Source organism: Nyctereutes procyonoides, unplaced genomic scaffold (assembly GCF_905146905.1).
Source record: "Nyctereutes procyonoides isolate TBG_1078 unplaced genomic scaffold, NYPRO_anot_genome, whole genome shotgun sequence".
Lineage (NCBI taxonomy): Eukaryota > Metazoa > Chordata > Mammalia > Carnivora > Canidae > Nyctereutes > Nyctereutes procyonoides.
Genome location: NW_026575125.1, coordinates 53,957,512 through 54,101,690, shown reverse-complemented (window position 1 = coordinate 54,101,690; position 144,179 = coordinate 53,957,512). Strand labels below are relative to the sequence as shown.

Below are 144,179 nucleotides of genomic sequence, written 5' to 3'. Positions count from 1 at the left end.
TGGTTGTTATAGAGGCCAGAAGATACTCTACTGTTCCTAGAGAGAAGGCAAGCAAACAACCCAGGAGTAGACAGCATAGAAAGTGATCTGAGCAATGTCTGGGGGCACACAGTGGAGATATTATTCACTCTTCTTGTAGCACATCTCTGAGAGGTAGTGTTCATGAAGATGCCTCTCTGGGAATAAAGGAGCTGGCCTGTGCCATTTCCCTCCACTGCACCTTAGCATGACACAGAGTCAACTGTGGGAAGCAGCGCAGCACCAACACTGGCTGCTTAACTTGCATACACCAGGCCTGGCATCCCTGCACTCTCTTGGGAATGCCCCTCAGTCTAGCTTGCCTCAGCCCCAGTGTAGCAGGCCCCTCATCCTGAAGACCAGCACAACCCCTGCCCACACCATGTCTCCTTTCTTTTTCTTTTTTTTTTATAAATTTTTATTTATTTATGATAGTCACACACACACACACACACAGAGAGAGAGAGAGAGAGAGAGAGGCAGAGGCACAGGCAGAGGGAGAAGCAGGCTCCATGCACCAGGAGCCTGACGTGGGATTCGATCCCGGGTCTCCAGGATCGCGCCCTGGGCCAAAGGCAGGCACCAAACCGCTGCGCCACCCAGGGATCCCCCATGTCTCCTTTCAAGACAGTTCTGCAGGGCCTCAGTTCTGGTGCAGATGGTATCACATTCCATTTTAAAGTAGACTGTCACACACCTAGTTAAAACTAGCTACATTCAGGTCAGAGACCAAACACAGCTCATAGGAGTGAAGGAGAGCCACCACAGATGACTGGCCCAAAGGGATAGAGCAGCTAAAACACAACAGAAGAGCACACAAGCACACAGAAGAGACACCCACTGAAGCACCCAGCACAGGGCACTACATGACCTCTTCTTCATAAGGTCATTACTTGTAGAAGCAAGAGACATAACTGACTTTTTTAACACAGAGAAGATGGCAGAGGCAAGACAAAGTGACAGAGGAATTCACCCCAAATAAAACAATAAGATAAGGCCATGGCCAGAGATCTAAGCGAAACAGATATAAGTAAAATGCCTGTTGGAAAATTTAGAGGTGGGCGGGGGGTTGGGGTGACTGGGTGACGGGCACTGAGGGGGGCACTTGGCGGGATGAGCACTGGGTGTTATGCTATATGTTGGCAAATTGAACTCCAACAAAAAATATATATATGTATATATAACAAAAATGAATGAAATATATACTAGATAGAAAAGGTAAAAAAAAGAAAAAAAAGAAAATTTAGAGCAATCATCATAAGAATACTCACTGAACTGGAGAAAAAGAATAGAAGAAATTAGTGAGACACTTACCACAGAGATAGAAGAATTAAAAAAAAAATAACCGAAAAGGAAGAATGGAGACTGAAAACATCTTTGAGGCAGTGAACAGCAGCCTGGAAGAAGCACAGGAATGAACTAATGACATAGAAGACAAAGTATAGGAAAGTATTATTAAGATGAACAAAAGTATTGAAGAGTTATGGAATGCAAGAATAGGCTTAGACAAATCTGTGACTCCATAAAATGTAATAATATTCATATTATAGGAGTCACAGAGGACAAAGAAGAGAGAAATGAAGGCAGAAAATGTGTCTGAAAAAAGACTAGATGAGGGGCGCCTGGGTGTCTCAGTCAGTTAAGTGTCCAATTCTTGGTTTTGGCTCAGATCATGCTCCTCCTACAGTTGTGATATCAAGCCCCACATCAGGCTCTATATCAAGCATGAAGTCTGCTTCAGTCTCTTTCTCTCTCTCCCCACTACTCTTCTCTCCACTTGCTTGTGCACTCTCTCTCCAAAGTAAATAAAATCTTTAAAAAAATAATTTTAAAAAGACTAGCTGAAAACGTTCCTGATCTGGGGAAGGAAACGGATACACAGATCCAGGAGGCTCAGAGAACTCCCACCCAAATCAATAAAAGCAGGCCAATATCAAGACATATTGTAATTAAATTTGCAAAACATAATGATAAAGAAAGAATCTTAAATGTAGCAACATAAAGGAAGACCGTAACTCACAAGGGAAAACCCACAACACTATCTGTAGATTTCTCAACAGAATCTTAGCAAACCAGAAGGGAATGACATGATATATTGAAAGTACATATTGGAGGGGCACCTGGATGGCTCAGTTGGTGAAGCACATGAATCTTGATCCTGTGGTCATGAGTTTGAGCCCCACATGGAGTGCAGAGATTACTTAAATACTTAATAAATAATAAATAAATAAAGCTAAAAAAAGAAACTAAAGAATGGGAAAAAAATCTGCAGCCAAGAATAATCTATCCAGAAAGGCTTTAATTATCCTGAAAAATAATTCAGGAAAAGGGAGAGATAAAGAGCATTCCACACAAACAAAAATTAAAGTTAGTGACCACTAAACAAGCCCTGCAAGAAATATTAAAGGAGATATTTTTTTAGTGCAAAGGAGAGCAAAAGTGATAAACACAAGAAATGTCAGTGAAGATCATCAGAAACAATAAAAATAGTAATAAAATTGTATTAAGTACATTTCTATCAATAATTAATTTGAATGTAAATTGATCAAACACTACAATCAAAAGACATAGTAGGTCAGAATGGATTTTTTTTCATAAAACAAGACCTATATATTCTGCCTACAAGAGAATCATTTTGGACCTAAAGACACCTGCAGATAGAAAGTGAGAGGATAGAGAAACATTTATCATGCAAATGGATGTCAAAAGAAAACTAGAATGGCAATATATATATCAGACAAACTAGACTTTAAAACAAAAATGTAGTAAGGGACAAAGAAGGGCACTATATAATCACAAAGGTGACAATCCAATATAAAGATCTAACAATTTTGAATATTTATGTAATCAAAATGGGGCACCAATATTTTTAAAAATAATGAAAAACACAAAGCAACTAATCAATAATAATAGAATAATAGAATAATAGTAGAGGACTTTATTATCGCACTTACATCAATGGACAGATCATCTAAATGAAAAGGCAACAAGAAAACAATGGCTTTAAATGACACACTGAGCCAGATGGAGTTAACAGATGTATTCAGTACATTCCATCCTAAAATAGCAGAATACATATTCTTTTCAAGTGCACTTGGGACATTCTCCAGAATAGAACACGTTAGGTAAGCAAAGAGGCTGCGACAAATAAAAAAATATCGAAGTCATGCCATGCAACTTTTCTTTTTTTTTTTTTCTCTTTATTTATTTTTTATTGGTGTTCAATTTGCCAACATATAGAATAACACCCAGTGCTCATCCCATCAAGTGCCCCCCTCAGTGCCGGTCACCCAAGCACCCCCAACCCTCGCCCACCTCTCCTTCCACCAACCCTAGATCGTTTCCCAGAGTTAGGAGTCTTTCATGTTCTGTCTCCCTTTCTGAATATTTTTTATATTCCCCAAATGAATGAGATCATATAATGTTTGTCCTTCTCTGATTGACTTATTTCACTCAAAATAATACCCTCCAGTTCCATCCACGTTGAAGCAAATGGTGGGTATTTGTCGTTTCTAATGGCTGAGTAATATTCCATTGTATATATAGACCACATCTTCTTTATCCATTCATCTTTTGATGGACACCAAGGCTCCTTCCACAGTTTGGCTATTGTGGACATTGCTGCTATAAATATCGGGGTGCAGGTGTCCCGTTTCATTGCATCTGTATCTTTGGGGTAAATCCCCAACAGTGCAATTGCTGGGTCTAGGGCAGGTCTATTTTTAACTCTGAGGAACCTCCACACAGTTTTCCAGAGTGGCTATACCAGTTCACATTCCCACCAACAGTGTAAGAGGGTTCCCCTTTCTCCACATCCTCTCCAACATTTGTGGTTTCCTGCCTTGTTAATTTTCCCCATTCTCACTGGTGTGGGGGTGATATCTCATTGTGGTTTTGATTTGTATTTCCCTGAAGGCAAGTGATGCAGAACATTGTCTCATGTGCCTGTTGGCCGTGTCTATGTCTTCCTCTGTGAGATTTCTGTTCGTCTTTTGCCCATTTCATGATTGGATTGTTTGTTTCTTTGCTGTTGAGTTTAATAAGTTCTTTATAGATCTCGGATACTAGCCTTTTATCTGATAGGTCATTTGCAAATATCTTCTCCCATTCTGTAGGTTGTCTTTGAGTTTTGTTGACTGTTTCTTTTGCTTTGCAAAAGCTTCTTATCTCGATGAAGTCCCAATAGTTCATTTTTGCTTTTGTTTCTCTTGCCTTCATTTATGTATCTTGCAAGAAGTTACTGTGGCCAAGTTCAAAAAGGGTGTTGCCTGTGATCTCCTCTAGGATTTTGATGGAATCTTGTCTCACATTTAGATCGTTCATCCATTTTGAGTTTCTTTTTGTGTATGGTGCAAGAGAGTGGTCTAGTTTCATTCTTCTGCATGTGGATGTCCAATTTTCCCAGCACCATTTATTGAAGAGGCTGCCTTTTTTCCAGTGGATGGTCTTTCCTCCTTTGTCGAATATTAGTTGACCATAAAGTTGAGGGTCCACTTCTGGATTCTCTATTCTGTTCCATTGATCTACGTGTCTGTTTTTTCCATGCAACTTTTCTGATCACAATGCTATGGAACCAGAATTCAACCATCAGAAAAAAATGTGGAATGACCACAGATACATGAAGGTTAAACAATATGCTACTAAGCAATGAATGGATCAACCAGGAAATCAAAGAGGGAATTAAAAATAAACACATGGAAAGAAATGAAAATGAAAACATGATGTTCCAAAACCTTTGGGATGCAGCAAAAGCAGTCCTAAGAGGGAAGTGTATAGCAAAACAAGTCTACCTCAAGAAACAGGAAAAATCTCAAGTAAACAAACTAAATTTATACCTAATGAAACTAGGAAGAGAATAACAAATGAAGCCTGAAGTCAACAGAAGGAAGCAAATAATAAAGTTCAGAACAAAAATAAATGTTACGGAAATGAAAGAATTTCAAACCTATGAAAGGAACCATGAGCTGTCTCTTTGAAGAAATTAATAAAATTGATAAACCTCAAGCCACCCTTATCAAATATATGAGAAAATATTCAAATGAAATCATGAATGAGAGAGGAGAAATAAACAATATCACATGAATTAAACAATTATGAAGGAATATTATGAAAAACTATATGCCAAAAAATTGGACAACTTGCAAGAATGGATAAATTCCTTGAAACATATAAAGTACCAAAACTGAAACAGGAAGAAATAGAACTTTTTTTTTTCGGAAAAGGATATTGTTTTTATTCAAGTAACTGCAAATAGGAAACCATATGGGGGACCCCAGGCTGGGACAAATAATGACTACCTCCTCCCCAGCAGAACAGGGGGAGAAGGTGGCCCCTACACCCTCCACGGTCAATACAGGCCCCCCCTCACTCTGCTGCAACACCCTAGGGACAGAGCTCCACCCTCCCTGGGACTGGGGTGGTGGGTAACTCAGCCTGATCTGCCCTGGGGCCCTTCCCCTAAGATTCTCGGAGGAGGGGACATGGGCAGGACAGGAGGAGGCAATGAGGATGAACATTTGGCGCTGGTCGCAGCAGCAATGACAGATATCTAAGAATGGAAACATTGAACAAAAACAACACAACTGTCCAGAGGTAGTTTGTGAACAGAGGAAAAAATGGAACCAGAACCTTGGGGGATGGGGAGGAGCAGAAGGGTGAGAGTGGGCAAGGCTAGCTCCTTGTTATCAGTGTCCCATGTGAGGAAAGGGGATACTGAAGCCGAGGCGGAAGTGCATGGGGTTGGGCAGGGTCTCTAGCCCACCTCAGGTGGCTGTCACAGGGAACGTGGACCTCCTGAGCCTCACCAGGATAAAGGGGGGGGGATGCATTTCCCTCACTGCAATAGATTCCAGGGAGGAAGGTGAGCTGGATCCCGTTTAGAGGGTAGGGGGGGCTCAAACCCCTCCTGCCTTCCTTCTTGTGCCCAAAGGGGGCTGTCTGACCCAAAGCAGGGACCAGGCAAGGTGGGAAGGAAGAGAAGTGGGTGTGAGCCACACCTAGTGAAACGCAGGTCAGTCGGGGGGTATCTTGGGGCTGAGCGCCCTCCCCACTGGCCATACCTGCTGCTGCCAGTGCTGTGAAGTGGGGCAGATCAGAATGAGATGGGCGCTTGGGCCCCTTTTAAGGACAGGGGAGCCCTCCCAGGACCCTTAGTGGGAAGCCAGAGGAAGAATGGGGAAGCGGAAGGGACTGAAGTAGAACTCTTAAACAGACTGATAACCAGAAAAATAATTAAGTCAATGACAATGTCAGAAGATTTGGGGGACCCTAAGCTTGTTTTGTCTCTTGTGTTTGAGCTGTGTTGATAGGTATTGAATCATTCTGAACACCTAAAACATTAATCAGAGTTCTGAGAGAAAAAAAAGCTGCAAGTATACAAGTAGAAAAGTGACCACCTTTTGAAAGGTAGGAGTTGTGGAGGGTGGAATTGGGGGTGATATAGCTGTGGATATGATACCAGGGAGACAGCCTGCAAATGGAAACTACTGTAAAGTATTGTAAGCAGCAGAACACAAAATATGAACTTTTAGATGTCTTCAACAGTGGGGGAGGTGCCTGGCTTAAAGGTGCTCAGGTGCCTGGCTTAAAGGTGGTGGAGTCGGGCAGAAATTCAGGTGTGACATCATAGTCTGAAGATCACCTGGGTTTAAAGAAGAACAAAGGGCACCAACATGCTGCACTGTTCCTAGGCATAGAAGTGTGGAAGCTGGCTGAAAATAGCAGGTCTTGGTGCCAGCTGTCTGCTCTGTTTTGCCATAAACTGAGAACCACTGCGTGGTCATGTAACTGATTTCCTGGGATGGGCCAGCAAATGGCAAAAGTGTGGCAACAGTCTCCCTTGGCAGGAATGGTGTAGCTACAGGCTGTGAGAAGCCCCTAAAATTTGGAGTTTTGAAACTCAGCCCTGTGCCTGAGATAAAAAGGCTTAGACATAGGGTGAACATAGGATTTTGAGGGGGAACTAGAGACACAGTGATAGTTTGCTCTTCTATAAAGGCTTCCTGAAGAGTTAGGGTGTGAACTTTCAGCTCTGGGGCTAGAAGGTGGGGCACTGCCCCACCCATCAGCACTGAAAACCTTCAGGGAGCAAAACAAGGGCACCTAGGGAAGCTGGAGCTGCTTAAACCAAGCCCTGCCCCACTGTGTCCTGAAGGCACATTTCTACTAGAATAAGTCCATTTGAGAATCAGCAGAACAGGACCCCCCCCCATAAGACCAGCACAAACAACTTTCCAACCCTAAATTTACTTATCATAGAATGCTGCAAGCCTCAGCTCTTGGAAAAAATAGGATCTAGATTCCTTTTTACTTTTATTCCTTATTTTTTATTATAATTTTTTTCAATTCCTTTCTTAAAATTTTTATTACTAAATTTTCTTAATTTTTATTTGTTTTTTAAGATTTTATTTACTTATTCATGAGAGACAGAGAGAGAGAGAGAGGCAGAGACACAGGCAGAGAGAGAAGCAGGCTCCCTGCAGGAAGCCTGATGTATGACTCAATCCCAGGACCCAAGGATCACAACCTGAGCCAAAAGCAGACATTTAACCACAGATGCCCCTTCAATTTTTATTTGTATATCAATTTTATAAAAAAAATTTAAAATATTTTTTAATATTTGTTTACTTTCATTTTATTTTATTTTTAAAATTTCTTTTAGGGGGAATGATTTTTTTAGATTTTATTTATGTATTTTAGAGAGGGAAGGAGAGGAAGAGAGTCTTTATCAGATTCCACACTGATCATGGATCCTAATGTGAGGCTTGATCTCACGATTCTGAAATCATGACCTGAGCTGAAACCAACAGTAGAACACTTAACTGACTATGCCACCCAGGCACCTCAGGATGAAGATATTTTTAACAAGCAGAAAAAAACACACCCAAGATCCAGTTTTGGCAGATTGTTTTTTTTTCTTTATTTTTTGTTTTGCTTTGTTTTGTTTTTATTTCTTCTTTTTGTTTTATTGAAAAAATGATGAGACAGAAATTCACTCCAAAAGAAAAAATGAGGGACTCAATCAGTAAAGATACAAGTAAGATGTCTGAACTAGAATCGAAAACAACACTTATAAGAATTCTAGCTGTGCTTGAAAAAAGCATAGAAGACACTAAAGAATCCCTTACTGCAGAGTAAAAGAACTAAGATCTAATCAGGAAAAAAATTAAAAATGCAATCCCAAATGAAGGCCATAAAAACATGTACAAAGCAGAAGAACAAATCAGTGGTATAGATGAGAAAATTATGGAAAATAATGAAGCTGAAAAGAAGAGGGAGAAAATGGTAATGCACAATGAAGGTAGACATAGAGAACTCAGTAACTTCTTAAAACATAAAAGCATTCATATTATAGGAGTCCCAGAAGAGGAAGAGAGAGATAAAGAGACAGAAGTTTTATTTGAACAAATTATAGCTGAAAGATCCCCTAATCTGAAGGACACAGACATTTAAATCTAAGAAACACAGAGAACTCCCATTAAATTCAACAAAAGCCAGGCATCGTCAAGGCATATAATAGTGAAATTCACAAAATACACAGAAAAGGAAAGAATCCTGAGAGCATAAAGGGAAAAAATTCCTTACATACAAGGAAAGATAAAGCAGGTATGCAGCAGATCTGTCCACAGAAGTTTGGCAGGCCAGAAAAAGGTCAGGAAATAGTCAATATGTGTAATGGAAAATATATGCAGCCAGGAATTATTTATCCAGCAAGACTGTCATTCAGAAAAGGAGAGAGAGTTTCCCAGAAAAAAACAAAACGTAAAGGAGTTCATTACCAGTAAACCATGCCTGCAAGAAATTGTAAGGGGTAATTTGTGTACCAAAGACCAAAAGTATTAAAAACTAGAAAAGACCAGAGAACATTACCAGAAACACTAACTCTACAGGTGGCACTAAATGGCACTAAATTCATATCTTTCAATAATCACTCTAAATGTAAATGGACTAAATGCTCCACACAAAAGACATAGTGTATTAGAATGGATTTAAAAAATAGATCCATCTATATGCTGCCTAAAAGATACTCAGTTTAGACCTAAAGACACTTGTAGATTAGATGTAAGGGAATGGAGATCTATCTATCATGCTAATGGATGTCAAGAGAAAGCTGAAATAGCTATACTTATAGCAGACAAACTATATTTTAAAACAAAGAGTGGAGAGAGGGAGGGGCAAGATGGCGGAAGAGCAGGGCCCCCAAATCGCCTGTCCCCACCAAATTACCTAGATAACCTTCAAACCATCCTGAAAATTTACGAATTCGGCCTGAGACGTAAAGAGAGACCAGCTGGAATGCTACAGTGAGAAGAGTCCGCGCTTCTATCAAGGTAGGAAGACGGGGAAAAAGAAATAAAGGAACAAAAGGCCTCCGAGGGGGAGGGGCCCCGCGAGGAGCCGGGCTGAGGCCGGGGCGAGTGTCCCCAGGACAGGAGAGCCCCGTCCCGGAGAAGCAGGAGCTGCACCAACCTTCCCGGGGGGAAAGGGGCTCGCAGGGAGTTGGAGCAGGACCCAGGAGGGCGGGGATGCCCTCGGGCTCCCTAGGACACTAACAGACACCTGCGCCCCGGGAGAGTGCGCCGAGCTCCCTAAGGGCTGCAGCGCGCACGGCGGGACCGACCGGAGCAGCTCGGAGGGGCTCGGGCGGCGGCTCCGCGGAGGGGGCTGCGGGGCGGGAGCGCGAATCCAACAGCGCAGGCCCCGGAGCACAGGGCGCCGGGACACAGCCCAGGATCCGGCCTCCCCCTGGGACAGGCAGAGGCCGGGAGGACCCAGGACAGCGAGGACGCTCCTGCCCCGAGCTGAGCAGATCAGCGGGCCCGCCCTGGAGCCTCCAGGCCCTGCGGACAGAAAACCGAGAGCCCCGAGCCCCGTAGTTCCTGCGGAGGCTGAATCCAGGCTTCCAGAGTTGCCATAGCAACTGCGGCTGTTCCTCCTGGGGCCCCACGGGGTAAACAACCCCCGCTGAGCCCTGCAGCAGGCAGGGGCAGAGCAGCTCCCCCAAGTGCTAACACCTGAAAATCAGCACAGCAGGCCCCTCCCCCAGAAGACCAGCTGGACGGACCAGTGATACTCCCCCGTGTTCCAATACAACTTGTTTTTGGCCACTCTGCACGGAGCAAAATGACTAGAAGGAAAACCTCACCTCAAAAGAAAGAATCAGAAACAGCCCTCGCTCCCACAGAGTTACAAAATCTGGATTACACTTTAATGTCAGAAAGCCAATTCAGAAGCACTATTCTACAGCTACTGGTGGCTCTAGAAAAAAGCATTAAGGACTCACGAGACTTCATGACTGCAGAATTTAGATCCAATCAGGCAGAAATTAAAAATCAATTGAATGAGATGCAATCCAAACTAGAAGTCCTAACGACGAGGGTAAACGAGGTGGAAGAACGAGTGAGTGACATAGAAGACAAGTTAATGGCAAAGAGGGAAACTGAGGAAAAAAGAGACAATCAATTAAGGGACCATGAAGACAGATTAAGGCAAATAAATGACAGTCTAAGGAAGAAAAACCTACGTTTAATTGGGGTTCCCGAGGGCGCCGAAAGGGCCAGAGGGCCAGAATATGTATTTGAACAAATCCTAGCTGAAAACTTTCCCAATCTGGAAACGGAAACAGGCATTCAGATCCAGGAAATAGAGAGATCCCCCCCTAAAATCAATAAAAACCGTTCAACACCTCGACATTTAATAGTGAAGCTTGCAAATTCAAAAGATAAAGAGAAGATCCTTAAAGCAGCAAGAGACAAGAAGTCCCTGACTTTCATGGGGAGGAATATTAGGGTAACAGCAGACCTCTCCACAGAGACCTGGCAGGCCAGAAAGGGCTGGCAGGATATATTCAGGGTCCTAAATGAGAAGAACATGCAACCAAGGATACTTTATCCAGCAAGGCTCTCATTCAAAATGGAAGGGGAGATAAAGAGCTTCTGAGACAGGCAGGAACTGAAAGAATATGTGACCTCCAAACCAGCTCTGCAAGAAATTTTAAGGGGGACTCTTAAAACTCCCCTTTAAGAAGAAGTTCAGTGGAACAATCCACAAAAACAAGGACTAAATAGATATCATGATGACACTAAACTCGTATCTGTCAATAGTAACTCTGAACGTGAATGGGCTTAATGACCCCATCAAAAGGCGCAGGGTTTCAGACTGGATAAAAAAGCAGGACCCATCTATTTGCTGTCTACAAGAGACTCATTTTAGACAGAAGGACACCTACAACCTGAAAATAAAAGGTTGGAGAACCATTTACCATTCAAATGGTTCTCAAAATATACCCTAAAATCTATAGAACACTTCTGAAAGAAATTGAGGAAGACACAAAGAGATGGAAAAATATTCCATGCTCATGGATTGGCAGAATTAATATTGTGAAAATGTCAATGTTACCCAGGGCAATTTACAAGTATAATGCAATCCCTATCAAAATACCATGGACTTTCTTCAGAGACTTAGAACAAATTATTTTAAGATTTGTGTGGAATCAGAAAAGACCCCAAACAGCCAGGGGAATTTTAAAAAAGAAAACCATATCTGGGGGCATCACAATGCCAGATTTCAGGTTGTACTACAAAGCTGTGTTCATCAAGACAGTGTGGTACTGGCACAAAAACAGACATATAGATCAATGGAACAGAACAGAGAACCCAGAAGTGGACCCTGAACTTTATGGTCAACTAATATACGATAAAGGAGGAAAGACGATCCACTGGAAGAAAGACACTCTCTTCAATAAATGGTGCTGGGAAAATTGGACATCCACATGCAGAAGAATGAAACTGGACCACTCTCTTGCACCATACACAAAGATAAACTCAAAATAGATGAAAGATCTAAATGTGAGACAAGATTCCATCAAAATCCCAGAGGAGAACTCAGGCAACAACCTTTTTGAACTTGGCCACAGTAACCGGAGAAGGACAAACAGTGTATGTTCTCATTCATTTGGGGAATATGAATAATAGTGAAAGGGAATATAAGGGAAGGGAGAAGAAATGTGTGAGAAATATCAGAAAGGGAGACAGAACATAAAGACTTCTAACTCTGGGAAATGAACTAGGGGTGGTGGAGGGGGAGGAGGGCGGGGGGTGGGGGTGAATGGGTGACGGGCACTGAGGGGTACACTTGACGGGATGAGCACTGGGTGTTATTCTGTATGTTGGTAAATTGAACACCAATAAAAATTAATTTATAAAATTAAAAAAAAATAAATATATAAAAATCCAAAAAAAAATAAAAATAAAAATAAAACAAAGAGTGGAAAAAGAGATGAAGGGCATTATATCATAATCAAGAGGTCTATTCATCAAGAAGATCTAACAGTTGTAAATATGCCCCAAACTTGGGGACGCCCAAATATATAAATTAATTAATAATGAACATAAACTAATTGATAATAATACAATAATAGTAGGGCATTTAATATTCCACTTACATCAATGGGTAGATCATCTGAGTAGAAAATCAACAAGAAATCAATGGCTTTGAATGACACACAAAACCAGATGGACTTAATAGATATATATTCAGGGCATTTCATCTCAAAACAGCAGAAAATACGTTTTTTAAGCTATTAGAACACTCTCCAGAATAGATCACATACTGGGCCACAAATCAGTTCTCAACAAGTAAAAAAATGATGATCATTCCATGAATATTTCAGACCATAACGCTATGAAACCTGAAGTCAACCACAAGAAAGCATTTGGAAAGACCAAAATTCATGGAAGGTAAAGAACATCCTACTAAATAATTAATGGGATGACCAGGAAAATAAAGAAGAAATAAAAAAGATACATAGAAGCAAATTTAAATGAAAGTGCAACAGTCCAAAACTTTGGGATGAAGTCAAGGCAGTCATCTGAGGGAAGTGTATTGCAATACAGGCCTAACTTAAGCAGCAAGAAAAGTCTCAAATACACAACCTAACCTTATACCTAAAATATATAGAAAAGGAACAACAAATAAAGCCTAAAGCCAGTAGAAGGGAATTAATAAATATTAGAGCAGAAATTAATAATATAGAGACAAGAAACACAGTACAACAGATTAATAAAACTAAGAGCTGGTTCTTCTTTTATTTTATAAATTAATTTTTATTGGTGTTCAATTTACCAACATACAGAATAACACCCAGTGCTCATCCCGTCAAGTGTCCCCTCAGTGCCCGTCACCCATTCACCCCCATCCCCTGCACTCCTCCCCTTCCACCACCCCTAGTTCGTTTCCCAGAGCTAGGAGTCTTTATGTTCTGTCTCCCTTTCTGATATTTCCCACACATTTCTTCTCCCTTCCCTTATATTCCCTTTCACTATTATTCATATTCCCCAAATGAATGAAAACATACACTGTTTGTCCTTCTCCGATTGCCTTACTTCACTCAGCATAATACCCTCCAGTTCCATCCACGTTGAAGCAAATGGTGGGTATTTGTCGTTTCTAATGGCTGAGTAATATTCCATTGTATACATTGAAAGATGAATGGATAAAGAAGATATGGTTTATGTATACAAGAGCTGGTTCTTCAAATGAATTAATGAAATTGATAACCACCTAACCAGTCTTATCAGAAGGAAAAGAGAAAAAACTAAAATAGATAAAATTATGAATGAAAAGAGATCACACACATATCACAGAGATACAAGCAATTCTAGGAAAATGCCATGAAAATTATATGGCAACAAAAGGTGCAACCCTGAAGAAACGGCCACATTTCTAGAGACTTGCAAAATACCAAAACTGAAAAAGGAGGAAATAGAAAATTTGAGCAGACCCATAACCAGCAAAGAAGTTGAATTATTAATAAAAAAAAATCTTCCAACAAATAAAAGGCCTTGGCCTCATTGCTTTCCTGGGGAATTCTATGAGACGTGTTAAGAAGTGTTAATATCTATTCTTTGTGAATGGTTCCAAAAAATACAAAAGGAAGGAAAACTTCTAAACTCATTCTTCAAAGAGAACATTAAATTTTTTCCCAAACCATGGGATCCCTGGGTGGCGCAGCGGTTTGGCGCCTGCCTTTGGCCCAGGGCGCGATCCTGGAGACCCGGGATCGAATCCCACATCGGGCTCCCGGTGCATGGAGCCTGCTTCTCCCTCTGCCTGTGTCTCTGCCTCTTTCTCTCTCTCTCTCTGTGACTATCATAAATAAATAAAAATTAAAAAAATAAAAAAAAATTTTTCCCAAACCAGACAAAGACTCCACGAAAATGAGAATTATAGAACAATATCTCTGATGAGCATGGATGCAAACATTCTCAATAAGAATCTAGCATATCAAATCAACAGTACATTAAAAGAGTTATTCACCACAATCAAGTGGGATTTATTCTGTGCTGCAGGAGTGATTGAATATCTGCAAGGCAATATGAAACACCAAACTACATCTTATTTTTAAATTTCTTTCATTTATTTAAATTCAATTTACCAACATATATTAATTACAGCACCCAGTGCTCATCCCTTCAAGTGCCCATCACTCAGTCATCGCCTCCCTCCACTCTTCTCCCCTTCCACAACCCTTTGTTTGTTTCCCAGAGTTAGGAGTCTTTCATGGTTTGTCTCCCTCTCTAATTTCCCCTCCTCTGCTTTCCTCCTTTCCCTTAAAGCCCCTTTCACTATGAAACACCATATTAATGAAAGGAGAAGAACCATATGATCTTGTCAATAAGTGCATAAAAATCATTTGACAAAATACAGTATCCATTCCTGACAAAAACCCTCAAGAAAGTAGGGATTGAAGAAACACACTTCAACATCATCAAGGCTATATGTGAAAGACCCACAGCTAATATCATTCTCAATGGGGAAAAATTGAGGGCCTTTCCCCTATGTTCAGGAACAAGACAAGGATGTCCATTCCCACCATTACTACTTACCATAATACTTGCAGTATTAGCCTTAGAAGTTAGACAACAACAACAAAAAAGTGAAAGTCATCCAAATTGGCAAGGCAGAAGTCAAACTTTCATTATTTACAAATGACATGATTCTCTATGCAGAAAACCCAAAAGACTCCACAAAAACTTGCTGGAATTCATACATGAATTCAGCAGAGTCACATGATAGAAAATCAATGTGCAGAAATCAGTTGCATCTCCATACACCAATAATGAAGCAGCAGAAAGAGAAATTAGCATTTTTGTCATAAAAATTATTACAGTTCGAGACTTCAAGTTATATGACCAAGCTGCTGCAATCAAAACGGTATGTGACATTCAAAAATGGCATATATATATATATATATATATATATATATATATATATCAACAGAATAGAAAGCTCAGAAATGGACCCATGATTATATGGTTGACTAATCTTTAACAAAGCAGGAAAGAATATCCAATAAGAAAAAGACGATCTTCTCAAAAAACTGTTGGGAAAACTAGACAGCAATGTGCTATAGAATGAAATTGGATCTTTTTCATATACCATACACAAAAATAAATTTCTTTTTTTAAATAATAAATTTATTTTTTATTGGTGTTCAATTTGCCAACATACAGAATAACACCCAGTGCTCATCCCTTCAAGTGCCCCCCTCAGTGCCCGTCACCCATTCACCCCCAACCCCCATCCTCCTCCCCTTCCACCACCCCTAGTTCATTTCCTAGAGTTAGGAGTCTTTATGTTCTGTCTCCCTTTCTGATATTTCCTACCCATTTCTTCTCCCTTCCCTTCTACTACCTTTCAAAATGGATTGAAGACCTATATGTGAGACCTCAAATGTTAAAATCCTAGAGGAGTACACAGGCGTGTACTGTCAAATAAAGGCGCACACCTCTTTGACATTGGCCATTAGCTACATCTTTCTCGACATGTCTCTCAAGTCAAGGGAAACAAAAGAAAAAAATAAACTATTGGAACTTTATCAAAATAAAAAGCTTCTACACAGCAAAGGAAACAATCAACAAAAGTAAAAGGCAACCTATGAAATGAGAGAAGATATTTGCAAAAGACAAATCTGATAAAGGGATAGTATCCAAAATATATAAAGAACTTATAAAACCCAACACCCCAAAAATGAACAAACCAGTTAATAAATAGGCAGAAGACATGGAGAGACATTTTTCCAAAGAAGATATCCACATAGCCCTCAGATACATGCAAAGATGCTCAACATCACTCATCATCAGGGAAATACAAATCAAACCTACAATAAGACCACACCAGTCAGAATGGCTCAAATTAACAACACAAGAAACAACAGGTGTTGGTGAGGATGCAGAGAAAGGGGAACTCTTTTACACTTTAGTGGGAATGCAAACTGGTGCCGCCACTCTGAAAAACAGTATGGAGTTTCCTCAAAAGTTAAAAATACAAGTATCCTATGATTCAGCAATTGCAGTACTAGATTTTTATCCAAAATATGTAAAAATACTAATTCAAAGAGATGCATGCACCCCAATGTTTATAGCAGTTTAATCTACAATAGCAAAACTATGGTAACTACCCAAGTGTACATTGATCAATGCATGTACAAAGAAGATGTAAGATATATATCTATAGGTAGAGATATAGATATATATCTTAAATATTTTTAAAATAAATTAAATTATTAAACAATTATATATACATATATACATACATATACACATATGTGCAATGGAATAATGGAATATTAATCAGCCATGAAAAAGTGGAATATTGCCATTTGGAATGATGTGGATGGAGTTTGAAAGTATTAGGATGAGTAAAATTAATTAGATAAAAACAAATACCATATGATCTCACTTATATTTTGAATTTAAGAAACAGAACAAAGGAGCAAAGTGAAAAAAGAGTGAGAAGCCAACTAAGATGTAGAGAACTATAGAGTACAAATGGTTGATTATTGGAGGGAGATAGGTGAGGGAATAGGTTACATAGGTGATGATGATTAAGGAGTGAATTTATTATAATGAGTATTGGGTGTTATATATAAATTTTGTATTACTATATTGTACACTTAAAACTATTATACTATATGTTAACTACCTGTAATTAAAAACTTTAGAAAATTTCTTCATATTTGAGACTGATACTGCTAACCATATTAAAGCAATCACACAGATAGCATGCAAATGCTTGGGCAGCCCAGGTGGCTCAGCGGTTTAGCACCACCTTCGGCCTGGGGCGTGATCCTGGAGACTCGGGATCGGGTCCCATGTTGGGCTCCCTGCATGGAGCCTGATTCTCCCTCTGCCTGTGTCTCTGCCTCTCTGTCTCTGTGTCTCTCATGAGTGAATAAATGGAATCTTTAAAAAAAAGAATGCAAATGCTTCTTTCATAGCCCTATGGATTATGAAAGATTAAGGAAATAGTATTTGCAACACACATTAAGATGATCGAAGAAACTACAGAAGCATAATATTTAGACCTATCACCCTCATACATGCAACAATAATAAATAAATGATGGGATAAAAGAAGATATCTATTTATCTAGGGATTATGTATCACATTTACTGTGTTGGTATAGACTTCTGTATCCAAAGTCTGTGGCCACTTCTGTACTCCCTACTTTTCCTTTCCTATGTTTCTTCCACTACCTCCTCAATAATATAATTGCAGGCTTTAAGTATGTTATCTCCATCAATGAGTGGAGTGGCTGCTTGTTTTAGGTTTCATAGGAACAACAAAGGCCACCAATGGAGAATTTGTGTCTAAAATCATTATGAATAATGATTTCAGAAAATGGGGAGCCTATGGGTTAAAATAGAAAAACTCAATTTCTCTTATAAATAAATGGTTTATGAATGTGGAAGCCATTAATTTGCTAATTTACATGTTCAAATTCTAATCAGATCCTACAAAAGAGATTTAGGTATATTAGATTAAAAGGCTCTAGACAATGAGCAATAAGAAGTCTACTGTCACAAAAGTTTGCATTCCAACACTTTCTACTCCATGGAAAAGTAGATATCAGATATTTTCTATGAATGCAACTCTGTTGAAGAGGCAACAGAAGTTAAATATATGGGCAATGACCTCCTGGGGATTGCAGCCTGATGGGAGGCACAGAGAGATAACTTGCATCTACTATCGTATTTGACAAGGAAAACTAGCTTGTGAGGCAGGAATGTTATTCTCATTTCATAGGGAACTCATGTTCAGAGAACTTAGGCATCTTGTCCAAAGTCACACAGCTAGTATGTGGCAAGATCAGGATTCAAACTCATTTTTTAGATTTTGATTGTAAAATATGTGTATTTATTTATACAACACACAGGGTAAGATAAACAAAAAATAAGATTTTAGTAGTAAAATGTATAGAATATATTTTAAGTACAATAGGAATTCAGATAAAAGTATTATGAATTCAAATTTTATCTGAATCAGTCTGTTTTCCTCATGAAGGATATGGTTCCTACATTGGGCTTGTAGATTGTCTAATTAGATTTTCAAAAGGAATGAATAAGCCTGTCTCTGAATCTGTTTCTTCATTCGAAAAACAGAGATGGTGTTATCTACTTCTCCACTGTATCATTGCTATGGTTGAGTAAGATGGCATATGTAAAAGCATTTAGTAAATTACAAAGCAATAAAGGACTGGTTGGGCTTGTGAAAGGATCAACATGCCGTTGGCTAAAGCTTTACTACATCCATCCTTGGAAGAGACAAAGAGAAAAACAGAAAGAAATGGCTAGCTCAAAGCCCAAATTCTTATTTTATGGATGTAAAATGTCCAGGTTGTTACAAGATTATCATGGTTTTCAATCATGATCAAACAGTGGTTCTTTGTAAAAGCTGTTCAACAATGTTGTGCCAAGCAACAGGAGGAAAGGTCAGACTCAAGGGTGTTCATTTAGAAGAAAGCAACACTAATGATTCACACAACCTCCTGAATTTGTGTTATGTGGCAGAAAGCCTTATCAGTTCAATAATTCCAGTTAATCCAGCAAGATGATATAATTATCTTTAATTTTGTAAGGTATACAAGAGTGATCTCATATATTTGGTGTCAGTTTTTCTTTTTTTTATTAAATTAATTTTTATTGGTGTTCAATTTACCAACATACAGAATAACACCCAGTGCTCATCCCATCAAGTGTCCCCCTCAGTGCCCGTCACACATTCACCCCCACCCCCCGCCCTCCTCCCCCTCCACCACCCTTAGTTTGTTTCCCAGAGTTAGGAGTCTTTATGTTCTGTGTCCCGTTCTGATATTTACCACACATTTCTTCTCCCTTCCTTTATATTCCCTTTCACTATTATTCATATTCCCCAAATGAATGAGAACATGCACTGTTTGTCTTTCTCCGATTGACTTACTTCACTCAGCATAATACCCTCCAGTTCCATCCACGTTGAAGCAAATGGTGGGTATTTGTCGTTTCTAATGGCTGAGTAATATTCCATTGTATACATAAACCACAACTTCTTTATCCATTCATCTTTCGATGGACACCGAGGCTCCTTCCACAGTTTGGCTATTGTGGACATGGCTGCTAGAAACATCAGGGTGCAGGTGTCCCGGCGTTTCATTGCATCTGAATCTTTGGGGTAAATCCCTAACAGTGCAATTGCTGGGTCATAGGGAAGGTCTATTTTTAACTCTTTGAGGAACCTCCACACAGTTTTCCAGAGTGGCTGCACCAGTTCACATTCCCACCAACAGTGTAAGAGTGTTCCCTTTTCTCCGCATCCTCTCCAACATTTGTTGTTTCCTGCCTTGTTAATTTTCCCCATTCTCACTGGTGTGAGGTGGTATCTCATTGTGGTTTTGATTTGTATTTCCCTGATGACAAGTGATGCAGAGCATTTTCTCATGTGCATGTTGGCCATGTCTATGTCTTCCTCTGTGAGATTTCTCTTCATGTCCTTTGCCCATTTCATGAGTGGATTGTTTCTTTGCTGTTGAGTTTAATAAGTTCTTTATAGATTTTGGAAACTAGCCCTTTATCTGATATGTTATTTGCAAATATCTTCTCCCATTCTGTAGGTTGTCTTTTAGTTCTGTTGACTGTATCCTTTGCTGTGCAAAAGCTTCTTATCTTGATGAAGTCCCAATAGTTCATTTTTGCTTTTGTTTCTTTTGCTTTCGTGGATGTATCTTGCAAGAAGTTACTGTGGCCAAGTTCAAAAAGCGTGTTGCCTGTGTTCTCCTCTAGGATTTTGATGGAATCTTGTCTCACATTAAGATCTTTCATCCATTTTGAGTTTATCTTTGTGTATGGTGCAAGAGAGTGGTCTAGTTTCATTCTTCTGCATGTGGATGTCCAATTTTCCCAGCACCATTTATTGAAGAGACTGTCTTTCTTCCAGTGGATCGTCTTTCCTCCTTTATCGAATATTAGTTGACCATAAAGTTCAGGGTCCACTTCTGGGTTCTCTATTCTGTTCCATTGATCTATGTGTCTGTTTTTGTGCCAGTACCACACTGTCTTGATGACCACAGCTTTGTAGCACAACCTGAAATCTGGCATTGTGATGCCCCCAGCTATGGTTTTTTTTTTTAAATTCCCCTGGCTATTCGGGGTCTTTTCTGATTCCACACAAATCTTAAAATAATTTGTTCTAAGTCTCTGAAGAAAGTCCATGGTATTTTGATAGGGATTGCATTAAACGTGTACATTGCCCTGGGTAACATTGACATTTTCACAATATTAATTCTTCCAATCCATGAGCATGGAATATTTTTCCATCTCTTTGTGTCTTCCTCAATTTCTTTCAGAAGTGTTCTATAGTTTTTAGGGTATAGATCCTTTACCTCTTTGGTTAGGTTTATTCCTAGGTATCTTATGCTTTTGGGTGCAATTGTAAATGGGATTGACTCCATTAATTTCTCTTTCTTCAGTCTCATTGTTTGTGTATAGGAATGCCATTGATTTCTGGGCATTGATTTTGTATCCTGCCACGCTACCAAATTGCTGTATGAGTTCTAGCAATCTTGGGGTGGAGGCTTTTGGGTTTTCTACGTAGAGTATCATGTCATCGGCGAAGAGGGAGAGTTTGACTTCTTCTTTGCCAATTTGAATGCCTTTAATGTCTTTTTGTTGTCTGATTGCTGAGGCTAGGACTTCCAATACTATGTTGAATAGCAGTGGTGAGAGTGGACATCCCTGTCTTGTTCCTGATCTTAGGGGAAAGGCTCCCAGTGCTTCCCCATTGAGAATGATATTTGCTGTGGGCTTTTCGTAGATGGCTTTTAAGATGTCGAGGAAAGTTCCCTCTATCCCTACACTCTGAAGAGTTTTGATCAGGAATGGATGCTGTATTTTGTCAAATGCTTTCTCTGCATCTAATGAGAGGATCATATGGTTCTTGGTTTTTCTCTTGCTGATATGATGGATCACATTGATTGTTTTACGAGTGTTGAACCAGCCTTGTGTCCTGGGGATAAATCCTACTTGGTCATGGTGAATAATTTTCTTAATGTGTTGTTGGATCCTATTGGCTAGTATCTTGTTGAGAATTTTTGCATCCATGTTCATCAGGGATATTGGTCTGTAATTCTCCTTTTTGGTGGGGTCTTTGTCTGGTTTTGGAATTAAGGTGATGCTGGCCTCATAGAATGAATTTGGAAGTACTCCATCTCTTTCTATCTTTCCAAACAGCTTTAGTAGAATAGGTATGATTTCTTCTTTAAACGTTTGATAGAATTCCCCTGGGAAGCCATCTGGCCCTGGACTCTTGTGTCTTGGGAGGTTTTTGATGACTGCTTCAATTTCCTCCCTGGTTATTGGCCTGTTCAGGTTTTCTATTTCTTCCTGTTCCAGTTTTGGTAGTTTGTGGCTTTCCAGGAATGCGTCCATTTCTTCTAGATTGCCTAATTTATTGGCGTAGAGCTGTTCATAATATGTTTTTAAAATCGTTTGTATTTCCTTGGTGTTGGTAGTGATCTCTCCTTTCTCATTCATGATTTTATTAATTGGAGTCTTCTCTCTCTTCTTTTTAATAAGGTTGGCTAATGGTTTCTCTATCTTATTAATTCTTTCAAAGAACCAACTCCTGGTTCTATTGATCTGTTCCGCAGTTCTTCTGGTCTCAATTTCGTTGAGTTCTGCTCGAATTTTAATTAACTCTCTTCTTCTGCTGGGCGTCGGGTCAATTTGCTGTTTTTTCTCTAGCTCCTTTATGTGTAAGGTTATCTTTTGTATTTGAGTTCTTTCCAGTTTTTGAATGGATGCTTGTATTGCGATGTATTTACCCCTCAGGACTGCTTTTGCTGCATCCCAAAGATTTTGAACGGTTGTATCTTCATTCTCATTAGTTTCCATGAATCTTTTTAATTCTTCCTTAATTTCCTGGTTGACCCTTTTATCTTTTAGCAGGATGGTTCTTAACCTCCACGTGTTTCAGGTCCTTCCAAACTTCTTGTTGTGATTTAGTTCTAATTTCAAGGCGTTATGGTCTGAGAATATGCAGGGGTCGATCCCAATCTTTTGGTATCGGTTCAGACCTGATTTGTGACCCAGTATGTGGTCCATTCTGGAGAAAGTTCCATGTGCACTTGAGAAGAATGTGTATTCAGTTGAGTTTGGATGTAAAGTTCTGTAGATATCTGTGAAATCTATCTGGTCCAGTGTATCATTTAAAGCTCTCGTTTCTTTGGAGATGTTGTGCTTAGAAGACCTATCGAGGGTAGAAAGCGCTAGATTGAAGTCACCAAGTATAAGTGTATTATTATCTAAGTATTTCTTCACTTTGGTTAATAATTCGTTTAAGTATTTGGCAGCTCCCACATTCGGGGCATATATATTGAGGATTGTTAAGTCCTCTTGTTGGATAGATCCTTTAAGTATGATATAGTGTCCCTCTTCGTCTCTCACTACAGTCTTCAGGGTAAATTTTAGTTTATCTGATATAAGGATGGCTACCCCTGCTTTCTTTTGAGAACCATTTGAATGGTAAATGGTTCTCCAACCTTTTATTTTCAGGTTGTAGGTGTCCTTCTGTCTAAAATGAGTCTCTTGTAGACAGCAAATAGATGGGTCCTGCTTTTTTATCCAGTCTGAAACCCTGCGCCTTTTGATGGGGTCATTGAGCCCGTTCACGTTCAGAGTTACTATTGACAGATATGAGTTTAGTGTCATCATGATATCTATTTAGTCCTTGTTTTTGTGGATTGTTCCACTGAACTTCTTCTTAAAGGGGAATTTTAAGAGTCCCCCTTACAATTTCTTGCAGAGCTGGTTTGGAGGTCACATATTCTTTCAGTTCCTGCCTGTCTTGGAAGCTCTTTATCTCCCCTTCCATTTTGAATGAGAGCCTTGCTGGATAAAGTATTCTTGGTTGCATGTTCTTCTCATTTAGGACCCTGAATATATCCTGCCAGCCCTTTCTGGCCTGCACGTCTCTGTGGAGAGGTCTGCTGTTACCCTAATATTCCTCCCCATGAAAGTCAGGGACTTCTTGTCTCTTGCTGCTTTAAGGATGTTCTGTTTATCTTTGGAATTTGCAAGCTTCACTAGTAAATGTCGAGGTGTTGAATGGTTTTTATTGATTTTAGGGGGGGATCTCTCTATTTCCTGGATCTGAATGCCTGTTTCCCTTCCCAGATTGGGAAAGTTTTCAGCTATGATTAGTTCAAATACATATTCTGGCCCTCTGTCCCTTTCGGCGCCCTCGGGAACCCCAATAAGCATAGGTTTTTCTTCCTTAGGCTGTCATTTATTTCCCTTAATCTGTCTTCATGGTCTTTTAATTGTCTGTCTCTTTTTTCCTCAGTTTCCCTCTTTGCCATCAACTTGTCTTCTATGTCACTCACTCGTTCTTCCACCTCGTTAACCCTCGTCGTTAGGACTTCTAGTTTGGATTGCATCTCATTCAATTGATTTTTAATTTCTGCCTGATTGGATCTAAATTCTGCAGTCATGAAGTCTCGTGAGTCCTTAATGCTTTTTTCTAGAGCCACCAGTAGCTGTATAATAGTGCTTCTGAATTGGCTTTCTGACATTGAATTGTAATCCAGATTTTGTAACTCTGTGGGAGAGAGGACTGTTTCTGATTCTTTCTTTTGAGGTGAGGTTTTCCTTCTAGTCATTTTGCTCAGTGCAGTGTGGCCAAAAACAGGTTGTATTGGGAAAAGGGAGAAAGAGAGAGAAGGAAAGAAAAGAGAAAGAGAAAAAAGAAAAAGAAAAAAAAGGAAAAAAAGAGAAGAAAAAGAGAAAGAAAAGAAAGAAAGGTGAAAAAAGGTGGGGTGGGGGAAGCAAACGGAAATCAAAAAGAAAAGAAAAAAGAAAAAAACCAAAAAAACATGGGGGAGTATCTTCTGAATCTGTAGACTTTAAATCCCTTGACTTCCCCTGGAACTGGTCCATCTAGCTGGTCTTCTGGGGGAGGGGCCTGTTGTGCTGATTTTCAGGTGTTAGCACTTGGAAGAGCTGCTCTGCCCCTGCCTGCTGCAGGGCTCAGCGGGGGTTGTTTACCCCCTGAGGCCCCAGGAGGAACAGCCGCAGTTGCTATGGCAACTCTGGAAGCCTGGATTCAGCCTCCTCAGGAACTACGGGGCTCTCCGTCTGCAGGGCCTGGAGTCTCCGGGGCGGGGCCGCTGATGTGCTCAGCTCAGGGCAGGAGTGTCCTTGCTGTCCTGGGCCCTCCCGGCCTCTGTCTGTCCCGGGGGAGGCCGGATCCTGGGCTGTGTCCCGGCGCCCTGTGCTCCCGGTCTGCACTGTTGGATTCGCGCTCCCGCCCCGCAGCTCCGCCCCGCAGCTCCCTTCGTGGAGCCCCTCCCGAGTCCCTCGGAGCTGCTCCGGTCCCGGTCCCACCGTGCGCACTGCAGCCCTTAGGGAGCTCGGCGCACTCTCCCGGGGCGCAGGTGTCTGTTAGTGTCCCAGGGAGCCCGAGGGCATCCCCGCCCTCCTGGGTCCTGCTCCACCTCCCTGCGGCCCCCTTTCCGCCCTGGAAGGTTGGTGCAGCTCCTGCTTCTCCGGGACGGGGCTCTCCTGTCCTGGGGACACTCGCCCTGGCCTTAGCCCGGCTCCTCGCGGGGCCCCTCCCCCTCGGAGGCCTTTTGTTTCTTTATTTCTTTTTCCCGTCTTCCTACCTTGATAGAAGCGCGAACTCTTCTCACTGTAGCATTCCAGCTGTTCTCTCTTTAAATCTCAGGCCGAATTCGTAGATTTTCAGGATGATTTGAAGGTTATCTAGGTAATTTGTTGGGGACAGGTGATTTGGGGACCCTACTCTTCCGCCATCTTGCCCCTCCTCCAAATCTTTCAATTTTTCACCATTGAATATGTTAGCTATAGATCTTTCATATATGACTTTTATTAAGTTCTGGTACATTCCTTCTATATCACATTTAATTTTTAGCATAAAAGGATAAATTTTGTCAAATGGTATTTCTGCATTTTTTGAGATTATTGTGTGACTTTTCCCCTTCATTTTGTTAATGTGGCACATCACATTTATTGATTTTCACCAATAGAACCATCCTTGCACCTCTGGGATAAATCCTTCTTGAACATGGTGTATGATCCTTTTAATGTAATATTTAATTCAGTTAGTACCTTTTGAAGGATTTTTGCACTTATATTTCTCAAGGATATTGGTCTGTAATGTCCTTGTCTAGCTTTGGTATTAGGGTAATTCTGGCATTATAAAATGAGTTTGGAAGTGTTCCTTTGCCTCCCATTTTGGGGAAAAGTTTGAGAAGAATTGACATTAATTGTTTTTTAAGTATTTGATAGAAACTCACCAGTGGGGATGCCTGGGTGCCTCAGTGGTTGAGCATCTGCCTTTGGCTCAGGTTGTGATCCCAGGGTTCTTGGATCAAGTTCTGCATCAGGCTCCTCATGAGGACCCTGCTTCTCTCTCTGCCTATGTCTTTGCCTCTCTCTGTGTCTCTCATTAATAAATAAATAAAATCTTAAAAAATAAAAAAGAGAAAAAAAGAAATTCATCAGTGAAGCCCTCTGGTCCTGGGTTTTTCTTTGTTGACAGTTTTTTTTATTGCTATTTCAATCTTTTTACTTATTATTGGTATGTTCAGTTTTTCTTTTTCTCCATGATTAATCTTGGGAAGGTGTATGTTCCTAGAAATATCCATTTCTACTAGGTTATCCCAATTTTGACATGCTATTGTTTATTTTTTTCATGCTATTGTTTATAGTAGTCTCTCATGATTCTTTGTGTTTCTGTGGCATCAGTCTCCTTTATCATTCATATTTTCTTTGAGTCTTCTGTTTTTATTCTTCATTCTAAGAATTTGTAAAAATGTTTATATTTTCAGAAAATCAACTGTTATTTTCACTGATTTTTTTCTATCATCTATTATCTATTTTAGTTATTTTTGTTTTAATCTATATTATGTTCTCCCTTCTACTAACATTGAGGGCAATTTATTATTTTTCTTGTTTGCTAAGGCATAAAGTTAGCTTGTTTATTTAAGATCTCTCTTTTATTCTTCATTTATCTATATAAACTTCCCTTTAGAATAGTTTTTGCTGCATTCTTTAAGTTTTGATATGTTGTGTTGCTGTTTGCTTGTTTCCAATACTTTCTGGTTTCCCTTTAGATTTCTTTTTTGATCCATTAGATTCTCAAGAGTATATTAATTTTCACATATATGTGACTTTACCAATTTGCCTCCTGTTACTCATTTCTTGTTTCACACCATTGTTGTCAGAAAACATATTTGATTTAATATAAATCTTTTCAAATTTTAAAGACTTCCTCTGTGACCAACATATGATTTATCCTTAAGAATGTTCCATGTGTGCTTAAGAAAAATTTGTATTTGGGTTCTGTTAGATATAATCTTATGTATGTGTCTGTTAGATCATGTTGGTCTAAACTATTATTAAAATCCACTGATTTCTTATTGGTTTTCTATCTGTATAATCTATCTAGTGCTGAAAGTACATTATTGAAATCCCCTACTGTTACTGTATTTTTGCTTATTTCTTCCTTTTATTCTATTTATATTTGCTTTAAGTATTTAAGTTCTCCAATGTTGGGTATACATATTTTGAATATGCCTAAATTTTGTTGATGAATTGACTCTGTTTTTACTGTATAATAGTCTTTTTGTTTCTTGTGACTGATTTTGATTGAAAATTTATATTTTCTTGGTATATTTTCTATAATATACCAATACTCCTGGTCTCTTTTGGTTGCCATTTGCATAAAATATCTTTTTCTTTCCCTTTACTTTCAGTCTATGTATGTCTGTAAGTGAATCTCTTGCAAGCAGCATATTGTTGGATATTGGTTTTTTTAAGATTTTATTTATTCATTCATGACACACACACACACACACACACACACACAGAGGCAGAAAAAATAGGCATAGAGAGAAGCAGACTCCATGTAGCGATCCTGATGTAGGACTCGATCCTGGGACTCCAGGATCATGTCCTGGGTAGAAGGCAGGCGCTAAGCCACTGAACCACCCAGGGATGCCCTGGATATTGTTTTTATATCCATTCAGCCATTCTGTGTCTTTTGATTGGTCAATTTAATCTATTTACATTTAAAGTAATTTTTGATAGATAATAACTTTTTGTTTATTATTTCCTGTTTTGTAGTTCTTTTTTTCTTGCATGGAGTCTTTTGAATTTCATATACCTGAATGTCCATATCCCTCTCAAGATTTAGATTCTTTTTAATTTATTCTTTAAATAATATTTTTGCTCCTTTCTTCCTTCTCCTGGGATTCCTATGACTTGAATGTGAATTCGCTTGAGGTTATCCCATGATTCATGTAGGCTTTCTTCATTTTTTCCCCCTCTAACTGGGTAATCTCAAATGACCTATCGTTAAGTTTTTGGATTCTTCTGTATGACTGAGTCTGTAATTTAAGCTTTCTATTAAATTTTTCAGTTCTATTATTGTATTCTTCAGCTCCAAGATTTCTGTTTAGTTCTTTGTTATAATTTATACTTCTTTATTAAGCTCCTTTTTATTTATGCATTGTTTCCTCATTTCATTTAGTTGTCTGTGTTGTATGGCATTTCAACGAGTTTCTTTAAGATGATTATTTTGATTCCTTTGTTAGGCAATTCAAAAATTCCATTTATTTTGGATCAATTACTGGAGCTTTTTTTCCCTTTAGTGATGTCATATTTGCCTGACTCTTCATGATCCATGTAGACTTGCATTTGTGTGTGCATTTGGAGAAGCAAACTCTTCTTCTGGTCTTTAGACTAGTTGTTTCTCTGGATTGATGGAATTACCTCCATAATTGCAATCAGGCTGGATTGAAGTTGAGTCATGTGGCTATTGCTGCATCTGCAGTGGGGTCCCCAGGTAGTGGGCCTGTTACTAGAGGCTCAGCTGGGCACAGATCCTGTCTTGACCTTGAGTGGGTTGGGATGACCTCCAGGATCCTGTTCAGTAAGATTGACCCTGGACAAAGGTCATCTTTAAGATCCATAGTTTGGTCCACAGATCAACTTTAAGATCCATAGTTTGAACCACAGGTAGCAGGCTTGTTACGAGGTGCATGGATATGTTTGTCTCTTGCCAGATCAAATCCCTAACAGAATTCCTGCCAGGTCACTGGGTGGATTTCTAGGCAGGCATCCACAGGACTGTGGCTGATAGGGCCTGGAATTGAGTCCCAGGACTACTCCTGTATCCACAGACAGGACTGAGGTCTATAGACTTGACCTCAGGAACAGACAAATGTATCTCCCATCATTTTCCTGGGTGGACAGGAGTGCTCCCAGACTGCTATTGGTAGGGGCTGAATCCAAATTACAGGGCTTTTTCAGAATCTGCAATTGGAATATAGTCCCTGAGCCTCCCGCTGGGGGCATGTATAGGTGTGTCTTCTGGTGTATTACTGAGAAGGCAGGACTCCTCATGGACTGCAGCTGGAAGGGGATGGATCATAATCATAGGGTTGTTTCAAGAGCTGCTGTTAGACCAAGTTTGTTTGGCCTGCCTCCATGGGTACCAACAGGTATGCCTTTCAGTGGTTCCCTGGGCTATTCAAAGACTATGGTTGGGAAGGGCTAGAGCTAAGTCATAAGGTTGTTTTCAGCATCTGCTGTCAGACCAAAGTTGGGTGGCCTGCCTCCAGGGGCACCAATGGGTGTATCTCCCAGCAAAACCCTGGCAAGCCAGAGTGCCTTTTGACTATAGCTGGGAGGAGCTGGAGCCAAGTTACAAGCTGTTTCAGGATATCTAGGGGTGCAGACAGGCATATCTCCCACCAGGTCCATTGGTCAGCAGGACTGCCCCAGACTGCAGCTGGAAGTGGCTGCAGCCAGATTTTAGGGTAATTTCAAAATCTTTGTAGGCACAAATATGGGTGTCTTTTCATAGGTTCCTGAGACAACTGCTCAGACTGTTGCTGGGAGGGGCTAGAACACAGTTACAGGGTTGTTTCAGAAATTATGTCTCATATTTTTTTTGTTGAAAACTGAACATTTTAAATAATATAATGTAGCAACTCTGAAAATCAGATTCCTTTATTTCCCCAGGGTTTCTTGTAATTGTTATTTAGTGACTTCTGGAATAATTCTGTAAAGTCTGTATTCTATGTTGTATGTTACCACTGAGGTCTCTGCTTGGGTTAGCTTTGTTTTCACTTAATGGTTCCACAATGATCTTCTAAATGCCTTGAACCAATAAATTCCTCTCCCTTTGCCAAGAGATTTTGTGTGCATGTCAGGATACACTTTCAACACTCAGGTTTTACTTCTTGCTGCACAGAGCCTTAATGTCAGCCAAAGATAAAAGATTAGGGCCTTTTGGGGTATTTCCTGAGCACATGCATAGGCCTGCAAATGCACATATCCTTCTAGATCCTCAGATATATGTAGAACTTTTCAGTGTCTCCAATGGACATCTAGTTCCCAGCTTTTCTAAGTTTTTTTGATCAGCTTTTTGTTTTCTCTGTTATTATGACCTAAAGCAGCTGCGATGTACACTGAGATGGGCACTTGACGGGATGAGCACTGGGTGTTATTCTATATGTTGGCAAATTGAACACCAATAAAAAATAAATTTATAAAAATAAAAATAATAAATAAATATAATAAATATAATAAATAAATAAAAAACAATCGCCTTTAGCTGTTTTCAGTAAACATCTCTGGGGGAAACAATCTGTTCACCTTCCCCAAGCTCTAAGTCAGGTCAAATAAAGACAAGCCCTGTGAGTCACGTTTTCTGAGAAGCTGCCAGAAAAATCAGATGATAAATCTATGGGGATGGGACTTTGGAGGAGCAATAAACTCATTCTGATCCCTCTCTTTGCTTCCAGATTGATTGATGGTTCCCATGACTACTGTGGTTATGAAGCTGTTGGCTTGTCAAGGCCACCATGAATATAGGGAAGAGTTGGGAATAGGGCAAATTAAAATGCCACATTAAAAAAATAAAAATAAAATAAAAATAAAAAAATAAAATGCCACATTTTCTCTTATTACCAAGGTTCAGCCAGTTATTTGTTGTTTCTTGTTTTGTTTTTGTTTTAGAATAAACAATAAATGTTCCTTGGAATATCACACATCTTTTGTTAAATTTCAGAATTCTGGAAAAGTTGATCTAGTAGTTTTTGTGAGTTCTTTTGCTTTTATTGAAGCAGAATTTGGAGGACCTTTCTCTACCATTATCATTGACATCATCCATAACTAAAGTTTAAACTTATGTAACTATCAAAAGATTGAATGTCATGAAGGTAATTACATGAACCTTTGGACATTTGTAGAGTTTTTACCATACATTGTTTTCACTATTTTTAACCTCTACTGTGTAAAAATAGTGCTTTCCAAACAGTACTAATGTTGACTGAACTACAAAGTCAATTATAGATAGATTTTTAAAGGAAATTTCCCCTAGATAGTAAGTGACTTACAAAAAATAACCTAAGTCGCCATCATTTAGGTGAAAGGGCATATTTATTATGATATTAATATGAAGTCAAACATTTTTTATAACTTTCATAAGCTGAACTTGACTGCCGGGGCATCTATGAATATGTCAAAGGCAACAATAGTAGAAACACAAAGAATTTAAATAAAATATTTATTGAAAATCAAATATATATATAGTAATATGCAGAGTATTTGGGTTGGGGAAGCAGAGATACAAACAATAAATGTGAATGGCTCTTACCTTTTGTGGAGTTCACAGTCTAGAGACAGATTTGTAACAAATGAAGGAGAAAGAGAAATTGGAGAGATAGAAGGAAGAGAATGTTGAATATGAAAAGCATTATTACACACTAGTCTTGACCTCTGAATGGTCTATTATACCTCTATGTCCTTTCATATGCTATTCCATTTACCCAGCATGTATTCCATAATTTCCTTACCTCTACCCTGATGAACCTTCAGTGCAAACTCAAATTTTACTTTCCTTGCCTCAGATAGTAGAACTACTTATTCTCTCCTTGGTATTCCCTTAGCATTTATAAACAACTTTATGAGAGTATACTCTGTAAACATTTATTTACAGGCTTGTTTCATCTACTAGAATGTGAGCACCTTACTGACTGGGACCATGTAATATTTGTTTTAGAACCCTCAGCAAATAGAGTAATAGCATGCAAAGAAAGAGTAAAAAATGATAATTTTCTGACTTCAAAGATCCAAATTGGTACAGTGATTTTATAATATGAAAAAGCAGCTTTTTATCCTTCCAGTGGCAGTGTCTGGATAAGATAGGAATGTAAACCCAAGAGAAATACTACTTTGACATTATGTTTCAACAGTATAATTGATAGTGAAGCAATCTACCAAGTCTGGGTGTAAGAAAATAGGTTAGATTGATGACAGTTATGGAACTTTACAGTTTATAAACAGCTTTCACATGTGTTTTGCATTTAATCGTCACAAAATCCTATGAAATAGGTATCATCATATTTCTCATTTTACAGGTGAGGAAACTGGCTCAGAGATGTAATATAATTTGCCCAAGATCACAACTATTTGTAGTAGAGTTGAGACTAGGCCCTATGTGTCTTGACTCTCATTCTACTAGTTATTGGTGCTTATCATTAAGTGATTAATATCTCTATGTGCTATGCCCATAAGTAACAATATCTTACATTTATACAATTATACATTGGTAACATACTTTCAACATCCATTTTCTTATTTTATGTTCATACGATTCCTCTCACCAGACAGACAAGATTGTTCCAATTTTCTAGGTTAGAAATACTCGTGGGTGAAATGACTGCATAAAGTCACATAGGAATTCAGAGATGAACTCAGGAAGATGGCAGAGTAGGAGGACCTACTCATCTTGTCCCATGTTTACAAGATATCATCCATCGAAGTAAATAAACTAGAGTGTGATCTGAAGACTGACAGAACAAACTCCCCAACTAAATATAGAGAACCTGTATCTCAAAGGTTAGGAAGGCCAGGAAGGCTGCCTACAAGAGGGAGGGAGGTGCATGTGCGATGGCAGAGAAACTGGGCCCTTGTACCAGGGATTTCTCACAGGTAAGGCTAACCCCCATAATTTGGCTTTGAGGTGCAGAATTCCAATAGTCTGTATAACCAATAGGACTTGGAGCTGACTCAGCATTGAGTGACCCTGGAGGGTTAGTGATAGCTGGGTCACCACCCTTAAAGAGATAGGAGCCTACACAGAGAGGCAACATAAAAACTGGAGCTTATCCAACACTTTGGGGGGGGGGTATTGCACAAATGGGAGCCAAATCTGTTCATACTGATTTTGGAGCATATTGGGGAACTTCTTTAAAAAGAGGGAGCTGGCAGGCATCATCTTCCTCCCTTGCCCCATAGCATAAGCACAGAGCCACCTGCATGAGGCAGGACTGCACAGACAGCCTCTACCCAGGTCTCAGGGCAAAATTTTTTAAAGCTGTGTGTGCATCCTGCCTAACCACCGGTTGCAGAGTTGCCACCACACACCCTTCCAAGCTGCAGTGAAGCACCCAGCTCTGTATCCCCAGCCACTGTCATATGCCACACCCAGACAGCTGGAGCACAAGTGTCAACATGCTCTATGTCCAGGTGCTGAGTGCACATGTACTGAAGTACCCCATACCAAGTTACCATGCTATGCCCAGCCACATGGCAGCAGCCATCATCACACACTGTGTCCAGATGTGCCTAGCAATTATCACATGCTGCACTCAGCCTCACACCCCAGACAATCCCGGCATGCAGTCCCCACCTGCTGGAGTGCTTCAGGGAATCCAGCAGAGGACTAGTGTCCGAATGAAAATTTTGCCAACACAGCTGACCTGCTCTCAAGTTCCCCAGCAGACATGCCCTCTCAAAACTGGCCTACCTGGTTCCCACTAATAACACAGAAAGCAAGCACAATTCACAAAAAAAAGACAGTCAGTGCAGACAACTTCACAGAAAGGAAAACTGACTCAGACACAACAGGACATGCACAACACACACAGGATATCCTCCTTAAGTGCCAAGTTCTGGTAATTAGGGATGCTGTACTGCAGGGCACTCCAGGATCTCCTCTTCATAAAGGCAGTACTTTCAAGAATAGAATACCTAACTGAATTTCTTTTTTTTTATTTTACTTTTTATCATTTATTTATTTTTACATTTCTAAAATTTAAATTCAATTTTCCAACATATAGTATAATACCCATTGCTCATCCAATCGAGTGCCCTCCTCAGTGCCTGTCATCCAGTTACCCCATCCCCTCACCCACCTCCCCTTCCTCAACCCTTTGTTTCTTTCCCAGAGTTAGGAATCTCTCATAGTTTATTTCCCTCTCTAATTTTTCAAATTTCTTAACACAGAGAAACAGATACAGGGAGACAGACAAAATGAGGAGACAGAAATTTATCCCAAATGAAAGAGCAGGACAAAGCCACAGCCAGAGATCTAAGTGAAACAGATATAGGTAACTTGCTTGATAGAGAATTTAAAACAATGAACATAAAGATACTCAGTGGACTTGAGAAAAGATTGGAAAACATAAGTGAGACACTTAACATAAAGATAAGAAATAAGATAGCAGAGATAAAGGACTCAATAAACAAAATGAGAAGAAGGTTTGATAGAAAAAATAGCAGGATGGAAGAAGCAGAGGATTGAATTAGTGACCAAGAAAAAATAATGGAAACTAATCAAATCAAACAAAAGAAATACACAAAATAAGAAGACGTAGGGAACTCAGTGACTCCATCAAATGTAATAACATTTGTACTATAGGCATCCCAAAGAAAGAAGAGAGAGAAAGGAGAGCAGAAAATTCATTTGAAGAAATAATAGCCAAAAACTTCCCTAATCTGGGGAAGGAAATACATATCTAGATCCAGGATGCACAGAGATATCCCTGCAAAATCAATGAAAGCAGACACATACAAGACATATTATAACTGAATTTGCAAAATATAATGATAAAGAATCCTAAAAGTAGCAAGGCAAATGAAGTCAGTAAATTACAAGGAAAAAGTCATAGGCAAGCAGGAGATTTTTCAACAGAAATTTAGCAAAGCCAGAAGAGAGTGGCAGGATACATTCAAAATGCTGAATGGGAAAAATCTACAGCCAGAAACATTCTATCCAGCAAGGCAATCATTTGAATAGAAGGATAAAGAGGTTCCAAACAAACAAAAACTAAGGTGTACATGAGCACTAAAACAGCCTTGCAAGAAATATTAAAGGGGACTCTTTGAGTAGAAATGAGCCACCAAAATGACAGATAAATGTAGGAAAAACAAAAGCAGTAAAACTAAATATTCCTGTAAGAAATCAGTCAAGGAACTCACAAAATAAGAAGATATAAAATATAACATATACTTAAACATGAGGAGTAAAGAATGGATTCAAGCTTAAACAACCAATATAGATGCCTATATGCAGAAGATGTTATAGATGTTATATACAAACCTAATGGTAACAATATATCAAAAACCACTAATAAACATGTAAAGAATAAGGAGAAATAATTCAACTATATCACTAAAGAAAATCGACAAAACAAGAAAGACAAGAAAGCATCAGAGAAAATCTTTAGAAACAAACACAAAACAAATAGAAAAATGGCAATAAATTTGCATCTATCAATACTTACTTTAAATGTAACTATAATAGGGATCCTTGGGTGGCTCAGCAGTTATAGCGTCTACCTTCAGCCCAGGGCATGATCCTGGAGTCCCAGGATAGAGTCCCATGTCAGACTCCGTGCATGGAGCCTGTTTCTCCCTCTGCCTGTGTCTCCACCTCTCTCTCTCTCTCTCAAATAAATAAATAAATAAATAAATAAATAAATAAATAAATAGACTAAATGCTCCATTCAAAAGATATAGGGTGACAGAATAGATAACAGCAACAACAACAAAAACACAAGACCCATCTATATGCTACCTAAAGGATATTCATTTCAGCCCTAAAAGCACCTGCAGATTGAGGATGAGATGGAGAGACATCTATCATGCTAATGGGTGTTAAAAGAAAGCCATAGTAGCAATACTTATATAAATCAAAACAGATTTTAAGATAAAGAGTACAACGAGCCACAAAGAAGGACACTATATGATAAAAAAGTGGGAAATCCAACAAAATATAACAATGTAAATATATATGCAGTTAACATAGGAACACTCAAATACATAAAAGAGTTAATAACATACATAAAGAAACTAGTTGATAATAATATAATAATAGGGGAATTTAACACCACACATATCAATGGACAGATCACACAAACAGAAAATCAACAAGAAAACAATGGCTTTGAACGACAAATTGGTAGATGGATTTGACAGATATATTCAGAACATTCCATCCTAAAACAGAAGAATACACATTCTTTTCATGTACACACAGAACATTCTCCAGAATAGGTCACATAGTAGCCCACAAAACAAAACTCAAAAAATTCAAATAGATATTAGTAATACCATGCATGTTTTCTGATCACAATGCTATAAAACTAGAAATCAACCACAAGAAAAAATCTGAAAAGAGCACATATACATGCTACTAAATAACATGCTACTAAATAATGAATGGGTCAAGTAGGAATTAAAAGAAGTAAAAAATCACACAGACCAAAAGACACATGAAAAGATGCTCAGCTTCACTCATCATCAGGGAAATGAAATTAAAGCCACAATGAGATATCACTTCACATCTATCAGAATGGCTAAAGTCAACAACACAAGAAAGAACAGGTGTAATCAAGAATGTAAAGAACACCTCTTACACTGTTTGTGGAAATTAAAACTGGTGCAACCACTCTGGAAAAGAGTATATAGATTCCTCAAAAAGTTAAAAATAGAACTACCCCACAACCCAGCAATTACACTACTAGGTATTTATCCAAATGACACAAACATAATGATTTGAAGGTGTACCTGTGCTCTAATGTTTATAGCAGCAATGTCTACAATAGCCATAATGGAATATTACTCAGCCATCAAAAGGAATGAAATCTTGCCATTTGCAATGATGTGGTTGGAACTAGTGGGTATTGTGCTAAACAAAATAAGTCAGTCAGAGAAAAAAGCACATGATTTAACTCATATGAGAAACTTAAAAAAAACAGATGAGCATAGGGGAAGGGAAAGAAAAATAAAATAAAATGAAAATATATAGAGATGTAAACCATGAGATGCTGAACTCTAGGAAACAAACTGAATTGCTGGAGGGGAAGTGGGGGGATAGATAATTGGGTAATGGGTATTAAGTACAGTACTTTATGTAATGACCACTGGGTGTTATATGCAACTGACGAATCACTAAATTCTACCTCTGAAACTAATAATAGAGTATACGTTAATTAAATTGAATTTAAATAAAAAATTTGAAAGAAAGTTAAAAATATAACTACCCTATGATCCAGCAATTGTACCAATAGGTATTTACCCAAAGAATACAAAATATACTAATTCAAAGGGATACATGCATCCTGATGATTATAGCAGCATTACCTACAACAGCCAAGTTATGGAAAGAGCTCAAATGACCAACAACTAATAATGAATAAAGATGTGGTATATGTGAGATATATATATATATATATATATATATATATATATATATATATATATATTGCTTAGCATAATACTTTATATATATATAAATATATATATAAATATTGCTTAGCATAATACTCCAGTTCAATCCACGTTATTGCAAATGGAAAGATTTCATATACATATGAAATCTTATATATATATGAGATTAACATATATATGCATATATATATGTATGATAGAATATTAGCCATAAAAAGAATGAAATATTTGCAATAAAATGGATGGAACTAGAGTATTATGCTAAAGAAAATAAATCAGTTAAAATAAGACAAATGCCATATGATTTCACTCATATATGGAATTTAAGAAACAAAACATCCATAGTGGGGAGAAAGATAGAAACAAACCCAGAAACAGACCGCTAACTATAGAGAACAAACTGATGGTTACCAGAGGGGAAGTATGTGAGGAAATGTGTGAAATAGGTGATGGGTATTAAGAAGTGAACTTGTGATGAACACCAGGTGTTGTACAAAAGCATTGAATCACCTCATACTAATATTACACTGTATGTTAACTAACTGTAATCTAAATACTCCAAAGATACAGATGTAATGAAACGCCGGGACACCTGCACCCCGATGTTTATAGCAGCAATGTCCACAATAGCCAAACTGTGGAAGGAGCCTCGGTGTCCATCGAAAGATGAATGGATAAAGAAGATGTGGTCTATGTATACAATGGAATATTACTCAGCCATTAGAAATGACAAATACCCACCATTTGCTTCGACGTGGATGGAACTGGAGGGTATTTTGCTGAGTGAAGTAAGTCAATCGGAGAAGGACAAACATTATATGGTCTAATTCATTTGGGGAATATAAAATATAGTGAAAGGCAATAAAGGGGAAAGGAGAAAAATGAGTGGGAAATATAAAAAATGGAGACAGAACATGAGAGACTCCTAACTCTGGGAAAGGAACTAGCGGTGGTGGAAGGGGAGGTAGGGGGGGGGGTGGAGGTGATTGGGTGATGGACACTGAGGGGGGCACATGATGGGATGAGCACTGGGTGTTATTCTATATGTTGGCAAATTGAACACCAATAAAAAATAAATTTATAAAAAATCGAAAATAAAATAAAATAAAATAGGATAAAAGAAGAAAAGGAATATGGAAGCAAATGAAAATGAAAACACAACATTCTAATACTGGTTGGATGCAGCAAAACTGTTCTAAGAGGGAAGTCCATAGAATATGTGCTTACCTCAAGACGCAAGAAAAATATCAATTTAACCTTACACCTAAAGGAACTGGAAAAAGAACAACAAAGGAAGCGTAAAGTCAGAAGGAGAAAGTAAATAAATATTAGAGCAGAAATAAATTATATAAAAACTGAGGAAACAATAAAACAGATCAATGAAATGAGAAACTGGTTTCTTTGAAAAAAATCAATAAATTGGATAAACCTCTACTCAGACTCATGAAGAAAAAAAAAGAGAAAAATGGCTCAAATAAATAAGAAATGTGTGGGAGATATCAGAAAGGGACACAGAACATAAAGACTTCTAACTCTGGGAAATGAACTAGGGGTGGTGGAAGGGGAGGAGGGCGGGGGGTGGGGGTGAATGGGTGACAGGCACGGAGGGGGACACTTGACGGGATGAGCACTGGGTGTTATTCTGTATGTTGGTAAATTGAACACCAATAAAAATTAATTTATTAAAAAAAATCACAAATGAGAGATGAAAAATAACAACCAACACCACAGAAATACAAATGACTATAAGATTATGAAAAACTATATGGCAAAAGTTGAACAAATTGGAAGAAATGGATAAATTCCTAGAAACATATAAACTACCAATACTGAAACAGGAAAAAAACAGAAAACTTGAACAGACTGATAACCAGCAAAGAAATTGAATCAGTAATCACAAAACTCCAAGCAAACAAAAGTTCAGGACCAGATGGCTTTACAGGCAAATTCTTCCAAACATTTAAAGACTTATTACCAATTCTTCTCAAACTATTCCAAAAATAGAAAAGGAATTAAAACTTCCAAATTCATCCTATGAGGCCATCATTACCCTAATACCAAAACCAGATAAAGATACTACTAAAAAATAGAACTACACACCATTATAGAGGCAATGAACATAGAGGCAATTCTCAACAAAACACTAGCAAACTGAAGCCAACAATACATTTAAATAATAATTCACCACAATAAAGTGAAATTTATTCCTGGGTTACAAGCATTGTTCAATATTCACATATCAAGCAATGTGACACATAACCTCAATAAGAGAGAGGATAAGAACCATATGACTATTTCAATAGACACACAAAAAAGCATTTGACAAGTACAACATCCATTCATGATAAAAACTCTCAACAAAGTAGGTTAGAGGAAATATGTCTCAAAATAATAATAATAATAATAATAATAATAATAATAATAATAATAATGAGGGATCCCTGGGTGGCGCAGTGGTTTGGCGCCTGCCTTTGGCCCAGGGCGCGATCCTGGAGACCCGGGATCGAATCCCACATCGGGCTCCCGGTGCATGGAGCCTGCTTCTCCCTCTGCCTGTGTCTCTGCCTCTCTCTCTCTCTGTGACTATCATAAAATAAATAAAAATTTTAAAAAATAATAATAATAATGAAAAAACAACGGGGAACATCATCTGATGAGAGATTTTCCCCTAAAGTCAGGAAGAAGACAATGATATCCACTCTCACAGCTTATATTCAACATAGTACTGGAAGTCCAAGCTACAAAAATCAGACAACAGAAAGAAATACAATTCATCCAAATAGGAAAAGAAGAAGTAAAACGTTCACTATTTGGACATGATATGATAGTATATATAGAAAACCTGAAAGACTCCATCAAAACCTGGTAGAAATGATCATTTTGGTAAAGATGCAAGACAGAAGATCAACATACAGAAATCTGTTGCATTTCTTTTTCGTTGTTGTTGCACTTCTATACATCAAAAATGCAGCAGCAGAAAGAGAAATTAAGAAAACAATCTCATTTACAATTGCACAAAAATAGTAAGATACTTAGTAATAAACCTAACCAGGAGGTGAAAGAACTGTACTCTGAAAACTTTATAGTTATTGTTTTATAACACTGATGAAAGAAATTGAACAGGATACAAAGAAATGGAAAGACATTCCATTCTCATGTATTGAAAAAACAAATATTGGTAAAATGTCTATACATTTATACATTGGTAAAATGTCTATACATATACAAAGCAATCCACACATCTAATGCATTCCCTATCAAAATATTAACAACATTTATCACAAAACTAGAACAATCCTAAAATTTATTTATTTATCTTTTATTTTTTTAATTGAAGTTTGATTTGCCAACATATAATATAACATCCTGTGCTCATCCCATCAAGTGCCCCCCTCAGTGTCTGTCACCCAGTCACCCCATCCCCCTGCCCACCTCCCCTTCTACTACCATTTGTTCGTTTCCCAGAGTTAGGAGTCTCTCATGGTTTGTCACTCTCTGTAATTTTTCCCACCCATTTTCCCTCCTCTCCCTTATAATCCCTTTCATTTCTTATATTCCCCGTATGAGTGAAACCATATGATGATTGTCTTTCTCCAATTGATATACCTTACTCAGCATAATACCCTCAAGTTCCATCCACGTTGAAGCAAATGGTGGGTATTCATCATTTCTAATGAATGAGTAAAATTCTATTGTGTGTGTGTGTGTATATATATATATATATATATACCATATCTTCCTTATCCATTCATCTGTCAAAGGACATCGAGGCCCTGTCCACATTTGGCTACTATGGACACTGCTGCTATAAACATTGGAGTGCAGATGTCCTGACATTTCACTACATTCATATTTTTGGGGTAAATACCCAGTACTGCAATTTCTAGGCAATAGGGTATATCTATTTTTAACTCCTTGAGGAACTTCCACACACTTTTCCAGAGTGGCTGTACCAGTTTGCATTCCCACAAACAGTGCAAAAGGGTTTCCCTTTCTCCACATCCTATCCAAAATTGCTCTTTCCTGTCTAGTTAATTTTCCCCATTCTCACTGGTGTCAGGTGGTATCTCATTGTGGTTTTGATTTGTATTTCCCTGATGTCAAGCAATGCAGAGCATTTTCTCATGTGCTTGCTGGCCATGTCTATGTCTTCCTCTGTGAGATTTCTGTTCATGTCTTTTGACCATTTCATAATTGGATTGTTGTTTCTTTGCTGTTGAGTTTAATAAGTTATTTATAGATCTTGGATACTAGCCCTTTCTCTGATAGGTCATTTGTAAATATCTTCTCCCATTCTGTAGGTTGTCTTTTAGTTTTGTTGACTGTTTCTTTGCTGTGCAGAAGCATTTTATCTTAAGTCCCAACAGTTCATCTTTGCTTTGTTTCCTTTGCCTACATAGATGTATCTTTCAAGAATTTGCTATGGCCAAGTTCAAAAAGGGTGTTGCCTGTGTTCTCCTCTAGGATTTTGATGGATTCTTGTCTCACATTTAGATATTTCATCCATTTTGAGTTTATCTTTGTGTATGGTGTAAGAGAATGGTCTACTTTCATTTTTCTGCACATGGCTGTCTAATTTTCCCAGCACGATTTATTGAAGAGACTGTCCTTTTGCCAGTGGATAGTCTTTCCTGCTTTATCGAATATTAGTTGACCATAGAGATGAGGGCCCATTTCTGGGTTCTCTATTCTGTTCCATTGATCTATATGTCTGTTTTTGTGCCAGTATCACACTGCCTTGATGATCACAGCTTTGTAATACAGCTTGAAATCTGGCATTGTAATATCCCCAGCTATGGTTTTCCTTTTCAATATTCCCCTGGCTATTTGGGGTCTTTTCTGATTCACACAAATCTTAAAATAATTTGTTCCAACTCTCTGAAGAAAGTCCATGGTATTTTGATAGGGATTGCATTAAATGTGTAAATTGCCCTGGGTAAATTTGATATTTTCACAATATAAATTCTTCCAATGCATGAGCATGGAATATTTTTCCATCTCTTTGTGTCTTCCTCAATTTATTTCAGAAGTGTTTTGTACTTTTTAGGGTATAGATCCTTTACTTCTTTGGTTAGGTTTATTCCTAGGTATCATGCTTTTAGGTGCAATTGTCAATGGGATTGACTGCTTAAGTTCTCTTTCTTCAGTCTCATTGTTAGTGTATAGAAATGCCACTGATTTCTGGGCATTGATTTTCTATCCTGCCACACTGGAGAATTGCTGTCTGAATTCTAGCAATCTTGGGGTAGAGTCTTTTGGGTTTTCTATGTACAGTATCATGTCATCTGCGAAGAGGGAGAGTTTGACTTTGTCTTTGCCAATTTGAATGCCTTTTATTTCTTTTTGTTGGCTGATTGCTGAGGCTAGGACTTCCAGTACTATGTTGAATAGCAGTGGTGAGAATGGACATCCCTGTCGTGTTCCTGATCTTAGGGGAAAGGCTCCCAGTGCTTCCCCATTGAGAATTATATTTGCTGTTCGGCTTTTCGTAGATGGCTTTTGAGATGTTGAGGAATGTTCCCTCTATCCCTACACTCTGAAGAGTTTTGATCAGGAATGGATGCTGTATGCTTTCCTGCATCTATTGAGAGGATCATATGGTTCTTTTTTTTAATAATAAATTTATTTTTTATTGGTGTTCAATGCCAACATACAGAATAACACCCAGTGCTCATCCCGTCAAGTGCCCACCTCAGTGCCCGCTACACAATCACCCCCAACCCCCGCCCTCCTCCCCTTCCACCACCCCTAGTTCATTTCCCAGAGTTAGGAGTCTTCCATGTTCTTTCTCCCTTTCTGATATTTCCCACTCATTTTTTCTTTCTTCCCCTCTATTTCCTTTCACTATTATTTATATTCCCCAAATGAATGAGACCATATAATGTTTGTCCTTCTCCAATTGACTTATTTCACTTAGCATAATCCCCTCCAGTTCCATCTACGTTGAAGCAAATGGTGGGTATTTGTCGTTTCTAATGGCTGAGTAATATTCTATTGTATACATAAACCACATCTTCTTTATCCATTCATCTTTCGATGGACACCAAGGCTCCTTCCACAGTTTGGCTATTGTGGACATTGCTGCTATAAACATCGGGGTGCAGGTGTCCCGCCGTTTCACTGCATCTGTACCTTTGGGGTAAAAGCCCAGCAGTGCAATTGCTGGGTCGTAGAGCAGATCTATTTTAAACTCTTTGAGGAACCTCCACACAGTTTTCCAGAGTGGCTGCATCAGTTCACATTCCCACGAACATTGCAAGACGGTCCCCTTTCTCCACATCCTCTCCAACATTTGGTGTTTCCTATCTTGTTAATTTTCCCCATTCTCACTGGTGTGAGGTGGTAGCTCATTGTGGTTTTGACTTGTATTTGCCTGATGGCAAGTGCTGCGGAGCATTTCCTCATGTGCTTGTTGGCCATGTCTATGTCTTCCTCTGTGATATAAGGATGGCCACCCCTGCTTTCTTTTGAGGACCATTTGAATGGTAAATTGGTGATATAAGGATGATATAAGGATGGCCACCCCTGCTTTCTTTTGAGGACCATTTGAATGGTAAATTGTCCTCCAACCTTTTATTTTTAGGCTGGAGGTGTCCTTATGTCTAAAATGAGTCTCTTGTAGTCAGCAAATAGATGGGTCTTGCTTTTTTTATCCAGTCTGAAACCCTGCGCCTTTTGATGGGATCATTAAGCCCATTCACGTTCAGAGTTACTATTGAAAGATATGAATTTAGTGTTATCATGATACCTATTCAGTCCCTGTCTTTGTGGATTGTTCCATTGGACTTCCCCTTTCTATTACAGAATCCCCCTTAGCATTTCTTGCAGAGCTGGCTTGGTGGTCACATATTCTTTCAGTTTCTGCCTATCTTGGAAGCTCTTTATCTCTCCTTCTTTTCTGAATGAGAGCCTTGCTGGGTAAAGTATTCTTGGCTGCATGTTCTTCTCATTTAGGACCCTGAATATATCCTGCCAGCCCTTTCTGGCCTGCCAGGTCTCTGTGCAGAGGTCTGCTCTTACCTTAATACTCCTCCCCATAAAAGTCAGGGATTTCTTGTCTCTTGCTGCTTTAAGGATCTTCTCTTTATCTTTGGAATTTGCAAGTTTCACTATTAAATGTCGAGGTGTTGAGCGGTTTTTGTTGATTTTAGGGGGGAATATCTCTATCTCTTGGGTCTGAATGCCTGTTTCCCTTCCCAAGTTGGGAAAGTTCTCAGCTATGATTTGTTCAAGTACATATTCTGGACCTCTGTCCCTTTCGGCGCCCTCAGGATCCCCAATTAAACGTAGATTTTTCCTTCCAAGGCCGTCATTTATTTCCCTTAATCTATCCTCATGATCTTTTAATTGTTTTTCTCGTTTTTCCTCAGTTTCTCTCCTTGCCATCAACTTGTCTTCTATGTCACTCACTCGTTCTTCTACCTCGTTAACCCTCATCGTTAGGACCTCTAGTTTGGATTGCATCTCATTTAATTGATTTTTAATTTCGGCCTGATTAGATCTAAATTCTGCAGTCATGAAGTCTCTTGAATCCTTAATCTTTTCTCTAGAACCACCAGTAGCTTTATGATTGTGCTTCTGAAATGGCTTTCTGACATTGAATTTTAATCCAAATTTTGTAACTCTGTGGGAGAGAGGACTATTTCTGCTTCTTTCTTTTGAGGTGAGCTTTTCTTTCTAGTCGTTTTGCTCAGTGCAGAATGCCAAAAACAAGTTGTACTGGAAATAGGAGAAAAAGAGAGAAGAGAAAAAAGAAAAGAAAAAATGAATAAAAAAAGAAAAAAGGGGGGGGAAGCAAACAGAAAAAAAGTAGGGGGAGTATCCTCTGATTCTATATACTGTAAGTCCCTCGACTTCCCCTGGAAGTTTCCAGTGCTGCTTGGTCAATAACTTTGTTTTCCCCTGTCCTTCTAGCTGGTCTTTTGGGGGAGGGGCCTGCTGTGCTGATTTTCAGGTGTGTGCACCTGGGGGAGCTGCTCAGCCCTCTGCCTGGTGCAGGGCTCAGTGGGAGTTGTTTATCCTGTTTATCCTGTGAGGCCACTGTGAGGCTCAGTGGGAGTTGTTTATCCTGTGAGGCCCCAGGAGGAACAACAGTGGTGGCAGCCAGCTCTCCAGTCCTGGAGTCAGCTCCCACAGTAACTACCACAGCTCCCAGTCCGCAGGGGCCTGGGTGCTCTTGGGGCGGGGGCCACCGATCTGCACAGCTCAGGCTGCTCAGAGCATCCTTGCTGTCCTGTGTCCTCCAGCGCCCTGGTCTCGGGGACTGCGCCACTGGAATCTCACTCCCGGGTGCACAGCCCCCTCCCCATGGAGCCGCCACCCGAGCCTCCGTGGAGTGGCTCCTGGGGCCCTGCCGGGGAACGTGCTGCAGCCCTTTAAGGAGCTCAGCGGTGGTGTGTGGCGCTCCCTCCCCTGGGGCACACTTCCTCTATTAGTGCCCCTGGGAGCCTGAGGGCATCCCTGCTCCTCCTGGGATCCTGTTCCAACTCCCTGCGAGTGCCTTTCTGTCCAGGAAGATTGGTGAAGCTCCTGCTTTCCTGACGGGTCTTTCCTATCCTGGGGGCACTCGCCAGTGGCCTTAGCCCGGCTCCTCGTGGGGCCCCTCCCTTTTTGATGCTTATTTATTTATTTATTTATTTATTTATTTATTTATTATTTCCGTCTTCCTACCTTGATAGAAGCAGGCACTCTTCTCACTGTAGCATTCCAGCTGTTCTCTCTTATTTTTTTTAAATTTTAATTATTTATTCATTAGAGACACACAGAGAGAAGCAGAGACACAGGCAGAAGGAGAAGCAGGCTCCATGCAGGGAGTCCGACATGGGACTCCATCCAGGGTCTCCAGGATCAGGCCCTGGGCTGAAAGGCGGCACCAAACCACTGGGCCACCTGGGCTGCCCTGTTCTCTCTTTAAATCTCATACCGAATTTGTAGGTTTTCAGGATGATTTGAAAGTTATCTAGGTAAGTTGGTGGGGACAGGTGACTTGGGGTCCCTACACTTCCGCCATCTTGCCCCCTCCCCAAACTTGCCATTTCCAATGACATTGATGAAGCTAGGGAATATTATGCTACATGAAATAGGTCAGTCAGAGAAAGACAAATACCATGTGATTTTACTCATGCATGCAACTTAAGAAACAAAACAAAGAGGAGGAGGAGGAGGAGGAGGAGGAGGAGAGAGAGAGAGAGAGAGAGAGAGAGAGAGAAACATAAAAAAATAGACCTTAAATTATGGAGAACAAACTGATGGTCACCAGAGGGGAGGTATGTGGAGGTATATGTTAAATAGATGATGAGGATTAAAGAGTACACTTCTTGTGATGAGCACAGGTATGGAAGTGTTGAGTCATTGTATTGTACATCTGAAACTAATATAACACTGTATGTTAACTAACTGGAATTAAACATTTTTTAAATATTGCATAGTTCTAGCAAGTAACAGAAGGAAAATTTGTACCCAGATCTTCCAACTCTAATTTCAAATGCAAAAGGCTTCTTACTATATTTAATCTTTTGTGGCTTGGTACTTTGAAAGCTCACCAGTGCCCTGGGTTCCTGGAACAGCCAGAAGAGTGCCTATGACATAACATGATTGAAATATTATTTAATACAACATATATTGCATATTAACCATTTCTTATGCTGAAAGCCTCTCAAATATTTTAATATTTAAAAGCTATTTCTTATGAAGTTTACTGGTCACAGAAGTATAGCTGCTACTGAGCTGGAACAAAGCAATTGTAGAAAAGAAATACATAACTTCCTGAAGAAGGAAGTAAAAGCAAATAGTGTGTTAGTTGAAATAAGAAGAACTAAGACTTAGGAGAATCTAATCACCTCAAAGACCATTCCACTCTCTCTTTTTCTCCCACTCCAATCTTCCTCTCAAAGCATTTTGAATTATCTCTTGGAAATATTTGGAACTAATGAGTCTTAAGTTCTGCACTAAGTTCATGGCTTCAGTTCTGCAGCTACCCCTTGGAATTGTCCTGATTATTGAATCCTTTCTAATTTTAGTCTAATGATTGAGTAGGAGGAAAGGAAATAAGATACATTCTTTACCGCTCATTTTTAAAAGCAATTGAATTGGAGAGAATGACGAATGATCAAACTCAGTATTATTAACTGAATGAGATGCTCAAGTTATGTTTATTGCTATTAAAGTTATGACGGGCACTATGTTTTTGATTTACTGTAAGTAGGATAACACAGCCACATTTCCTCATAGCTAATGATGAAGAGACTCTGGAGGTGGAGCACGTGGGGCAGAGAGAAAAAGAGAGAAGGGAGAGGAAGGAAAGGGGGGAGGAAATGGGAGAAGAGAGCAAAAGAAACAGATAAGAAGCTTCACCAATGAGTCATGGAAGTGGCCATAGTTTCTGGAGAAACTACTTTTATAACAGCTCCCCAGCTATCACTAGTGGCCAGAGAACACACAGTTACTGCACAGTTACTCTTACAGAGACTTTCTCCAGTAATGTTTCCCCATATGAGTTTCAACTGATCTTTCTTTAGACCTTTTTAATATAGAAAGAAAAAAATAGTAAGTACGTAACCCACAATTTCTTTGTCCTTCTAGGAGACTGAACTTTAGAAGTGTTTTTTTTTAAATGGAAGATTAAATCCAGTATAAATTATGGTTACATTTGCCACTGCTTTTAGTTCATCTGGAAAATGGGCTGTATGTAGAGCAGGATGTTTTACATGTGCTGTGATAATCTTTCCTGATGAAGTGAGTGGTGGTAAAAGGTAGCAGGAAAATGAACCCAAGTTCAAAACCTAAGAATAATGGGTCTTGAAATAAAATTGTGTGTCTATTATGTTTGAAATCCTAAAGGATAAATGGATAATAAAAGTCAACAGATGGTTGCTTTCCTATAAACATTTTGTCTAAAGCTTCAACATTTGATGTGGGAGCAAGGGACAAGACTTGAGGCTGCTTAATCATGCATAGCTTTGAAATGAAATCCAAAATTTTGAATAGCTCAGTTGTACTTACCTCTGGTCATGAACATTTTTGCTGTGACATGCATCATTTTGGGAATGCATTTAAGAATTGCATTGCTTTAGGAATTTTATTTTGGAGGACAGGCTGACAAGCATGTTTTTATTGCTTGAGGAAAATCCCATTTTTACGAACCACAGAAAATATGCTACTCCTTTTTCTTATTTCTTTGCTAAGTATTACAAGGTGTAAACCATTCAAAAGGACATGAACAAGTGAGTGTAATTGGAGGTTGAAGAAGCAGGAAAGCAAGTCTTTATCTCTTTTTTGATATAATTTCTGTCTGTAATTAATTTAATATAAATGAAAATGGGAAGATTTGGATTTTTAATTTCCTCAGATTTCTTTCATGTGAATCTTTTTCATTTTGAGAATCAGTAAAAATTCCTAACCATTTTCCTTCCTAATCATTGAAAGAGCTAACATCTTATGTTTTTCCCTGGGATTTATGTGACTTCTTTAGCTGATGTACTTGACATAGGGGATTGAAAAGTGAGATATATAAGTCATAACAATTCAAATCTGGGTTATGTAGGTAACCATGTGCCCCAGTTGATTTAAAGCATCCAGTTGATTTAAAGCATGTATGTGAAAGCACTTAGGCAACTCTACTGGACAACGTAAATGTAAGTAACTATATTTTATTATTATTACTAAAGTTTCATACCTATTATTTTCTACTTTTTAAAATATTTTATTTATTTATTTATTTATTTACTTACTTACTTATTTTAGAGAGAGAAAGAACATGAACAGGAGGTTGGGTAGAGGGAGAAGGAAAGAATCTCCAGCAGAATCTCACTGAATATGGAGCCCCACAGAGGGCTCATTCTTATGACCCTGAGATTATGGTCTCAGCTGAAATGGAGTCAGATGCTTAAACAACTGAGCACCCAGGCAACCCTTATTTTCCACTTTTAATTTTTTAAAAGATTTTATTTATTTATTCATGAAAGACCCAGAGACAGAGAGAGAGGCAGAGACACAGGCAGAGGGAGAAGCAGGTTCCATGGAAGGAGCCCGATGTGGGACTTGATCCTGGGACTCCAGGATCACGCCCTGGGCCAAAGGCAGGCATTAAACCACTGAGCCACCCAGGGATCCCCTATTTTCCATTCTTAAAGTAAAATGTGATGGCTTTATACAGTATATATTTGGATCTGTTCTCTTTATTTTTTTTCTTTTTTTTTAATAAATTAATTTTTATTGGTGTTCAATTTACCAACATACAGAATAACACCCAGTGCTCATCCCGTCAAGTGTCCCCCTCCGTGCCCGTCACCCATTCACCCCCACCCCCCGCCCTCCTCCCCTTCCACCACCCCTAGTTCATTTCCCAGAGTTAGAAGTCTTTATGTTCTGTGTCCCTTTCTGATATCTCCTCTCCCACACATTTCTTCTCCCTTCCCTTATATTCCCCTTCACTATTATTCATATTCCCCAAATGAATGAGAACATACACTGTTTGTCCTTCTCCGATTGACTTACTTCACTCAGCATAATACCCTCCAGTTCCATCCACGTTCAAGCCAATGGTGGGTATTTGTCGTTTCTAATGGCTGAGTAATATTCCATTGTATACATGAACCACATCTTCTTTATCCATTCATCTTTCGATGGGCACCGAGGCTCCTTCCACAGTTTGGCTATTGTGGACATGGCTGCTAGAAACATCGTTCTCTTTAAAGCTAATTCTAAAAGCAATTGTACAGTTCTAAGTGTAGAATCCAAGAAAACAACTTGATATTCTTATGGTCAGTGAAATATGGTCTTTCTCATTTTTCTAGGCCCCAACAAAAATCATACATAGTAGTTAACTTTTGATATGTGTATTTTCTTTGAGGATCTCTATTATGAAAAAAAAATGCTAGAAGGGAAAGGGAAGGGTAGTTGTCTAACTAGGTGTCCCTGTATCTCTCTCATAACACATCTCCTAGGACACAGAGATTTATCACCTTCACAAATAATAAGGTGGCTCAGCCACATGTAGATCACTGAGAATTTAATATTTTCTTCTTGACTAGGCTACTTCTGGGCAGCTCCATCCTACATGGGTTTTGAGCTTTTTTTAAATTTTTTTTATTTTTTATTCATGATAGGCACACAGTGAGAGAGAGAGAGAGAGAGAGGCAGAGATACAGGCAGAGGGAGAAGCAGGCTCCATGCACCGGGAGCCCGATGTGGGATTCGATCCCGGGTCTCCAGGATCGCGCCCTGGGCCAAAGGCAGGCACCAAACCGCTGCGCCACCCAGGGATCCCGGTTTTGAGCTTTTTAAAACATTTCCAGTGGTTCTGGCTCAGTAGATATGGGCAGATGTTTCTGTCTTCAAACATGGTTTGGCAGATTTTGGAAAAGATGAAGTGGAGTTTGTAGTAGAACCTAAATATTTATCTTGAAAAAGTGCTCTAAGTGCAATACAAGTGAACTGTATTTCATAATACAAAGGTGAGAAAGAGGAAGTGAATGAAGAAAGTACAGTGAGCAGACTGAATGAGAAGGGAAGACTTTACTTTCTTGGTAGTAATTCATTGAAGTTAATGTCAGCAGTTTTTGCCTGCATATGTTGGTCTGCTTTTTAGGTTTTTATTTATTATTTATTTATTTTGTTATAAATTGTTCCATTTTATTATTAGTTACTGTTGTCAATCTCTTACTTTACCTATTTTACAAATTAAACTTTATCATAGGAATGTATATAAAGGAAAAAACAAAGTGTATGTGTAGGTTTTGGCACTACCCATGGTTTCAGGCATCTATTGGGAATCTTGTAACATAACTGTTATGTATAAAGGGGGACCAATGCATGGTTAGTTGGACAAAAATTTTTCTCTATGAACTAATTGTTGCTTCTGGTGAGCACTACTCTCAGTGTTTTCTTCTCTCTCATCCCTCTCCTTTATCTTGTTAAATGGGGACCTCTGTATCCACCCTTTGGATAATTCTCTGGGCAAAATTTCCACTTTCCACATTTACCAAAAAAAATTTCAGATGATGGTTCACAAAATTCACTTCCCAATTTTCTCAACTTACAGAAGAATAACATTTGTTCGTTTCAGGTTTGGGAGCAAGGAATTGTTTTTTGGCAATCCTTTACCTAATGTGAATTCTAATTCCCCTTTTTTTAAATTTAAATTTTAGGCAGTTAACATACAGTGCATTATTGGCTTCTGGAGTAGAATTCAGTGATTCATCACTTACATGCAACAACCTGTGTTCATCAAAACAAATGCTCTCTTTAATATCCATCACCTATCTAGCCCACCCCCCACCTATCTCCCACCATCAAGTCTCAGTTTTTTCCTTATCTTTAAGAGTCTCTTATGATTTTTTTCCATCTCTCTTTTCCCCCCTCCCATGTGTTCATCTGTTTTATATCTTAAATTCCATATATGAGTGAAGTCGTATAGTATTTGTCTTTCTCTGACTGACTTATTTTGCTTAGCATAATACACTCTATCACCACCCAGGTCATTGCAAATGACAAGGTATCATTCTTTTTGATGGCTGAATAATATTCCTTTTGTGTATATATACCAAATCTTCTTGATCCATTCATCAGTCAGTAGACATTTGGGCTCTCTCCATAGTTTGGCTTTTGTTGATAATGCTGCTACAAACATTGTGGTGCATGTATGCTTTTGAATCTGCATTTTTGTTTCTTTTGTCCAAATACATAGTAGTACAACTTCTAGGACATAGGGTAGTTTTATTTTTATGTGTTTGGGGAACCTCAATACTGTTTTCCAGAGTGACTGCACCAGTTGCATTCCCAAGAAGAGTGCAAGAGGGTTCTCCTTTCTCCTCATCTTCACCAATATTTTTTGTTTCTTGTGTTGTTAATTTTAGCCATTCTTACAGGTGTGAGGTGGTATCTCATTGTAGTTTTGATTTGTATTTCCCGGATGATGAGTGATATTGAGCATTTTTTCATATGTCTGCTGACCATTTATATGTCTTCTGTGGAAAAGTGTCTATTCTTGTCTTCTGCCCATTTCTTAACTGGATTATTTTGTTTTGGGGTGTTGAGTTTGATAAATTTTTATAGATTCTAGATACTAGCCCTTTATTAGATATGTAATTTTCAAATATCTTCCCCATTCTATAGGCTATCTTTTACTTTTGTTGATTGTCTTCTTCACTGTGCAGAAGCTTTTTATCTTGATGAGGTCCCAATAGTTGATTTTTTGCTTTTGTTTCCTTGCCTTTGGTGGTGTGTCTAGTAAGAAGTTGCTATGGCAAAAAAAAAGAAGAAGTTGCTATGGCTGAGGTCAAAGAGGTTGATTTTTGCCTGTGTTCTCCTCTAGGAATTTTATGGTTTCAAGTCTCACATTTAGATCTTTCAACCACTTTGAATTTATTTTTGTGTATGATGTAAGAAAGTGGTCCAGTTTCATTCTTCTATGTGTTGCTGTCCAGTTTCCCAACAACATTTATTGAAGAGACCATCTTTTTCCTTTGAGTATTTTTTCCTGCTTTGTTGATGATTAATTGACCATATAATTGTGGAGTCCATTTTTGAGCTTTTTATTCTTTTCCACTGATCTATGTATCTGTTTTTGTGCCAGTATCATGCTGTATTGACGACTAAAGCTTTATAATATAGCTTGAAGTCTGGAATTCTTTGTTCTAGCTCTGTGAAAAATGATGGTGGTACTTTGAAAGGGCTTGGATTAAATGTGTAAATTGCTTTGGGTAGTATAGATATTTCAGCAATGTTTGTTCTTCCAGTCCATGAGTATGGAATGGTTTTCCATTTCTTTGTATCCTATTCAATTTATTTTATAGAGTACAGATCTCTTGCCTCTGATTCCTAGGCATCTTATGGTTTTTGGTACAGTTGTAAATGGGATCAATTCCTTGATTTCTTTTTCTGCTGCTTTATTATTGGTGTATAGAAGAAACACAACAGATTTCTGTATGTTGATTTTATGTCCTGTGACTTTGCTGAATTTGCATTAGTTCTAACAATTTTTTGGTAGATTTTTTTTCAGGTTTTCTACATAGAGTATCATGTCATCTGCAAATAGTGACAGTTTGACTTCTTTCTTGCCAATTTGGATGACTTTTTTTTTTCTTTTTGTTGTCTGATTGCTCAGGCTAAGACTTTCAGTGAGAGTGGACATCCCTGTCCATAGAACATCATCTTTGAAACTTTTCTCCTTTATCTTCCTTTTTGGGCAAAAGTAACTATTTTCCTTTTTCCATCCTCAATACTTTCATTTATCACTCCTTACCAGTAATATTAGGCATGAAGTGTTGACTAAGGCACAGTGTCATATAATCATATATTTATAATTTAGAAAACTCTTCCCTGCTCAGCAAATTGTTACTCTTTCAAGGTTCAATTGATACCTGCTTACAGTTTTTTAAAATATTTAATCACTTGTTACAGTTTGTAATTATAAATTATGTAATTTTTTATTATCTGTCTCCATTCCCTGCCATCACCACTATAAGAACATTGAGATCAGGATCCATGTCTGTTTTTATATCCCCAGCTCCTAAAGTTTTTCCTGGCACATAGTCAGAACTAAGTAAATTTTATTAATTTATTAGTCAGAAAATTACCCTAAATATTATATTCTTATTGAATTCTTTCCTAATCTCTATAACCACTACCTGTGTCTCTCACTCTACTGACAGAATTTAACATTCCCTCTTTTGTATGTGAATGGAAATTTTCAAGTAACTTGAAGGACAACCAAACACCCAGGTTTGCCTGGGACATATCTAATTTATGCCTAATGATCTGAGATAATTATTAATAATATTCTTATTCTCAAAAGTGTCCAGGCTCAGAAAATAATAAATGACCACCCTCTACAGAATTGTTTTAGCACTTCCTAGAGCCAATTAGTTTGCAAGTTCTTTGAAGAAAAGATCAATCCTGGTTTCTTTTTCTAGACCCAGGGCTTATTTCAGTGTCTGGCACTCAGTGACTATTCTTTCCAATGAAAAACATTCCTTCCCTCTTTGCCTCAAGAAGCTTCTATTGTTTAACAAAGAAACACAAAAACACATGACACCTACACACATACGCAGGTTTTAGGACAGACTGTCAAACATTTTTCTTAAAATCTTCTTAAGTCTTTGAAAAGTAAATCCAAGTTTATGTTTGCTAAGTCATTTATTTCTCTTCTGCTTTAGATTATTGAGTAGGAAACTTTCATAATAAAAACTAGGTATTACAATAAGGATTTCCTATGTCGTGGGATTTTTTTCTGACCTTAAATTTACTATTATATACAAACATGTACTGTATGTATCATGTATACATGAACATGGTAAAGGTGCTCACATCAATGTTAATTTGGACAGAGCAAAATATAAGAGAATAGAGAAAAGTATTCTATTATCCATTAACTAGGAATCTTCTGCAGGTACCTCTCGTTTGCCAAGAAAATACACAGTTAGTCTTATAAACAGCTCTTTTTAAGTGACCCTTGAGCTTCAAATAAATGCAAGGGGAGGGATCCCTGGGTGGCGCAGCGGTTTGGCGCCTGCCTTTGGCCCAGGGCGCGATCCTGGAGACCCGGGATCGAGTCCCACGTCGGGCTCCCGGTGCATGGAGCCTGCTTCTCCCTCTGCCTGTGTCTCTGCCTCTCTCTCTCTCTCTCTCTCTCTCTCACTGTGTGCCTATCATAAATAAATAAAATTAAAAAATATTTAAAAAAATAAATAAATAAATGCAAGGGGAAAAAATCCCAATGTCCTATGTGCACTAGAAATTATTTTGAAGAGAATAGAATGTAAGTCAGATAGTAAATGTGGAACTTATAAAAGAAATAGGTTTCAAAATTCAAATAAGAGATTATAGAGAAGTGAAAGTGAAATTGATGTCTACACATTGGCTAATATTCATTAAGGGAAAAATTTTGAAGTCACAAGTGGTAGCATAATCATTATGGAAGTCATACTCTACCTAAATATCAGTTCTGAGATATCAATTATGTGTGCATATAATGTTTTCAAATGTGATATTCCTAATGTACACATGCAGTTAACCATATTATTTTTAGATAGAGCTATTAGTGGACTCTCTTCTTGTTTGTATAAATACTACTAAAGGGTAACTGGAAAACCCCAATACATTGGTTACATAATTTGGTTTTAGATTAGTGAACACTGCTGCTGTCTGAAAAGTTTGTCAGTGATCACAGGTCTACAGACTTTGCCTCACTGTCAGACTTCTTTAAAAATCAACAGTCCTTTGATGGTATCTGTTGTGCCCTTTACATATATTGAGAACTTACCATATGTTCTGTTCACTTTTTAAAGCACTTTCCTTATTCATCTTACATAATCCTTGTCCTGGGAGGTAAATATTAATATTCTTTTTTTGTATATCAGGAAACCAAGGCTCAGGCTAAGAAAAAAACACTTTAGCCAAGTTAGAACTGAAACCTGTGGGAACCGATGTGGTAGATGAGAGGAGGAGTTCAAAAATAAAATTGTCCATGATTCTCTATTGTAATTAACATTATTTTAAAAATGTTTTGGTTTATTGTGCAAGTTGACTTAACTTTATCCTCTTTACAATACAATAAATGCAATTGCAATAAATAAAAGAGGCTGCAGATACAATTCATAAGTGTACATAGACCCTTTTTAAAAAATTCTGGAGCACATCTACTTGTCACCTTATACCTTCTTCAATTATTTTACAGCAATTTTATGGTTTTCTAATTTACCTTGTAGATAGAGTCCCTGATATTTTGCAATGAGTAGTGCTGGAGATGTTGTGCTCTTCAGGAGTGGAACTCAGCTTTAGCAAGAAGGATCTGGTGTGAGATTTGGGAACATTTACCCAGCAGAAAGGATAAAAGAGAGTCCTTTCAAAGTTATATATATTCTTTCCTCTCGTTGAGATGCCATTTTTTTTTGTTTTTCTCAAAGTTATGGTTGGCAGTTAAACATAGTGTGATTTATTCTGTGAAGAGAAGGAGAATAACAGCATTATTGCCACAATTGAAATTTTTATGCCTAGAATTATTAAAGAACTGGAGTCTCTCTTTTTTTATTGGAAGATGAGTCCAATCATTTGAGGCACAAAAATAAAATGTCATACAGTCTGTAGTTTCTTACAAAGAAACCTCTGCATTCTGAAATGCTTTTCCAGAATTTTACTAAAAATGATTGTGGTGTATTTGTTTATTTGTAGGTACTGGTAACATCTGAACATACCAAATCAAAGAGGCAAACTCTTGCGCCATCACTACCACCACATTTTACCACAAAGGAATGTAACCGTATGTGGATACCACGCGGGCTAAAAAGAAAGAGTGAATTACACCTCAGACTGCCCACTGAACGGGATGACGGCCACAGCTGCAGTGGAGACGCCAAAAATGGAGAAGAGTGCCTCCAAAGAAGAGAAACAACAGTCTAAACAGGACAGCATGGAGCAGAGCAATGCTGATTCTGAAGAGTGGATGAACTCTGAAAGTGACCCTGAACAGATGAGCCTTAAGAGCAGCAACAATGACAATTGCTACCAACCTGGAGATGCTCAGTTGAAAAAAAGGGAGATTCCCTCTAAGCCACACCGTCAGCTCTATAGATCACCCTGCTTAGATCATCCAAGCTTCTCCCAGAGCAGCATTCTACAAGATGGGAAGCTTGACTTGGAAAAGGAATATCAAGCCAAGATGGAGTTTGCTCTAAAGCTAGGCTATGCAGAGGCACAGATTCAATCAGTATTGAACAAGCTGGGCCCAGAATCACTTATTAATGATGTGTTGGCAGAGCTTGTCAGACTTGGGAACAAAGGTGATTCGGAAGGGCAGGTCAGCTTGAGTCTGTTAGTACCTCGGGGTCCCAGCTCCAGAGAGATTGCAAGCCCTGAACTGTCTCTTGAAGATGAAATAGACAACAGTGAAAATTTGAGACCAGTTGTCATAGATGGAAGTAATGTGGCAATGAGGTAAGTGTGGTATATTTTTGCTCTTTTAAAAAAGAAAAAAATAAACTTCCTTAAACTCATAGAAATCATCTTCCTTCGCAAAGTGCTATGAGAGGCCCTTGTTTGTTGTCTGTGGCTTGTGCTCTAGTAGGGGGAGAGAGACTAAAATGATCCTGCCTTGGCCCTTTCTCTCTCCCTTGAAATTGTTGGCAATTTATTTTCAGGTACTCTAAAAATCAGCTTAGACATCAGTGATGCTTCAGTAGAGACACAATCATTCAATCTTTGTTCCTCATGGGGTTCCTCTTCCCACATTTGCTTGCCTGGACCAATCATCCTGTGAATCCTGCTTTTGTAACATCATGTGGGGGAGCTTGTGGTAACTCTCAATTGCCATTCTACCAAATTTGGATTCTTTTGCCTGGCTTTGTGATCTAACCTTTCTCTCCTCCCAGTAGGTTGTATTTTTCACACCTACTGCATTTACATCAGTCTTTTTAATAGCCTCATATAAATTATGCTGGTTTCTACCCCCACTTCTTGTGCTTATGTCATTTCCCAAAGTAGGAGTGACCGCCTCCTTATCTTCATACCTGTAGGATGTACTGCCTCCATAAATACCATCATGACTTTTTAAATCCCATTGATTATCTCTTAGCTACAGGACCTATGGTAGGTTGAACAATAGCCCCTGAAAGATATCCACATTCTAATCCCTGGAATCTGTGAATATATCTTAAATGATAAAAGTGACTCTGCTGATTTGATAGTTAAGGATTTAAGATAGGTGAGATTATCCTGGTTTATCAAGGTGCACTCACTGTAATCACACAAGGCCCTTATAAGAGAAAAGGAGGCAGCAGGATAAGAATGAGTAGTAGATGTGATGACTGAAACAAGAGGTCAAATGATATAAGAAAGAAGCCATGAACCAAGGAATGTGGGCAACCTCCAGAAACTGAAAATGGCAAGGAAACAGATTCTTTCTTGAAGCCTACAGAAGCAACACAGCTTTGTGAGAAAATTGATTTTAGAATTCTGACCTCCTAAACTAAAAATAAACAAATTGGTGTTATTTTAAGATACTAAATGTATGGTGATTTTTCTATAGCAGCAATAATAAAGTAATACATAACCAAGAATGCCTTCATACTTTATTTCATATTTTTTCATATAGTTTTTTATTTCATGTCAGAGATCTTCAGGAATCCCACTTCCATTTCTTTTTTGCTTTTTTTTTTCAAAAGCAAAAATAAACTATAGTGACTTCATCAAAATAAAAACCTCCTTCTGTTTATAAGATGAGTTGTCATCCAGCTTGGCTTAAAATTCCCAATGTTAAAAAAAAATTCCCAATGTTTGGGGCTTCTGGGTGGCTCAGTCGGTTAAGCATCTGACTCTTAGTTTTGGCTCAGGTCATCATCTCAGGGTTAAGCATCTGACTCTTAGTTTTGGCTCAGGTCATGATCTCAGGGTCGTGAGATCAAGCCCCACATCAGGTGAGGAGTCAGTTGAGATTCTCTACCCTTATGCCCCTCCCCCACTCTCTCTCTCAAATAAAGAAATAAATCTTTTTTTTTAATTCCCAATGATCAGGAATCTGTTTCCTACTGAGTCTATCATTGCTTGATGAACTTGTTGGAATATAAGACTGTACACAATCAGAACATAAGTAAGAAGCCTTAGACTAACAAGTTTTTCATTTGATTATCCCATTGTCCTTGAAAGCAAGGGTCTTATTTTATGCCTCCCTTGTTTTCCTCACAGCACATAGTACACTATTGGATGCTCCTACAGAGGAAGTAGGGATAGCACAAGTCTTATGAATACTATTACTCTATGCAGGAGTTGCTTAACAGGCTATCTGGAGGTACACTTTAGTATATAGTTATTTAATACTCACAGCAACAATATTTTACAGTTGAGAAAACTAGAGTTCATCAAGGTTCAATGATTTTCTTGAGGTCATTTGATATAGTATAGTAAAATAGCAAAGTGGGAACTTGAATTTAAGTCTTCTGGTTTCAACTGAATTAAATGAAACTAACATTTATAAATATCTGTTATGTTTTTTTTCTTTTTTCAAGTTTTTATTTAAATTCCAGTTAATTAACATACAGTGTTTCAGGTATAGAATTTAGTGATTCATCATTTACCTATGATACCCACTGCTCATCACAAGTGTCAGGCACTTGTGTATGCCTGATTTAATCCTCACTAAAAACCTTACAAAAAGGGAATAATTAGGCTCAGAGAGGTTGAATAACTGCCCAAGGTTATGCCAGCAATAAATGACAATGCTTGTATTAAAATCTGAATCTGACTCCAGTGAATCTTTGACAATATAATGCAATAGTCTGTGACTATTAGTATTATTAAGGATATTTGAGGAACGCCTGGGTGGTTCAGTCAGTGTCTGACTTTGGCTCAGGTTTTGATCTCAGGGTCCTGGGATTGAGTCCCACCTTGGGTTCCCCTCTCAGTGGGGAGTCAGCTTGTCCTTCTGCCCTTCCCCCAGCTCTAATGCTCTCTCTTGCTCTATCTCTCAAATAAATAAATGCAATCTTAAAAGAATATTTAGCATTCTTCCTGGTAGCAGAGAATACATTTACAGATTTCCTTTTCCAAACTTTTAAATCATGGCTGCATAGTCACAAGGTGGGTGAAGTAGGTCAGACATCTCCCCTGTTTCACTTAGGAAAACTAGAATCAGAGCAACAAGAAATTTAAATGATTTGTGCACAATAATAAAGTAATCAGAATGAGGCAGTGGCCCAGTGAAAAGCAGAAGGTGATCTCTATGTTCAAAGGGCCAATGGTAACTCTGCTCTTCTCCTAATAGGCAAAAACTAATTTCTGAGGGTAAGAGTTATGGGATCTGCCAAACTAAACCATCCAAAACACCTTATATTGGACCAGTTTCCCAAGGCCTATACTTCTTTAAGTGTTTTTGTTGTTTTGTTTTGCTTTGTTTTGTTTTGTTTTGTTTCAAATGTAAGGATGATAAGAACCCAGGACTTGTTTGAGGACTTTGACTTCATGGTAATATAAGACCTTCCTTGTCTTTGGACTTCTGTTCGAGGATTGCTGGTTATAAAAGATACTGTAGTATGATTCCTTTGCTTTGTAAGGAATACTGAAGAGTTTAATTACCAAGGTAATTGGTTTCAACATATCTAGTCTATGCCAGTAGCAAACTGTCATACTGATAAGAAGATGGACTTTTGTCTCCTGTAGGAGTTGCTTTGCAAAATTAAAGATTGCTCACCCAATTTAAATGAAGCAAAATAAAAGCAGCACTAAACCTTATTTTTAGGAGCATATTAAAGTAGTGCATAGTGGGCCACATGATTTTCTAAAATTTCCAGCTGTGTCCTTGTTAGTATCTCTTTCCTTTTCTGACTAGATTAGTTACTGATGAGTCCCATTTATCCTGCAATCACATTTCACATGGTCAAAGTTCAGTGCCATAGTCTGCTTATGAACTTGTTAGTGCTATTAATCTAAATATGGCTTCTTTTCCCCATTGGTTAGTTGTAGTTTTATCATTAGATTAGTACTTCCTAGGAGCACCTGGTGGCATACTGGGTTAAATGTCTGCCTTGGGCTCAGGTCATGATCCCAGGGTTCTGGGATCAAGCCCCACATGGAGCTCCCTGCTCAGTGGGAGCTGACTTCTTCCTTTGCCTCTCCCCCTGCTTATGCATGCCCTCTCTTGTTTTCTCTCTCTCTCTGTCAAATAAATAATAAAATCTTGTTAAAAAGATTAAAACTTCTTAGACAAACTATATATCAACATCTACTATTTCTCAGTGTGCTATGTAAGCCTGCATTGAAACCATGATGCTTTGTTCCTTGTCTACAACATTTGCTTAACATTTGCAGTAGTGTATAAATTGATTTATACACAGGTATAAATTGATTTATATATTTGGGTATTCCCAAGTTGGGGGCATAAATATTTAAAACTGTTAGATCTTCCTGATGGAGAGACCCCTTAATTATGATATAATGCCCTTCCTCATCTCTTGTTCCACTCTGTTTTAAAATCTAGTTTGTCTGAGATAAATATGGCTATTTCAGTTTTCCTTTGACATCCATTAGCATGATAGATAGATCTCCATTCCCTTACTTTCAATCTGCCAGTGTCTTTAGGTCTAAAATGAGTCTCTTTTAGGCAGCATATAGATGGATCTAATTTTTTAATCCATTCTGCTAACCTATGTCTTTTGTGTGGAACATTTAGTCCATTAACATTCAGAGTGATTATTGAAAGATACGAATTTAGTAAAGTTGGCATTTCTGTAGATCGTCTCTATTCCTTTCTAGTCTTTGTTGCTTTTGGTCTTTTATTCCCCAAAGAGTCCCCCTTAATATTTCTTGCAGGTAGGTTTACTCGTCATGAACTCCTTTAGTTTTTTGTTTTTTGTTTTTTTGTTTTGTTTTGTTTTGTTTTTTTTGTCTGGGAAACTTTTTACCTCTCCTTCTATTCTGAATGACAGACTTGCTGGATACAGTATTCTTGGCTACACATTTTTCCCATTCAGAATGTTGAATATATCCTGTCACTCTCTTCTGGCCTGCTAAGTTTCTGTGGATAGATCTGATGCCAACATGATGTCTTCCCTTATAATTTAGGAACTTTTTTTTTTTTTTACCTTTGCTGCTTTCAGGAGTCTATCCTCATCTGTGTATTTTGTGAATTTGACTCTGATATGCCTTGGCACTAGCCAGATTTAATTTAGTGGGGATTCTCTGTGCTTCTTGGATTTAGATGTCTCTGTTCTTCCCCGGATTAGGGACATTTTTAGCTATAATTTACTCAGATAAACCTTCTGCCCCCTTTTCTCTCTCTTCAACTTCAGGGATCCTATGATATGAAGTTACTGAGTTCCCTAATTCTAACTTATAATCCATTATGTTTGTTTCCCTCTTCTTTTCAGCTTAATTATTTTCCATAATTTTATCTTTTATATCACTGACTCATTCCTCTTTTCATTCATCCCTCCTTGCCATGTCATCCATTTTGGGTTGCAACTTGTTTATAGCATTTTAAATTTCAGTCCAAGTAGATTTTATCTCTTTTATCTCTGCAGTAAGGGATTCTTCTATGCTTTTTTTCAGTCCCAGTAAATATCTTTATAATTTTTTAAGTGCCCAGTTTAGATGTCGTAATTATAATTGTATTTATGAAATCCTTGACTATTACTTCCAATTTCTGTTCTTTTGGGGTGAATTCCTCTGTTGTTTTTTCCCAGACTATTAAAAAAAGCTATATCCTAGGTGTGTTTTGGTCTGCATGTTACAAGAAACTAGATCTAAAAATAAAAAATCTATTTAAAAATGTATAAATATATATAATTTTTAAAGAAAAAAGAATTATAAAATTAAAAATTAAACAAAATAAAAATAGAAAGGGAGCTATTTCCCTTAGCACTGAAGGTTTGCTCTATGATCAGTAGAATTCATACCGGTGAGCGGTTTGTACTTGTCTTCTGGTGTGGGGACCCATTACACTGATTCTCAGACCTCCTTTCTCCATTGAAGATGCACCTACTGGATGTAGGCTTGTGAAGCTTGGTGTAAGCAGCTCCATTTTCCACGTGATGGTGCTATTTACCTCACTGAGGTCTGTCCTTGCTTATGGGTGGGATACAAAATGGCGGCCTAACCCCACATTCACTCCTCCCGGAACTTGGAGTTTATGTCCCCCACTCTCCCCTCTTGTGTTCCCGACTTCCATCAGATCCCTGCCTTTCCCTTGTCTTTGTCCAAACCATCCACCTTCCAAGCAGCACTGTGCTGTGTTTTTTCTTAAGCACATTGCTGGGTTTCAAAACTCCAAATTTTAGGGACTCTTATGGTGCAGGACCCCCAGTGATCCTCTGGGAGAGGGCTTTGCTGTGCTTTTGCCATTTGCCAATCCACCCCAGGAAAGTGGATGCATCATTGGGCATCGGTTTGTTTATTGTAAAGTGAAGCCAAAAAGCTGGCCCCCGGGGCTCACTGCCCTCAGGGGGCATCCCTGCTCCTGTGGCTGGGAACAGTGAAGCATTATCGATAACACCAGTTCTTCTTGCTACACAGAGGGTACTCATACCATGCTGTTGGTTCCTGAGTCTCCACTCTCCTTACCCAGTGGAGCACCTTTAGGCCAGGCACAACCCTGGCAATAGTGGACTTCTAAAACCCAATTTTGTGTTCCACTGCCTATAATACCTTGTAGTAGTCTCTATAAGCAGGACTCCCTCCCCTCCACAGCATCTGTAGTTATTATCTCCCTCAAATCAACTCTCTATACCTCTTACCTTCCAGAAGGTGGTTGCTTTTCTACTCGTAGACTTGTAATCTTGTTCTCTTGGTCCTCAGATTGATTTCTTGGGTATTCAGAATGATTTGATAGTTATCTAGCTGTATTTGAGGGACAATGCAAGTTTGGGGGCCACCTACTCCTCTGCCATCTTAACTTCTCCTGCCATTGCTTTTCCTTGTGTTACTTATGCAAACACTTGTAATGTAGGGTGAGATTTTCTAAGCTGGCTGTCAGGAATCTTGCTGGCTCTGCCACCACCAAGCTGGACATCAAGTGTTTCCCCCCCTCCCTCTCCCCCACCGTATCCTAGAGGATGAGTGTAATCTCCTCTTATGACTACTTTTGCTGCATCCCAAAGGTTTTGGACAACTGTGTTTTAATTTTCATTTGTGTGCATGTATTTTTTTTTCTTCTTTCACTTCCTGATTGACTCATTCATTCTTTAGTGTTCTTTAACCTGCATGTATTTGTGATCCTTCCAGATTTTTTTCTTGTGGTTAACTAAGTTTCATAGCATTGTGGTCAGAAAATATCCATGGTATGAATCTAATCTTTTTGTACTTGCTGAGGTCTGATTTGTGACCCAGTATGTGACCTATTCTGGAGAATGCTCTGTGTGCATTTGAAAAGAATATGTATTCTGCTACATTATGATGAAATGTTCTGAGCATATCTGTTAAGTCCATTTGCTCTACTGTGTTATTCAAAGCCATTTTTTTCCTAGTTGATTTTCTGCTTAAATGACCTATCCTTTGATGTCAGTGGAGTGTTAAAAGTCCCCTATTATTACTGTATTATTCTTAATGAGTTCCTGTATGTTTGTCATTAATTGTTTCATATATTTGGGTGCTCCCAGGTTGGGGGCATAAATATTTACAATTTTTAGATCTTCTTGTTGGATAGTCCCTTTTACTGTTTATATAGTGCCCTTCATCTTTTGTTACATTCTTTGGTTTAGAGTCAAGTGTGTTTGATATAGATATGACTATTTTTCTTTCTTTTGTCATCAACTTGCATGATAAATATTCTTCCAGCCCTCACTTTCAACTTGCAGGTGTCTTTGGGTATAAAATGAATCTTATGTAGGTAGCTTATAGATGGGTCTTGTTTTTTTATCCACTCTTACACCCTATGTCTTTTGATTGAAGTGTGTTTTTTTTTACATTCAGAATAATTATTGATAGATATGTATTTAGTGACATTTTCTTTCTTACTTAGTCATTGTTTCTAGAATTTTTCTCTGTTCCTTTCTAGTCTTTGACACTTTTGGTCTTTTCTTTGCACACACAGAGTCCCTTTTAATATTTCTTGCAGGGTTGTTTTAATGGTCACAAACTCCTTTTGTTTTTATTTGTCTGGGAAACCATTCATTCATTCATTCATCCATTCATAAGAGACTCAGAGAGAGGCAGAAACAGGCAGAGGGAGAAGCAGGATCCCCACTGGGAACCTGATGCAGGACTTGCTTTGCTGGACAGAATATTCTTGGCTGCAGATTTTTCCCATTCAGCATATTGAATATTAATGCTACTCACTTCTGGCTTGCAAAGTTTCTGTGGAGAGATCTGTAGCTAGTATTATGGTTTTTTTCCTGTAAGTTAGGGATTTATTTTGTCTTTCTACTTTTAGGATTTTTTCTTTATAAATCTATTTTGCAAATTTAACTACAATATGTATTGGCATTGGCCTGCTTTTGTTGATTTTGATGGGAGTTCTCTGTGCCTTCTGGATTTGGATGTCTATTTCCTCCCAAGATTAGGGAACTTTTCAGGTATTATTTCCTCAAATAAACCTTCTGCCCTCTTTTCTCTCTCTTATTCTTCTGGGACTCCTATAGTATGAATGTTATTATATTTGATGGAGTCACTGAGTTCCCTAAGTCCAGCAAGGGGCAGCTGCAGAAAATGAAGGACTCTAGATGATGTGATGGATTATCTTGTTAACAACACACCTCTCAACTGGCTGGTAGGTCCCTTTTATCCTCAGCTGACCGAATCTCAGAATGCTTAGGACCAAGGTGCACAGAAGGACACAACCAGTCGGGAGGTCCAGCAGCCTGTGGACAGAACACATTAAAGCTGTTCTTGGTGCAGCAGGCCACATGATACTTTTGTTATGTTGAAATTAACCTGCTAGGCAACTCTGAATTGGGGAAGCAGCTAGCTAAAGATCCTCAGTTGTAGTCATTTCTAACTGGATTAAGAGCTTTACAATTTTTGGCATTAGCAGATGAGTTCTTGTTTACCTGGCTGGTAAGAAAAGAGTGATAGGTTGGTCAGCCTAGCCAGGACTCCCAGAAAGTTTCAATGAATTTATGGCCTCATCCTGTTAACATTGTTGCTGTTTTTTTGTATTGAATAAAAACACCCTCATGTGAGCTGTGGTGTAAACTGTTCCTGTCTGGTCTGAGCAGGCTTCATCTCACTGGTTTGTCTCACAAAGCATGCCTGTATGACTTTAGGGTTTTTTTTTTCATGAAGGAATGTGCCCTATGAATTCAATAAAATTCACTGCAGAATAGATCAAGTCTAAAAAAAAAATCTGTTCCACGTACTCCTGCAGGGTGGCTGCACACAGCTCGATGGCAATGTACTGAACTGCCGGTCCCTCTCTGTGCAGAAGTAACGAATCACATTGGGGTGCTCATCTGATTCTCGAAGCAGCTGGACTTTTTTTTGTTTGTTTGTTTTACCCGAGGAGTTTATTTGAGCAGACTTGGGCACCGGCAGGCTCTGCATCTAAGAGAAGGTGTTGGGCCTCTTGGTGGTGAAGCATGGCTTGTGCTGACGACGCAAGACCCGATGGGGCAGTGGGAACTTGATCTTGGAGTCATGGAACTGCTTGACCGCTGGCCAGGGGCACTTGCTGACTGCAATCTCCTCCACCTTCATGATCTGGATAGAGTGGGCCCGGGCATGGTGTCGGGCACCCATGTCTCAGTAGCACTGTGTTGACGGCGCCTGTGGTGGTCAGATCCCGGTATTCCCGGTACATGTTGTGGGTGCCACTGTGTGAATCAGTGCAGCCAGATGCCGGAGTTCTTCACCCGCAAGGGAGATTTCTCGAACACCTGTCCACAGTAGACAATTTCTCCAGAAGACTTCTTCATCTTCTTCAGTTGAGACACAAAGTACCAGAAGCGGGACTTGGCGACAACATGATTAGGTGCAAAGATTCACATCCGATACAGGGGCGGAGTGCGACATTTAGGGGTGGGCAGACAGCGCTCTACCACCTTGTACTCTCGCAGCTGTGTTCTGTCATTCTTCTTTCTCTATTTTTTCAGCTTCATTATTTTTCATAATTTTATCTTGTATATCACTAACTCATTCCTCTGTTTTTTCCCTCCTTGTGATCATTACATCCAGTCTCAAATATCAGATATTGCATTTTTCATTTCTGTATGTTTTTTAGCTCTTTTATCTCTGCAGTAAGTGTCTCTCTGATGTTTTCCATGCTTTTCTCTAGCCTGGTTACTATCCTTATGACTGTTGCTTTAAATTCTGCATCAGGTATATTACTTATCTCTTTATTAAAAAAATACTTATCTGTTTCAATTAGATCTCTGGCTGTGACCTTGTTTTTTCTTTTGGTGTGAATTCCTCCACTATTTCTGCATTATGTCTAGGTCTCTGTCTTCTCTGTGTTAGAATTGCCTGTTATTTTTTTTTCTGCTCCCGAGAGTAATGACTTTATGAAGAAGAGGTTATATAGTTTCCAGGGCCTGGTGCTTCAGATAATGTCTCTGGTGTGTGCTGCATCCACCCTGCTGCTGTGTTTTGGCCGCTTTATTCCTCAGGTCAGCAGTCTGTAGAGGCTTTCTTTGCCTGCAGTGGGCAGTGTTTGTACCTTAGCTACAAAGTAGTGAGTTTTAACTAGTTGTACTCTGGTCTGATTGCTAAATGAGACCTAATGCCTCTTCCACTAGAACTGAAACTTTGCCAGTCTCTGTAGTCAGTAGATGTGGTGTATGCAGAGGTTTCTGGGGAAGGGACCCATTGTGCTGGTACTTAGGCACATTTGCCTGAGAAAAGCAGTACGAGCAGAGTGCAGGGGGGCAGGACTTGGTGTAAACAAGTTAGGCAGCCACTGTTAGTGCTGTGTTGTTTACTGAAATTGGTTTATGCTGAGGGTGGAGTAGGTTAGCATCCTTAGGTCTCTGTTCCAGCCAAGTCCCCTGACTTCTAAAACTCCAATCCTTGATCTCTGCTGGTTACAAACACTTAGAAAAATAAGCCTCTGTCATTTTCCCAGCCAACAGTTTTGGGAAAGTGTTCTCCTTGTGCATGTCCTTGTGCATTCCACTCTATCTTGTCTTTCTCTGTGATCAGGGCTCCTTCTCCTCCCAAGCACCCATGATGTTTCTCCTCTAGACCATGCCTCTGCATTTCCTACCTTCCTCAGTGTGATCTCTTCTCTCCCTCTAGTTGTACAGTTTGTTCTGTTAGTCCTCTGTCAAGTTGATTTCTTGGGTATTCAGAATGATTTGATAGATATCTAGCTGTGTTCAAGGGACAAGGCAATCCTAGGGTCCTCCTAGTATGCTGTCATTTTAGGTCCGCCCCCAACATGGGTTTGTTTCTGGGATTCTATTACATTCTATTGATCTGTGTCTAGTTTTGTGCCAGTACCATACTGATTTGATTTGATTGCTGTTGCTTTGTAGTATAGTTTGAAATCTGGGATTGTGATTATCTCCAGCATTGTTTTTCTTTTTCAAGATTGCTTTACCTATTCAGGATCCTTTGTGTTTTCATCAAATTTGAGAATTACTTGTTCTAGTTCCATGAAAAACACTGTTAGTATTTTGTTAGGGATTGCATTGAATTTGTTTGGGGCAGTATGGATATTGTAAAAATGTTCATTTTTAAAAAGATTTTATTTATTTATTCATGAGAGACACAGAAAGAGAGAGGCAGAGACATAGGCAGAGAGAGAAGCAGGCACTATGCAGGGAGCCCAATGTGGGACTCGATCCCAGGACCCCAGGATCACGCCCTGTGCCAAAGGCAGGGGCTCAACTGCTGAGCCACCCAGGCATCCCAAAATGTTCATTTTTTCAATCCATAAACACACTACTCTTTCTGTTAATTTATGTCACCTTTAATTTCTTTCGACAATGTTTGACAGTTTTCATAGTGAAGGCCTTTCATCTCAGTTAAGTTTATCCCTACATATTTTGTTATTTTTTAAAGATGTTATTTATTTATTTATTTATTTATTTATTTATTTATTTATATGAGAGAGAGAGAGAGAGAGAGAGCATGGGGATAGGGAAGAGCAGAGAGAGAAGCAGACTTCCTGCTGAGCAGAAAGCCCAATGAGGGGCTCAATCCCAGGGCTCTAGAATCATGACCTGAGATGAAAGCCAATGCTTAAACGACTGAGCCACCCTATTCTTTTTGATACAATTATAAAGGTTTTTTTCATACTTTCTGTAGTTCATTATTAGTGTATAGGAGCACAACAGAATTTTGTATATTGATTTTGTATCCTGCAATTTTTTTGCATTCATTTTGTTAGGTCTTTTGTTTTTTCAGTGGAATATTTAGGGTTTTCTACATATAGTAAGTATCATGTCATCTGCAAATAGTGACAGTTCTACCTCTGGTTTACCAATCAAATGCCTTTTATGTTTTTTCTTGCTAATTACTGTATATACGGCTCCCAAGCTATGTTGAGTAAAAGTGGTGAGAGTGGACATCCTTGTTTTGTTCCTGATCTTAGAACAAAACCTCTCAGTTTTTCACCACTGAGCATGATGTTAGCTGTGTTTTTCATATATGGTCTTTATTATATTGAGTTGCATTTCCTCTACATCCACTTTTTTGAGAGTTTTTTTTATCATAAATGGATGATAAATTTCATCAAATGTGTTTTCTGCATCTATCGAGATGATCCTATAATTTTTATACTTTGTTAATGCAGTGTGTCAGTTGATTGACTTGCAGGTATTGAACCATCCTCAAATCCGTGGAGCAAATCATAGAAAATCAGGATGTATGATCTTTGTAATGTTTTGTTGAATTGGTTTGTTAATATTTTGTTAAATATTTTTGCATCTACAGTCATCAAAGACATTTGCCTCCATTTTTTTCAAGTGAATTTGTCTCATTTTCATACCATGGTAGGTCTAGACTCATAGACTGAGCTTGGAGGCATTCCTTCCTCCTCAATTTTTTGGAATAGTTTGAGAAGAATGAGTATTAACTGTTTAAAATTTTGGTACAATTCACCTATGAAGCCATCTGGTCCTAGACTTTATTTGCTGGGAGGCTTTTGATTAACGATCCAGTTTCATTACTAGTAATTGGTATCAGATTTTCTCTTTCTTACTGATTTAGTCATGGAAGATTTCATGCTTTTAGGAATTTTTTTGACTATGGTTGACACACATTACATTAGTTTTAGATACACATCATAGTAATACAACAACCTTAAAGATTAAACTATGCTTACCACTGCTGTAGCTACTATCTGACCACAGATACATTATCATTGTATTACACTGTATTGAGAATATCATTGACAATATTTTTAAATTGTTTTTAATTCCAGTTATCATACAGTGTAATATTAGTTTCAGGTGTGAAATGTGGTTATTTAACACTTCCATAGAAACATCGGGGTGCAGGTGCCCCGGCGTTTCATTGCATCTGAATCTTCGGGGTAAATCCCTAACAGTGCAATTGCTGGGTCGTAGGGCAGGTCTATTTTTAATTCTTTGAGGAACCTCCACACAGTTTTCCAGAGTGGCTGCACCAGTTCACATTCCCACCAACAGTGTAAGAGGGTTCCCTTTTCTCCGCATCCTCTCCAACATTTGTTGTTTCCTGCCTTGTTAATTTTCCCCATTCTCACTGGTGTGAGGTGGTATCTCATTGTGGTTTTGATTTGTATTTCCCTGATGGCAAGTGATGCAGAGCATTTTCTCATGTGCATGTTGGCCAACTGTGGAAGGAGCCTCGGTGCCCATCGAAAGATGAATGGATAAAGAAGATGTGGTTTATGTATACAATGGAATATTACTCAGCCATTAGAAACAACAAATACCCACCATTTGCTTCAACGTGGATGGAACTGGAGGGTATTATGCTGAGTGAAGTAAGTCAATCGGAGAAGGACAAACAGTGTATGTTCTCACTTATTTGGGGAATATGAATAATAGTGAAGGGGAATATAAGGGAAGGGAGAAGAAATGTGTGGGAGATATCAGAAAGGGACACAGAACATAAAGACTTCTAACTCTGGGAAATGAACTAGGGGTGGTGGAAGGGGAGGAGGGCGGGGGGTGGGGGTGAATGGGTGACGGGCACGGAGGGGGACACTTGACGGGATGAGCACTGGGTGTTATTCTGTATGTTGGTAAATTGAACACCAATAAAAATTAATTTATAAAAAAAAAAAAACAAAACAAAACAAAAAAAACACTTCCATACAACACCTGGTGCTCATTATAATTATACTCCTTGTATAATCCCAATCATCTATGCAATTTATTCCCCACCCACCTCCCCTCTGGTAATGTCAGTTTATTCTCTTAGTTAAGTATATGTTTCTTGGATTACATCTCTCTCTCTCTGTCTCTCTGTTGGTCTGTCTCTCTCTCTCTCTCTCTTTATCCCCCATATTCATTTGCTTTGTTTCTTAAGTTCCACATATGAGTGAAATAATATGGGATTTGTCTTTCTCTGACATATTTTGCTTAGCATAACACTGTCTAGCTCCATCCACATTGTTCCAAATGGCAAGATTTCATTCCTTTTTATGGCTGAGTAGTATTGTATATGTGTGTGTATACCATATCTCTTTTTTAAATTTTTTTTTATTTATTTATGATAGTCACAGAGGGAGAGAGAGAGAGGCAGAGACACGGGCAGAGGGAGAAGCAGGCTCCATGCACCGGGAGCCCGACGTGGGATGCGATCCCGGGTCTCCAGGATCGCGCCCTGGGCCAAAGGCAGGCGCCAAACCGCTGTGCCACCCAGGGATCCCCTATATACCATATCTTTATCCATTCATGAGTCAGTGGGCACACAGGTTGTTTCCACAATTTGGCTATTGTAGATAATGATACTATAAACATCAGGGTGCATGTATCCCTTTGAATTAGCATTTTGGTATTCTGTGAGTAAATATCTCCTAGTGCAATTGTTGGATTGTAGGGTAGTTCTATTTTTAACTTTTTAAGGACCTCCATACTGTCTTCCAGAGTAGCTGGTCATCCTGAATGGGAAAAAAATGGAGAGATTTTTCTCTATGATCAGGAACATGACAGGGATGTACACTCTCACCACTGTTATTTTTTTTTTGAATAAAGATTTTTAAAAAAAATCTTTAAAAGATTGAAAAAAAGAAAAAAAAGATTGATTGATGGACTAATTGATTGATTTATATGAGAGAGTTGAGAGTGGGAGAAGGGTTAGAGGAGGAGGGAGAAAGGAAATCTTAAGCAGGCTCCACACACAGCACGGAGCCTGACCCAGGGCTCAATCTCACAAACTTCAGATCATGACCTGAGTGTCAAGATTTGGACACTTAACTGAGCCACTCAGGCACCCACACTACTGGTTTTCTTAAGATCTTATTTATTCATTCATAAGAGACAGAGAGAGAGAGAGAGAGAGAGACAGAGAGACAGAGAGACAGAGACACAGGCAGAGGGAGAAGCAGGCTCTATGCAGGGAGCCTGATGAGGGACTCCATCCTGGGACTCCAGGAACACGCCCTGGGCTGAAGGCAGGCGCTAAACTTCTGAGCCACCCAGGGATCCCTACTGTTGTTTAACATACCAATAGAACACCTAGGTGCAGCAATCAGGCAACAAAAAGAAGTAAAAGGCATCCAATTTGGCAAGGAAAAAGTAAAACTTTCACTATTTACAAGTGACATGCTACTCTATTTAGAAAACTTGAAAGATTCCACCAAAAAACTGCTAGCACTGAAAAATGAATTCGGTAAAGTCACAGAATACAAAATCAATATACAGAAATCTGTTGTACCTGAATCTTTGGGGTAAATCCCTAACAGTGCAATTGCTGGGTCGTAGGGCAGGTCTATTTTTAACTCTTTGAGGAACCTCCACACAGTTTTCCAGAGTGGCTGCACCAGTTCACATTCCCACCAACAGTGTAAGAGTGTTCCCTTTTCTCCGCATCCTCTCCAACATTTGTTGTTTCCTGCCTTGTTAATTTTCCCCATTCTCACTGGTGTGAGGTGGTATCTCATTGTGGTTTTGACGGGCACTGAGGGGGACACTTGACGGGATGAGCACTGGGTGTTATTCTGTATGTTGGTAAATTGAACACCAATAAAAATTAATTTATTAAAAAAATAAAAAATAAAAAAAGAAATAAAAAGAAATCTGTTGCACCAACAATGAAGTACCAGAACGAGAATTCAAGGAATAAATCACACTTAAAATTGCACCAAAATGCATGAGATACCTAGGAACAAACCTAACCAAAGAGGTGACTTTGGTTTTTATTCTGGTGGAATAAACCAACTTTGGTTTATTCAACACTTTTATTCTGAAAACTATAAAGCATTGATTAAAGAAATTGAAAAGGGCACAAAGTAATGGAAAGACATCCCATGCTCATGTTTTGGAAAAACAAAAATTATGAAAATGTCAATACCAGACAAAGCGATCTACACTTAAATGCAATCTTTCTCAAAATACCTATATCACTTTTCACAAAACTAGAGCAAACAATCCTAAAATTTCTATGGAAACACAAAAGATTTCAAATAGCCAAAGCAACCTTGAAGAAAAAAAGCTGGAGACATCATAATTTTGGACATCAAATTAGACTGGAAAGCTATAGTGATAAGCTATAGAACAAGTGTGGTACAGGTGCAACAACAGACACATCAATCTATAGGACAGAATATAAAATCCAGAACGGACCCACAACTATATGGTCAATTAATTTTTGACAAAAGAAAAAAATCCCCAGTGGGAAAAGATAGTCTCTTGATCAAATGGTGTTGGGCAAACTACATGGCAACCTGCAAAATAATGAAACTAGACCACTTTTTTACACGATACACAAATATAAATTCAAAATAGATGAAAGACCTAACTAAATGTGATACCTGAAATCATAAAAATGCTAGAGGAGAAAACAGATAGTAACCTCTTTGACATCAGCCATGGTAACTTCTTTCTAGATGTCTCCTGAAGCAAGAGAAATAAATACAAAAAATAAACTATGAGAACATCATCAAGATAAAAAGCTTCTGCACAGTGAAGGAGAAAAAAATCAACAAAATTAAAAGGCAACCTAAGAAATGGGCAGATATTTGCAAATGACATATTTGATAAAGTGTTAGTATCCAAAATATATAAAGAATTTATAAAACTCAACACCCCAAAAAGAATAATCCAATTAAAAAATGGGCTAAATACATGAATAGACATTTTTCCAAAGAGATACAGATGTCCAGCAGCACATGAAAAGAAGCTCAAAATCATTTATCATCAGGGAAATACAAATCAAAAGTAAAATAAGATCTCACATCTGTCAGAATGGCTAGAGATAACACAGGAAACAAATGTTGGTGAGGATGTGGATAAAGGCGAACTCTCTTGCACTGTTGGTGGGAATATATAAACTGGTGCAGACATTCTGGACTGTGTTTCTTATGGTGTGCCTTTTATTCCCATGACTTATTCATTCCGTAAACGGGAGCCTATATCTTCTAGTCCTCTTCACCTATGTTGCCTAACACCACACCTTCTCCCATCTAGAAATAATAGCTTGTATTCTACATTTATAGGTCTTTTTTCTTTGTTTATTCACTTGATTTGTTTTTAGATTCCACATGTGAGTGAAATCACATGGTGTTTCTCTTTCCCTGTTTGATCTATTTCAGTTACCCTAATACCCTCTTGGTCCATCTATGTTGTCACAGATCCTTTTTTATAGCTACATAATATTATCCATTATCTATCTATATCTATACCTATCTATATCTATCTTCCTCATCTGCTATATCTATACCTATCTATATCTATCTTCCTTATCTATCTATATCTATATCTATACCTATCTATATCTATCTTCCTTATCCCATCTACTGATGGACATTTGGGTTGCTTCCACATCATGGCTTTTGTTTATTTTTTAAAATCAGATTTTTATTTGCTACCGATCTGTATAAGTTCTTTATTTAGTTTGGATATTAACACCTTAACTTCTCCTATTTATAAATATCTTCAGCCGTTCAGCAGGTTCTCATATTTTTGATGGCTTCCATGCTGTGCAGAAACTTTTCATTTTGATATAGTCCAAATACTTTATTTTTGCTTTCATTTCCCTTGCCTGAAGAGACACACCTAGAAAAATATTGCTACACCTGATGTCAGAGAAACTATTACCTGTGTTCTCTTCTAAGCTTTGTTGGTTTTAGTTTTCACATTTAGGTCTTTAATCCATTCTTTTATTTTTGTGCATTGTGTTAGAAACTGATTCAATTTAGTTCTTTTACATATATCTCCCCATTTTCCCCAGCACCACTTATTGAAAAGACTGTCTTAGTGTCTTCAACAAATGTCTTTGGGAAAATTGGACATCCACATGTAAAGTATGAAAATAGACCACTTTCTTACAACATACACAAAAATAAACTCAAAATAGATGAAAAGACCTAAATGTGAGACAGGAATCCGTCGAAATCCTAGAGGAGAATACAGGTAGCAACCTCTTCGACCTCAGCCATAGCAAGTTCTTACAAGACATGTCTCCAAAGGCAAGGGAAACAAAATAAAAAATGAACTATTGGGACTTCATCATGATAAAAAAAAGCATTTGCAAAGAAAAGGAAACAGTTGACAAAACCAAAACACAATTTACAAAATGGAAGAAAATATTTAAAATTGTCTTACCAGATAAATAGCTAGTATCTAAGATCTATAAAAACTCACCAAACTCAACACCTAAAAACCAAATAATCTAGTCATGAAATGGGCAGAACACATGAACAGACATTTCTCCAAAGAAGACATACAAATGGCCAACAGACATGTGAACAAATGTTCAACATCATTCAGTATCAGGGAAATACAAAGCAAAACAAATATTGGCAAGGTTGTAGAGAAAGGGGAACCCTCTTACACTCTTAGTGGGAATGCAAACTGGTACAGCCACTCCGGAAAACAGTATGGAGTTTCCTCAAAAAGTTAAACATAGAGCTACCCTATGACCCAGCAATTAAATTACTAGTTATTTAACCAAAGGATAAAAACTTAGTGATCCAAAAGGGTACCTACACCGCAAAGTTTATAGCAGAAATGTCCACAATAACCAAACTATGGAAAGAGCCCAAATATCCATCAACAGATGAATGGATAAAGAATATATCCAATATATATATATATTGGAATATTACTCAGTCGTCAAAAAGTGAAATCTTACCATTTGCAATAACATGGATGAAACTAGAGGATATTATGCTAAGTCAAATAAGTCAGTCAGAGAAAGACAAATGTATGATTTCATTCATATGTGGAATTTAAAAAAGAAAACAAATGAACATATGGGAAGGGAAGGAAAAATAAAGTAAGGTGAAAACAGGCAAACCATAAGAGACTCTTAACTATAGAAAACACAGGGTTGCTGGAGGAGACATGGGTTGGGGTATGGAATTATTGGATAATGAGAATTAAGGATAACACATTATGTAATTAACACTGGGTGTTACATGCTACTGGTAAATGACTAAATTCTACCCCTGAAACTAATAATACACTATATGTTAACTAAATTGAATTTAAGTAAAAAATTAAAAAGAAGATAAACTACAAAGCTGTAGTAATCTAAACAGTACAGTATTGGCACAAAAGGAGACACATAGATCCATGAACAGACTAGAGAGTCCAGAAATAACCTGACACTTATATAGTCCATGAAAAATGAGGAGAGACTATACAATGGGAAAAAGACAGTCTTTTCTTATTTAAAAAATTATTTTTATTTCCAGAATGGCTGCACCAGCTTCCTTCCCACCAACAGAAGGTCCCATTTCTCTGCATCTTCACCAGCATCTGTTGTTTCCTGAGGTGTTGATGTTAGCCATTCTGACTAGTGTGAGTTGGTAACTCCTCATGGGTTTGAATTATATTTCCCTGATCCCAAATGATGTTGATCATCTTTTCATGTGTTGCTGGGCATTTGTTTGTCTTCTTTGGAGAAATGTCTATTCATATATTTTGCCCACTTCTTGCTAGGGTATTGTTTTGTTTCCCTTTGAGGGGTTTGAGTTTGATATATTCTTTATAGATTTTTAATACTAGTCCTTTATCTGATATGTCATTTGCAAATATTTTCTGCCATTCCATAGGTTGTCTTTTAGTTTCATCGATTGTTTCCTTTACTATGCAAAAGCTTTTTATCCTGACGAAGTCACAATAGTTCATTTTAGGTTTTGTTTCCCTTGTCTCTGGAGACTTGACTAGAAAAAAGTTTCTGAGGCTGAATTCAAAGAGTTCGCTGCCTGTGTTCACCTCTAGGATTTTGATGGATTCCTGTTTCATATCTAGGTCTCTTTCATTAATCTTGAATTTATTTTTGTGTATGGTGTAAGAAAGTGGTCTGTTTTCATTCTTTTGCATGTGGCTATCCAGCATTCTTTTTTTTAAATTTTAATTTTTTATTGGTGTTCAATTGGCCAACATATAGCAAAACACCCAGTGCTCATCCCATCAAGTGCCCCCCTCACGCAGTAACCCCAAACCCCACCCACCTCCCTTTCTACCACTCCTAGTGATTTCCCAGAGTTAGGAGTCTCTCATGTTCTGATCCCTTTCTGATATTTCCCACTCATTTATTCTCATTTCCCCTTTATTCCCTGTCACTAATTTTTATATTCCCCAAATGAATGAGACCATATAATGTTTGTCCTTCTCCAATTGACTTATTTCACTCAGCATAATACCCTCCAGTTCCATCCACGTCGAAGCAAAGGTGGGTATTTGTCATTTCGATTGGCTGAGTAATATTTCATTGTATACATATACCACATTTTTTTTAAATAAATTAATTTTTATTGGTGTTCAATTTACCAACATACAGAATAACACCCAGGGCTCATCCCATCAAGTGCCCCCCCCCAGTGCCCGTCACCCATTCACCCCCACCCCCCCAACCCTCCTCCCCTTCCACCACCCATAGTTTGTTTCCCAGAGTTAGGAATCTTTATGTTCTGTCTCCCTTTCTGATATTTCCCACACATTTCTTCTCCCTTCCCTTATATTCCCTTTCACTATTATTTATATTCACCAAATGAATGAGAACATATAATGTTTGTCCTTCTCCAATTGACTTACTTCACTCAGCATAATACCCTCCAATTCGATCCACGTTGAAGCAAATGGCGGGTATTTCTCGTTTCTAATAGCTGAGTAATATTCCATTGTATACATAAACCACATCTTCTTTATCCATTCATCTTCCGATGGACACCGAGGCTCCTTCCACAGTTTGGCTATTGTGGACATGCTGCTAGAAACATCAGGGTGCAGGGGTCCCGGCGTTTCACTGCATCTGTATCTTTGGGGTAAATCCCCAACAGTGCAATTGCTGGGTCATAGGGCAGGTCTATTTTTTAACTCTTTGAGGAACCTCCACACAGTTTTCCAGAGTGGCTGCACCACTTAACATTCCCACCAACAGTGCAAGAGGGTTCCCTTTTCTCTGCATCGTCTCCAACATTTGTGGTTTCCTGCCTTGTTAATTTTCCCCATTCTCACTGGTGTGAGGTGGTATCTCATTGTGGTTTTGATTTGTATTTCCCTGATGGCAAGTGATGCAGAGCATTTTCTCATGTGCATGTTGGCCATGTCTATGTCTTCCTCTGTGATTTTCCTCTTCATGTCCTTTGCCCATTTCATGATTGGATTGTTTGTTTCTTTGCTGTTGAGTTTAATAAGTTCTATATAGATTTTGGAAACTAGCACTTTATCTGATACGTCATTTGCAAATATCTTCTCCCATTCTGTAGGTTGTCTTTGAGTTTTGTTGACTGTATCCTTTGCTGTGCAAAAGCTTCTTATCTTGATGAAGTCCCAATAGTTCATTTTTGCTTTTGTTTCTTTTGCTTTCGTGGATGTATCTTGCAAGAAGTTACTGTGGCCAAGTTCAAAAAGGGTGTTGTCTGTGTTCTCCTCTAGGATTTTGATGGAATCTTGTCTCACATTTAGATCTTTCATCCATTTTGAGTTTATCTTTGTCTATGGTGCAAGAGAGTGGTCTAGTTTCATTCTTCTGCATTTGGATGCCCAATTTTCCCAGCACCATTTATTGAAGAGACTGTCTTTCTTCCAATGGATAGTCTTTCCTCCTTTATCGAAAGTTAGTTGACCATAAAGTTGAGGGTCCACTTCTGGGTTCTATATTCTGTTCCATTGATCTATGTGTCTGTTTTTGTGCCAGTACCACGCTATATTGGTGAACACAGCTTTGTAGCACAACCTGAAATCTGGCATTGTGATGCCCCCAGCTGTGGTTTTCTTCTTTAAAATTCCCCTGGCTATTCGGGGTCTTTTCTGATTCCACACAAATCTTAAAATAATTTGTTCTAAGTCTCTGAAGAAAGTCCATGGTATTTTGATAGGGATTGCATTAAACGTGTAAATTGCCCTGGGTAACATTGACATTTTCACAATATTAATTCTGCCAATCCATGAGCATGGAATATTTTTCCATCTCTTTGTGTCTTCCTCAATTTCTTTCAGAAGTGTTCTGTAGTTTTTAGGGTATAGATCCTTTACCTCTTTGGTTAGGTTTATTCCTAGGTATCTTATGCTTTTGGGTGCAATTGTAAATGGGATTGACTCCTTCATTTCTCTTTCTTCAGTCTCATTGTTAGTGTATAGAAATGCCACTGATTTCTGGGCATTGATTTGTATCCTGCCACGCTACCAAATTGCTGTATGATTTCAAGAAATCTTGGGGTGGAGGCTTTTGGGTTTTCTATGTAGACTATCATGTCATCCGTGATGAGGGAGAGTTTGACTTCTTTTTTGCCAATTTGAATGCCTTTAATGTCTTTTTGTTTTCTGATTGCTGAGGCTAGGACTAGCAGTAATATGTTGAATAGCAGTGGTGAGAGTGGACATCCCTGTCTTGTTCCTGATCTTAGGGGAAAGGCTCCCAGTGCTTCCTCATTGAGAATGATGTTTGCTGTGGGCTTTTTGTAGATGGCTTTTAAGATGTCCAGGAATGTTCCCTCTATCCTGACTCTTTGAAGAGTTTTGATCAGGAATGGATGCTGTCTTTTGTCAAATGCTTTCTCTGCATCTATTGAGAGGATCATATGGTTCTTGGTTTTTCTCTTGCTGATATGATGAATCACATTGATTGTTTTACCAGTGTTGAACCAGCCTTGTGTCCCGGGGATAAATCCTACTTGGTCATGGTGAATAGTTTTCTTAATGTACTGTTGGATCCTATTGGCTAGTATCTTGTTGAGAATTTTTGCATCCATGTTCATCAGGGATATTGGTCTGTAATTCTCCTTTTTGGTGGGGTCTTTGTCTGGTTTTGGAATTAAGGTGATGCTGGCCTCATCGAGCGAATTTGGAAGTACTCCATCTCTTTCTATCTTTCCAAACAGCTTTAGTAGAATAGGTATGATTTCTTCTTTAAACGTTTGATAGAATTCCCTTGGGAAGCCATCTGGCCCTGGACTTTTGTGTCTTGGGAGGTTTTTGATGACTGCTTCAATTTCCTCCCTGGTTATTGGCCTGTTCAGGTTTTCTATTTCTTCCTGCTCCAATTTTGGTAGTTTGTGGCTTTCCAGGAATGCATCCATTTCTTCTAGATTACCTAATTTATTGGCGTATAAGCTGTTATAATATGTTTTTAAAATCGTTTGTATTTCCTTGGTGTTGGTAGTGATCTCTCCTTTCTCATTCATGATGTTATTAATTTGAGTCTTCTCTCTCTTCTTTTTAATAAGGCTGGCTAATGGTTGATCTATCTTATTAATTCTTTCAAAGAACCAACTCCTAGTTCTGTTGATCTGTTCCACAGTTCTTCTGGTCTCGATTTCATTGAGTTCTGCTCAAATCTTTATTAACTCTCTTCTTCTGCTGGACATAGGATTTATTTGCTGTTTTTTCTCTAGCTCCTTTAGGTGTAAGGTTAGCTTTTGTATTTGAGTTCTTTCCAGTTGTTGAATGGATGCTTGTATTGCGATGTATTTCCCCCTTAGGACTGCTTTTGCTGCATCCCAAAGATTTTGAACGGTTGTATCTTCATTCTCATTAGTTTCCATGAATCCTTTAAATTCTTCCTTAATTTCCTGGTTTACCCTTTCATCTTTTAGCAGGATGGTCCTTAACCTCCACGTGTTTGAGGTCCTTGCAAACTACTTGTTGTGATTTAGTTCTAATTTCAAGGCATTATGGTCTGAGAATATGCAGGGGACGATCCCAATATTTTGGTATCGGTTCACACCCGATTTGTGACCCAGTTTGTGGTCTATTCTGGAGAAAGTTCCATGTTCCCTTGAGAAGAATGTGTATTCAGTTGAGGTTGGATGTAAAGTTCTGTAGATATCTGTGAAATCCATCTGGTCCAGTGTATCGCTAAAAGCTCTCTTTTCTTTGGAGATGTTGTGCTTAGAAGACCTATCGACGGTAGAAAGAGCTAGATTGAAGTCACCAAGTATAAGTGTTATTACCTAAGTATTTCTTCACTTTGGTTATTAATTCGTTTAAATATTTGGCAGCTCCCACATTCGGGGCATATATATTGAGGATTGTTAAGTCCTCTTGTTGGATAGATCCTTTAAGTATGATATAGTGTCCTTCTTCATCTCTCACTGTAGTCTTCGGGGTAAATTTTAGTTTATCTGATATAAGGATGGCTACCCCTGCTTTCTTTTGAGGACATTTGAATGGTACATGGTTCTCCAACCTTTTATTTTCAGGTTGGAGGTGTCCTTCTGTCTAAAATGAGTCTCTTGTAGACAGCAAATAGATGGGTCCTGCTTTTTTATACAGTCTGAAACCCTGCGCCTGTTGATGGGGTCATTAAGCCCGTTCACGTTCAGAGTTACTATTGAAAGGTATGAGTTCAGTGTCATCATGACATCTATTCAGTCCTTGTTTTTTGGATTGTTCCACTGAACTTCTTCTTAAAGGGGAATTTTAAGAGTCTCCCTTAAAATTATTGCAGAGCTGGTTTGGAGGTCACACATTCTTTCAGTTCCTGCCTATCTTGGAAGCTCTTTATCTTTCCTTCCATTTTGAATGAGAGCCTTGCTGGATAAAGCATCCTTGGTTGCATGTTCTTCTCATTTAGGACCCTGAATATATCCTGCCAGCCCTTTCTAGCCTGCCAGGTCTCTGTGGAGAGGTCTGCTGTTACCCTAATATTCCTCCCCATGAAAGTCAGGGACTTCTTGTCTCTTGCTGCTTTAAGGATCTTCTCTTTATCTTTGGAATTTGCAAGCTTAAGTATTAGATATGGTGTTGAACGGTTTTTATTGATTTTGGGGGGGGGGATCTCTCTATTTCCTGGATCTGAATGCCTGTTTCCCTTCCCAGATTAGGAAAGTTTTCAGCTAGGATTTGTTCAAATACATATTCTGGCCTTCTGGCCCTTTCGGTGCCTTCGGGAACCCCAATTAAACGTAGGTTTTTCTTCCTCCGGCTGTCGTTTATTTCCCTTAATCTGTCTTCATGGTCTTTTAATTGTCTCTTTTTTCCTCAGTTTCCCTCTTTGCCATCAACTTGTCTTCCATGTCACTCACTCGTTCTTCCACCTTGTTAACCCTCATCGTTAGGACTTCTAGTTTGGATTGCATCTCATTCAATTGATTTTTAATTTCTGCCTGATTAGCTCTAAATTTTGTAGTCATGAAGTCTCTTGAGTCCTTTATGCTTTTTTCTAGAGCCACCAGTAGCTTTATAATAGTGCTTCTGAATTGGCTTTCTGACATTGAATTGTAATCCAGATTTTGTAACTCTGTGGGAGAGAGGACTGTTTCTGATTCTTTCTTTTGAGGTGAGGTTTTCCTTCTAGTCATTTTGCTCAGTGCAGAGTGGCCAAAAGCAAGTTGTATTGGGAAACGGAGAAAAAGAGAGGAGAGAAAGAAGGGAAGAAAGAGAAAAAGAAAAAAGAAAAAAGGAAGAAAAAAAGAGAAGAAAGAGAAAGAAAAAGAAAGAAAGGAAAAAAGGGTGGGGGAAGGAAACAAATCAAAAAGCAAACAAACAAGCAAGCAAACACGCGGGAGTATCTTCTGTTTCTGTATACTTTAAGTCCCTTGACTTCCCCTGGATCTTGTCCGTCTAGTTGGTCTTCTGGGGGAGGGGCGTGTTGTGCTGATTTTCAGGTGTTAGCACTTGGGGGAGCTGCTCTGTTCCTTGCCTGGTGCAGGGCTCAGTGGTGGTTGTTTACCCCATGAGGCCCCTGGAGGAAGAACCACAGTGGCGGTGGCCAGCTCTGGAGCCCTGGATTCAACTCCAGCAGTAACTCTGGAGCTCTCAGTCTGCAGGGGCCTGGAGGCTCCAGGGCGGGGCTGCTGATCTGCTTAGCTCGGGGCAGGAGCGTCCTTGCGATCCTGGGCCCTCCTGGCCTCTGCCTGTCCGAAGGGGAGGTCGGATCCTGGGTTGTGTCCCGGGTGCCCAGGGCTCGCTCCCAGGCCTGCGCTGTTGGATTTGCGCTCAGGCCGCGCAGCCCCCTCCGCGGAGCCACCGCCCGAGCCCCTCTGAGCTGCTCCCGGGTCAAGCCATGCACGTGCTGTAGCCCTTCAGGGAGCTCCGCGCACTCTCACTGGGGCGCAGTTCCTCTGTTACTGTCCCAGGGAGCCTGAGGGCATCCCCGCCCTCCTGGGGTCCAGCTCCAAATCCCTGCGAAGCCTTTCTGCCCGGGAAGATTGGTGCAGCTCCTGCTTCTCCAGGACGGAGCTTTCCTGTCCTGGGGACACTTGCCCCGGCCTCAGCCCGGTTCCTCGCGGGGCCCCTCCCCCTTGGAGGCCTTTTGTTTCTTTATTTCTTTTTCCCCGTCTTCCTACCTTGAGAGAAGCACGAACTCTTCTTACTGTAGCATTCCAGCTGTTCTCTCTTTAAATCTCAGGTCGAATTCATAGATTTTCAGGATAATTTGAAGGTTAATTAGGTAATTTGGTGGGGACAGGTGATTTGGAGACTCTACTCTTCCACCATCTTGCCCCTCCTCCACCACATCTTCTTTATCCATTCATCTTTCCATGGGCTGTCCAGCATTCTTAACACCGTTTGTGGAAGAGACTTTTTTTTTCTATTGGATATTCTTTGCTGCTTTGTCAACTATTAGTTGACCATAGAGTTGAGGGTCCATTTCTGGGTTCTCTATTGTTTCATTGATGTATGTGTCTATTTTCGTGCCAGTACAATATTGTCTTGACCACTACAACTTTGTAATATAACTTGAAGTCCAGAAATATGGTTTTGTTTTCTTTATCAAGATTTTTTGGCTATTTAGGGTCTTTTGTGGCTCCACACAAATTTTAGGAATGTTTGTTCTAGCATTGGGAAAATAATGGTGGTATTTTGATAAGGATCGATTTAAACATGAAGATTACTTTTGGTAGTATAGATATTTTCACAATATGTGTTCTTCCAATCCATGAGCATGGAATAGTTTTCCATTTATTTGTGTCTTCCTCAATTTCTTTCATAAATGTTCTATAGATTTCAAGATACACATCTTTTAAAGGGTTACTTTTATTCCTTGGTATCTTATCATTTTTGGTGCAGTGACATATGGGATCAATTCCTCAATTGCTCCTCTGTTGCTTAGTTGTTAGTGTGTAGACATGCAACGTACTTCTGTGTGTTGATTTTATATCCTCCACTTTACTGAATTCTTGAATGAGTTCTAGGATTTTTTTTTTTTTTTGCTGGAGTCTTTTGGGTTTTCTACATGTCATCTGTGAAGAGTGACATTTTTACTTTTTCTTTGCTGATTTGGATGCCTCGTATTTCTTTTCCATTGTCTGATTGCTGAGAATAGGACTTCCGGTATTATATTGAATAACAGTGGTGAGAGCGGACATCGCTGTCATATTTTTGACCTTAGAGGAAAAAACTGTTTTTCCCTGTTGAGGTATGATATTACCTGTGGATCATTCATGTGTGAGTTTTATGATGTTGAAGTATGTTCCCTATACCCCTACATTGTGGAGGGTTTTTACCAAGAAAGGATGCTCTATTTTGTCAGATGCTTTTGCTGCATTTATCGAGAGCATCATATGGTTCTTATCCTTTTTTTAAAATGTGATGCATCATACTAATTCACTTATGGATGTTGAACCACCCCTGTAGCCCAGGAATAAAACCTTTTTGGTTGTGGTGAATAATCCTTTGAAGGGACTGTTGGATCCTATTGGTTAGTATCATGGTAAGACATTTTGCATCCATGTTCATCAGGAATATTGGCCTGTAATTCTCCTTTTTGGTGGGGTCATTGTTTGGTTTTGAGATCAAGGTAATGCTGCCTTCATAGAATGAATTTGAAAGTTTTCCTTCCATTCTAATTTTTTGGAACAGTTTCAGAAGAGTTGGTATTAATTCTTCCTTAAATATTTGGTAGAATGGAAAGCCATCAGGCCCTGGGAAGCCATCAGGCCCAGAAGTCTTGCTTGTTGGGAGATTTTTGATTGCTGCTTTAATTTCCTTGTTGTTGATGGGTCTGTTCAGGTTTTCTACTTCTTTCCATTGGAGTTTTGGCACTTTATATGTTTCTAGGAATGCATCCGTTTCTCCCAGATTGCCTATTTTTTTTGGCTCATAGTTGCTTATACTATATTCTTAAAATTGTTTATATTTCCTTGGTGTTGGTGGTGTGAAGTTCATCTGGTCCCGTGTGTGTCATTCAAAGCCCATGTGTCCTTCTTGATCTTCTGCTTAGATGATCTGTCCATTGCTGCAAGTAGGATGTTGACGTCTCCTACAATTAATGTATTATTATCTATGTGTTTCTTTACTTTGGTTATTAATTGGTTGATATAATTGGCTGCTTCCAAATTAGGAGCATAAATATTTATAATTGTTAGATCTCGTGGGGTATACCCTTTAAGTATGATATAGTGTCCCTCTTTATCTCTTACTACAACCTTTGGTTTAAAATTTGGTTAAAAAATTGGACATCCACATGCAGAAGAATGAAACTAGACCATTCGCTTACACAACACACAAAGATAAACTCAAAATGGGGAAAGATCTAAATGTGAGACAAGATTCCATCAAAATCCAAGAGGAGAACACAGGCAACACCTTTTTGAACTTGGCCACAGTAACTTCTTGCAAGTTACATCCATGAAGGCAAGAGAAACAAAAGCAAAAATGAACTATTGGGACTTCATCAAGATAAGAAGCTTTTGCACAGCAAAAGAAACATTCAACAGAATGAAAAGACAACCTACAGAATGGGAGAAGATATTTGCAAATGACATATCAGATAAAGGGCTAGTTTCCAAGATCTATAAAGAACTTGTTAAACTCAACAGCAAAGAAACAAACAATCCAATCCTGAAATGGGCAAAAGACATGAACAGAAATTTCACAGAGGAAGACATAGACATGGCCAACATGCACATGAGAAAATGCTCTGCATCACTTGCCATCACGGAAATACAAATCAAAACCACAATGAGATACCACCTCACCCCAGTGAGAAGGGGGAAAATTAACAAGGCAGGAAACCACAAATGTTGGAGAGGATGCGGAGAAAAGGGAACCCTCTTACACTGTTGGTGGGAATGTGAACTGGTGCAGCCACTCTGGAAAACTGTGTGGAGGTTCCTCAAAGAGTTAAAAATAGATCTGCCCTGCGACCCAGCAATTGCATTGCTAGGGATTTACCCCAAAGATACAGATGCAGTGAAACGCCGGGACACCTGCACCCCGATGTTTCTAGCAGCAATGTCCACAATAGCCAACCTGTGGAAGGAGCCTCGGTGTCCATCAAAAGATGAATGGATAAAGAAGATGTGGTTTATGTATACAATGGAAAATTACTCAGCCACTAGAAACAACAAATACCCACCATTTGCTTCGACGTGGATTGAACTGGAGGGTAGTATGCTGACTGAAATAAGTCAATCGGAGAAGGACACACATTATATGGTTTCATTTATTTGGGGAATATAAAGAACAGTGACAGGGAATAAAGGGGAAAGGAGAAAAAATGAGTGGGAAATATCAGAAAGGGAGACAGAACATGAGAGACTCCTAACTCAGGGAAATGAACTAGGGGTGGTAAAAAGGGAGGTGGGGGGGTGACTGGGTGACGGGCACTGAGGGGGACACTTAATGGGATGAGTACTGGGTGTTTTTCTATATGTTGGCAAACTGAACACCAGTAAAAATATATTTATAAAAAAATAAAATCTAAATTTCTAAAAATAAATAAATAAATAAATACATAAATAAATAAGTAGGTAAATAAATAAATAGATAAAATCTAATCTAAATTTCTGATATGAGAATTGCTACCCTAGTTTTCTTTCTGAGGTCCATTTTCATGGTAAAGGGTTCTACACTTTCTCTTTTTTAATCTGAAGGTGTCTTTTTGTCTAAAATGAATCTATGGTAAAGTGCATATGAATCTGTTTTGCTTTTCATCCAATTTGGTACCGTAGTCTTTCTACTGGTGCATTTAGCTCATTCATATTCAGAGTAATTATTGAAAAATATTAATTTAGTACCATTGTATTACCTGTACAGAAACTGTTTCTGCAGATTGTTTCTTTCTGGTGTATATTACTCTTGGGCTCCCTCTTTGCTTACAGGATCCCTCTTAATATTCCTTGCAGAGCTGGCTTGCTGGTCACATAGTCTTTTCATTTTCTGTCAGTCTTGGAACCTCTTTTTCTCTCCTTCTATTCTGAGTGACAGCCTTGCTGGATAAAGCATTCTTAGCTACATGATTTCTCATTTAGTACCATGAATATATCATGCCAACCCTTTCTGGCATGCCTGTTCTCTGTGGATAGGTCTGCTGTCAATCTAATATTCCTCCCTCTGTATGTTAGGAATCTCTTGTCTCAAGGGATGTCCGGATGGCTCAGGAGTTGAGCATCTGCCTTTGGCTCAGGACATGATCCCAGAGTCCCAGGATTGAGTCCCACATTGGGTTTCCCGCATGGAGACTGCTTCTCCCTTGCCTATGTCTCTGCCTCTGTTGTGTGTGTGTGTGTGTGTGTCATGAATAAATAAATAAAATCTTTAAAAAAAGGAATCTCTTGTCTCAAGATGCTTTCAGGATTTTCTCTTCATCTCTGAAATCTGCAAGCTTTACTATTATATGTCAAGTGTTTACCTGTTTTTATTGATTTTTGGAAGGGGTCCTCTCTACCTCTTATATATGAATGCCTGTTTCCTTCCTTAGACTAGGGAAGTTCTCAGCTATGATTTGCTCAAATATACTTTCTGGCCCTCTCTCACTCTCTTTCTCTTTGCACGTTCAGGAATTCCAATAATTCGGATTTTTTTATGGCATCAGTTATCTCTTGGAACCTCTGCTCATTTGTTATTTTTTTTCTCGCTTCCTTCCTTTCCATCAACTGGTCTTCTATGTCACTTATACTCTCTTCTGCATTATTTACCTTAACTGTTAGAGCATCCACTTTAGACTGCATCTCAGTTAGAGTATTTTTAATTTCAGCCTGATCTCATTTCTGCACTAAGATGATTTTCTAGAGTGTGTTATGCTTTTTTTCAAGCCCAGCTAGTAACTTTTTAATTGCTATCCTGAATTCCATCTCTGATAGTTTACTTAAATACATATCCATTAGATCTGAGGCAGAGAGTATTACTTCTGGTTCTTTCTTTTTTGTGTGTGAATTCCTCCTTCTAGTCATATTGTCCAGTGAAGAATGGCTGAATGAGTGAACATAATCAAAAGTATCAACCACAACCCAAGGGGAATACACACTAGACAAATCCAAGGAGTTAAGAAACCAGAAAAGAAAAAGATTAAGTAAAACAAAACAAACAAGAAAAGAAAACAAATAAAAAAGGGGGAGAGAGAATATAATCTCACATAGTGCATAATACAGGGTGACCCACTTGGTCCTGAGGGTATTTTGGTCTGTGTGTTAGATGATGCTAAATTCCAAAATTATAAGGAAAGCAAAACTGACATGTATACAAAAATAAAACTGAATACAGGGAAAGGGAGCAAATAATGAAGAATATATCTATAATATGCGACTGTAAAAAAAGTGAAAATTAAAGAAAGACTTAAAACAAAGTTGATAAAAGAAGAAGCTAGTTGAAACGGGGAAAAAGGGGGAAAAATGGGAAAATGTAAACTGAAAGATAAATGAAACATGAAAAAATTCAAGTTCTACATTCTATTTCCCCTAGCACTGGAGTTTTACAGTTCTGTTAGGTCTGTAAACTTGCTGTTCACCTGTTCTAGCTAGTCTTCTGGAGGAGGATGTGCTGCATTGATTTTCAGTTGTCTGTGCCTGGGTGGAGTAGAACTGCCCCTTACCAGGGGGCTGGACTTAGTGTAAGCTATTTGCTGGGTGTGGCTTTTGTTCCCTAAGGCTTTCTGTGCCTCCTTGGAGGGTGAAAATAAAAATGGTCATGCCCTAATCTCCACTCTGGTAGCTGAAAATTCTCAGTGTGTGCCAAACTCTGTAGACACCTATGGTGCCTACCCACTCCAGTCCTTCCTGGAGGGAGGTAGAGGGACACTGATTTGTGCAATTTGCAGGAGAGCCTTTGCCCAATCGTGGGTGTGCCCACTCTGCAACTCCCAGAGGAGGCAGAGGGTTGCCCTATTTCTGTCCCTAATAGGGCTGTAGCCCAGTTGAGTGGGCACCTTCTCCGCCTTTCCCCGGGGGAAAGGTGGAGTGTTGCTGCATTCCATTCCTTTGCAGGGACTGGCAGAGGGAACAGTCACCTGATTGGGCTACAGTTCGTGGGCAAATGAATTGAGAACCCCCTCTGAGCTCACTGATCTAAATCTGATTCCCCACTCCAATGCTTGGAAATTCTACCAGCTCAGGCACCCCTGTTCTCTCTGAGCCTCCAGGAATATTGAGACCCCAACTGTCCAACTCTCGATTCTCCCCCACTTGAGCACTAAGCACCTTTCAGTCAGAGAAGTCTCGCACGGAGCAGATTTCTAAACGTCTCAATTTTGAGTTCCCAGTCTATATTACTTTCTGGTAGCTGGTTTATGCAGACTCCCTCCCCTCACTGTTTATCTTCCCGTTTCTCTTCTCTGCAAACCAACTTTGCAAAACGTGGTCACTTTTTTATTTGTAGAGTTCCAGCCATTTTTTTCTTACATCTCAGGTTGAATTCATAGGTGTTCAGGATGATTTGATAGTTATCTAGGTAAATTAAGTGGACCAGATAAAACAGGGACACCTACTCTTCTGACATCTTGCCTCTACTCCCTCTTTTTTTCTTTTTAAAATACACAACTCTGGCTTTATGACTTAAAACTCTGTATCATCTGTAGACATACTCCTAGACACTAGCTCACATTTACAAATACCACATCATACACTCAAAGAATGTACAGAAGATCTGTATTAACATACAACCAATTTTGTAATATTTAAAGAGAAAAGAAAAAATCTCTTTGGCTAAAATAGAGATATAGCAAATGTATGTAATAATTTCCAATATACTAAGCACTTAATATATATATATGTATATTCTCTCGTATTCCTCAGAGAAAAGCTAAAAGAATGAAAGAAAAGCTATAAAAGAATATATTTTAACCTCATTTTATTTATTTATTTTTTACATATTTTTTAAATTTAAATTCAATTTGCCAACATAGAGTATAACACCCAGTGCTCATCCCATCAAGTGCCCTCCTCATTTCCCATCACCCAGTTACCCCATTCTCCCACTCACCTCCCCATCCACAACCCTTTGTTTGTTTCCCAGAGTTAGGAGTCTCTCATGGTTTGTCTCCTTCTCTAATTTTTCCCACTCAATTCCCCTCCTTTCCCTTATAGTCCCTGTCACTAAACTGAAACTAATAAATGTTTAATAATTTGTCCCTCAAACCCATAGCTATTTTATTTAATGGTTACAAGAATACAGTCTCATTTGATTATGGCCCACTAATTCCTCCTGGTTGCTTTCCTTTTTAAAACAGATATAGCGTAAATTCTATCTTCTCATGTTTTTCAGCCAGTTCATCCCAGATCTACCATCATATCTCTCTGCAAAGATGCCAGTGAGTTTCAGAAAAATAGTAATTATTTATAAATATTTTTAATAGAAAAATATTATTTATAATGTCATGATGCCTCCTAAATAATGTATAGATAGAACAGGGAACTTTGCCAAGAACTGGCTGTGGCAGGATGCCTGGGTGGCTCAGCGGTTGAGCAGTTGAGTGTCTGCCTTTGACTCAGGGCGTGATCCCTGATTCTGCATTGGGCTCCCTGTGGGGAGCCTGCTTCTCCCTCTGCCTCAGTCTCTGCCTCTCTCTGTATGGCTTTCATGAATAAATAACAATCTTTAAAAAAGAAAGAATTAGTATTTTTGTATTCTTGGGGTAAAGATCTAGTAGTGTTGTAGGGCAATTCTATTTTTGACTTTTTGAGGAAATGCCATACTGTTTTCCAGAGTGGCTGCACCACTTTGCATTCCCACCAAAAATGCAAGAAAGTTTCCCTTTTTTTACATCATTGCCAACACCTGTTTTTTCTTCTATTGTTAACTTTAGCCATTCTGACAAGTGTGAGGTGGTATCTCATTGTAGTTTTTATTTGTATTTCCCTGATGATCAATTATGTTGAGCATTTTTTCAAGTGCCTGGTGACAATCTGTAGGTCTTCTTTGGAAAAATGTCCTTTCATGCCCCCTGCCCATTTTTAATTGGATAATCCTTTTTTATAAATGTTCTTTATAAATTCTGGATACTAACCCTTCATCAGATATGTGAGTTACAAATAACTTCTCCCTTTCCATAGCTTGCCTTTTACTTTTGTTGATTTTTTCCTTTGCTAGGCAGAAGCTTTTATTTTGATGCAATCCCAATAGTTTATTCTGGCTTGTGTTTTCCTTGCCTCAGGAGACATATCTAATAAGAAGTTGCTAGGACCTATGTCAAAGAGATTATTGCCTGTATTCTGTATGTTTTTAATGGTTTCCTGCCTCATATTTAAGTCTTTCATCCATTTTGAATTTAAGAAGGTGTAAGAAAGTGTCCAGTTTTATTATTGTCCATTTTGATGTCTAGTATTCCCAACACCATTTGTTGAAGAGACTTATCTTTTTCCTATTGAATATTCTTTCCTGCTTTGTTGAAGATTAATTGACCATATATTTGTGAGTTCCTTTCTGGGTTTTCTATTCTGTTCTATCGATCTGTATCACTTTTTGTGCCAGTACCAGTACCATTTTGATCACTACTGCTTTGTAATACAACTTGAAATCTGGAATTGTGATGTCTCCAGCTTTGCTTTATTTTTTTTCAAGTTTGCTTTGTTTTTTTTCAGGGCCTTTTGTGGTTTCATACACATTTTATGTTTGTTCTAGCTCTGTGAAAAATGCTGTTGGTATTTTGATAGAGATTTTATTAAATGTGTAGATTGCTTTGGGTAGTATAGAGATTTTAACAATGTTTGTTCTTTTGATTGATGAGCATGGAATGTCTTTCCATTTCTTTGTATTTTCTTCAATTTCTTTCATCAATGTTCTATAGTGTTCAGAATACAAGTCTTTCCCCTTTTTGGTTAGGTTCAGTCCTAGGTATGTTCTTGTTGGTGGTGTAATTGAAAATGGCATTGTTTTCTTTATTTCTCTTTCTCCTGCTTTATTACTGATGTATAGAAATGCAACATATTTTTTTAAAAAATAAATACAAAAAATTTTGCATGTTGACTTGTATCCTATATCTTTACCGAATTTGTGTATCATTTCTAGTAAGTTTTAGGTAGATTCAAGTTCTCCATGTAGAGTATCACATCATCTGCAAACAGTCAAAGTTTTACTCTTCCTTGCTGATTTGGATGTCTTTATTTCTTTTTATTGTCTGATTGCTGTGGCTCGGACTTTCAGTAATATATTAAATAACGATGGTGAGAGTTGACATCCCTGTCTTGTTCCTGACCATAGAGGAATAGCTCACAGGTTTTTTCCCATTAAGGATGATATTAGCTATGGGTTTTTTATAGATGGGTTTTATTATGTTTAAGCATGTGTCCTCTAAATCTACTTTGTTGAAGGCTTTTATCATGAATGGATGTTGTATTTTGTAAAATGCTTTTTCTGTATCTATTTAAATGATATTATGGTTCTTATCCTTTCTTTTATTAATGTGGTATCAGGCATCATCCATTTTCATTATAATCCATTGCACTTAGATTTCTGGTTGTGGCCTTATCTTGTTTTTTTTAATTTGGGATGAATTCTTCCCTCTTGGCATTTTGTCTAAGTCTCTCCCTTCTTCTGTGTGATAGAAAAACCAATTATGCTTTCTGCTCCTGAGTAATGGCTTTATGAAGAAGAGGTTATATAGTGCCCAGGACCTGGCACTTCAGGGAGTGTCTCTGGTGTGTGCTGCATTTGCTCTGCTCTTGTGTTTTGGCTGTTCTATCCTCAAGCCAGTAGTCTTCAGAGACTTTCCTTGCCTGCAGTGAGTAGTATTTTGTCTTTGGCCAGAAAGTGGTGAGTTTTAACTAGGTATGTTCTAGTCTGCTTGTTTTTTTTTTTTTAATTTTTTTTAACTTTTATTTATTTATGATAGTCACAGAGAGAGAGAGAGAGAGGCAGAGACACAGGCAGAGGGAGAAGCAGGCTCCATGCACCGGGGGCCCGACGTGGGATTCGATCCCGGGTTTCCAGGATCGTGCCCTGGGCCAAAGGCAGGCGCCAAACCGCTGCGCCACCCAGGGATCCCATAGTCTGCTTGTTTAATGAGAACTGATACTACTTTCCCTAGACCTGAAGCCCTGCAGAACTCTATAGTCAAGAGATATGGTGTGGTCAGGGGTTTCTGGTGGTCTTCTGAGAAAGGGGTCTGATGTGCTGAGACTGAGGCAAGCTTGACTGAGAAGGGTAGTTTCCCCAGAGCACAGGGCATGGAACTTGATTGAAGTAAGCAAGTTAAGCAGTTTGTGTTGGTGTTTCACTGCTTCCCACAGGTGGCTCTGTATTTATGGTGAGGGTTGAGATGTGAGAAATGGCACAAGCCAGCTCTTTTGTCTGTGGAGAGGCATCTCTGTGAATGCTGCCTCTCAGGGAAGCACTCTGAGAAGAATGAATAATCTCTCTACTGTGTGTCCCAGGTTTTTCAGATCACTTGCGTCCAGGTTTTTTGTTTGTCTTTTCACCAGGAGGAGTGCAATGCCCTCCAGGTTCTCTCCTAGCCAATCCTACTGACCCTTTAAAAAGTCTTTAGAGATGTGGTGTGGGCAGGAGTTTGTGTTAGTCTTCTGAAGGAGGGGCCTGCCAAGCTGAGACTGAAGGAATTTTGACTAAGAACAGTAGTCCCTCCAGACCACAGGGGGTGAGGCTTGGTCTAAAGTTAGGCAGCCAATGTTGGCCCTGTGCTGCTTCCCCTACATGGCTCTGTGTTTATGCTGAGGGGTAGGAGAGGGAAATGGTGCTGGCCAACTCCTTTTTCCTGAAAGAGGCCTCTCCTTGACTGCTTCCTCTCAGGGACTGTGTTCCAAGATGAGTAAACAATCTCCGCCCTGTGTGCCCCAAGCATTCTTCAGATTGTTGTTTCCATGCTATCTATCCCTGGGTTGCTTGCTTGCCTTCTTTCTAGGAGCACCACAGTGCCCTCAGAGCTCTATCCTAGCCAAACCCACTGGCCTTTTAAAACTCCAGGTTTTAAGTTCCACTGGTTGCAAGAATTCATGAAAATCAGCCCCTCTTATTTTCCCAGCAGATGGCTTTGGGGAAATGTTCTCCTTGTGTATTTCCCTGTGTGCTTTACTCTCTTTTGCCCTTCTCTGCAATGACTGCTCCCTCCCTTCTGCAGCACCCATGATCTGTTTCTTCACTTTACCCTCTACATACTTCCTACCTTCAATGTGGCCTCTTCTCTGCTTTTAGTTGTAGAGTTTGCTCTGTCAGTGTTCAGGTTGATTTCTGGGGGTATATAGGGTGACTTTTTTTTTTTTACAGATTTTATTTATTTATTTGAGAGAGTGAGTGAAAGAGCATGAGAAGGGTGAGGGGGAAACAGAAGGGGAGAAGCCAAGGGAGAGGGAAAAGTAGACTCCTCACTGAACAAGGAGCAGGACATTGGGCTCCATCCCAAGACCATAGAATCATGATCTGAGATGAAGACAGATGCTTAAATGACTGAGCCACCCAGGTGCCCCATAGGATGATTTGATAGTTACTTAGTTGTGTTCATAGGATGAGATGAGCCTGGGGTCCTCCTCTTCCACTCTCATCTTCTCTACCCCTCTGTAGCTGAACCAACATGAAACTGCTCTTTTATGAGTCAGAAACTGGACCAGGTTGGGTTGTCCCACAAAGAAAGCAAATAAGATCATGGGGAACACCTTTCAAGCTGTGACTCCCTGAGAGAGAGTGAATGAGTTCCCTTTATTTCTGGTTAGCATATGTTTGTGTATATATAAATATATACACACATTTAGGTAGAGAGCACACGAGTGGTGGGGAGGGGGCAGAGGAAGAGGAAGAGAAACAATCTTAAGCAGACTCCACAACCAAGACCCTGAAATGACCTGAGCAGAAATCAAGAGTCCAACACTTGGCTCACTTAGTGACTTAGGACTCTAAGGTGTCCTTAGAGTTAGCATGTATATTTAGATAGGAAAACCTTGTCATCCTATGTAGCTATGGGCATGAGGCATGGATGTGCCTTAAGAAAACATACACATATTGTATTTTATGTAAATGAGGCTCAGGTTCCTCCTTAGGTGGAGATTTTAGTATTGTAATAAGGTGAAGGTAATTGTAAGTCATTCCAGAGGTCACTCATGGTCCATATGCACAGGAAAGAGTCAGGTTTAGCTCAAAGGGTGGTCTGAGCTTGTGGGAGGCCTGTTGCCATCACCTGGGGGGTGGTTTCCGGTTTGATTTGCCTGAGTCAAGAGAAAAGCCAGAAAGAAGAACTTAGAGGAAAATGAAAGACAAAGGTTAGTAAGTACAAGCAGGTGAGCATTAAAGGCCAGGTCTCTGGAGTCTAGCAGGTGATACCTCTTGCCAGCCTATGTCTTTTGATTGGAGTATTTATACTATTTACATTTAACATAATTATAGATATGTATATACTTATTGCCATTTTATTTGTTTTCTGGTTGTTTTTGTAATTCTTTGCTGTTCCTTTCCTTTTGTTTTTTTAAATATAAATTTATTTTTTATTGGTGTTCAATTTGCCAACATATAGAATAACACCCAGTGCTCATCCCGTCAAGTTACCCACCTCAGTGCCCGTCACCCAGTCGCCCCCACCCCCCGCCCACCTCCCCTTCCACCACCCCTAGTTCGTTTCCCAGAGTTAGGAGTCTTTCATGTTCTGTCTCCCTTTCTGATATTTCCCACTCATTTTTTCTCCTTTCCCCTTTATTCCCTGTCACTGTTTTTTATATTCCCCAAATGAATTAGACTATATAATGTTTGTCCTTCTCCGATTGACTTATTTCACTCAGCATAATCCCCTCCAGTTCCATCCATGTCGAAGCAAATGGTGGGTATTTGTTGTTTTTAATGGCTGAGTAATATTCCATTGTATACATATACCACATCTTCTTTATCCATTCATCTTTCGATGGACACCGAGGCTCCTTCCACAGTTTGGCTATTGTAGACATTGCTACTATAAACATCGGGGTGCAGGTGTCCCGGTGTTTCATTGCATCTGTATCTTTGGGGTAAATCCCCAGCAGTGCAAATGCTGGGTCATAGGGCAGATCTATTTTTAACTCTTTGAGGAACCTCCACACACCTCACACCGGTGAGAATGCGGAAAATTAACAAAGCAGGAAACCACAAATGTTGGAGAGGATGTGGAGAAAGGGGAACCCTCCTGCACTGTTGGTGGGAATGTGAACTGGTGCAGCCACTCCTCTGTTCCTTTCTTTTTCTCCTACTCTCTTTCTGTGTGGTAAATTTCTGTAGTATTATGTTTGGCTGTCTTTCTCTTTACTTTTTGTGTATCTATTATAAGTTTTGGATTTGTAGTTACCATGAAGTTCATATATAACATCTCAAGTATATAGTAGTCTATATTAACTTGATGGTCATTTCAGTTCAAGCACATTCCAAAAAAACACACTTTTTTTCTTATGTTTGACTCCCTCCTCCATTTTTATGCATATGCTTTATGTATATACATCTTTTTATTCATAATTTTCTTGAGTCTAATTATGGTCATTTATTTTCCACCTAAAAAGTTCCTTTAATATTTATTGTGAGGGTGGTTTAGTGATAATAAACTTGTGTTTGTCCAGGAATTCTTCATCTCTCCTTGAAATCTGAATGATAATCTTGCCAGATCCAGTATTCTTGGTGATTTTTTTTCCTCTTAGCACTGTTCAGCTTGGGTGTTTTCCATTTCCCTATTTTCCAGGTCTCTGATTTGTTCTGCATCCACTAACTTACTGTTGATTTTCTCTGTGTTTTTTTTTATTTTAATCATTGTATTCTTCAACTCTGATTGGTTCCTTTTTATATTTTCCATGTCTTTATTGAAAGTCTCACTGAGCGCTTCCACTCTTCTTTCTAGGCTGCGGAGAATCTTTGCAATCATTACTTTAAATTCCTTAACAAGTATATTGCTTATCTCCATTTCATTTAGTCTTTTGCTGAGGTTTTATCTTATTTTTATTCAGAAGCATATTAATCTTTCCCCCCATTTTGCTTGGCTTTCTGTGTTGGTTTTTATGGGTAGGCAGAACATGAAAGAATCTTCTTGTGTATGGTTGCCTCCTGTGTAGTATATGTGTGCTTAGTGTCTTTGGCTGGTTATCTGAAGCTGTGGCTGGTATGGGTTGGATGTTCTTGGGCTCTCCACATTATGGGTACCTTGGAAGGACAGCTAAAGATTAAGTGGGTGCAGTGGGTGCATCAGGGCAGTCCCTGGGCTCTTCATACATTGGGCATCCTGGCAGGATAGTTAAGGATAATATAAATGTAAACCAGGGTGTGAACGAGAGCTCTCCCCATAGATGGTATCCTGGGGGGCTCATGGAGCTGACCTGAGTTGTGAGCTGGAAGGATCCATGACTCTCTGTGCAGCAAGTACCCAGGCAGTACAGCTAAAATGGAAGTAGGTGTAGGTCGGGAGATACTTGGGCTTTCTGTGATGAATGCGAACTTGAGGACAGCTGAAGCTTAAATTGCAAGCTGGGGTTTCCCAGAGTGGTCTGAGCACAGCGTGAACTGGTGGAGTAGCTAGCTCTCTGCACAGAGGATGTCCTGACAGGATAGCTGAAAGTAAAGTGGGTGCGAGCTGGGAGGACCTGGAGCTCTTTGCACAAAAGGCATATTGACAGGATAGCTGAAGCTGAAGTGGATAAAATCTGGAGTGTCCTGGAACCCTCTGCATAGAGGGTGTGATGAAGGGGTGGCTGGAGCTGAGGCAAGGTACAGGCCAGAAGCTCCTTGGGTACTCCATATAGAGGGGACCCTGGCAGGACAGCCAACCCTAAAGTGGGTTCAGGCCACTGTAGTCCCTGGAGTGTCCCATACAAAATGTGCCCTGGCAGGACAGTTGAAGCTGAAGTGATTGTAAATCAGATTGTTCTAGGGCTCCCCACACTGAAGGTGAACTGGCAGGACCAGCAAAGCTAAATTGAGTGTAAGCTGGGGTGTCCCAAGGTGCTTAGTGCAGTGGGCGCCCTACCCAGGCAACTGGATCAAAAGCCATGTGGACAGGAGTATTCCAGGGTGCTCTGAGAAGCAGGTACCCTGGTGGAGTGGATGAAACTAATACAAGTATGGGCTGGGGTATTCCTGGGGCTTTCCACACAGAGGGCATCGTGACAAGGAGGCTTAATCTGAAATGGATGGACATCACTCAGGAGGTTCCAGAGCACTTTGTACCAAGAGTAACCTATCAACCTCATTAAGCTAAAGAGATGTGAGCCTGGAGTGTTCTAAGGCATTTTACTCCCATTGCAACCTGATTGGGAAGGCTAGGGGTCATTTTGGCTATGAGCCCAGGATTCCTTTTATATATATATATATATATATATATATATATATATATCGTACTCAGCCTTTCTAATGACTGAGTAATATTCCAAGGTATACATACATACGAAATCTTCTTTCTCCATTCATCTTTCGATGGACACAGAGGTTCCTTCCACAGTTTGGCTATTACGGACATTACTGCTATAAACATTGGGGAACAGGTGTCTCAATTTTCACTGCATCTGTATGTTTGGGTTAAATTCTCAGGACTGAAATTGCCAGGTCATAAGGTAGTTCTATTTTTCACTCTTTGAGGAACCTCCACACAGTATTGCAGAGTGGCTGTACCAGTTCACATTCCCATCAACAGTGCAAGACCGTTCCCCTTTCTTCACATCCTCTCCAACATTTGTTGTTTCCTGCCTTGTTAATTTTCCCCATTCTCACTGGTGTGAGGTGGTATCTCATTGTGGTTTTGATTTGTATTTCCCTGATGGCAAGTGATGCAGAGCATTTTGTCATGTGCTTGTTGGCCATGTCTATGTCTTCCTCTGTGAGATTTCTGTTCATGTCTTTTGTCCATTTCAGGATTGGATTGTTTGTTTCTTTGCTGTTGAATTTAATAAGTTGTTTATAGCCCTTTAGCCCTTCAGCCCTTTATCTGAAGGTCACTTGCAAATATCTTCTCCCATTCTGTAAGTTGTCTTTAGTTTTGTTGACTGTTTCTTTTGCTGTGCAAAAGCTTCTTATCTTAATGGAGTCCCAATAATTCATTTTTGCTTTTGTTTCTCTTGCCTTCATGGATGTATCTTGCAAGAAGTTACTGTGGCTGAGTTCAAAAAGGGTGTTGCCTGTGTTCTCCTCTAGGATTTTGATGGAATCTTGTCTCACATTTAGATCTTTCATCCATTTTGAGTTTATCTTTGTGTATGGTGAAAGGGAATGGTCTACTTTCATTCTTCTGCATGTGGATGTCCAATTTTCCCAGCACCATTATTGAAGAGACTGTCTTTTTTCCAGTGGATAGTCTTTCCTGCTTTGTCAAATATTAGTTGACCATAAAGTTGAGGGTACACTTCTGGGTTCTCTATTCTGTTCCGTTTATCTATGTGTCTGTTTTTGTGCCACTACCACACTGTCTTGATGACCACAGCTTTGTAGTACAACCTGAAATCTGGCATTGTGATGCCTCCAGCTATGCTTTTCTTTTTTAATATTCCCCTGGCTATTCAGGGTCTTTTCTGATTCCACACAAATCTTAAAATAATTTGTTCCAACTCTCTGAAGAAAGTCCATGGTATTTGGATAGAGATTGTATTTAATGTGTAAATTGCCCTAGGTAGCATTGACATTTTCACAATATTAATTCTTCCAATCCATGAGCATGGAATATTTTCCATGTCTTTGTGTCGTCCTCAATTTCAGAAGTGTTCTTTAGTTTTTAGGGTATAGATCCTTTACCTCTTTGGTGAGGTTTTTTTCCTAGGTATCTTATGCTTTTGGATGCAATTGTAAATGGGATTGACTCCTTACGTTCTCTTTCTTCAGTCTCATTGTTAGTGGATAGAAATGCCACTGATTTCTGGGCATTAATTTTGTATCCTGCCACACTGACAAATTGCTGTATAAGTTCTAGCAATACTGGGGAGGAGACTTTTGGGTTTTCTATGTACAGTATCATGTCATCTGCAAAGAGGGAGAGTTTGACTTCTTTGCCAATTCGAAAGCCTTTAATGTCTTTTTGTTGTCTGATTGCTGAGGCTAAGACTTCTAGTACTGTGTTGAATAGCAGTGGTGAGAGTGGACATCCCTGTCTTGTTCCTGATCTTAATGAAAAGGCTCCCAGTGTTTCCCCATTGAGAATGATATTTGCTGTGGACTTTTCGTAGATGACTTTTAAGATGCTGAGGAATGTTCTCTCTATCCCTATACTATGAAGAGTGTTGATCAGGAATGGATGCTGTATTTTGTCAAATGCTTTCTCTGCATCTATTAAGAGGATCCTATCGTTCTTGTTTTTTCTCTTGCTGATGTAATCAATCACGCTGATTGCTTTATGAGTGTTGATCCAGCCTTGCATTCTGGGGATAAATCTCACTTGGTTATGGTGAATAATCTTTTTGATGTATTGTCGAATCCTATTGGCTAGTATCTTGTTGAGAATTTTTGCATCTGTGTGCATCAGGGATATTGGTCTATAATTCTCCTTTTTTGGTGGGGTCTTTGGTTTTGGAATCAAGGTGATGCTGGCCTCATAGAATGAGTTTGGAAGTACTCCATCTCTTTCTATCTTTCCGAACAGTTTTAGTAGAATAGGTATGGCCTCTTCTTTAAACATCTGATAGCATCCCCCTGGGAAGCCATCTGGCCCTGGACTTTTGTGTCTTGGGAGGTTTTTGATGCCTGCTTCAATTTCCTCCATGGATATTGGCCTGTTCAGGTTTTCTATTTCTTCCTGTTCCAGTTTTGGTAGTTTGTGGTTTTCCAGAAATGCATCCATTTCTTTGAGATTGCGTAATTTATTGGTGTATAGCTGTTCATAATGTTTGTTTTTTCACAAATTGGAAGAATTATTATTAAATGTCCATACTACCCAAAGCAATCTATAGATTCAATGAAATCCCTATCAAAATACCAACAAGAGAGGTCCCTGGGTGACTCAGTTGGTTAAGTGTCTGCCTTTTGCCCAGGTCATATCTCAGGGTTCTGGGATCAAGCTCCAAGTCAGGTTCCCTGTTCAGCAGGGATTCTGCTTCTTCCACTCCCTCTGCCCATCTTCTTCTTCCATTCCCTCTGCCTTGCTTGAATTCACTCTCTCATGCTTTCTGTCTCTCAAATAAAGAATTAAATTCTTTAAAAAATACCAACAACGTTTTTCATAGAAGTAAGAAAAATAATCCTAAAATTTGTATGGAACCACTAAAGTCCCCAAACAGCCAAAACAATCTTGAAAAAGAACAAAACTGGAGATATGGCATTCTAGATTTCAAGGTATACTACAAAGCTATAATAATCAAAACAGTGTGGTACTGACACAGAAATAGACACCTAGATCAGGGGAACAAATAGACAACCCAAAGGTGAACCCATGCTTTTATGATCAATTAATCTTTGACAAAGCAGGAAAGTATATTCAATGAGAAAAAGACAGTATCTTCAACAAATGGTGTTGGAAAAATTGGACAGCAACATGCAAAATAAAGAAACTGGACCTCATAATAAATTTTTTAAATTGTTTGTATTTCCTTCGTATTGGTGGTGATCTCTCCTTTCTCATGATTTTATTAATTTGAGTCTTTTCTCTCTTCTTTTTAATAAGGCTGGCTAATGGTTTATCTATCTTATTAATTCTTTCAAAGAACCAACACCTGGTTTTGTTGATCTGTTCCACATTTTTTCTGGTCTCTATTTCATTGAGTTCTGCTTGAATCTTTAATTCTCTTCTGCTGGGTGTAGGATCTATTTGCTGTTTTTTCTCCAGCTCCTTTAGCTGCATGGTTAGCTTCTGTATTTGAGTTCTTTCCAGTTTTTGGTTGGATGCTTGTATTGTGATGTATTTCCCCCTCAGGACTGTTTTTGCTGTATCCCAAAGATTTTGAGTGGTTGTATCTTCATTCTCATTAGTTTCCATGAATCTTTTAAATTATGTTCTAATTTCCTGGTTGACCCTTTCATCTTTTAGCAGGATGGTCCTTAACCTCCACGTGTTTAAAATCCTTCCAAACTTCTTCTTGTGATTTAATTCTAGTTTCAAAGCATTATGGTCTGAAAATATGCAGGGGACGATCCCAATATTTTGGTATCTGTTACGACCTGATTTGTGACCCAGCATTTGATCTATTCTGGAGAAAGTTCCATGTGCACTTGAGAAGAATGTGTATGCAGTTGCGTTTGGATGTAAAGTTCTGTAGATATCTGTGAAATCCACCCAGTCCTGTGTATCATTTAAAGCTCTTGTTTCTTTGGAGATGTTGTGCTTAGAAGATCTGTCAATTGTAGAAAGCACTATATTCAAGTCACCAAGTATAAATGTATTATTATCTAAGTATGCCTTAACTTTGGTTATTAATTGATTGATATACTTGGCAGCTCCCGCATTCGGGGCATAAATATTCATGATTGTTAGGTCCTCTTGTTGGATAGATCCTTTAAGTATGATATAGTGTCCCTCTTCATCTCTTACTACTACAGTATTTGGGATAAACTTTCATTTATCTGATATGAGGATGGCTACCCCTAGTTTCTTTTGAGGACCATTTGAATGGTAAATGGTTCTCCAACCTTTTATTCTCAGGCTGGAGGTGTCCTTATGTCTAAAAGGAGTCTCTTATACACAGAAAATAGATGGGTCTTGCTTTTTATCCAGTCTGAAACCCTGCACCTTTGGATGGGGTCATTAAGCCCATTCACATTCAGAGTTACTATTGAAAGATATGAATTTAGTGTCATCATGATTCCTATTCAGTCCCTGTTTTTGTGGATTGTTTCCTTGGACTTATTCTTTCTTTTACAGTGTCCCCTTAATATTTCTTGCAGAGCTGGTTTGGTGGTCACATATTCTTTCCGTTCCTGACTATCTTGGAAGCTCTTTATCTCTCCTTCTATTCTGAATGAGAACCTTGCTGGATAAAGTATTCTTGGTTGCATGTTCTTCTCATTTAGGACCCTGAATATATCCTGCCAGCCCTTTCTGGCCTGCCAGTTCTCTCTGGAGAGGTGTGCTCTTAACCTAATACTTCCCCCCATAAAGGTTAGGGATCTCTTTTCTCTTGCTGCTTTAAGGATCTTATCTTTACTTTTGGAATTTGCAAGTTTCACTATTAAATGTCGAGGTGTTGAGTGGTTTTTATTGATTTTAGGGAGGGATCTATCTCCTGTATCTGATTGCCTGTTTCCCTTCCCAGATTAGGAAAGTTTTCAGCTATGATTTGTCCAAATATATATTCTGGACCTCTGTCCCTTTCGGCGCCCTTGGGAACCCACATAAACATAGATTTTTCTTTCTGAGGCTGTCATTTATTTCCCTTAACCTATCCTCATGATCTTTTAATTGTCTCTTTTTTCCTTAGTTACCCTCTTTGCCAGCAACCTGTCTTCTATGTCACTTCTTCTTCTACCTCATTAACCCTCATCGTTAGGACCTCTAGTTTGGATTGCATCTCATTTAATTGATTTTTAATTTCTGCCTGATTAGATCTAAGTTCTGCAGTCATGAAGTCTCTTGATTCCTTTATGCTTTTTTTCTAGAGCCACCAGTAGCTTTATAATTGTGCTTCTGAATTGGCTTCCTGACATTGAATTGTAATCCAAATTTTGTAACTCTGTGGGAGAGAGGTCTGTTTCTGATTCTTTTTTTGTGGTGAGTTTTTCCTTCTAGTCATTTTGCTCAGTGCAGAATGGCCAAAAACAAGTTGTACTGGAAAAAGGAGAAAAAGAGAGAAATAGGGGGGGGGGAACAAACAGAAAGCAAAAACAAGGGGGAGTGTCCTCTGATTCTATATACTGTAAATCTCTCGACTTCCCCTGGAACTTTCCAGGGCTGTTTGGTTAATAACTTGCTTTTCCCCTGTCCTTCCAGCTGGTTTTTTTGGGGAGGGGCCTGCTGTGCTGATTCTCAGGTGTGTGTACCTCAGGGGGAACTGCCCAGCCCCTTGCCAGGTGCATGGCTCAGTGGGAACTGTTTATCCTGTGAGGCCCCTGCTCAGTCCCAGGTACAAGGGGCCACCAGGAGGAACAACAACAGTGGTCGATGCCAGCTCTCCAATTCTAGAATCAGCTCCAGCAGTAACCACCGCATCTCTCAGTCTGCAGGGGCCTGGATGCTCCAGGGGCAGGGGGCGCTAATCTGCACAGCTCCGGGCCTTGGCAGCAGGAGAGTCCTTGCTGTCCTGTGTCATCCCAGCCTCCACCTGTCCTGGGGAGAGTGCCGGATCTTGGGCTGTGTCCCCCAGCGCCCTTGGCTCCGGGGCCTGCACCGCTGGAATCCTGCTCCCGGGGCTGCGCAGCCCCCTCCGGGTGGAGCCACCACCTGAGCCGCTGCTGGAACTCCTCCCGGGCCACGCTGGGTGGGCGCTCCAGCCCTTTAGGGAGCTCGGCCCACGGTGTGTGGCGCGCTCTCCTCCAGGGCGCACCTCCTCTGTTAGTGACCCTGGGATCCTGCCTGTGTTCCCTGTGAGCACCTTTCCCACTGGGATGATTGGTAGAGTTTCTGCTTCCCCAGGACTGGGCTTTCCTGTCCTGGCGTCACTGGCTGCCGGGCCTTAGCAGGGCTCCTCATGGGTGCCCCTCCCCCTTTGATGCTTTTTTATTTATTTTTTCTGTGTTCCTACCTTGATAGAAGCGCGAACTCTTCTCACTGTAGCATTCCAGCTGTTCTCTCTTTAAATATTAGGCCTAATTCATAGGTTTTCAGGGTGATTTGAAAGTTAACTAGGTAAGTTGGTAGGGACAGGTGACTTGGGGACCCTACTCTTCCACCATCTTGCCCCGCCTCCAGAGTACTGTTTCTGATTCTTGTGTGTGTGTGTGTGTGTGTGTGTGTGTGTGTGTGTGTGGTGAATTCTTCCTTCTAGTCATTTGTTCAGTTAAGAGTGTCTGTATGAGTGGACTGAGTCAAGAATATCAACCACAGTCTACATAAATTTCACCCTAAATAATTCTTGCTAGAAGCGAAAACTTTTCTCTCTGTAGCATTCTGGCTATTATCTCTTTAAATTTCAGGTTGAATTCATATGTGTTAAGGGTGTTTTGAAAGTTATCTAGGTAAGTTGGTGAGACCAGGTGTGTTGAGGACTCCTACTCTTCCACCATCTTGCCCTGTCCGGGCCCAGGGTTCCTTACCAGATTTTCTTGAGGCAGCAATCCAGCCTTAGAAATCAGACCTTGATCTTTTCTGCTCTTTAAGTTGGGGGGGGTGTAAAAACCCTGTCATTCTTCAGTCCTTCTGACTCAGAGAATATTCTCTCAGCTCCTTTGACCTTTTAAACTACATCTTTTTTTCTGTGCCCCACAGCTACTAGGCCTGGTATAGTCTTGTGGACCAAGGCTATGCATCTGGATGCTACCCCAGTTTGCACTTTTAAGGTGGAGAAGGAACTACTGATCAGTTTTAACAGGCAATATCCACTTTATTGTACTAGAATTGGTACATTTAATGTATGCTGTTTAAAAACTATAATTTAATGTGGTTTATGTTTATGTTAGAACACCCAACTCCTTGCTCAAAGATCAGGATTTTCACAGGCAAACTAGGCACAAATTTAGTACACTGTGAGTTTTTAAGATTATGTCAATAAATATATCTTTTCCCAATTCATCTAATTTTCCCTCTTCAAATTTCGAATCAAATTTCTGTTTGGCTTTTTAAGTTTTTACAATATTTATGTCTACATGTAATTATGATAAAATGTCTTCTCTTTTTACATCATGTTATAATTATAAAAGCAATACTTGTTTGAAGAAATTTTGGAATAAGAAAATAAATTACTTATAATTCTCTCACATGGGATAATTATTTTTATCAATATTTTGATGTGTCTATTCTCTAGTATTTTCTCTAAATAATATATAGACTTTCTTCTACAAAATTGGGATTATATTATATATAGTCTGTATCCTTTTTTTCCCTTAACATTACATTGTGAGCATCTTCCACATCTTAAAACTTTCAAGAATGCGATTTTTATTGGTAAATTATATGTAATTAAATGTGATAACTATTTTTAGTCAGCATTTATATGTGTTTCTTTTTTGTTGTCAGTGTCATTTTTTTAAGCTTAAAATATGTGCTTAAGACCTAGCTCAAACTAGTCCTCCATATAAACTCTATCTAAACCTCTGGAGATACCTCTTCTTTTCTCATCTGTTGTGAACATCTGAGTATTCTAAAATAAAATGGTAGTAAATGTGGAGAGAGGAGTGAAAATTGAAGTAGTCGTAGGAAATATCCATCAGAGTTGCTACAAGTTGGGAGTTATCTGGGACCTTGAAGAAAAATGTAATAATAATAATAGCAATATTTATAGCAATTAAATAAAAAATAACTTGATTTGCTGTTTTTAAAAACATATTTTTGGCAATATCAAGAAATAAAATGTCTATTGTTAGTATCTTGGTTCTAAGAAAAAGCTTGTTTGGAGTATTTCTCTACCTATTGTTGATACTTTATCTTTTCATTCTCTATCTTCCTAAAGCCATGGGAATAAAGAAGAGTTCTCCTGCAGAGGAATACAACTTGCTGTGGATTGGTTCCTAGACAAAGGCCATAAAAATATTACTGTATTTGTGCCTGCCTGGAGAAAGGAGCAATCTCGCCCTGATGCACCAATTACAGGTACTATTTCAAATAAGACATTGCTTCTCATCCAGAGGCAAAGCTGGGAGAGATTGGTCCCAACTTAGATAATTATTTTTCTAATTTTATTAAGTGTACTTAAAATGTCTTGTATTAAATATATTTTTAAAGATTTATTTATTTACTTATTTATTTGAGAGAGAGACATAGCACAAGTGGGAAGGAAAGAGAGAAGCAGACTCTTTGCTGAGCAAGGAGCCCAAGGTAGGGCTCAATCTCAGGACCCTGGGAACATGACCTGAGCCAAAGGCAGACACTTAACAGACTGAGCCACTAAGGTGCTCCCATTAAGTATATTTTTAAATGTATTTTTTCTGATCCAAATAAAACCATTATTGTGTTGTGGCATATGGCACTTAAATTGAGACTTTAATTCAGCAAGGAATAAAGCATATAGTTGAAAAAAAAGGAATGCTTTTCTATTTGACCACAGACTTTGGACTAAAATGGAATGAATCTGTTTATGAGTGTGGCTGAGTTTTCCAAAAGACTTAGAAACCATCATAGAAAATTGATCACATTCTGTAAGAGAATTGGTAGAGATTATGAGATTTGCAAATTATAGAGCAAAATATATATAGAGAAAAGTTCCATGGCAGTCAGAGCCAACTTATCAATGAGGCATAGCAGGCCCAGGGCTCAGGGCCATGATACTCTTAAGGTCCTACAAAGATATTTTAATTTGAAGCACAAGCAAGATGGCAGAGTAGGAAGGTCCTAAACTCACCTTATCCCATGATTGCAACTAGATATCGTTCACATCCCAGGGTCCTGGGATCGAGTCCCACATTGCGGTCCCCACGGGGAACCTGCTTCTACCTCTACCTATGTCTCTGCCTCTCTCTGTGTGTCTCTCACAAATAAATAAATAAAATCCTTTTTTTTAATTTTTCATTTATTTATGATAGTCACACACAGAGAGAGAGAGAGGCAGAGACACAGGCAGAGGGAGAAGCAGGCTCCATGCACCGAGAGCCCGACGTGGGATTCGATCCGGGGTCTCCAGGATCGCGCCCTGGGCCAAAGGCAGGCGCTAAACCGCTGCGCCACCCAGGGATCCCCAAATAAAATCTTTTTAAAAATATATAAAGCCACTACTCTCAGGAGCAGAGATAATAGCTGACTTCTAACTTTCATATATATTCATTTTATATACTTTTCATATATATTCATATATATTCATACATATTCATATATTCATATATATATTCAATGGAATATTACTCAGCCATCAGAAAAGATGAATACCTACCATTTACATCGATGTGGATGGAACTGAAGTGTTTTATGCTGAGTGAAATAAGGCAATCAGAGAAAGACAGTTATCATATGGTTTCACTCATATGTGGAATATAAGAAATAGTACAAGGGTCCATAAGGGAATGAGGGGAAACTGAATGAGGAAAAATCAGAGAGGAAGACAAACCATGAGAGACACTTAACTCTGAGAAACAAAGAGTTGTTGAAGGGGAGGTATATGGAGAGATGAAGTACCTGGTGAGGAGCATTAAGGAGGGCACTTGATGTGATGAGCCCTGGGTGTCATATGCAACTGATGAATTATTGAAAAGTACATATGAAACTAATGATATACTATATGTTGGTTAATTGAATTTAAATTTAAAAATGCAGTGATAAAGAAAAAATAATTTAAAGCAGCAAGACAAAAGAGACAGTTATGTATAAGAGAAACCCCATAAAGCTATTAGTATATTTTTCAACAGAAACTTTTCAAGCCAGAAGAGAGTGGCATGATATATTCAAAGTTCTGAATGGGAAACATCTTAAGCCAAGAATAGTCCATTCTGTGAAACTATCATTCAGAATAGAAGGAGAAATAGCTTCCCAGACAAATAAAAACTAAAGGGTTCATGGCCATTAAACTAGCCTTGCAAGAAATATTGAAAATGACACTGAGTGCAAAGAAAATACCAAAAGTAACAATATGAATGTAGGAAGCATAAAAGTAGTAAAAAAATATTTCTGTAAAAAAATCAGTCAAGGAACTCACAAAATAAATTATGACAACATATACCTAACATGTTGGGAAGAGAGGAATAAAGAATGGCTTCAAAATTAAATGACCATCAACTTAATATGGAATTCTGCTATAAAAAAAAAGGAATTCTGCTATATACAGAAGATACAATTGTGGGCAGCCCAGGTGGCTCAGCGGTTTAGCACCGTCTTCAGCACAGGGCGTGATCCTGGAGAACTGGGATAGAGTCCCATGTCGGGCTCCCTCCTTGGAGCCTGCTTCTCCCTCTGCCTGTGTCTCTGACTCTCTCTCTCTATGTCTCTCATGAATAAATAAATGAAATCTTTTTTTAAAAAGAAGATATTATATACAATTGTAATGGTAACCACAAGTCAAAAACCCCTAATAGATATGCAAATAATAAAGAGAAAGAAATCCAAATGTATCATTAAATAAAACACACAAGGAAAGAGAACAAGCGAAGAAAGAAACACAGAAAAACATTAGAAACAATCACAAAACATGTAATGAAACAGCAATAAATACATATTTATCAATAATTACTTTGAATGTAAATGGAATAACCATTCCAATTAAAAGACATAGGATGCCAGAATGTGTGTGTGTGTGTGTGTGTGTGTGTGTGTGTATATATATATATATATATATATATATATATATATATATATATAGACCCATCTATATCCTTCCTGCTTGAGACTCATTTTAGACCCAAAGTCACCTGAAGATTGAATGTAAGGGGATGGAAAAAAGTTTATCATGTAAATGGATGTCAAAAAAAGCTGGAGTAGCAATACTTATATCAGACAAAATAGATTTTAAAACAAAGACAGTAATGAGACCAAAAGTAGCAAGATATAATAATAAAGGGGACAATCAAACAAGAAGATATAAAAATTGCAAATATTTAAATACTCAACATGGGAGAAACTAAATACATAAAGCAATTAATAATAAACATGAACTAATCAGCAGTAATACAATAAGAGTAGGGGACTTTAACACCCCACTTATGTAAACAGGAAGATGGACAGATAAGAAAATCAACTAGGAAGCAATGGATTTGATAACACATTGGGCCAGTTGGATTTAACATATATATTTAGAACATTCCATCCTAAAACAGCAGAACACACATTCTTTTCAGGTGCACATGGAACATTTTCTAGAATAAATCACATATCAGGTCACATAACAAGTCTCAGCAATTCAAAAAGATCAAAATCATACCATGCATCTTTTCTCACCACAAACTACAAAACCAGAAATCAACCAAAATAAAAAAATAAAATCTGAAAAGAGCAAAAATACAAGGAGGTTAAATAACATGTTACTAAACAATGAATGGGTTAAACAAGAAATAAAAAATGAAGTCTGCAAGTACATGGAAGCAAATGAAAATACAATGGTCCAAATCCTGTGGGATGAAGCAAAAGCAGTTCTAAAGGGAAGTTTATAGCAATACAAGGCTACCTTAAGAAGCAAGAGAAATCGGGATCCCTGGGTGGCACAGCGGTTTAGCGCCTGCCTTTGGCCCAGGGCGTGATCCTGGAGACCCGGGATCATATCCCACGTCAGGCTCCCGGTGCATGGAGCCTGCTTCTCCCTCTGCCTGTGTCTCTGCCTCTCTCTCTGTGTGTGTGACTATCATAAATAAATAAATAAAAAATTTAAAGAAAAGCAAGAGAAATCTCAAATAAAAAAACCTAACCTTATACCTAAAGGAGCTAGAAAAAAAGAACAATAAATAAAACCTCAAATCAGCAGAAGGAAGAAAATAATAAAGGTTAGAGCACAAATAAATGATACAGAATCTAAAACTAACAGTAGACAGAACACAAAGACTCCTAACTCTGGAAAACGAACTAGGGGTGGTGGAAGGGGAGGAGGGCGGGGGGTGGGGGAGAATGGGTGATGGGCACTGAGGGGGGCACTTGACGGGATGAGCACTGGGTGTTATTCTGTATGTTGGCAAATTGAACACCAATAAAAAAATAAATTTATTATTTAAAAAATAAAAATAACAGTAGAAGAGACCAATGAAACCAGGGGCTGGTTTTTTGAAAAGATTAAAAAAAATTCAGGGATGCCTGGGTGGCTCAGCAGTTGAGCATCTGCCTTCAGACCCAGGGTGTGATATTGGAGTCCCGGGATCGAGTCCCACATTGGGCTCCCTACATGGAGCCTGCTTCTCTCTCTGCCTGTGTCTCTGCTTCTCTCTGTGTGTGTCTCTCATGAATAAATAGATAAAATCTTTTTAAAAAATCCATAAACCTCTAGCCAGACTGATCAAAAAGCAAAGAGCAATGACTCAAATAAAATTTAAAAATGTAAAAGCAGAAATATCAACCAACAGAAATACAAACAAATGTAAGAGAATATTATGAAAAAATATATGACAATAAATTGGGCAACCTAGAAAAAATGGAGCAACAGGCACCTCCCCAGACATCCAGTACAAGCCCCTGCCCACATCATGTCTCTAAAGCCTGGAGATTTAAAGGTCAGCAGACTCACCTTGGATAGAGCCAGGAAGGTACTGTGCTGCTTCTGGAGAAAAAGTAGGCAAATAACCTGGGGATAGACAGAATGGAAACAACCATCTGAATAACACCTGAGGCACATAGAGTGAAGATTATTTGCTATGCTAGGAGCACTTCCTTGAGAGGCAGCATTTACATAGATGCCTCTCCAGGAAAAAAAGAAGTGGCTGGCACCATTTCTTTCCCCTGCCCTGTAGCAGGCAAACCACTTGGAGGAAGCAGCTCAGCATGGACACTGGATAGCTAACTTGCATATAATCCCCTGAGCTCTGGTGGGACTTCCCTTTTCAGTCAAGCAAAGTTCAGTCCCAGCACAGCAGACCCCGCCCCCAGAAGACCAGGACAAACTTGTACCCATGCCACATCTCCCAACCACAGAGTTCTGTAGGGCCTCAGTTCTAGTGGAGTTTGTGTCAGGTCTTACCTCAGAATCACACCAGAGCACACCAAGCTAAAACTGACAACATTCAGTCCATGGACCAAACACTGCCAACAGGTGGTAAGAAGAGCCTCTGCAGATGACTGATCTGAAGGACACAGCAGCCAAATCACAGTAGAAGAGCATATGCAGCACACACCAGAGGCAATCGCTGAAGTGACAAGCCTTGGGCACTACATGACCTCTTTTTCACAAGACCATTACTTTCAGAAGCAGGAAACATAACTGGCTTTACAAAAACAGCAAAAGGGTAGAAACTTAGAAATAAGCCAAGAGGGAGGACTTTATCCCAAATAAAAGAACAAGACAAGGCCACAGACAGAAATCTAAGCAAAAGAGATATAAGTAACATGCCTGATGGAGAATTTAAAGTAACAATCATAAGGATTCTTACTGGGTTTGAGAAAAGAATAGAAGACATCAGTGACACCCTTACAATAGAGATAAAAGAGTTAAATAGAATTAATCAGAGATGAAAGATGCAATAAATAAGATTGGAAGCAGACTTGGTGCAATGAACAGCAAGCTGGAATAAGCAGAGGAACAAATTAGTGACCTAGAAGACAAAATAATGGAAAACAATGAAGCTGAACAAAAGAAAGAGAATTATGTAACACAAGTGTGTCTACTACTACTTACTACTTAGGGAACTCACTGGCTCCACAAATGTAGTAACATTCATATTATAGGAGTTCCAGGAGAGGAGAAAGAAAAGGGGGCAGAAAAATGTATTTCAGATAATAATAGCTAGAAACTTCCTTAATTTGTTAAGAGAAACAGATATCCAGAGCCAGGAGACACAGTGATCTCCCATCAAAATCAATGAAAGCAGGCCAACAAGAAGACATATTGTAATTAAATTTGAAAAATATAATGATAAAGAAAAAAATTAAAAACAGTAAGAAAAAAGTAGTCCTTAACTTACAAGGTAAGACTCATAAGTCTAGTTGCACATTTCTCAACAGAAAACTTGGCAAGCCAGAAGGGAGTAGCATGATATATTCAAAATGCTGAATGGGAAAAATCTGTAGCCAAGAAGACTCTATCCAGCAAAGCTATAATTTAGAATAGAAGGAGAGATAGAGTTTCCCAGACAAACAAAAACTAAAGGATTTTGTAACCACTAAAGTAGCTCTGCAAGAAATATTTTAAAAAGAGTCTTTGAGTGCAAAGGAGAAACCTAAGACAAGAAAGGATCAGAGAAAATCTCCAAAAACCATGACAAAACAAGTAATAAAATGGCAATAAATACATATCTATTAATAACTACTTTGAATGTAAATGAACTAAACATTCCAAAGGCATAGAATATCAGAATGGATTAAAAAAAGAAGACTTGTATATATGATGCCTACATGAGATTCATTTTAGACCTAAAGACATCTGTATATCAAAAGCAAGGGGGTAGAGAAATATTTACCATCCAAATAGATGTCAAAGAAAGCCTGAGTAGCAAAACTTACATCAGAAACATTAGAATTCAAAACAAAGACTGTAAAAGGAGATAAAGAGGGCAAAATATAATTATAAAGGGAACAATCCAACAAGATCTAACAAATGTAAATATTTATTCCACCAACATGGGAGCACCCAAATATATAAATCAATTAATAACAAACAAAAAGGAGCTAATTGATAATAGCACAATAATAGTAGGGAACTTTAATACTCCACTTATATCAATGGACAGATAAGCTAAACAGAAAACCAATAAGGAAACAATGGCTTTGAATGACACACTGGACCAGATGGCCTTAACAGATATATTCAGAACATTCCATCCTACAACAGCACACTATACATTTTTTTCAAGTGCTAATGGAACATTCTACAGAATAGATCACATTAGGTCAAAAACAGGCCTCAAAAAATTAAAAAAGATTGGACTCATACCATGCACGTTTTCTCACTACAGTTCTATGAAACTAGAAATCAACCACAAGGGAAAATCTGGAAAGACCATAATATACAGAGGTTAAACAACAACTAAACAATGAAAGAGGCAACCAGGAAATCAAACAAGCAATTAAAAAATGCATGGAAACAAATAAAAGCTAAAATACAATATTTCAAAACCTCTGGGATGCAATAAAAATTGTCCTAAGAGTGGAGTATATAGCAAAATAGGCCTACCTCAAGAAGCAAGAAAATTTTCAAATAAACAACCTAAACTTACACCAAAAGAAGCTAGAAAAAGAACAAAAAGGAAGCCTAAAACCAGCAGAAGGTAGAAAATAATAAAGAGCAGAAATAAATTATATAGAAAAAATTTTAAAATAACAATAAACTAGATCAATGGAACCAGGAACTGATTCACTGAAAAAAATAACAAAATTGATAAACTTATAGATTGAATTATCAAAAAGGAAAGAGAAAAGACACAAATAAAATCACAAATAAGAGAAGAGAAATAACCTCCAACACCACAGAAATGCAAACAATTATAAGCGATATATAAAATATATGCCAACAAATTGGACAACCTGGAAGAAATGGACAAATTCCTACAAATGTATGAACTACCCAAACTGAAACAGGAAGAAATGAAAAACTTGAACAGACCAGTAAACAACAAAGAAATTGAATCAGTAATCAGAAAACTCCCAATAAACAAAAGTCCAGGGCCAAATGGTTTCACAGGTGAATTCTAACAAATATTTAAAAAAGATTTAATACCTATACTTCTCAAACTATTCTAAAAAATGGAAGTGAAAGGAAAATTTCCAAACTCATTCTATGAGTCCAACATTACCCTGATATCAAAACTAGATAATGACTCCCCTAAAAAAGAGAACAAGTCAATATTTCTGATGAACATAGATGGAAAAATTCTCAGTAAAATATTAGCAAACCAAATGCAACAATAAATTAAAAGAATAATTCACCAATATCAAGTGGGATTTATTCCTGGTTACAAGAGTGGTTCAATATTTGCAAATCAATCAATATGATATACCACACTAAGAAAAGAAAGGCTAAGGACCATAAGATCATTTCAATAGATGTGGAAAAAGCATTTGAAAAGTACAACATTCATTCTTGATAACAATCCTCAACAAAGCAAATTTAGAGGGAACATGCCTCAATATAATAAAGGCCATCTACGAAAAACCAAAAGCTAGTAACATCTTCCATTGGGATGGGTGGTCAGAAACAACAAATGGATGTCCACTCTCACCACAGTTATTTAACGTAGGACTAGAAGTCCTAGTTTCAGCTATCAGACAACGAGAAATAAAAGGCATCCAATTGGCAAGGAAGAAGTATAACTTTCACTATTTGCAGATGACATGATACCCTAAAGAAGATGTGGTTTATGTATACAATGGAATATTACTCAGCCATTAGAAATGACAAATACCCACCATTTGCTTCAACATGGATGGAACTGGAGGGTATTATGCTGAGTGAAATAAGTCAATCGGAGAAGGACAAACATTATATGTTCTCATTCATTTGGGGAATATAAATAATAGTGAAAGGGAATAGAAGGGAAGGGAGAAGAAATGGGTAGGAAATATCAGAAAGGGAGACAGAACATAAAGACTCCTAACTCTGGGAAACGAACTAGGTGTGGTGGAAGGGGAGGAGGGTGGGAGTTGGGGGTGAATGTGTGACGGGTACTGAGGGGGGCACTTGACGGGATGAGCACTGGGTGTTATTCTGTATGTTGGCGAATTGAACACCAATAAAAAATAAATTTATTGGATCCCTGGGTGGCGCAGCGGTTTGGCGCCTGCCTTTGGCCCAGGGCACGATCCTGGAGACCCGGGATCAAATCCCACGTCGGGGCTCCCGGTGCATGGAGCCTGCTTCTCCCTCTGCCTGTGTCTCTGCCTCTCTCTCTCTCTCTCTGTGACTATCATAAATAAATAAAAATTTAAAAAAAAATAAATTTATTATTTAAAAAACATAAGGATTTATTTTAGAGCATAATAATAAAATAAAAAAAGAAAATCCAAAAGACTCCACCTAAAGGCTGATAACACTGATGAACAAATATAGTAAAGTCACAGGATACAAAATCAATGTTCAGAAATCTGTTGAATTTCTATACACCAATAATAAAGCAGCGGAAAGAGAAATTAAGGAACCAATCTCATTTATAATTGCACCAAAAACTATAAGATACCTAGGTAAATGATCTATACTCTGAAACTTATAAAACACTGATGAAAGAAATTAAACATGACAAAAAGAAATGGCAAAAACATTCCATGCTCATGGATTGGAAGAAGAGATGATGTTTAAATGTTTATACTACTCAAAGCACATTTAATGCAATTCCTATCAAAATACCACCAGCATCTTTCACAGAGCTAGAAAAACAATTCTAAAATTTTTGTGGAAAAACAAAAGACCCTAAATAGACAAAGCAAGCTTGAAAAAGAAAAGCAAAGCTAGAGGTATTACAATTCCAGACTTCAAGTTATATCACAAAACAGTACTAATCAAAACAATATGGGGTGGCACAAAAATAGACACATAGATCAATGGAACAGAATAGAAAACTCAGAAAGGAACTCTCAAATATATGGTCAATTAACCTTTGACAAAGCAGGGAAGAATATCCAATGGAAAAAAGGCAGTCTCTTCAACAAATCATGTTGAGAAAATTGGACAGTAACATGTAAACAAATGAAACTGGACCACTTTTTATACACCGTACACAAAAATAAATTCAAAATGGATAAAAGACCTAAATGTGAGGCAGGAAATTATTAAAATCCTAGAGGAGAACACAAGCAGTAATCTCTTTGCTATTGGCCATAACAATTTCTTTTAAAAAATATTTTATTTATTTATTCATGAGAGACACACAGAGAGAGGCAGAGACACAGGCAGAGGGAGAAGTAGGCTCCATGCAGGGAGCCCAATGTGGGACTTGATCCCGGGACTCCTGGGATCCTGAACCAAAAAGGCAGACGCTCAACCACTGGGCCACCCAGGCATCCTGGCCATAACAATTTCTTACTTAATATGTCCCATGAGGCAAGGGAAACAAAAGCAAAAATAAACTATTGGGACTTCATCAAAATATAAAGCATCTATACAGCAAAGAGAACAATCAACAAAACTAAATGTCAACCTAAGAAATGGGAGAAGTTATTTGCAAATGGCATATTTGATAATGGGTTAGTATCCAAAATCTGTAAAGAACTTATAAAACTCAACACTACAAACAAACAATACAATTAAAAAATGGACAGAAGACACGAATAGACATCTTTCCAAAGAAGACATGCATATGGCCAACAGACACATGACAAGATGCCCAAAAAAAGACAAACATTATATGGTCTCATTCACTTGGAGAATATAAAAATTAGTGAAAGGGAATAAAAGGAAAGGAGAGAAAATGAGTGAAAATATCAGTGAGGGTGACAAAACATGAGAGACACCTACCTGTGGGAAATGAACAGGGGTAGTGGAAGGGGAGGTGGGCGGGGGGTTGGGGTGACTGGGTGATGGGCACTGAGGGGGCACTTGGCAGGATGAGCACTGGGTGTTATGCTATATGTTGGCAAATTGAACTCCAATAAAAAAAACTAAAAAAAGAAAAGATGCACAAGATCACTCAACATCAGGGAAATACAAATCAAAACTACAATGAGACACCACCTCACACCTGTCAGATGGCTAAAATCAACAACGCAAGAAGTAACACGTGTTGGCAAGGATGTTTAGAAAGAGGAGCCCTGCTGCAACATTGGTGGAAATGCAAACTGGTGCAGCCACACTAGAAAACACCAAACAGCATAAAGTTATCTCAAAAAAGATAAAAGAATCCTAGAACCGTACCACTGAAAGATTTAAACAAAGATAGACACAACTATAAGGAAGGAGGTAGGAGGCTACATTTCTCTTGGGTAAGTAAGCCAGTTCTTGGCTCCATAATGGGCTTCAGTGAAACCACTTAAGTTTCTCTTCAAATGTACAAAATTGAGAACTATTATCTCAGGCAAACCGATGGTGTTATTCATTATGTATAAATCCAGGATATTAGTATTGAAAGGGATGTGTTAAACCATAACAATTAATCTGGTCAGTTTACAGACGAGAAAACTGAGTCCCTGGTATGTAAAGGTTCTGACTGAAAGTCAGAGTTAGTATCTAATGGGACCAAGGCAGTACTCATCCCAGTGTTCCTGCTCCATTGTGTTGCCACTCCTCGGACCAACTTTAACCATGATATAATATCATGACACAGATTGAGAGCTAGCTACGTGCTTTATATTATGCTAAATCTCTCATGCCATCTATTTTAACAATACCAAAACAAGGACGTATTATTACAGATAGTATTTGGCAGATAGTGAAACTGTGTCACAGATGAATAGTTGGTTGGCAGTTTATCTAGGTTTGGGGATTTCACTGTACTATAAGCTCAGGACGCTAGCTGAGAGTGTGGAAAAGAAATAAAGTACTTCATTTGCTTTCCAATACTGCTGAGTGGGGAAGCCCAGCTAAAGACAGCATACTAAAAAGTATGGCATCAAAATAAGATTCTAATTAGGTCTTGTGATGAGTGGCAGAGGCAATTTTGTCACCACCCATTATACTGTGGAATTGCTTCCAAAGAATTACTATACCAGTACTTATATTCCAAAAAGTGATAGGATGCTGAATAATGTCTCATAGTATGGTGGTGAGAAATATCTTACAGTATGTTGAATGCACATTGGGCATGGACTAAAGACTCAGATTCAGATCTAGCTATAATCCTTCTGTGTCTCCATTTGTTATGCAAAATAAGGATAACAATAATAGTGCATCAACCTACCTTACAATGCAAGAAAATCCACCTCAGGGTTCACGGTGGTAAAAAATATAAATATCTCATGGGAAAGCACTTCTACAAATGTGAAGATGTTACTTAATTTCAAGGTATTATTTAAGTAAGGACTCACTTTGTATTCCAATTTATAAAGCACATGAACATTTTGTCATGAGGTTGGTCACACTTTATAAACTGTGGATATCAAATAATAAGCATTATTAGAGACAGTTTGCAGTATCAATTGCAGTATCAGTTTTGCACCTGAACTTAAAATGAATCAGAGAGCCATTTTATAAGGGAATGGACCATGTCTATACACAATTGTAACTGGAAATGTAATCCCATACATTGTAAAGAGTCAAGACTCTTCCAAAGAGTCATTAACAGTGGAAGTAAATATGCTTGTTGGAATAGGCAGTTTTCAATATTCTTTTACTGATCTATGTTTATACAATGAATGGCTATTACTCTGAGAAATAATGAGAATTTAAAGATACCAATCTTACCTATGTTTCAATAATGGAAAAATAGTTTTAGATTATTGGCCAAATATACCACAGTTCTATACTTGCTTAATCTCAAATAAAAATATAAATTCATTTGAAGATTCCTTCTTTTACATACTTTTTTAGTATACCAAGATCAGAACCTATTCAGATCCTATTTAGCCCTACGTAACATTACTGTGAATTTTAACAAGATATTCCTCATTTGTAAGTGTATATATATATATATATATATACATTTATAGATACATATATTAAATACAATCAATGTATGATCCATATTTTTCATTTATTTAATATTTTCCCAAGGTATACTAATACTATAATAAATAGCAAATATGTTGTATAACATTTAACTATTTTCTGCACCTTATTACAGTTTCTGTGACCTTTTTAAGAATGAAACATTGTGACACTTTGATGGCTCAGTTGGACATCTGCTTTCCACTCAGTCATGATCCTAGGGTCCTGCAATAGAGCTCTGCATCAAGCCCTGCATTGGGTGCCCTGCTTGTCAGGGAGCCTGCTTCTCTTTCTGTCTGCCTGCTGCTCCCCCTGCTTGTTCTCTCTCTCTTTCTCTCTGTCAAATAAACAAAGAAAATCTTTTTTAAAAATGAAAAAAAGATAAAAGATAAAAATTGAACTACCTAAGATCCAGCAATTGTACTATAATTGTACTACTAGGTATTTACCAAAACAATACAAAAATACTAATTTGAGGGGAGACATGCAACCTGATGTTTATAGCTGCATTACCTAGAATAGTCATATTATAAAAAACCCAAATGTCCATCAACTAATGAATGGATAAAGAAGATGTGATATATATATATACCTGCCTTCAACCCAGGGCCTGATCCTGGAGTCCCAGGATGGAGTCCCAGGATTGAGTCCCATGTCAGGCTCTCAGCATGCTCCTCCCTCTGCCTCTCTCTCTCTCTCTATCTCTCAAGAATAAATAAAATCTTTAAATATATATATTTATATATATAAATATATATAACTCATCATTGGAGGTATATATATAATATAAAAGTATATTATATATAATATATATTATATATTTATATATTATATTGTAATATGTATTATATATATCCTAAAAGTATATTATATATATTTATATATTATAGTGTAATATATATATATATACCTCCAATGATGAGTGGCGCTGGAGAGTATTATGCTAGCAAAATTAAGCAGTCAGAGAAAGTCAAATACCATATGATTTCACTCATATGTGGAATTTAAGAAACAAAACAAAGGAGCATAGGGAAAAGAAGAGAGAGAGAGGCAAACCAAGAAATATACTCTTAACTATAAAGAATAAACTGATAGTTACCAGAGGGGAAGTTGGAGGGGAATGGATTAAATAGGTGATAGGGATTAAGGAGTGCAGTTGTTGTGACTTCACCACATGTTGTATGTAAGTATTGAATCACTATATATCGTACCCTAGAAAATAATATTACACTGTACATAATTGGAATTTAAATAAAAACTTTAAATAGGGGGGAAATAGCCACATGATCATTTAAATAGGTGCAGAAATAGTATTTCACAAAGTACAACATCCATTCATTATAAAAACCCTAAAAAACATAGGTTTAGAGGGAATATATCTCAAATTAATAAAGGCAATATATGAAAAACCCACAGCTAACATGATCCTCAATAGGGAAAAATTGAGAGCTTTCCCCTAAGGTCAGGAACAAGACATGTATGTCCACTCTCACCACTATTATTCAACATAGAACCAGAAGTCATAGCCACAACAATCAGACAATAAAAAGAAATAGAAGGCACCCAGATCAGTAAGGAAGAAGTAAACTTTCACTATTTACATATGACATGATATTCTATATAGAAATTCTGAAAACCTCCAAAAAACTGCTAGACTGATAAATGAATTCAGTAATGTTGTAAGATACAAAATCAGCATACAGAAATCTGTTGCATTCCTCTACACCAATAATGAAGCAGCAGAAAAAGAAATTAAGAAATGAACCCCATTTACACTTGCACCAAAACCAATAAGATATTATTCCTAAATAAACCTAACTGAAGAGACAAAAGAGCTATACTTTGAAAACTATAGAACAAAAGCTTCTTATCTTGATGAAGTCCCAATAGTTCATTTTTGCTTTTGTTTCTTTTGCTTTCGTGGATGTATCTTGCAAGAAGTTACTGTGGCCAAGTTCAAAAAGGGTGTTGCCTGTGTTCTCCTCTAGGATTTTGATGGAGTCTTGTCTCACATTTAAATCTTTCATCCATTTTGAGTTTATCTTTGTGTATGGTGCAAGAGAGTGGTCTAGTTTCATTCTTCTGCATGTGGATGACCAATTTTCCCAGCACCATTTATTGAAGAGACTGTCTTTCTTCCAGTGGATCATCTTTCCTCCTTTGTCGAATATTAGTTGACCATAAAGTTCAGGGTCCATTTCTGGGTTCTCTATTCTGTTCCATTGGTCTATGTGTCTGTTTTTGTGCCAGTACCACACTGTCTTGATGACCACAGCTTAAAAATAGACCTGCCCTACGACCCAGCAATTGCACTGTTAGGGATTTACCCCAAAGATTCAGATGCAATGAAACACCGGGACACCTGCACCCCGATGTTTCTAGCAGCCATGTCCACAATAGCCAAACTGTGGAAGGAGCCTCGGTGTCCATCGAAAGATGAATGGATAAAGAAGATGTGGTTTATGTATACAATGGAATATTACTCAGCCATTAGAAACGACAAATACCCACCATTTGCTTCAACGTGGATGGAACTGGAGGGTATTATGCTGAGTGAAGTAAGTCAATCGGAGAAGGACAAACAGTGTATGTTCTCATTCATTTGGGGAATATGAATAATAGTGAAGGGGAATATAAGGGAAGGGAGAAGAAATGTGTGGGAGATATCAGAAAGGGACACAGAACATAAAGACTTCTAACTCTGGGAAATGAACTAGGGGTGGTGGAAGGGGGAGGAGGGCGGGGGGTGGGGGTGAATGGGTGACGGGCACGGAGGGGGACACTTGACGGGATGAGCACTGGGTGTTACTCTGTATGTTGGTAAATTGAACACCAATAAAAATTAATTTATAAAATAAAAAAAAGAAAACTATAGAACACTTATGAAAGAAATTGAGGAAGACACAAAGAAGTGGAAAAATATTCTATGCTCATGGATTGGAACAACAAATATTTTTAAGAAGTCTATGCCACTCAAAGCAATCTACCATTTATTGGAATCCTTATCAGAATATAAACAGTATTTTTTACAGAGCCAGACCAAACAATCCTAAAATTGGTATGGAAACACAAAATACCCTGAAAATCAAAGCAATCTTGAAAAATGAAAGCAAAGCTGAAGGCATCACAATTCTGAGCTTCAAGTTATGTTAGAAAGCTGTAGTAAACAAAACAATATGGTACTGGCACAAAAATAGACACATAGATCAATGGAACAGAATAGAAAACCAGAAATAAACCCACAATTATATATGGTCAGTTACTCTTCAATAAATCTGGAAAGAATATCCAATGGGAAAAAGACAGTTTCTTCAACAAATGGTGTTGGGCATACTGGACAACAACAAGCAAAAGAATGAAACTGGACCACTTTCCTACCCCATATACAAAATAAACTCAAAATGGATTAAAGACCTAAATGAGAGACCTGACATCGTAAAAATTCTAGAAGAGGACACAAAACAGTAATGTCTCTGACATCCACAGCAAATATTTTTCTAGATATATTTCCTGAAGCAAGAGAAATAAAAGCAAAAATAAACTATTGATACTCCATCAAAATACAAAACTTCTGTACAGTGAAGGAACAATCAACAAAATTAAAAGGCACCCTAAGGAATGGGTAAAGATATTTGCAGATGATATATCTAGTAAAGGGGAATTATCCAAAATATGTAAAGGATTTATACAAATTAATACCAAAAAACAAATAATCCCATTAAAAAATGGGCAGTAGTCATGAACAGACATTTCTCCAATGAAGACATATGGATGGCCAACAGACACATGAAATATGCTCAACATCACTCATCCTCAGGGAACCAGAAATCAAAAATACAATGAGATATCACCTCACCCCTGTCAGAATGGCTAAAATAAAAAACACAAGAAACAAGTATTGGCAAGGATGTGGAGAAAAAAGAACTCCTTGCACTGTTGGTGGGAATGCAAAATTTTGTAGCCACTGTGGAAAACAGTATGGAAGTTCCTCAAAAAAGTTAAAAATAGAACTACTATCCCCAGTGGTATATCCCCCCAAAATACAAAAAAAAAAAAAACAATGCAAACACTAATTCAAAAAGTTACATGCACCTGTATGTTTATAGCAGCATCATTTCCAGAATATGGAAGCAGCCCTAGTGTCCATAGATTGATGAATGGATAAATAAAATGTAGTGTATATAAATACAATGGAATATTCTTCAGCCATAAGAAATAGTGAAACCTAGTACAATTGAAAGTAATATGGCAAAAAAAAAAGAAAGTAATATGGCACTGTATGTGATTTGGAATTAAAACAAAAACTTAAAAAATATATTTATACCAAAAAATGAAATCTGCCATTTGCAATGACATGAATAGAGCTAGACAGTATAATGCTAAATGATAAAAGTCATTCAGAGAAAGAAAAATATCCTATGGTTTCACTGTTATGTGGAATTTAAGAAACAAAACAAATCAGCAAATGAAAAAAATTGAGAGATAGACCAACCAAAAAACACTCTTATCTATAGAGAACACGCTCTTGGTTACCAGAGAGAAGTTGGGTGGTGTGGATAGGTGAATAGGTGATGAGGAATAAGGAGTGCACTTTTCTTGATGAGTATTTGTCAATAATATTTCTTTATTAAAGAAGGGGCCTGCAAAGGCAAACATGCTTAAGGCCAATGATGCAACCCTAATGTCAGTAGGATTACTACATTCACTTACAACACTATATGAAGCTAGCTCTTTATAGCATTTGAGAACATATAGACCCCAGTCCTCTGAGTATCAGCTGTTTGCATGATGTGCCAAATAAGTAAGTCAGAGTGGTGGTCAGAGCTGTGTTGTGGAGTTGTCTGCCAGCTTCTGAACAGGGTCCCAACTTCATCTGAGAGTAGATCCTGACCCTGCTCAAGTCCAGCTTGTATGCTTTCTTTCCTCAGCAGTTAAGAGGCCAAAAGGAAAGGGGGTCAGTACTCAACATGCTACAGCTTTATTTCTCCTTAATTGTGGCTTTCCTTCAGGCAGAAGGCAAAAATGTAATGTACGGAATGATGCCTTACCTTTCTCCTGGCAGGCACATCCTCAGCATACGGCTCTGTTTTCTTCAGCAGCCAAAAGATGGTCCTTCCTCCAAAGGGCAAAACAATCATCAAGGATTCTAGGATATCAGTGTTATTTTTCACTCTTCATGGTAGTTTTTGAAACTTAAATGTCATTGAATCCAGTTCCTTCACTTTATGGAAAACTGAAGTCCCAAGGAGAAGGTGACTAGTCTAAGGTCACAATCCAAATTGGTACCATAGCCAGGAATAGAGGCCACTTCCTCTCTAAGGGCAAATAACATATTCATCTAGTACAAACATCTGTACTTGTAATATGAGGATAATGCTGATAATTTCCAAAGATGGTTTCTACTCTGTGGCATATAATCTATATTTTGACAGATCAAGATATTCTACGTAAACTGGAGAAAGAAAAGATTCTTGTCTTCACACCATCCCGAAGGGTCCAGGGCAGAAGAGTTGTCTGTTATGATGACCGGTTCATAGTCAAATTGGCTTTCGATTCTGATGGCATCATTGTATCTAATGATAACTATCGAGACCTTCAAGTTGAAAAGCCAGAATGGAAGAAGTTTATAGAGGAGCGGTTGCTGATGTATTCCTTTGTGAATGACAAGTACGTTGCTTTCAGTAGGCTCTGAATAACCTAAATCCAAGTTTCACTAGGAATAGATTATTTCATTTCAATAAACATTTACTAAACATTTACTGTGTACTGTGCATTATGCTGATTGGCATGGGGATAAGAGGCTGAATAAGAAACAGGACTCACCCTTAAGAGTCTCAAAGGGTAGTGAAGAGAGAGAAAGAGAACCACAATGTGTTGTGATAAGCAGTATGGTTAGAATTTTTAAAATTTCTTTGTCTATATGAAATGATAGGAAAAAGCCTCAAACAGGAGATGACATTTGAGGTGAAGTTTACAGACAGAAAAAAGGGGACTACTGGGCATTACAGGTAAAGGGACTATCATGAATAAAGGTATAAAGATGTGAAAGTGGGTTTCATGTTGGGGAACCAGCATGGTTGAAACATATAGTCTACAGAAGAATTATACACTGGAAAAATCATCTGTGTGTGTGTGTGTGTGTGTGTGTGTGTGATCAAATGAGAATGGAGGGAGGAACTGCTGGCTTAGCTTGAGGCAAAAAGGGCAATTAGAAGGCTGTGACAATGAAAGTCTGAAATCCTAAAGGGGGTTGAAAGGAAGACATTTACCTCTTACTATTTGCTTTCAGATTTATGCCTCCAGATGATCCTTTAGGACGTCATGGCCCAAATCTTGAAAATTTCTTGAGAAAGAGACCTGTTGTTCCGGAGCACAAGAAGCAACCGTGCCCTTATGGTGAGTACCTATGTGCGGAACTGAGTTCTATACTATGGGAAACATAAGGACTATATAGATACTTACCTCTCAAAGATTTCCCTTTCAAATGGAAAATCCTAACTTGTCCCCTTCCTGTGACTTAATGTCTCTGTCTTTATGTATTTTCGGTTAGGCATTTAAAGAATCATCCTAGAAACTGCACCAGGAAAAGGTAACTAGAATTGAAGGGAAGATAAGTTGTTACTTGTTTAAATAATGCATGTGTTTTAGCTGCCTCCATCTTAAGTGGTGTTACTGGAGGCAGGGAAGTACAGAAACTCACATGGCCTATGGAAGCAGAAAGGGTAATGCCAAATTGGATTTGGCCCTAAGAAGGACACGTCTCTTAAGCAGGTGATTGTACTCTCTGTCAACTAATAATACTCTTTTTTCAGTTCTGTATTTTCCAGTTTGCTTCCAAACTTATTTTTCATTTGCTTTTTTAAAATACAGTTTTCTAGAGTGCTTTCATGATCTTAAACAAGTCCCTCTGATACAAAGTTTGTGAGCCTAACAGTGCAACATGGGCTGCCTGGTCTGAGGCTACTTTGGATGTTCACTCTTTTTGGATAATCACATATTTATGGGACATCTTGGATTTTTTTCTTTTTCTCAATTAACTTTTATTTTAATTATAGAGTACTTTCATTTAATCTACATTATCTTCATTTAATCTACACAGTGTCTGTATAATATAGGCATAATTATGGACTTTTATATGGAAGAAGAAATTGAGGCTCAGAAAGTAAAGTCACTTATCAAAGTTACATGGCTAGTAAGTAACATAGCTGGAATTGAAATTCAAGTCTGACTGGCTACCAAGCATGTGTTTTTGGCATATCACTATGCTGCCTGCTGCTACCCTATACCACCTCAGCATGCAGGTTATGCCTAGACAAAATTGTGAGTTATAGGAAAATGAAGGCTGCTCAACTCTCAGTTCTTAGCTTTTACACTGAAGTTTCCTCTCCAGCTTTCCACTTCTCCCCTCTCCCCTTACAGCGTATGATGCCTCGTTGATGTTGTCCTGCCTCTCATCTTCATGGACAGTTAATTTTCTTCCTTAATCCCAAACAGTAAAACTCTAACCTGAGTAACCAGATTGTTACAACAGTTTCTGACATATTTGCACTGGTATGAGAGAGAGTCTTACCCCAAGGCATTATTTTTCAGGCAAAAAATGCACCTATGGCCACAAGTGCAAATACTACCATCCGGAGCGGGCCAATCAACCACAGCGTTCCGTGGCTGATGAGCTCCGCATCAGTGCCAAACTGTCCACAGTGAAAACCGTGAGTGAAGGCACCCTGGCCAAGTGTGGCACAGGGCTGTCTAGTGCCAAAGGTGAGACAACCTCAGAAGTCAAACGTGTGGCCCCCAAGCGCCAGTCGGATCCCAGCATCCGGTCCATGGCTGTAGAGCCTGAGGAATGGCTGTCGATTGCCCGTAAGCCTGAGGCCAGCTCTGTCCCCTCACTTGTGACCGCCCTAAGTGTCCCCACAATCCCACCCCCCAAAAGCCATGCAGTGAGTGCACTCAACACCCGTTCAGCCAGCAGCCCAGTGCCAGGATCCTCTCATTTCCCCCACCAGAAGGCCTCACTGGAGCACATGGCTAGCATGCAGTATCCCCCAATCCTGGTAACCAATAGCCATGGGACTCCTATTAGCTATGCTGACCAATATCCAAAGTTTGAGTCCTTGGGGGACCATGGCTACTATTCAATGTTAAGTGACTTCTCCAAACTGAACGTCAACAGCGTGCATAATCGAGAGTACTACATGGCTGAAGCAGACCGAGGAGTATATGCCCGGAATCCCAACCTCTGTCCTGACAACCGTATGAGCCATACCAGGAACGACAACTATTCCTCTTACAACAACCTGTACTTGGCTGTAGGTGATAGCCATCCTGAGGGCAGTTTGAAGCTGCATCGTTCGGCATCTCAGAACCGTCTTCAGCCTTTTCCTCATGGTTACCATGATGCCTTAACGCGAGTGCAGAACTATGGCCCAGAGGATTCCAAGCAAGTCCCCCACAAACAGTCAGTTCCCCACTTAGTTCTGCAAGCCCAGCACCCAGCAACTGGCGTATGCTCCAGCGGTCCTGGAGACTACTCTATGCCTCCCAATATCCATCCTGGGGCAACCCCCCAGCCAGGACGTGCCCTGGTAATGACTCGGATGGACAGCATTTCTGACTCCCGCCTCTATGAGAGCAACCCCATGAGGCAAAGGAGACCTCCTCTGTGCCGGGAGCAACATGCCAGCTGGGACCCATTGCCCTGTGCAACCGATTCCTATGGCTACCACTCTTATCCCTTGAGTAACAGCCTCATGCAACCATGCTATGAGCCAGTCATGGTACGGAGCGTGCCTGAAAAGATGGAACAGCTTTGGAGAAATCCTTGGGTTGGAATGCGCAATGATAACAGGGAGCATATGATCCCAGAGCACCAGTATCAGACTTACAAGAACCTCTGCAATATTTTCCCTTCAAACATTGTTCTTGCAGTGATGGAGAAGAATCCCCACACAGCAGATGCCCAACAACTGGCAGCTTTGATTGTTTCTAAGCTTAGGGCTGCTCGTTGACATGACATAGAAGTTAATCCTTTATACAAATATAAATACTAATAGTGCATTAATACTATGATGAGTAACTAATAATTTTGTGTTGCGCTTTACAAGTTACAGTGTTTATGTTATTTGAAGCTCAAAACAACCTTGTAAGATAAATCTTACTGATGTCTTATTTTCTAGAAAAAGAAACTAAATCTCATTGAGATTAAGTTCCTTGCCAAGGTCACACTGCTAGCAAGTGACCAAATCATGACTCATACTCAAGTCCTCTGACTCCAAGTCCCATGCTTTTTTGCACGGCACCATGCAGGCAATGGAGGACAAAACTCAGGGGGAGAAGGTCTACCTGCAAGAATCTCCCAAGGGATTCCATTACCAACATTTTCTTAATCACATATTCTATATTACAAAGTATTGATAATATATCTAATTTTAAAAGGAAGAGCATCAGGAGCAAATTATATGTTGAATTAACCTTTGGGGATTTTTAATAGGATATTTAAAGCTATTTAAAAGCAAATGCATAAATTATTGCATGAATATCTGACCATTCAATATCTTTACCAACCAAGCTATAGGGTCACATCAAAGCTTCTAGAGGTATATTTCAAACTTATTGTTAGCAATTATATTGCATGTATAACTGTATGCATTTAGTTTAAGATGTTTCTGTATTTCCATATAACCTTTTATATAGTGATGATGAGAAGAAAAGCTCTGCACAGTCCTTAGTCTATAGTTGTATAGATCATGAATCTAATTTGATTTTATGTCACATTTCATAGTTACGACCAGTTTTGAAAGTGAAATTACATGCCAATATTTGAATATTGTTTTCTTAGACACCAGAGCAAGCTAGCTCTACTTCCTTTGCAGTTTTTACTGGTCAACATTTACTGATAGTTCTTAGCTTTTATATCTCTTCACCTTAGCAAATTAAAGATCAGATTACAGCTTTCTATTTCAGAGGAGCTGATGGAAAAGCTCAAGATCCAAGCATATCAGGTTTGTGCTAAAAAAGCACAGAAGTTTGACCAGGACCAAGGGAGTTACTACCAGACTTCACTTCCTTTTTACCAGGAGAGATGGCCAAACGTGCAGCATTAAATGATGAACAGAAAAGCTGCATTCAAGGAGGGTCTAATGGATACTTTTTAGACTTCTGACCTATGCAGTATTCGACATCACAGGATAAAATGTAATGGAGGACAGTGCACAGTCATGTAATCCACTTTCTCTTGTTGTCCACCCTTTGGGAAATAAGGTTGATCACTGGTAGAACAGAATTTCTTTAGGAAACAAAACGAGGGGATTTTCTAAGTGGAAAAAGGCAGCTTACAAAAGGAGATGGTACATCTTTGGCAATAACTGGCTCAGTTATGCACTTCAAATATAGCAAACAGGATGCACTTACCCTTAGATAATTCTTAAATGCATTACTAAAGACAGCAGGACTTTGGGTTGGGTGGCACCATTTGTGCAACTAGTATCTTGCTCAGGGTGGAAACCTTTGTAGCTAAATGCCTCCTCTAGAGGCATTATTGGGTTGTTTTTTTTTAAGCTGTACTAAATGAACCCCTTTTTTAATCCATTGTATATTAAACATTTTGAACCATGACCTGCTCACTATTTCTTGAGCTGGAACTTGCTAATTTCTATGATTTTTTTATCATGAAAGTTAAGAAGGCCTGGTCTAGGTCTTTTGTTGCTTCATGAGAAGGTGTGACACTCTCTATAAATGTTTCTTATGGTGAAACACTCCACACGTGAGTCTGTAGTCAGGATTGTTTCTGGTGGTTTCATAGTGGCTTGCATGCTGCTTTCTGGCTTTCTATCTCTGTCCTAGTTGATCAAAACTGCATCTCAATCAGCATTTATCTTCAGTTAACCACAGCTTTGTATTCATCTCCTACTCTCTGATTTTTCCATTCCCCAGCATGCTGATATGTAAAAAGTACTTTCTGTCCCACATAGAATAGAGAGTGACAGTTGCCACTGAAGTGCTTGCAATTCAGTTTCACCCAAATTTTATACACTTTATTTTCAACTTATACAAACATTTTATTTTCAACCTCTTGGACCTTCTGAATCTGTCCCATGTCTAAATCAAGGGTATTTGACAATCTTAGATGACTCTACTGCCTTTGTACCTGTTAGTTCATCTTCCTACCAAAATCATCGATGGCACCACAGTATCTACTAGCTGCACAATTTTCAGGGAAGCACAAGATTTGTCTTGTCAGCTGCAATTTATCTCAAATATGTTCATATTTAATACTTGGGAAAACTGTAAGCTCCTCCCAACACAGGACATATTTTTAAGGCAGCATATGTATTTTTTATTTTCCAAAACCAATTGTCATTCTTCTCATAAAATGTGTACAAGCCAAAGTGGCTAAAAGCAATGCTTCAAATAACCAGAAATGACCTTTCGTTGATACAAATTATATCTTTTTTTCCTGATTGCATAAGAACAAATGTACAAAACTCATAATAAACTAAGTTAGATACTGACTTTTCACCATGATGTTTGTGGCACTGTGTGTCACAGAAAAGCAGCCTGGGAGTCATGAGGGAGCTATTTACAAAGGGCAGTAGTGGTTTATAGACAAAGACAATTTTTTCAAGGCTTCTTTATTACTATGCACACAGCTATTATGTGTACAGTTTCAAGGATTATATTGCATAAGTTCTCTTTAGCCTATTACATTTAATATGTCCCCAAAAAAGGAATTTTGTGTCAAAATTGTGGTAGTGAATCATCTGCAAGAAGCTAAAATTATGAATGCATGAATCTAGCATGCTTTTTAGTGAGGTTATTAGAGAAACATTTTCTTTATACTGATATCTGTACACTTCTTGACTTTTCCATATTGTCTGTAATTATAAAACAACAAATACAAAGAAGCACTGGGACCTTCTCAGTTCTCCTGATAATAAAATCAGGCCTCTTTCTTAGGGTTAAGCTTGTGTTCCTGAGAATACTTACCTCCAAGCACTCAGCAGGGGTTACTGCAGTGTTTAGTGTGGTTTTCAAGGACCAGTATATTTTGCAAGAGGTGCTTTGTACTTTTATTTTTTTCACTGAATTTCTGAACTCATGGAAAGTCTGTGCCTATTCAGGCCTTAGATTTTATACATTTTGTGATTTTTGTTTCTTTTTGTGATTTTGTTGTGGTTACTTTTATTTCAACCTGAAGAAGTGTGATTCTGGAGTGGCAAGGTCAATTCAATTACTAGAGCCTTTTCAAAGGACGCATATAGCCATTGCACTATCTTTTAAAGTGTAAAGTATAGAAAGGAGAATGACAGATGCCTTATGGAAAGGGTCTGTAAAACTTTTCTTTTTCTAAGTAATTATAAGTATTCTCTCTTTCTTTCCTAGTTTCCAGAACACTTAGAAAACCCATTTTTTTCTATTTGAGAATAAATTCTCTTTATACAGTAATTCAAATATTGATACCCATTAACCTTTGGCACTGAGCTTTCTTCTAACATAGAAGAATTCATTTTGAGAGGCGCTCATTTACTGTTCTATCTATGCTGTTAGTATGGGACTTCGTACAATTGCCCTTTTTGAGGGCCAACAATTTCAATACACTTTTACTCTGTGAACCAGGTCTGAAACTGCACAGGGAAAATACTGTTAAGCTATCCAAAGAGCTCTGCTCAGGTCTCCTCCTAACCCTTCTCTGTCTTCCCCTAGTTTTCTCCTCCTCACATCTGACACTGAGGAGGGCATAGTCTTAAACTTGAAGTGGCACTACAGTTAGTTCTCATTGGAAACCAAACCAGTATGTTTTGGGAACCTGCTTGTCCAAAGTAGTTGATGCCTTTGGAAAGACTCAGCATATTCAATGTCTACCATATTGTAGCTAGCTATATACATAGACAGATTGACTATTTCTAGTCCTGAATTATATATCACTGAGCTATAGTAGTTTGCTTTATCCATTTGTGGGATTAAACAAATACTGTTTAATGGTTGTAAACTTTTATAAAACCTCTTTGGGTTTTTTGTTTGACCCAAACATAACCTAAGTCTCAATGACAAAATACACAAAGCCAACCAGAGGTGAGTGAAAATATGTCCCATCCCCAGTTTTGTCTTCCCCTATAATGCAGGTGCAATGCTTTGCTATGTTCTCACTAGCATGAATATGCTATGACTACATAATGAGGTTTTATTGGTTTCACCTATAATCATGATTGAAAATGCTGTATCATTGACAATAATGAACTGTAACCACACTTACTTTCTGCATAAACTATTTGTCTACTAACTACAAATGACTGTTTCTTTAAGAACATCAACAACAAAAGCCATACCACACCGACCTATACACACATTCTAGTTCACTTCTAAAAACTTAATTTTCTTCCCTTGGGAAATTTAAATAAAAACTTGAAACTACAAAAAAATTTCTGTCCTTGGGACTTGCATCATGAGATAAGCTATAAGGAGAGGGATCTCCCCAAATGACTTCATCTGAATTTTACCACAGTAAGCATATGCCTTCTTCTATTTTTGTATACTAACACAGCCCTAAGTGCTACTCATAGGGCTAGACTGATCCACGCCTCCACTCATGGGTCAGAACTAGGTGGAGGGTTCAGGGCCCAGCTTAATTTCTTCCCTGATATCTTCAGGGACATAGAAATATCATCTGCTGGGCATTAGCCAAATATCAGAGCTAGAAGCATTCTGGCACCCTTACTTACAGAGAAGCCACTGATGAAAGCTCAGCTGCATCAACTCCATCGAGTTATAGTTGTGCGAACTGAGGATCCAAGAACTAAAGAGGTTTGACTAAGGCTGAGGGAGGTAATGGCAAAGCTACAACTGGAACCCCAGGCCTCATTGCTCCCAGGCCAGTGAGCTCTTTATTAAAGTGGTGTCTGCTCTTCCCTCATGCTTTTTGGGAGTATCCTGCTCCCACCTCAGGCCCCTCACCCACCCTGAACAATTCAGGCCAGTCCTATTCTAAAGGCAGAGATGACCACAGTTGCTACAGGAAAGTCCAGTCTGAGCCTTTGGAAGGCACTACTCATAAATCTGTGAATCTTTCTTTCTTTTATCATACTTTTGAGACTAAGTGCTCATCTCTCCTTATCCTTTCCCTGCCTTCTCTCACATTTCTTAGGCACATACGTTATTAAGTTCTTCCTGAGTACCAAACAGGGACCTGAACTATACTATACTGGGCTAGGAAGAGACAGAAGAGGAATAAACAGTTCCTAGCTTTCGAAATTTATGCTCTCATGACGAAATAAGGCAGACTTATAGAAAAAGTTAATAAATTAAGACTTTCTTGGAGGGCAGTGGCAGCCTCAGAGTTGGGTGAGTGGTAACGATAGTTAGAATTCCAAGAGGGGACAATTCAATATTCAATGCCTCTCCCTAATCATAGGTGGGAAATCAACTAGTCTGATGATTTCCCTCACTAGCTTACCTCTCTGGCCTCAGGACTTACCATGTTCTAATTATCCTGTACCCTTCAATGGTGTCCCAATATGATATGATCTTTCTTTATCCCCTCTGGACTTCTACCTTACTTCTACTCTTTGTTATGACTAGGGTAACTTGCCTTTGAAGACTTCCTGCTATTGTCACCTTTAATAGGCGGTCCTACCTCCTTGATCAAGCATTGTTGGTCCTTACCAACAGTAGGCTTTGCAGGCATCTTGAACAATCCTTCTCTCTTAGCACTTGTCACTCTGTTATAATTAACTTGGCATGCAGACTCTACAAATAAGGGAGTTCCTTAGAAGAAGAAACCATGTTCTTCATCACCGATGGGTTATCAGAAGGGGTGACTCTCAATTATTGTCATTGAATAACAGTATAATGTATACTTCTTCAACGACCCTCAACTCTGTTCCCCAGAATGTGTATAGTTTGAAGACTTTTTAATCAGTCTCTGATCTCTAGTCAGAAAGAAAGGTCAAAGGGCACTGGGCTATTGTTGCTCTTAGCCAGTTCTTCCTTAACCTTCTTCCACACATGACCCTACCCCTGACTCAACCATCTAAAGCAGTCCTTCCTAGGGACATGGTTTCAGATCCCAGGTTTTAGAATTCTAGCAAACAATTATCTTTGACTCTTACCCTCCCTGGACCTGGTCTAAGCTCATATAGTATGCTCCTCAACTTTAGGTCCGTCTTTGAAGTCCAGAGGAAAGCATTTTGTCCTAGGTTAAATAGAACTGAGTCCTGAGTTCAAGGTGTATTAATCCTGGTAGGAATCCACACCACTTACACATACAAAGCATACTACCTTTTAAAGAACACTTTCATACTTATTCTCTTTTTCTATCCTTGCAACAAGCCTGTGAGGCAAATATTATCCTCTTACAGATAAAGAAACTGGAAATTTACCCAAGGTTACTCTCATTAAGTGGTATTCTCTGAAACCCAAGACTTTGGGCAGCTTTTTTCTCTCTATTCTTGTTACATCTCAAACTTTATTTAACATGCATCAGACTCACCTGGTGACTGTAAAACAAGATTGCTATCCACCCTTAATCTTTCTGATTCAGGTCAGTGATGGCATTCAATGATTTAATTTCTAAAAAGCACCCAGATGTTGATGTAGCAAGAAACAAAGATCTATATGTTATTAATTAGTTTTGTGTCCTTGGACAAATCCGCTCCATTTTTATCTGCCTCACTGCCTCAATGCACAAAATTAGGGGGCTAGACTAGAACTATGATATCCAAATTTTTTAGCAGCAAAAACTATCTGGCAAGAAAAAATATCTTATATAGGATATCAATACATTTTTTAAGGATGTAAGAGTTGCTGGAATACATTGATTTATTTATTTTCTATTGTATTGTTTTTGCACCTCTATCTGATTTTTTTTCCTGCTGAGGTATTTATTTTTATATTTTTTAAATATGACTTTATTTATTTATTTAGCTATATTTTTTATTGGAGTTTGATTTGTCAACATATAGAATAACACCCAGTGCTCATCCCGTCAAATGCCTCCCTCAGTGCCCATCACCCCATCCCCCCACCACCTCCCTTTCCACTACCCCCTCTTCCTTTCTCAGAGTGAGGTGTCTCTCATGTTCTGTCACCCTCACTGATATTTTACACTCATTTTCTCTCCTTTCCCCTTTATTCCCCTTCACTAATTTTTATATTCCCCAAATGAATGAGACCATATAATGTTTGTCCTTCTCTGATTGACTTGCTTCACTTAGCATAATACTTACCAGTTCCATCCAAGTTGAAGTAAATGGTAGGTATTTGTTGTTTCTAAGGCTGAGTAATATTCCATTGCATATATAGACCACATTTTCTTTATCCATTCATTTTTCTATGGACACCGAGACTCCTTCCACTGTTTGGCAATTGTGGACATTGCTACTATAAACATCCGGGAGGGAGGGGCAAGATGGCGGAAGAGTAGGGTCCCCAAATCACCTGTCCCCACCAAATTACCTAGATAACCTTCAAATCATCCTGAAAATCTACGAATTCAGCCTGAGATTTAAAGAGATACCATCTGGAATGCTACAGTGAGAAGAGTTCGTGCTTCTATCAAGGTAGGAAGACGGGAAAAAAGAAATAAAGAAACAAAAGGCATCCAAGGGGGAGGGGCCCTGTGAGGAGCCAGGCTAAGGCCAGGGCGAGTGTCCCCAGGACAGGAGAGCCCCGTCCCGGAGAAGCAGGAGCTCCATCAATCTTCCCGGGCGGAAAGGGGCCCGCAGGGAGTTAGAGCAGGATCCCAGGAGGGCGGGGATGCCCTCGCGCTCCCTGGGACACTAACAGACACCTGCGCGCCCAGGAGAGTGCGCCATACCCCAGGGCCGAGCTCCCTAAACTACTGCAGCGTGCACGGCTGGACCCAGAGGAGCTCCGAGGGGCTCGGGTGGCGGCTTTGCGTGGAGGGGGCTGCGCGGCCGGGAGCAGCTCCAAGGCGACTCCGGCAGAGGAAGAGTCTCCGTGCTGAGGGGGCTGCGCGGCTCGGGAGCAGCTCGGAGGGGCTCTGCAGCTCCGCGGAGAGGGGGCTGCGCAGCTGAGAGCGCGAATCCAACAGCACAGGCCGGGGAGCCCCGGGCACCGGGACACAGCCCAGGATCTGGCCTTCCCCGGGGACAGGTAGAGGCCAGGAGGACCCAGGACCACAAGGACGCTCCTGCCCTGAGCTGAGCAGATCAGCGGCTCCGCCCCGGAGCCTCCAGGCCCTGCAGACCCAGAGCTCCATGGTTATTGCGGGGGTTGAAGCCAGGGTTCCAGAGCTGGCCCCACCACTGCGGTTGTTCCTCCTGGGGCCTCACGGGGTAAACAACCCCCACTGAGCCCTGCACCAGGCAGGGGGCAGAGCAGCTCCCCCAAGGGCTAACACCTGAAAATCAGCACAACAGGCCCCTCCCCAGAAGACCAGCTAGACGGAGAAGTTCCAGGGGAAGTCAAGGGACTTAAAAGTATACAGAAGCAGAAGATACTCCCCCGTGGTTTTTTTTTTTTTTTCTTTTTGATTTCCGTTTGCTTCCCCCACCTTTTTTTTTCCTTTCTTTCTTTTTCTTTCTCTTTTTCTTCTCTTTTTTCTTTTTTTCTTCCTTTTTCTTTTTTCTTTTTCTCTTTTCTTTCCTTCTTTCTCTTCTCTCTTTTTCTCCTTTTCCCAATACAACTTGTTTTTGGCCACTCTGCACTGAGCAAAATGACTAGAAGGAAAACCTCACCTCAAAAGAAAGAATCAGAAACAGTCCTCTCTCCCACAGAGTTACAAAATCTGGATTACAATTCAATCTCAGAAAGCCAATTCAGAAGCACTATTATACAGCTACTGGTGGCTCTAGAAAAAAGCATAAAGGACTCAGGAGACTTCATGACTGCAGAATTTAGATCCAATCAGGCAGGAATTAAAAATCAATTGAATGAGATGCAATCCAAACTAGAAGTCCTAACGACGAGGGTTAACAAGGTGGAAGAACGAGTGAGCGACATAGAAGACAGGTTGATGGCAAAGAGGGAAACTGAGGAAAAAAGAGAAAATTAAAAGAACATGAGGATAGATTAAGGGAAATAAACGACAGCCCGAGGAAGAAAAACCTACGTTTAATTGGGGTGCCTGAGGGTGCCGAAAGGGACAGAGGACCAGAATATGTATTTGAACAAATCATACCTGAAAACTTTCCTTTTTTTGACTTAATTTTTTAATAAATTAAATTTTTTTGGTGTTCAATTTACCAACATACAGAATAAAACCCAGTGCTCATCCCGTCAAGTGTCCCCCTCAGTGCCCATCACCCATTCACCCCCACCCCCCGCCCTCCTCCCCTTCCACCACCCCTAGTTCGTTTCCCAGAGTTAGGAGTCTTTATGTTCTGTCTCCCTTTCTGATATTTCCCAGACATTTCTTCTCCCTTCCCTTATATTCCCTTTCACTAATATTCATATTCCCCAAATGAATGAGAACATACACTGTTTGTCCTTCTCCGACTGACTTACTTCACTCAGCATAATACCCTCCAGTTCCATCCACGTTGAAGCAAATGGTGGGTATTTGTCGTTTCTAATGGCTGAGTAATATTCCATTGTATACATAAACCACATCTTCTTTATCCATTCATCTTTCGATGGACACCGAGGCTCCTTCCACAGTTTGGCTACTGTGGACATTGCTGCTAGAAACATCGGGGTGCAGGTGTCCCGGCGTTTCATTGCATCTGAATCTTTGGGGTAAATCCCTAACAGTGCAATTGCTGGGTCGTAGGGCAGGTCTATTTTTAACTCTTTGAGGAACCTCCACACAGTTTTCCAGAGTGGCTGCACCAGTTCACATTCCCACCAACAGTGTAAGAGGGTTCCCTTTTCTCCGCATCCTCTCCAACATTTGTTGTTTCCTGCCTTGTTAATGTTTCCCATTGTCACTGGTGTGAGGTGGTATCTCATTGTGGTTTTGATTTGTATTTCCCTGATGGCAAGTGATGCAGAGCATTTTCTCATGTGCATGTTGGCCATGTCTATGTCTTCCTCTGTGAGATTTCTCTTCATGTCTTTTGCCCATTTCATGATCGGATTGTTTGTTTCTTTGGTGTTGAGTTTAATAAGTTCTTTATAGATTTCGGAAACTAGCCCTTTATCTGATATGTTATTTGCAAATATCTTCTCCCATTCTGTAGGTTGTCTTTTAGTTTTGTTGACTGTATCCTTTGCTGTGCAAAAGCTTCTTATCTTGATGAAGTCCCAATAGTTCATTTTTGCTTTTGTTTCTTTTGCTTTCGTGGATGTATCTTGCAAGAAGTTACTGTGGCCAAGTTCAAAAAGGGTGTTGCCTGTGTTCTCCTCTAGGATTTTGATGGAATCTTGTCTCACATTTAGATCTTTCATCCATTTTGAGTTTATCTTTGTGTAAGGTGCAAGAGAGTGGTCTAGTTTCATTCTTCTGTATGTGGATGTCCAATTTTCCCAGCACCATTTATTGAAGAGACTGTCTTTCTTCCAGTGGATAGTCTTTCCTCCTTTATCGAATATTAGTTGACCATAAAGTTGAGGGTCCACTTCTGGGTTCTCTATTCTGTTCCATTGATCTATGTGTCTGTTTTTGTGCCAGTACCACACTGTCTTGATGACCACAGCTTTGTAGTACAACCTGAAATCTGGCATTGTGATGCCCCAAGATATGGTTTTCTTTTTTAAAATTCCGCTGGCTATTGGGGTCTTTTCTGATTCCACACAAATCTTAAAATAATTTATTCTAACTCTCTGAAGAAAGTCCATGGTATTTTGATAGGGATTGCATTAAACATGTAAATTGCCCTGGGTAACATTGACATTTTCACGATATTAATTCTGCCAATCCATGAGCATGGAATATTTTTCCATCTCTCTGTGTCTTCCTCAATTTCTTTCAGAAGTGTTCTATAGTTTTTAGGGTATAGATACTTTACCTCTTTGGTAGGTTATCCTAGATCTTAAGCTTTTGGGTGCAATTGTAAATGGGATTGACTCCTTAATTTCTCTTTCTTCAGTCTCATTGTTAGTGTATAGAAATGGCATTGATTTCTGGGCATTGATTTTGTATCCTGCCACGCTACCAAATTGCTGTATGAGTTCTAGCAATCTTGGGGTGGAGGCTTTTGGGTTTTCTATGTAGAGTATCATGTCATCGGCAAAGAGGGAGAGTTTGACTTCTTCTTTGCCAATTTGAATGCCTTTAATGTCTTTTTGTTGTCTGATTGCTGAGGCTAGGATTTCCAATACTATGTTGAATAGCAGTGGTGAGAGTGGACATCCCTGTCTTGTTCCTGATCTTAGGGGAAGGCTCCCAGTGCTTCCTCATTGAGAATGATATTTGCTGTGGCTTTTCGTAGATGGCTTTTAAGATGTCGAGGAAAGTTCCCTCTAACCCTACACTCTGAAGAGTTTTGATCAGGAATGGATGCTGTATTTTGTCAAATGCTTTCTCTGCATCTAATGAGAGGATCATATGGTTCTTGTTTTTTCTCTTGCTGATATGATGAATCACATTGATTGCTTTACGAGTGTTGAACCAGCCTTGTGTCCCGCGGATAAATCCTACTTGCTCATGGTGAATAATTTTCTTAATGTGTTGTTGGATCCTATTGGCTAGTATCTTGTAGAGAATTTTTGCATCCATGTTCATCAGGGATATTGGTCTGTAATTCTCCTTTTTGGTGGGGTCTTTGTGGTTTTGGAATTAAGGTGATGCTGGCCTCATAGAATGAATTTGGAAGTACTCCATCTCTTTCTATCTTTCCAAACAGCTTTAGTAGAATAGGTATGATTTCTTCTTTAAACGTTTGATAGAATTCCCCTGGGAAGCCATCTGGCCCTGGACTCTTGTGTCTTGGGAGGTTTTTGATGACTGCTTCAATTTCCTCCCTGGTTATTGGCCTGTTCAGGTTTTCTATTTCTTCCTGTTCCAGTTTTGGTAGTTTGTGGCTTTCCAGGAATGCGTCCATTTCTTCTAGATTGCCTAATTTATTGGCGTAGAGCTGTTCATAATATGTTTTTAAAATCGTTTGTATTTCCTTGGTGTTGGTAGTGATCTCTCCTTTCTCATTCATGATTTTACTAATTTGAGTCTTCTCTCTCTTCTTTTTAATAAGGCTGGCTAATGGTTTATCTATCTTATTAATTCTTTCAAAGAACCAACTCCTTGTTCTATTGATCTGTTCCACAGTTCTTCTGGTCTCAATTTCGTTGAGTTCTGCTCGAATTTTAATTAACTCTCTTCTTCTGCTGGGTGTCAGGTCCATTTGCTGTTTTTTCTCTAGCTCCTTTATGTGTAAGGTTAGCTTTTGTATTTGAGTTCTTTCCAGTTTTTGAATGGATGCTTGTATTGCGATGTATTTACCCCTCAGGACTGCTTTTGCTGCATCCCAAAAATATTGAACGGTTGTATCTTCATTCTCATTAGTTTCCATGAATCTTTTTAATTCTTCCTTAATTTCCTGGTTGACCCTTTCATCTTTTAGCAGGATGGTCCTTAACCTCCACGTGTTTGAGGTCCTTCCAAACTTCTTGTTTTGATTGAGTTCTAATTTCAAGGCATTATGGTCTGAGAATATGCAGGGGACGATCCCCATCTTTTGGTATCGATTCAGACCCGATTTGTGACCCAGTATGTGGTCTATTCTGGAGAAAGTTCCATGTGCACTTGAGAAGAATGTGTATTCAGTTGAGTTTGGATGTAAAGTTCTGTAGATATCTGTGAAATCTATCTGGTCCAGTGTATCATTTAAAGCTCTCGTTTCTTTGGAGATGTTGTGCTTAGAAGACCTATCGATGGTAGAAAGAGCTAGATTGAAGTCACCAAGTATAAGTGTATATTACCTAAGTATTTCTTCACTTTGGTTAATAATTGGTTTAAGTATTTGGCAGCTCCCACATTCGGGGCATGTATATTGAGGATTGTTAAGTCCTCTTGTTGGATAGATCCTTTAAGTATGATATAGTGTCCCTCTTACTCTCTCACTACAGTCTTCGGGGTAAATTTTAGTTTATCTGATATAAGGATGGCTACCCCTGCTTTCTTTTGAGAACTATTTGAATGTTAAATGGTTCTCCAACCTTTTATTTTCAGGTTGTAGGTGTCCTTCTGTCTAAAATGAGTCTCTTGTAGACAGCAAATAGATGGCTCCTGCTTTTTTATCCAGTCTGAAACCCTGCGCCTTTTGATGGGGTCATTGAGCCCGTTCACGTTCAGAGTTACTATTGACAGATATGAGTTTAGTGTAATCATGATATCTATTCAGTCCTTGTTTTTGTGGATTGTCCACTGAACTTCTTCTTTATTTTAATAAATTAATTTTTATTGGTGTTCGATTTACCAACATACAGAATAACACCCAGTGCTCATCCCGTCAAGTGTCTCCTTCAGTGCCCGTCACCCATTCACACCCACCCCCCCGCCCTCCTCCCCTTCCACCACCCCTAGTTCATTTCCCAGAGTTAGGAGTCTTTATGTTCTGTCTCCCTTTCTGATATTTTCCACACATTTCTTCTCCCTTCCCTTGTATTCCCTTTCACTATTATTCATATTCCCCAAATGAATGAGAACATACTCTGTTTGTCCTTCTCGGACTGACTTACTTCACTCAGCATAATACCCTCCAGTTCCATCCACGTTGAAGCAAATGGTGGGTATTTGTTGTTTCTAATGGCTGAGTAATATTCCATTGTATACATAAACCACATCTTCTTTATCCATTCGTCTTTCGATAGACACCGAGGCTCCTTCCACAGTTTGGCTATTGAGGACATGGCTGCTAGAAACATCGGGGTGCAGGTGTCCCGGCGTTTCATTGCATCTGAATCTTTGGGGTAAATCCCTAACAGTGCAATTGCTGGGTCGTAGGGCAGGTCTATTTTTAACTCTTTGAGGAACCTCCACACAGTTTTCCAGAGTGGCTGCACCAGTTCACATTCCCACCAACAGTGTAAGAGGCACTGAACTTCTTCTTCTTAAGGGGAATTTTAAGAGTTCCCCTTAAAATTTCTTGCAGAGCTGGTTTGGAGGTCACATATTCTTTCAGTTCCTGCAGTCTTGAAAGCTCTTTATCTCTCCTTCCATTCTGAATGAGAGCCTTGCTGGATAAAGTATTCTTGGTTGCATGTTCTTCTCATTTAGGACCCTGCATATATCCTGCCAGCCCTTTCTGGCCTGCCAGGTCTCTGTGGAGAGGTCTGCTGTTACCCTAATATTCCTCCCCATAAAAGTCAGGGACTTCTTGTGTCTTGCTGCTTTAAGGATCCTCTTTATCTTTGGAATTTGCAAGCTTCACTATTAAATGTCGAGGTGTTGAACGGTTTTTATTGATTTTAGGGGGGGATGTCTCTATTTCCTGGATCTGAATGCGTGTTTCCCTTCCCATAATGGAAAAGTTTTCAGCTAGGATTTGTTCAAATACATATTCTGGCCCTCTGGCCCTTTCGGCGCCCTCGGGATCCCCAATTAAACGTAGGTTTTTCTTCCTTAGGCTGTCATTTATTTCCCTTAATCTGTCTTCATGGTCTTTTAATTGTCTGTCTCTTTTTTCCTCAGTTTCCCTCTTTGCCATTAACTTGTCTTCTATGTCACTCACTCGTTCTTCCACCTCGTTAACCCTCGTCGTTAGGACTCCTAGTTTGGATTGCATCTCATTCGATTGATTTTTAATTTCTGACTGATTGGATCTAAATTCTGCAGTCATGAAGTCTCGTGAGTCCTTAATGCTTTTTTCTAGAGCCACCAGTAGCTGTATAATAGTGCTTCTGAATTGGCTTTCTGACATTGAATTGTAATCCAGATTTTGTAACTCTGTAGGAGAGAGGACTGTTTCTGATTCTTTCTTTTGAGGTGAGGTTTTCCTTCTAGTCATTTTGCTCAGTGTAGAGTGGCCAAAAACAAGTTGTACTGGGAAAAGAAGAGAAAGAGAGAGAAGAAAAGAAAAGAGAAAAAGAAAAAAGAAAAAGAAGGAAAAAAGGGAAAAAAGAGAAGAAAAAGAGAAAGAAAAAGAAAGGTGAAAAAAAAGGGGGGTGGGGGACTCAATCAAAAATCAAAAAGAAAAGAAAAAAGAAAAAAAAAAGAAAAAACCACGGGGGAGTATCTTCTGCTTCTGTATACTTTTAAGTCCCTTGACTTCCCCTGGAACTTCTCCGTCTAGCTGGTCTTCTGGGGAGGGGCCTGTTGTGCTGATTTTCAGGTGTTAGCCCTTGGGGGAGCTGCTCTGGCCCCTGCCTCCTGCAGGGCTCAGTGGGGGTTGTTTACCCCGCGAGGCCCCAGGAGGAACAGTCACAGTGGCTATGGCAGCTCTGGAAACCTGGATTCAGCTCTCACAGTAACTACAGGGCTCTCCGTCCGAAGGGCCTGGAGGCTCCCGGGTGGGGCCGCTGATCTGCTCAGCTCCGGGCAGGAGCCTCCTTGCTGTCCTGGGCCTTCCTGGCCTCTGCCTGTCCTGGGGGGAGGCCTGATCCTGGGCTGTGTCCCGGTGCCCAGTGCTCCGGAGCCTGCGCTGTTGGATTTGCGCTCCTGGTCGCGCAGCCGCCTCCGCACGGATCCTCTTCCTCTGCCGGAGCCGCCACCGCAGCCGAACTGCTCCCGGCCTCGCAGCCCCCTCCGAGCAGAGCCGCGCCCGAGCCCCGCTGAGCTCCTCCGGGTGCCGCTGTGGGCGCTGTAGCCCTTAAGGAGCTCGGCGCATTCTCCTGCGTGCTCTGCAGGTGTCTGTTAGTGTCCCAGGGAGCCTGAGGGCATCCCCGCCCTCCTGGGTCCTGCTCTAACTCCCTGCGGGCACCTTTCTGCCCAGGAAGATGGTGCAGCTCCTGTTTCTCCGGGACGGGGCTCTCCCGTCCTGGGGACACTCGCCCCGGCCTCAGCCCGGCTCCTCACGGGGCCCCTCCCCCTTGGTGCCTCTTGTTTCTTTATTTCTTTTTCCCGTCTTCCTACCTTGATAGAAGCGCAAACTCTTCTCAAGGTAGCATTCCAGCTGGTCTCTCTTTAAATATCAGGCCGAATTCGTAGATTTTCAGGATGATTTGAAGGTTATCTAGGTAATTTGGTGGGGACAGGTGATTTGGGGACCCTACTCTTCCGCCATCTTGCCCCCTCCCTCTCTGAAAACTTTCCAAATCTGGGAAGGGAAACAAGCA

General features: G+C 39.0%; 1 protein-coding gene and 2 pseudogenes across 1 annotated transcript; 2 read left to right on the top strand and 1 right to left on the bottom strand.

Moving 5' to 3' along the window:
• The first annotated feature begins 18,580 nt into the window (after positions 1 to 18,580).
• LOC129518417 (40S ribosomal protein S27-like) lies at positions 18,581 to 18,830 on the top strand (annotated as a pseudogene).
• Positions 18,831 to 56,204: 37,374 nt separating this feature from the next.
• On the top strand, positions 56,205 to 128,091 carry ZC3H12B (zinc finger CCCH-type containing 12B). Its single transcript, XM_055338687.1, has 5 exons — positions 56,205 to 56,812; positions 106,398 to 106,537; positions 124,502 to 124,736; positions 125,359 to 125,465; positions 126,660 to 128,091. Exons 1-5 carry the CDS (start codon positions 56,205 to 56,207, stop codon positions 128,078 to 128,080), a joined length of 2,511 nt encoding a protein of 836 aa, XP_055194662.1. The 3' UTR covers positions 128,081 to 128,091.
• Positions 65,843 to 98,047, bottom strand: LOC129517625 (60S ribosomal protein L18a-like; annotated as a pseudogene).
• Positions 128,092 to 144,179: the final 16,088 nt, after the last annotated feature.

Bases quoted from the DNA above. Each gene is read 5' to 3' on its own strand.
- ZC3H12B (XM_055338687.1), top strand. From the start codon at position 56,205: ATGACGGCCACAGCTGCAGTGGAGACGCCAAAAATGGAGAAGAGTGCC. The intron at 124,737-125,358 runs GTACGTTGCTTT...ATTTGCTTTCAG, and splicing joins TATTCCTTTGTGAATGACAA to ATTTATGCCTCCAGATGATC. The intron at 125,466-126,659 runs GTGAGTACCTAT...ATTATTTTTCAG, and splicing joins GAAGCAACCGTGCCCTTATG to GCAAAAAATGCACCTATGGC.